Source organism: Coenobita brevimanus, chromosome 24 (genome assembly GCF_032717465.1).
Source record: "Coenobita brevimanus isolate Jiangsu-jjx chromosome 24, ASM3271746v2, whole genome shotgun sequence".
NCBI lineage: Eukaryota > Metazoa > Arthropoda > Malacostraca > Decapoda > Coenobitidae > Coenobita > Coenobita brevimanus.
In genome coordinates this window covers 54,301,087-54,445,265 of record NC_136977.1, presented here as the reverse complement: position 1 = coordinate 54,445,265, position 144,179 = coordinate 54,301,087, and the positions used below count along the sequence as shown (strand labels likewise).

The 144,179-nt window shown below is 43.6% G+C and overlaps 1 protein-coding gene across 1 annotated transcript; it reads left to right on the top strand.

Moving 5' to 3' along the window:
* Positions 1–22,706: 22,706 nt before the first annotated feature.
* LOC145393506 (uncharacterized) lies at positions 22,707–121,951 on the top strand. Its single transcript, XM_080267637.1, has 3 exons — positions 22,707–22,876; positions 27,021–27,227; positions 119,697–121,951. The coding sequence occupies exons 1-3, from the start codon at positions 22,712–22,714 to the stop codon at positions 121,869–121,871; spliced, it is 2,547 nt and encodes an 848-aa protein (XP_080123763.1). The 5' UTR covers positions 22,707–22,711; the 3' UTR covers positions 121,872–121,951.
* The last annotated feature ends 22,228 nt before the right edge of the window (positions 121,952–144,179 follow it).

Below are 144,179 nucleotides of genomic sequence, written 5' to 3'. Positions count from 1 at the left end.
AAAGCAACATCCGGACTTCCCCTGCTATCCCAGACTTTTTCCAATATATATATATATCAGACATTAATCCAGATTGCATGAACAGTTTTTAAACTGTTTTAACTGCCATTGCAGTACTGTGCTGTGTTATAACTTCACTATATTACTTAAATGGTATAATACAGTACTGTATATATAATAATACTGCTATGTACACTGATAAACATGTCTTTTATTTACCTTATTGTGGTGAACATACCTGAAGTGGTCAGGCAGTCCGGACTGCTTCTGGCTTTATCAGACTTTCCGATATATAGGAATTTAGTCCAGTAGCTCCTCGAGTCCGATGAAAGTGAATTCCGGTCTATTGAAGTCCATTATATCGAGGTTTACTGTATTGATTGATAGATAGATGTACATGAGTATTTATCTCTCTCTCTCTCTCTCTTTCTATGTATATACTGTGTGTATATATATATACACACACACAGTACCCTCACGTCCAACACGGTAATATTGTTGTGCATGGGTCCCGTGTTGGATCAAAAATGTGTTGGACAAACAACAGAGCTTATGAGGAAAAATGAATTATGTCGCAACCCCAGGAAAAGTCACCCTAAATACCTACCATATACCTATACATATATTGGTACTACTGTAATTATAATAAATGATACTGTACTATGAATGATAACTAACCTTTTAGGATAATGTTGGTGGGCTTGCTGGGAATGGAAGGTGATATCCGAGACTGTAGGTAGTCATACTGGGTCCCTGGAGGATGGCTGCTGGCGTCACTAGCGGGTAATGGCTGCTGCTCCTCCTCAACTTCCCTCATAAATCCTTTGAAATTCCTCTCCCCTTTCTTCTGCCTCTCGATGAATTCTAGCTTGGTGGCCTGAGGGAGGTGCCGCCTCTTCTTGGGGTTCTCAGAAGGCTTCCTAGGCATCGTGAGCAGGGTAAAATGCAGTAGCAAGGGCAGAAAATGCAGCGAGAAAAAAGCACCATCCAATGCGAATTATGCAACTGAGTGACGCTGTGGCGGGAGAAATTTAAACAAAGCACCACATGAGAGCAGAAGCGTTTTTCATTGGGCAACATTATGATCTCGTCACAATAGCGGGTGGGGGAGGCTGCTTGATCGGAAGTTTTGATTGGCTGTCAGCTTCACGGGAACCTCCAGTATGACCGTGTTGGACCAGGGGTGATCGTGCTAGAGGCGAACTTTGCGGATCTCGCCCACTTCTTGGAGCTCCGTCAGTGTTATGCTTATGCACCCGTTTTACAGTACTAAAATCATATTAAATCGTACTAATTTTTTGCTCTCCGTGCTGGACGCGAGGGTACTGTATATATATACAAATATATATATATATAGATAGATAGATAGATATATAGATATATATATATATACAGTAAAAGTCCCATTATTCGGCAGCTGATTATTCGGTAGATCCGACATTTCGGCAGTTTTTAGAAATAGTCCCATTTATGGAAATCTTTGATTGTTCGGCAGATATCCGGAATCATCTCGGCAGTCCAGGAAGTGTTATCTGTGACTTGTAGGCCTAATGTTTCATTACACTTCTGTATGTTCACTAATTTCTATATTTTTTCAGACTCAGGTATAGTATTATATTGATTACAATATTGAATAGTATCATACAGTACAGTAACCACCCCCTCCAAATTAGCGAGGGTTACATTCCAAGCCCCCTCGCTAATTCTTGAAATTCGTTCATTCTTGACGCATTCCTGAAAGTGTCATTTACTGGTAATTGCGTAGCCCATGAACCACTGATACTGTAATGCATTACTCATAAATAATGTTGCTTGTTAAATTAGTTTCCCCATTGTTTTTAGCTGTACGGCTGTGACAGCTCTAGTATTTTTATTCCTCAGCATAATGGAGGAAGGGACTGTCCTGTTTAACTAAACCTAATCTAACCGAGTTTAACTGTACCTAATAAGTTAACCATACCTAACCTAACCTAAAGTCAGAAAAATACTTAAAAATAAACTGGAGGAATATGAATTGCTAAGGTCTCTCTGATGAAAGTTAAACGTACATTTAGCGCTCATTCTTTTGTTTTTTTTGTGTTTAATGTGAAAGAGAGTACTGATGCAAACAGTAATATATCCCATTAACCCCTTAAGAACCTCCGGCACTGAACAACCCTTTACAGTACCGATGTCAGTGATATCAAGTAAGTGTGAGCTATAAAGAAAATTGAGCAATTACGGGGAGGGAACGAAGGTCACTGGTACGTTTACACGACTCTATGCTAAGATTCCAAGCAGTCAGGCGGTCGGTTAATCTCAGATGTTTTCGCCCATTTGGTAAATGCCCCGTAACTTTATAAGTTTTCCCGTGACTCATAGCGAATCATAGCATGGGTTTGGAAAGCTAAATAACATTGCTAGGTGAGCCAGACGATTATCTTCACGTCTTTAAGAAAAACAAATTGATAGAAGAGTGGAAGAAACTTACTGTACGTACTCAGAGGGATTAAATTTCTTCCATTTTCTTAAAGAAGTGAAGATAATCATCTTGCGCACCTAACAATGTGTTATTTAGTTTCCTAAACCCATGCTATGATTCACAGGAGAAGTTACAAAGTTACGGTGCATTTACCAAATGGGCGAAAACATCTGAGATTAACCGACCCTCTGACTGCTTCGAATCGTATCGTAGAGTCGTGTAAACATGCCAGTGACCTTCGTTCCCTTCCCATAATTGTTCACAGTTTTTTACTGTAATGGGTTGTTCAATGCTGGAGGTTATTTAGGGGTTAATGGAATACATTACTGTTTCCATCTATACTCTCCCTTTCACATGTAAACAAAAAAAACGAAGAAAAGAATGAATGCTAAATGTACGATTAACATTCATCAGAAAGACCTTACCAATTCATATTCCTTCACTTTATTTTATACAATTTTCCGACTATTTTATTTTGTGTTTGGAAAAAATACTGTATACAGCACTCACTCCAAACATATTTGTAATAACATAAGTAGTGATGACTTCACCAATACAAGTGATGTACTGAGCTGGTAGGTAATATTACGTATCATTTCAGCCATCCAGGAAGTGTTATCTGACTTGTATGCCTACTGTGTCATTACACTTGTATATGTTCACTAATTTATATATATATATATATATATATATATATATATATATATATATACAGTAATCACTCTGATATCCGGACGCCCAATAACCGAACATCCCCAGTACCCGGACCTTATCGTCCCGGGATCCAACATTCCCAAAATGGTCTGAAAACCCAAAAAAAATTATTTAAAAAATCGATTTTTTGCCGTCCGTAATTTCAACTTGCCGCACGTGCCGCGGGAGAGCATTGTTTTGGTTCGTCATTCCTCCGACGTCCGATAGAGCGCCGCTGCATCCTCCCCACTTCTCGCCTGTCTCTCACCGTGACTGGACCTATGCTCTTCGCAATGGCTGCCCACGTGCTCGCTTTTGTGGTGGTGCCGTACTTGCTGCAAGGCCTCCTGCTGCTCTCGGCCCTCCTCTTAGTGTGAGTGATGATGGCCCCGCCACCTGAGAAAAGGAAGAGAGTGGTGTTGACTCTGGAAAAGAAGAGGGAGATATTGGAGAAAGTTGATGCGGGTTGGTCTTCATCCCGCATTCTCCGCGAGTATAACCTGGCCCGGTCGACTTTGTTCGATATCAAACGTTCCCGAGACAAACTCATGCAGTACACGGCTGACTTCTTGTCGAGAAGCAAACGCAACGTGGAAAGGAAGATTATGTTTACCCCCAAGTTTGCAAAAATCGACCGATCCACGTTGATTTGGTACCGACAGCAACGTGCAGCTGGTGTGATGGTACGTGGAACGGAGCTGAAGGCTGCTGCTGAGAAGTTTGCAAGGCTTCATGACGCCCTAGACTTCAGGGCATCCGAGGGTTGGCTCTTCACGTTCAAGTTGCGACATGGCCTTACTAACCGTAAAGCACATGGCGAAGCATTGGACGCTAAGGAGGATGGAGTTGACGAGTTTTGGCACAAGGTGAAAGGCTTGATCGACAGGGAGGGCCTCACTCTCGGTCAAGTCTATAACGCAGACGAAACTGGCCTATTCTATCGCTCGCTGCCAACGAACACTCTAGCCGAGAAGACGGAGAAGCGTGTACCTGGCCGCAAGCTTTCCAAGGAACGGATATCTGCTTTGTGTTGTGCCAGTGCTAACGGCATGCACCGGCTTAAGCCCGTTGTTGTTGGCCGTGCAAAGCAGCCTCGGTGCCTTCGTGGGGTGATGGATGTCCTTCCTGTCGTCTGGTACCATTCTTTGAAAGCATGGTTCACAGCTATGATTTTCAAAGACTGGTTTCACCGTCACTTCGTCAAGGAGGTCATCCATTACCAGACGAAGACACTGGGAATCCCTCGCGACCAGGTAAAGGCTCTCCTTCTGCTCGACAATGCACCTGCCCACCCGTGCGACAAGGACTTGGTTGCTGAGAATGGCCGTATTAGGTGCATGTTTCTGCCACCTAATACGACTGCTCTCATTCAACCCATTGACCAAGGAGTGATCGTGGCAACAAAGCGCCTGTACTGTCGGAAGTTCCTGGACGAGGTGATGGTTGTTCTCGAGGACGAGGATGAGCACAGGGAAGGACGTGACACTCGAGGCAAGTGGACTTTGGAAACCCTTTGCCGCTACAACATCAAGTCTGCGCTGTACAACTGGGCTAGTGCATGGAAGGAAGTCCCTGTGAAAACTCTTGAAAATGGTTGGTCTCGTCTGCTTCTCGGAACAGATGTGGAGTACGATTTTCTGGGCTTTGACGTGGATGACTTCCATGCACGGCTACGTACGCACGGCGACGTTGTTGATGTGGACGATGTACGTGAGTGGTTGGACGACGACGAGGGCGATCCTGGGTATCAGACGTTGTCTGATATCGAGATCGCGTCTTCGGTTGCTGGTGTCAGTCCCGAACTTGAAGATTCTGACGACGAAGGCGACGATGATGCGGACTCCTCTCATCAGGACACTACTCCAGCTATCCCCAAGCTGAGCGCACTCCGGGAACATCTAGAGTTCGCCCTAGACTACCTGGAACACCCGGACTGCGACAGGGAGATGGGGCCCTTGGGACTCGTGGAGGAAGTGCGTGCTTTCAGGCAGCGCATCATCATTCGCCAGAATCGTCGGTCCTTGCGTCAGTCAACGATTGACAGTTTTTTCAGGCCCGTGACCCCCGCTGTGCCAAGCCCTGGCTCCACTCCGTTGCCTCCCCAAGACAGGCCCTCATGCTCTGAGCCACAGCCCAGCACATCAGCTACAGTGGAGTCACCGCTCGACGTGAGTTTGCGGCTTTCGTCAGAGTCTTCTGCAGTCGGTACGCCATCACCACGACCCAGCGATGCACCCCTTGGTCGCCTGCCATTGATACTCTCGGACTCTGACAGTGAATAAACAGCAAGAACTTCTCCACTAGACCACACGGGAATTTTGAGTGTTGTGCAGTGAAAAAAACGGTGTGTTGTGTTAAGGTTTTCGAAATGAGAGAAAAGACTCATTGGAAACAAAATTTAACGTAACTAACCTTCTTTGTTTTGGCTTTGGAAAATTAAAAAATCTTGGGAAAAGTTAATGTGCAACACTAAATTAAAATGGAACATTATTTGGACTAAAGTGAACACTGTGAAGAGAACGGACTTCTGTGTGTTATTGACTAAGTTCAGTGCAAGACTTCAGGAAGAGTGTACTGCAAGTGCTTCAGGAAATCGTTCTTACTGTCAGAGTCCGAGAGGAGGCGGTTATTCATCGAGGTGGCCAGGGACTTGCTGTAAGTAGCCAGAATGTTTCATACTATACTTTTTTCCATACTGTACTTACCAGAATGTTTCATACTGTACTTTTTTCCATACTATACTTACCAGAATGTTTCATACTGTACTTTTTTCCATACTATACTTACCTCATGCATGTGCAGTAGGAATGTGTTTTTCAGAGTTAGGCTAGGTTAGGGTCCATAAGTACCAGAATGTTTATTAATGTATGAATATACTTCTAAACCCTCATTTTATGTTTCTTTTGCATTTACGAAGGGTGATCAGAAAGTAATGACAGTTTGTGCTATAACATGAAAACCTTGAATGATGGGAGGTAGGGGAGCAAGGAGAGTGCAGAGTTGCCTGTCCTTACGAGTTTGAACTTGTCGCCGTATGCCTGACTTTTCTTGTTTTATTGTTGTGAGTGAATGCTTCACTCTTGTTTTTGCTCTCTGGCCAGAAACATGGATTACTCGAAAGAAGGCTGCAGGTTCTACATTTTTACGAGGTGGAAACTGGGAAAGAAAGCAACAGAGATTCGAGGGGAATTATTACAAGTTTATCCAGACACTACTCCTTCCCTGGAAACTGTTTCCCGCTGGATTCGTGCTTTCACAGCAGGAAAAACTGAATTGAAAGATGAACAACGCTCTGGACGCCCCCGGACATCCGTGACCGAAGCAACAACTGTTCGTGCACGGTCCATCATTGACGAGGATCCAACTGTAACTCTTAGGTTCTTAGCCTTGGAGCTTGATATCAGTTATGGGAGTGCATATGACATCATGCATGAACAATTACACCTGAGGAAGAAGTGTTGTCGATGGATACCCCATTTGTTGACTGATGAGCAAAACGCTGAACGGGTGAGGATTTGTCGTGTCTGGCTTGCTGAATTTGAACCAAATGGTCCAAAACGGTTCTCAGATGTTGCTACTGGAGATGAGTGTTGGATTTCATTCTTCACAACCCGTGACAAGCAGTCAAACATGGTGTGGTTGGGCGATGAAGACCCTCGACCTCAGATTTTGAAGGAAGGATTTCGCAGCGGAAGCGCCTTTTCACCATCTTTTTCAATCCTCAAGGACCAATATGCGTGGATGTGATGCCTGAAATGTCCACTATCACAGCCCAATACTACACAGACCAGGTCCTTCCACAAGTCTTGGAACACAAGGCCAACACCGCACCAACCCGCCGTCGGTCTCGCCTTTTGCTGCACCACGACAATGCTGCACCCCACAAAGCTCGCCTCACTATGCAGTACCTGGAACAACAAGGTATAACTCTGCTCCCCCACCCACCCTACTCCCCTGACCTGGCTCCCTGTGACTTTTGGTTGTTTCCAAAAATTAAATCTGCCATCGCAGGGAAGCAACTTCATCGCATCCAAGACTTGGCACGGACCGTCAATTCAGAACTCCGAAGTATACCGTCTTCAGAGTACCACGCTTGCTTCTTGAAGTGGAGAAAGAGAATGGAACGCTGCATAGAGGTTGGAGGGGAGTACTTTGAAGGAATGTGAGTCATAGTTTGATAGTTCTTCATGCTAATAAAAGTTTATGGACTCACTGTCATTTCTTTCTAATCACCCCTCGTATTTCAGTCATTTATGTGCCTTATTGGTGTGATTTGGGTGTTAAATAGGTGCTATGCATGTCCAGAGGGAGTTGTATAGGTGTTTCTCTGAGTTAGGGTCCATAAGTACAAGTCCATAAGCTGGGGCCCAATATCCGGACGAAACCAATAACCGAACCTACTGATGGCTCTATTACTCCGGATATTGGAGTGATTACTGTATATATATATATATATTTCAGATTCAGGTACAGTACTGTATTGATTGCAGTATTGTACAGTATACTCTCTCCAAACAGTTGTAATACCATAAGTGGTGATGACAGTGTTCACCAATATATTTAAGGTACTGAGTGGGTAGGTTTTTTATTATTCTCGTAAATCCAATATCTCGGCATCATCCTGGTCCCATAGATGCCGAATAATGGGACTTTTACTGTCTATAGTTTTGTTATTTTGGAGACATGTTGTGTGCTGGAGGTGGGGCTGGAGCTAGCTCTGTGGCTAGGGTGAGAAGTGGTTGGAAGAAGTTCAGGGAGCTCTTGCCTCTCCTGACATTGAGAGGCCTCTCCCTACGTGCTAAGGGGTCTTTGTATGCAGCATGTGTTAGGAGTGTAATGCTGTATGGTAGTGAGACCTGGGCAGTGAAGGAGGAAGATATTCGTTGGCCCAGACGTACAGAAATGACAATGATTAGGTGGATGTGCAGTGCGTCCCTGCGTCCAAGGCCTGGAGGGGCTGGGTTTACGATGGAAGAGTTGAGAGGTAGGATGGGACTGGAGTGTATTGGTGTTGTGATGAGGAGAGGTAGATTGAGATGGTTTGGACATGTGGAGAGGATGGGGGATGATAATTGGGTGAGGAAGGTGAGAAGTGTTAATATTGGGGGTGGGGTTATGAGGGGTAGACAGAGAAAGACATGGGACAAAATCATTAAGTGTGACCTCAGGGTTAAGGGACTGAACAGGGAGGCTGCAATGGATCATGCAGCATGGACAGCCGCCATTAGGTGACCAAGGCCGACACATGCAAGCATGTTGGAGCCTTTAAAAAACGAAAACGAAACAGTAGGTTCGCACAGTGCGCGTCATCACAGTGCGTGATTCGCATTGTGCACGAGTGACCAAATATCATAACCAAAAACCCTTGAATGCGCGAGTTTACCGCACAGAACGTGAGGCAGAGGCAAGGAGTGGCTCAAAAATGCCATTTTCTATTAGTGCACGACCACCCCTCACACAGCGCGTCACGTGTCGTCATGTTGATACGCAGAAATTTCCTGGCATTCTACTGCGCAGCTTGGGGTACAAGGGAGCGGGCATGCTATAACAGTCCTGGCTTGTGCACTATGCGGATCCACTCTCTACAGCTAACCTGTCGTGCACAACGTGTGGTGTTTTTTGTGCTGCTCCATCCTTGCCAGTACTTTGCCGCACCATGGCTCCAACCCCAAGAGTAAGAAACTTCTGACGAACGCCACCAAGTTAAAGATCATTAAGATGAAGGAGGAGGGTCAAGGAAACACTGCCATCGGAAGAGCCCTGGGACTGGCTGAATCTACAGTGAGAACTGTGTGGAAGAACTGTGAAGCCATAAAGGCTGTAGTGAAGACGTACGGTGCCTCTGACCTGGACGGCCATTCACGGATGGGAAATCGTGCTATGTTACTAATGGAGCGCTATCTTGCCACCTTCATAATGAGGAAGGAAAAGGAAGGTGTTCCACTGAATGGAAGATTTATATAGAACCAAGCCCAGCTCTTTTACAAGGCATCATCTCGCAGGTTAAGAGTGGCAAAACCTTTCAGGGCATTGGTTGGATGGCTGGACCGTTTTCTCAAGCACAAGGAACTCCGTTACATGAAAGTGTCTGATGAGCGTGCCTCTGCCGATGAGCTGGCCGCGAGAGACTATCCTGCGATATTTAGAGTGATTATTGAAGAGGGACAGTACACCAAGAACCAGATCTACAACATCGATGAAATGTCGTTATATTACAAGGCCATGCCCAAAACAACTTACATCGCTAAAAGACAGAAACAAGCCTCTGGTTGCAAGCTCCAGAAGTGTAAGATGACAGTAATGTTCGCTGTAAACCTGTCTGGGAGCCACAAGATGAGGCCAGTTGTTGTACACACAGCTTCACACCCAAGGTGCTACAAAAACCTCACGAACATGGATGCAAGTGACGTGTATTGGTAAAATTCCGCAAATGGTTGGATGACCGGGAACATTATGGCAGACTGGTTAACGAGGCGGTGTGTCCCTGATGCCAGGGCCAAGTGTCGAGAACTGGGCATTCCATTTAAGATGCTCCTTGTGCTTGATAATGCACCAAGTCACCCTCCATACCTTGAAGATCTGCATAAGGATTGTCGTGTTGTGTTTCTGCCGCCCCACACAACGTCACTAGTGCAGCCACTGGATCAAGAACTAATCGCCACTGTGAAGCACTTCTGCCATAAGCAAGTGTATGACTACCTACGCAGGAAGACCGACACAAAAGAGGAGCTTCATGCCCTACAAGAAGATCAAGACGAAGACCTTGATGAGGCATCTGCTCCCGTCCCATCTCCACCAGCACCTGTATCCCGACCTGCCACAGATGCCATGACTGTTGAGGCATTTTGGCGTAATTTTACGGTGAAGGACGCAGTTGAATTTCTCCTACAAGCCTGGCCCCAGATTACACCTGCAACGGTGAACCATGCATGGCGAATGCTCGTGCCTCACTTATGCACGACCTAGGAGACGGCCATTCAACCACTGGCCGAGGCTGAGGCAGCAACACTGACAGCAGCACAAGCTGTACCAGGTTTTGAGGACGTTACATTGGCGAACATACAAGAAGTGCACACTGCTATTGAGGAACAGCCTCCCGAGGAAGTGTTGCAACGGACAGACGAGGCTGACGCAGAGCCCGATGCCAGGCAGAGTCAAGTTGAGCAGCATGATGGAAAGCAGGACTGAGCTGTGTATGTCAAACATTAGCAAGATCCTTGCTGCCATGGATAAGGTCAAGGAAGAGGTGAAGGAACAGGAAGTGAGCAACGTAACAACTGAGGAACTTCTGGTTGGTATCGACAAACTCTACACAGACAGGCACAGGGAAGAAATAAACAGGAGAAGACAGATGCTCATAACAAGCTACACACAGCGGGCTCAAGTTGGTGAAATTGCGGAACCAGCAACATCGTTTGCTCCTGTTCCTGTTGAGGATGAAGAGGATGCAATGTCAGAAGTGTCAGCATTGGACTTTGAAGGGTTTATGGCCGAAGTGAGTGACTTTGATGCTCCTGGGGAAGGTGCTCAAGAGGAGTCTGTGGAGGGAACTGTTGGTGCGGTGGGAGGTGCGGAGGGGAGTGCGGTGTTGTAAGTGTTGCCTCGCCTCGGAACCCCTGTTATTTAAGGTCATCAGGCCTGTTGTCTACTGTTGTTAAGGTGACTACCCATATTTTTGTTATTGTAGCTATAGCTTTAGTACAATGTCTGAAAAACATGACCTTTATTATGTCTCTAAGGGCCAAAAAATGTCCAGGTATGAGGGGGTACCTATCTATCTATCTATCTATTGCCTGACGCCTCAATCCCGTTTGGGGTGGCCACAAACAAATCGCCTCCAAGTCGCCCTGTCCCCCGCCATTTCACTGCCCTGCTCCCAACTCACACCCCCCATATGTAATTATTCCCATAAGATGATGTATTCCCAGTGCGCGAGGTCGTGGACCGTCCAATCTCTCGTGCACTGTGCGAGCCTACTGTACCTTCTTCTCACTTTATTCCATGCCCTTTTTCTTGCCTCACGTGCCATTCAACACTTATTCTTAAGCCATTCTTTCTTCCTGTCCACTGCTGTGGAGAATATTGGGACATACTTACTAACTACTGTTTTATGTGCGTCTATCAAAAATTCATATTTCTCTTCAACATTTGTGATCAGTCATTTTTCCCCAATCTATATTTTGGAAAAAGTTCTTCAGGAAAGCAAAGTCTGCCTTTCCATAATTGTATCTGTTTTCTCTGTGTTTTTCATCTCTTTCTCCTTCCCTAACTCCCACCACTTCCATCTTAATAACCAGATGATCACTATTACCAAAGGGGCATTGGTAGGTTATGTTCTTCACATCAGTTGGATCCTTTGTGAATACCAAGTCCAGCCTTGATCGTTCGTCATCTCCTCTAATTCTTGTATTTTCTTTAATTAATTGAGTTAACATGTTTTCCATTAATTTATTTCCCCATGATTCCTCATTGTTCCCATCATCCATACTTCCCCAATCAACTTTTCTACAATTAAAATTCCCAAATAATTATTATCCTGTTTCTTCATTCATTTACCATCTTTATCTTAAGAATGGATTCTCTTATTAACTGCTCATAAGCTTCTTTTGTCCATGCCCTAATTTGGGGGGGACATATAAAATACTATTACATCTATTTTTTCTCCATAACATTTCCATTCACGAAAGCTCAACCGTGGTATTTTCTATCTATCTATCTATTGCCAGAAGCCTTAATCCCTAATACGGGGTGGCCACAAACAAATCGCCTCCACGTCACCCTGTCCTGTGCCATTTCACTGCCCTGCTCCCAGTTCACACCCCCCTCCCTCATATACCTCCCCATTCCATCCCTCCATCTCATCCTTGGCTTTCCCCTCGCTCTCTTCCCCTCCACCTCACTCACATACACTCTTCGTTAGGCTCTCACTCTCCATCCTCACCACACGGCCAAACCTCCTTAGTGTGTTTCTCCTAATGCTTATCATCACATCCACATCCACACCACAATGCTCCTTCACATACCCATTTGTCAGTCTGTCTCTCCATGTGACTCCACAGGCTCCACTCAAATCACTCATTTCCACTGCTCTCACTCTTGACTTGTGTCCCTCCAACAACGTCCAAGCTTCACTTTCATACGTCAGAGTTGGTATCACAATACTGTCATGTAATAACTTTTTCACTTCCATGCTCACTTTCCTGTTTCTTATCACTGCCATCAAGGAACCAGCAACCTTACTTCCTTGTTGTACCCTTTCAAGCACTTCACCCTCTAAACTACCATTCTTACTCATCACACTACCCAAGTACTTAAACTCACTCACATTTTCCATTTCCTCATCATCCAGCCTCACTGTACATTCACTGACTTCACCTCTCTCGAAGACCATAACTTTACCCTTCCCTACATTCACCTTTAAATTCCATTTCTTACACTTTTTCCCAAACTCATCCACCATGCCTTGCAGCTCCCCTTTGTCTTTGCTTAACAACACAGTATCATCTGCAAACAACAGTACAGGGAGTTTCCAAACACTGCCCTCTCTCATTAGGGCCGCTTCAACATCCAGTGCCCTTCCTTGTATCTCTCTTATAACCCCATCCATATTCAGACTGAACAACCATGAAGACATGACACATCCCTGTTTAACCCCACCTTCAATTGGAAAAACTCACTCAGTTCACTATCCACACACACTGCAGCCTTAGCACCCTCATACATACTCTTCACAACATTCAACAACTTCCTATTCACTCCATATATTCTTAATACTTTCCACAATCCTTGTCTATCCACCCTGTCATATGCTTTCTCCAATAGTTGGTATGGGTTAAAATCATTACACCTCCCCCAAATTTGCTTTCTTTATCCTTACTGCAAGTATTATAATTGTTCCATCCAAATAATTTTTTATCAACATCTCAGGGCAATTTAGTGTCCACCAAGGAAACAGTTTCAGGTTTTTGTTCTTTTATATAGTCTCCAATTTCCCCTTTCTTAGATGTTAACACATTTACATTACTATACATGATACTGTACTTGGATTTACTGCCTCAGTTATATCTTTGCTCATTCTTCCCTTTTTCATATTCGTAACCATCCTCCTTATTTCCTTCACTTCTAGTTCCTCACATCCCACTTCCATACTTTCACATCCATCACTCTCCAAAAAAAATTTACATTCTTCCTCTGTCCTCCTGTCATTTTTTTCCTTTACTTGTTCCTTCAGTGATTTTCAAACATCTCTTTCTTCTTCATTCAGATCTTTTCTTACTATAACATTTTCCATCCCTGCCTCATTACTTAGTTTCCAGGTCACTTTATGTTGTTTACTACACTTTCTGATGACGGCTTAACTCTCATAGGTCTTACTTCCCCTTTCTTATATGTCCCTATCCTCTTTCCTTCCTCAATTTCTTTTGTGAAGCTGTATGGTAGTGAGACCTGGGCAGTAAAGGAAGAGGGTATTTGCAGGCTCAAACATACAGAAATGACAATGATTAGGTGGATATGCAGCATCCCTGCGTGCAATGCCTGGTGGGGCTGGGTTTACAGTGGAAGAGTTGAGAGGTAGGATGGGACTGGAGTGTATTGATGTTGTGATGAGGAGAGGCAGATTGAGATGGTTTGGGCATGTGGAGAGGATGGGGGATGATAATTGGGTGCAGAAGGTGAGAAGTGTTAATATTGGGGGCGGGGTTGCGAGGGGCAGACCGAGAAAGACGTGGGACGAAGTCATTAAGTGTGACCTCAGGGTTAACCCCTTAAACGCGGTTGTTTACAGTCGTTCCCCCCCGAGTGGCGGGGTTGTATCGCGGTCTGAGTACCTGTAGGAAAATATTCGCCAAAAATCAGAGATTAACCGTAAAACATTATACTTGGTATGGCAGATAGTACTTACATTCAGCTTTCTCCAGAGACAGGTGTTGAGCCTTCGTGGACTACCCAAGGACTTGTGGAGTCTTGCAAAGTTGGGTAACCAAATCTTCACTTTCACACCTCCAGCAACCCGGTTTCCCCTCTACCACAGCCTCATTCTGTCACAGTAAACTTTATACTACAACGTAAAGGTAGTTAGGAATCCGTATTTGTACAATAAGCACTGAAAATACGGCTAAAATCAACGGAGCGTACGGCCGACATGCACTGTGGCGGTGGTCTTCCCGTCACACAACAAACATTTCCATTTTCACAGCTAAAAACATGTATACTACATTATTTTCAATCATATTACTTCCCAAAAGATCACCACGGCGCGCTTTTTATTCTGCCTTACGCCCGCCACTTTATTCTCGTTCCTGTCGGCCGCTTGCACTGACTGGGAAGAGCTAGAACTCACCATAATGTCACTTTGAAAGCCTGCAGTAAACTGACTAAACAGGGGCAAACCGTGAGAAAAAAAGCTAGTGTTACAACTGGGGAAACAAGTGTTTCCTAGTAGCATAAACTGCTTGTGAGAGGAGAGTGCAGATTTACAGTTCTGAGCACTCAGAGCGCTGCCATGTATCACAGCCAGGCTGGCCGGGCCGTGGTGGGGGGGGGGGACGGGAGGAAAACGCGATACTTGGCAACAACTGAGGTCAGTAGTACAAAGGTAAAGTATGCTAGTTGTAGCTAGAGGGTGGTGGTACTGATAGACAATACCAGCTGGAGCCTGCTTGCCCGCGGTTATTCAAAATTTACTAGAATCGCAAACGCGACGATCCGCCACTATGTCCTTTTCGCCGAGCGTCGCAAACGCGACGATTCGCGTTTAAGGGGTTAAGGGACTGAACAGAGAGGCTGCCATAAATCGAGCAGCATGGAGAGCTGCCTTTAGGTGACCAAGCCCGATGCATGCAAGCATGTTGGAGCCTACAAAAACGAAACACTTGTTTCCTTCAGGATCGATCTTGCCCAATATTTTTCTCACTTGATTTGAGTCACTCTCGAGTCTCACGACTCTAACCTTTTCTTCCTCCTCCCTGTTTCCAAATATTACCACACATCTCTTCCTTTCCATATGTCTCTCACTATTTTCTCTTTCTTCAATGTTTTCACTACATTTTCTTCCTTTTTTTTTTTTTTTAAGCTGACCAATTCTTTCTGTTCTTCTTCCACATGTGCCAACTTTACCTTTTTCTCTTCTAACACACTACTCACATACCTTCTTCATTTTGTTACTGCTTTCTTCTAATTTTCTCCTTAACCCTCTCAGGGTCACTCATGCGATTTGTGTTTCACGTAGATTGTTCTAAAGATGTTCAGTCACTCGAATCGCGTTCCTAAGCAGAAAAAACGCCATCAAAAGAAAAGTTTTCGGCCGATTTGAGTCAAATTTTGATGCATTCCAGTGTGTGCATCTCTCTTCCGAGGTAAGCATTTGGCAACACTGTGACTGCTCTGACGAGACAGTCTATCTATCTATCTATAGCCCGACGCCCTAATCCCGCAAAGAGTGGCCGCAGACAAAACGCCTCCAAGTTGCTATGCCACCCACCATTTGACTACCCTCCCCCCAACTCACTCCCCCCTCCCTCATATACCTCTCAACTTCATCCCTCCACCTCATCCTCAGTCTACCCCTCCCTCTCCCTCCCTCCACCTCACCTACATACACCCTCCTAGTCAATCTTTCATTCTCCATTCTCTCCACATGTCCAAACCACCTCAGTGTATTTCTCCTAATCTTCTCAACCACATCCACATCTACCCCACAACATTCCTTCACTTCTTCATTTGTCAACCTTAGCAGAAATATCTCAGTATCTCACGACCAGCTGGGCAGGAGAGTAGCGCAGCTGTCAGCGGCCTTTTAAACCCGCCATTTTCCCCCTCCCTCCCGAGGCAGAAGCCATTATTGAAATATTGTGGTTGTACAGTGTTTTTGACTATAATGTGAAGTGATTGTGTCTATGGAACATAGATATATTGTCTGTAAATCATTGGGGCCTGTTATCAGCCGTTAAGCCTACGGGCAGGAGTGTGGTTTGTTATAACGGTGTTTCCACTCTGCTTCACCCTGCCCATAAATGATGTGAGTATTTTGCCTTTATATTGTGAAGCCAATACTTATACTTGTGAAACATATAGTGCCTGGATTGGTGAAATAACTGACCTACCATAGCAGGCATTATGCACGCCATAGAGATATGCAACAGTCGCTAAGGAAACAGGCAGTCATGTACGCCTTAGAGTCGGGAATAATAGACGATGTTGGGATGGATTCATGTGATAGTGTTTCATATTGCGTATGGTTTAGTGTGAAATATACATCTAAAATAGTGCAACTAGTGTTCACAGAGAAATATTTTATGCATTGACATACTTAGCTAAAACATAGCGCAAGTGCAAGAGACAAGAAATATGCCACAACCACATATACATATGTATGTTGTGCAGCGAATGTTTGTGGAGAAATCTATTGTGTGCATCGCATATGTTTTAGGCAAATATATCGCAAGGACAGACACACACACACATGCACACACACTCACCCACACCCACACACACCCACACCCACACACACACAGATACAGACACACACACACACACACACACACACACACACACACACACACACACACACACACACACACACACACACACACACACACACACATGCTCACACACTACATAACTCCTTATCTTCATTATCTTCAAGCTACTGCCAGCATCTCAACACCACTGGAGGAAGTGAGTTATCCGCATTTTGTTGATTTGTATATTGACCTATTTCTATAGTTCGATATTTTTTACACAAGTAGTGTTTTTTACATACACACATATGAGATGGAAGAAAGTTCAGCTTTAGTATCAGAACCTAGCAAAAAGACTAGTGGTCATGTCAAGTTTCTGACAGCACTATCAAAAACCGTATGATATTTTACGTGTATACTTTGAGTAAAAGAAAATAATAAAACGTAATGAACGAAAATATGTAGCCATGGGTGAGGCAGGGAAAGAATGTTTTTTATCTCGCGTGCGGGTGAGGAGGAGTATTCTACATTTGTCGTCTAATTACCTGTACTGCAAAACAATTGGACATCGATTTCCCGTAAGAACCACGATAAAGAGCAGTAAATTCTACGTATGTTCATTTGCAGTGCATAAGCCTTTGGGAGCATTTTCTGTTGGAAAAGTTGGAGGAACTAACTGTTTTGGTAAAGTCTAAAGCTCTCGGAGGAGTAATCTCACTTTGTCGGCCAATTACTCGAAAACTATTGGACCTATCGATTTCCTGTAAGAACCATGATAAAGAGTAGTAAATTCTACATATGTACAAGACATAACAATGTAATATATTTGATAAGAATTCGTTGTTACGGAGGCGGGAATATTGTATATGCTGTGCGCACATCACGAAAGTGATGTACAGACGTGAGTTCCCAGTCGTTTTTGACGATTTACTCGAAAACTATGAGGCGTTTCAAACCCATTTTTAGGTCATTAGAAAGTTCGTGAATTTCTGCATAATATTATGCAATAAAAACTTAACATGTGTGAGAAAAGTTCAGTATTAGAGCTCCTTGAATTTTTTCAAAAATGGCTTTCAGTTTTTGGCTATTTTCTCGAAAACCACAAATTGTATCACCGGATTTGTCTATCTAGAAAGCTGATGAAATTCTCTATCAAAACTTCTAATAACATTTTTCTGTATGATGGAAAACATTCGAAAGGTGATGTTGGGAAGTGAATATGACATAGCGAAATGTTTATTCACGGCCGCCTAATGTTGTTTTATTCATGTTTTCCTGTTTTTTTGTGGTGCTTATCAGCTAGAACAAACATCGGTGAATAAGATGACATAGGTTTCATGGCAGTATATTGATGTTTGGGTGGCGAAAATAAGGAGAGAATACGTGTTATTTGCCGTGAGCGGTCAGCCGGGCCGGGCGGCCTCGCAGAAAAAATCGTGCGCCGGAAAACTTACTGAAACTTATTGTGCGCGAGAGGGTTAATTTGATATTTTCTTATTTCAAATTCTCAGTCTCCTGGTTTGCTGTCTCATTGGCCTGTGTCAGACTCTGTATAGTGTTTTTGGTATTTTCAGGCATGTTTCTTGATACTAGATCCTTCACTTTCTTTTTTGGTTCACTAATTCTCATAATCAATTTTAACTAAATCCATCACACTTGTTTCACTGTCAAATCCTGGAAATTTGGTTCCCTCGATGTTTACATTGTTGGCCATATTTGATGGTTGGTTACGACACTAACAGCTGTTAGCAAAATTCCTACGAACATTCATGTGTACTCACTGACACTAGCTCATTGTATTTTTGGCTGACTTTATTAACATACAATACTTTAAACTTTAGACAGGACTATAGGAGACAGGATAAACATAATTCCTGAAAACTACTTAAGGTTTGCAGAGGTGGTTGAGGCATGTCTGTTCACTCTGGCTATGGAGAGGGTGGAGAGTGAGAGGTTGGCAAGGAGAATGTACATGAGTGAGGTGGAGGGGGGGGGGAGAGAAAGGGAGAGGCCAAAGATGAGATGGAGGGATGGAATGGAGAGGTATATGAGAGAGGAAGGTGTGAGCTAGGAGCAGGGCAGTGAAATGGCGAGGGACAGAGCGACATGAAGGCAATTTGTTTGTGGTCACCCCTTACGGGATTAAGGCATCTGATAATAGATAGATAAATAGAATGGTGTTTGAATGGCTTTTTGTGCACAAAATGGAATGCAAGGCAAATGATCACTGCCCAGGTAAACGCTGGGCAGCTCTTGCCTCAATCAGCTGACTGGGAAGCTGTGTATGTAAGGTTGACACAGTTTCCAGTTCACAAGTTTCAGTATTCACAGAAAAAATGGTATCATTTAATACCAAACATTACGCTGTTTGTTAAGCACTTTCATTCTTATTTGGTGATAACACTGGTGTTTCAATGGCTTTTCTGCACAAAATTGAATAAAAAACAGACTATCACAGCAAATGTAAACAGTAGGCTGCCATCTTGGTTCAGAAAGCTGACTGTCAACTTGTGTGCATTATCACATCTGCAGAAGGTTCTCAGAGACAGCCGTCAAAAATATCATTCTAGTGAAATCACAGTAAATTATTTAACATTATTCTGAAAAAGGGTATAACTGTTTAATCATCATTCTAGTGATTAATCACATACAGGTAGCAAATATTTGTACTGCGAGACCAGACTGTATGCATGTTGACAATATTATGGTTTCAATATGTTATATGCATAGTAACCCATCTAAAATGGTTTATAGTAGCAGTACAAATGTTTTGTGGTATTTTTGGTGGTTGTTGACATTACATAGATTAGTTTTGGACTTAGGTAGGGTTAGATGAAGTTATGTAAAAATAACCCTGGCTGACTGCTTGACGTATCCCCATTGAATCCATGTTAAAATCCCCTCACTTAACAGTAAATTCAGTATGTGATTGGGTTTTTCAAAATGCCACCTGACCTGTAACAAGAAGTCCCTCTGCTTAACTGGAGACTCCGCCTACTGAGTCTGGGATGAATTTTGTCCCATCACGGTTTAAAATGTCTAGGTGGTGTCAAAAACTGGAAGAAGCCTTTTTTTTTTTTTTTCAGGATGCATTCAGATTCATGTGGTATGCTTGAAAAAATGGGGATTTATCTGTGCAAAAACTTGTTTTTAACCCTGTCGGGAATGATGACGCAAAGTGCATCATATCAGTGTTAGTGTGAAAAGTGTTCAGTGATTGACGCAATTTGTTCCATCATCAGTGTTGGGCTAAAAAGATACTGATTAGGCAATTTTGGACAAAAACATTCTCCAAAAATAGTTTTAGTATGAAGTGTGTCAAACCTTGTTGCATCATAATGGAGGGTGTCTGTTTCAAGGCCAACACTTTCAGATACTGTAGTCATTGTCCTCTGTGCTTTCAGTGGAGGGAGGGTGTGTGTGTGTGCAATTTTTGGCGATATACAGTCAGACCCTTACTTACGAATGATCGACTTAAGAAAAATCCGCAGAGAAAAAAAATTGTGGGGGGGGGAGGGTCAGGTGAAGACACTGACAAGGAGGTGAGGTGAAAGGTAGGTGATAAGTGGAAGAGTAAAGACAATAATGGGGTTTAATCTGGGTGGGACAGAGAGAGAGAGAGAGAGAGGATAGCTCAGAAATAGGTATGGAGTAGAAAGGTGATGGGGTACATAAGAACATAAGAAGAGAGGATAACTGCAGTAGGCCAGTTGGGCCATGCTAGGCAGCTCCTAGAAGAATAACTGAAATGCTAGAATGAGATAAGGATTGCAAAGAAGAAGGGTAGAGGGAAAAATTTTGTGATCTCAGTAATTATGGGATTAGGGTTGGGTTGGAGAGAGAGAGGGAGAGGTTAGCACAGAAATAGGTATGGTGTAGAAAGACGATGGGTAGTGGGAAAGGTCTTTGTTACCTCAGTAATTATGGGATTATGGTTGGGCTGGAGAGAGAGAGAGAGGATAGCACAGAAGTAGGTTTGGTGTAGAAAGGTGATGGGTTAGAGAGAAAGAACTTTGTGTCCTTAGTAATTATGGGATTGGAGTTGGGTTGGAGAGAGAGAGAGAGGATAGCACAGAAGTAGGTATGGAGAATATAGGAGATGGGGCAGAGGGAAAGAACTTTGTGTCTTTAGTAATTATGGAATTAGGGTTGGAGAGAGAGAGAGTAAAGGAGATGGGGCAGAGGGAAAGAACCTTGTGTCATTAGTAATTATGGGAATAGGGTTGGAGAGAGAGAGAGAGATGGACTTACGAAAAAAAAAATGACATGAAAGACATTTAAGAACCAATTATTTTCACAAGTTGGGGAGTGCCTGTACTTGAAAACTATTGGTAAAAATTATGAAAACACCACAAGAAAGCTTGTGAAATTCTGCATCGAGACATATGCTTTGCTCTTTCATAGTGCAGGTAAAATTTTGGGCTAGCATATTTGGAAATTATTTGAAGTTATTTTTACCCTTGAACTAGCTTATTCCCACTGCATTTTGATACTTTTACTCATTAGTTTTGTTTGTTTTTATTAGCTTATCGGATAGTATAAACATTATCGAAGGTGATGTTATACAATTTTTCCAATATAGCCAACTTCCGGGGGCAAATAAAATCCATGGAATGTTCTTCTTTGTGTCCAAGTAGAGGCTGCATCAGCTCCATTCTCTCTGATCATGTCCCAGAAACTTAAAGAAAACTTACAGTTACTGAGAGGGTTAAGGGATGCACAGCCTCTCAAAAACCAGTATCAGGACCATACTTCTTATGTGATCTTTGCTTCAGTTGATTATTAATCTTTTCAGCATAATAAAGTTCTTTGTTTATTGTTGCTACCACTAGATGATTATATTAGTTCACTACAATCAGAAAACCTAAATGGAAGTGGGAAGGTCACATCCTTCATAAAACAGACAACATACGGACAACCAGAGTAACTGAGTTGCAGCCCAGGGATGAGGTCTGAGGAAGAACCAGACAGAGAACAAGGTGGAGAGATTGGATTTGGAGATCCGTAGGGATAGGATGGAACAGGCTAGCTGCCAGTAAGTCAGAATGGAAGGAATAGGAGAGACCTTTGTCCTGCTTGCCAGTGGTGATGATGATGATTGTGATGATGATGCATGGGAGTATGGTAGATTAATGAAGGCTATATCCAACCCCTTTGGTTTGAAAAATTTCCCCTAGGCTGAGTAAAATAGTCTGATAATTGGAAGAATAAAATTTACAATGGGTCACCATAGTAAAGAGGTTAATAGCTGATTGCATGGACATATAATTAAACTGTGCTCTAATGTGTATATGAAAGAAAGGTGATGAGCTGTGTGGCAGAGGTAGACATTATGAAAACGAACTCAGTGGTGGTTAGTGGCAGTAGAAAGGGAAATATTGTACAGTCTATCCTCGTCTAACACGGTTTTCCCTAATGTGAAAATGGTCCAACATGTACAATTCTCCAGAAGCAATATTGCTTCTAACACGGGCTTTGATAAAGCTAAAACTGTTTTTTTAACTGGGCAGGTGGTGATGAGATGAATCATAGGAGCATTGCCATGCCAACAGACGTCATCTACCTCCCAGCCAGTCACACTTCAGCATTCTCGCTTTTGAACTGCCCAGTCAATTAGGACACTCCCTGCTCCCGCCTGCCTCCCCACTCTGCCTGCTGAGAAGTGTTATAAGTGCTTTTGACTTTGAAGGATTTTAACCAGTGGTCTCCCCTCTATCTCCTCTCCGGCATAGTGTGTCTCCTCTTACCCTCCCATAAGGTAAATAAAATGCGGCTTTTAACTTTAATAATACTCTTTTATAATTTTTTGAACCATATTAATGCTTTCTAGGAGGTCAAAATTAGGGGTTGTAAAAAGATTTTACACCACAAGGGGGGAAAAAGTGGACTTTGGGCAAGGGAACAGAAGGAAATAGGGAGTTTCAAGAGTCCCTGTAACACGAAATTTCTCAAACGTGGTAGGGATGCAAAAGCAATTAACCATTTTAGATTGGGACAGACTGTACTGTGCATTGTTGCAGTAGCTACTTTTAACATTAATGTACTTATAATTGTCTGTTTCCTTTTTCAGACTAATTATCACAATATGACATCAGACATGTATGCCATCCTTCCCACATATGTCAAGCCTCGCAGGATACAGCCTGGAAGCCGGACTATTATGGTGTCTGTTCTCTTGTCCTTAATGCTTCTGATAGCACAGCTGATGAGAGCCTTACAGTTGAACCATCCTCCAAGACTAGAAGATCTACACATTATTCAGGTACAGATTTATGGAAGTGATCAGATGCTGTTTGTGCATTCAGTGTTTTTATACTGTAGTAAACAGTGTCACATCTTAAGCTAAAATGAGTGGCAAGAGACTATTCTAATATATCTATACCATACCCATATTACCAGTTGCTGCATTCTGAGAGGCATGGATTTGTCCCTACTTAGTAGGGTTAGATCATTTGATATAATGAAATCATTGTCTGATAGTTATTAAATGAATGAATTTTTTCTAAAGTTGAATAAATTAATTTCTAGCTAATATTCCTTGATGTCACATCTTACACTGAGCACTAAGACTAGTGTAAAAATTTATAAATGAATACCTTTAATTTTATTTAATTTCCCTTGGTCTCACTTCTTGTAGTAAGCACTACAGTTCAGTAAAATTCCTCTCATTCTGCATCTTCAGGACCAAACAGGTGCTGAAAGAGCAGAAAATGCTGAATGACTGGGAAAACCTGCTAAAAAGTTTCTAGCAATCATGGTTGGTCACCCCAATGCCATAACAGTGCCTAGCATTTATTATTGGTCAACTCTAAGCACTAAATATTTTATAAGCAACTTATATTTAATATATTTAACAATACAATACACATGAACTTACCTTAACCTAGGTGTATTTACAAATGTACAGTCATGGTCTTTAATAATCACCTATCCTCCGGTACCCCGTGCCTCAGGCTGGCTCCTTAATGCGCGGTACGTTACACTGGAGTAAGAGGGACTTAGAGGAAGGGGTCAAAGAGAGAAAGGAAGGTGGGTGGGGTGAGGGAGGGGAGGTAGAGGATGGAGAATGAAATGCGAAGTGGTGGCCACATTATTAGTCTATTTTCTTTCCTTCAGGGCATGATACAAAGGAGTTAATATTTGGTAGATAATGCTGCATTACACATTGTATAGTGTCATCAGATAACAGGCTTTAGAGTGACGATATCAAGGGCTGTCTGAGAGAAATATACTGACTGATAGATCAGACATTAGTGCAGAGCCATTGAGACTGTGTGGGACCAGATTGTCAATGCGTGGGAACTAGAAAAAGAGAGGACACGGACACATCTCCACAAGCACACCAAGGACGAGTGGGAGTTGTTCAGACGAAACCAGCTAACCATTAACATCACTGTTTCTTTGGTCCCATGAAGACAACAAGAGGTGAGGTAGGAGGTCTCTGGACTACTTATAAAGGCCTTCCTGGTTGTTTTGGCTTGACCATTGTCAGTAAACATTGACACATATATATTTTAGGAGTTTGGTTAGGATTTTGTTTAATTTTCCTGCTAACAGATTTTGAGAGATATTGTTGTTATATCCACCCATGTGCACAGAATCAAATTTATTTACCTTTTATGCACAATTATTTTTACTAGCCTTTTCACATAGAGATGTCATAATAACAGTATAGAGGGAGTGTACCGAGAGGATGATCATATTTACTGTGGACACAGCCATGTCAAAGGTGCATATGATATTTAGTTCCAAAAATTTATTACATGTAGGGGTAGAGGACGTTTCTTACTCAAACATTACGGAAGTCAAAGCCATCCAGATTCCTCTCTGCATCCAGAGTCAAAATACATGGATAAACACACATATCTGGCTCCACACTTATGTTTGATCTGTCACATCAGTATATTTCTCTCAAAAGCTAGCCCGTGACATCACCACTCTAAAGCTTGTTATCTGACACCTCTATACAAGGTGTAATGCAGCATTTTCTACAGAATATTAACTCCTTTATATCATGCCCTGAATGAAAGAAAATAGGCAAATAATGTGACCACCACTTCGCATATCATTCTCCCTCCCCTATCTACCCCCCCTCCCTCTCCTCCCTCACCCACCCCCACACTGTCACTCATCCCCCCACCCACTTTTCTTTCTCTCTCTGACTCTTCCCTCTCAGCCCCTCTTTCTGCAGTGTGACTTGCCGTGCATAAAGGAGCCAGCCTGAGGCACAAGGTTCCAGAGGATAGGTGATTATTTATGACCATGACTGTACACCATAAAATATCACGACAAAGTTTCCAAACTTTCGAAAGGTCCCACACCCAATGCCAGACATTCACGAGTCATGATGCCTGATGGCACATGCAGTGTAGGCAAGCAGAATTCTTCAAAAGCACTAAGCTCAACTTTAAAATGCGCTAAGCTATAGGTGAACCATTCAAATTTTTGCACTAAATTGGACTTCAAAATGCGCTAGATGTAGAAGAAAACCTAATATTTATTGGCGCTAAATTATTATGAAACACGCTAAATTATTATGGAAACCGCTAGATCAAGTGTCAACAGTGCCAAATTGGCAACTATGGGTGCACACATACCAGTGACGAGCTGGTGACCCTGTCATGAATGCTGATCGGCCTAGCATATGTGCAGGAAGAGCAGAGAACTTTCGAAATGGGACTATTTACGAAAACCGTCAAAAGATCGGAAGTACTATAAGATCAGATGCCGAATGAGAAGACTTTTACTTTAATTTGGAGGGAGAATAGAGTTTGAGGGTGTGTTTGTATCTAGTTCAGATGTAGAAGTTACAGTAATCCCTCAGCATAATGAACTAATTGGTGCCAGACCCTTGACATTTAAGCTGAACACCATGCTGTTTAGTAATTTTCCAATTGTCATGGCCTTTACTGAACAAAGATTGTTAAATACAGAGCGTCATTCGGCCGTTCACTTGTGCACAGTAACATACATCGATTTGTAAATGGCTCTTTTTCTCGATAAGTACATTAAATTGTATTTACTAACTTATGTGCCTTTTCTTACCTTCCAGAAGTAATTGCATTGCAAATAAAGACTGCAAGTAGGCCTTGGATAAATCTGTGTTTGTTTGTCATGCCACACTTGTCGGTGTTTCTTGCGTGTCCTCTCTTTTATTTAATAAAATTCATTAAATGAACATAACATTCGGCCAGCTCAAGGTGGTTGTTAAAACCGAAATTCTTTAAAAGAGAGTTCGGTAGATTGAGGGTTTACTGTACAGTATAGCTGTCTTCAGCACATGGGCCAATCAGATCACAGCTTGGCTTAAGCAAGACATTTAGTTCAGAGACATTGAAGACTTTTACTCTAGTCACTGGATCATCATGATCCATTATTTCCATCTTACAAAAAAGGAGTGAGTTAGGATCCAGGTACACTGTATAAGAAAGTGTGAAGTGAGCAGTTGTCAGTAGCATTCCTTGTGAAATGGGCCACACATTCATTTAGACATCTTTTTGTTTCATTTTGTTCACAAAGGCTCCAACAAGCTTGCCTGCATCGGCCTTGGTTACCCAGTGGTGGCTCGCTGGTGCTCAGTCTGTAGCAGCCTCTCTGTTGAGTCCTTTAACCCTGAGGTCACATTGTATGACTTTGTCCCAAGTCTTGGTCTGGTATCACAGCTGTTCCCTCAGTGTTCACACCTCTCACCCAGCATACCCATCCTTACCACATGCCCAGACTATCTCATCCTTCATCCTTCATCCTTACCACATGCCCAGACTATCTCAATCTGCTCCCTCCTTATTACATCACTAATATTTCAAGTGGCATTTTCATCTCATTAGCTTGTTGCATTAGATGCCTTACAATAAAAATCTGATCATTACAACCTCGACCCTTTCTAATTTCCGCTTGATCTTCTCTTAAAATTTTATCAATTACTGGCTCTATTCTGTTCAACAAGATTTTGGAAAAGACTTTTGCAGCAGCATAAATGATGAAATTGTGGATCTGGGAGAAGGTAGGGTAGAAGTGGTACTGTAAATATGAAACTAGAAACCTGAGGGAAAGGCAGTAGAGACATCACTGTAGCATATATTCCCCCAAGACAAGGGCATGGAATGAGGCTGAACACCAGATGTTGTCAGTCATGGATAGACACCTACAGAAAGTGATTGAGAAAAGCAACAGTACAATATAATTCTGGTGGGTGATTTTAATTGTAATGAACAGGGGGAGTGGGACTTAGGAGGTAGCAAAGATTCATGGGGCAGTATACTATTAAATATAGCAATGAATGATGTAATGACCCTATGGGTCAAAGAAGAGACAAGATTTAGAGATAATGACTCCTCCTTGGAAATACTGTCATCCAAGTTTATTATATGCTGTATAGTGTTTAACAGTTTTTTTTTTTTTCCCAGTCAGTAACAACCATGAATGAGGAAGCTGAGGTACCAACATGTATCAAGATGCATCTGGGACCTTCAGTTTACCATACCAGTTCCCATTCCCAGATGTGCCAGCACTTACCTGCACCACGAGGTCTCTGCTCCCTTGTACATAAACTCTTCTTCAACACCAAGCCTCCTGATTGTCATCACCAGCAGAAAGTGGTTTTTTGCGCAACGGTAAGTAATTTTGAATTCAGTGGAATCACCATGTATAGATGGCCACACCTCTAGATTTACCCCTTGGTAGTGAGAAAAGGGAAATCTGGCAGCCTGTGTGTGTATGCATTTATGTGTACTCAACAGGTGTTTGAATCTCTTGATTCACAGAAGGAAATATGATCCTTTGTCACTGAGTAGATTAGTTACTATAAGTGATGTGTGTGGTAGGGATTGATAGAAGATTTGATATGTGTGGTAAGGACTGAAGCAAGATTTGTAAATCATTTATGTAATGCAAAATAATGCTGATTTCATGTGTGCAGTGTGTTAGGCAGAGCATGTAGAGATTGAGAGGCAAGAAAGGATTGACCTGCAGGACAGTCTCTTGTACGTTTGAGTGTTTTGCTATTTGAGGACATGTTATGTGCTGGAGAGGGGGCTGGTAAGGTAAGAGTGGTTGCAGGAAGTTCAGGGAACTGTTGCCTCTCCTGATATTGAGAGGGCTCTTCCTCCATGCTAAGGGGTCCTTGTGTACTGTATGTGTTAGAAGTGTAATACTGTATGGTAATGAACTTGGGCAGTGAAAGAAGAGGATATTCAAAGGCTGAAATGTAAAGAAATGATAATGATTAGATGGATGTGTAGTGCATCCTTGAATGAGAAGCCTGGAGGGGTTTAGAACTGCGATTAAAGGGTTGGAAGGAAGGATGGGACTTGAATATATTAGTGTTGTGATGAGGAGGGCTAGTTGAGGTGGTTTGGGCATGTTGAGAGACTGGAGTCTGACAAATAAGTGTAGGTGAGAAGTGTGAATGTTAGGGGTAGGTTTGCCAGAGGCATACCGAAGAAGACCTGTGATGAGGTCATAGAGAGTAATTTCAGAGATAAGGGACTGAATAAGGAGGCTGCCAGGACTGAGCAACATGGAGAGGTGCCATTAGGTGACCAAGACTAGCTCATGCAAACAAAACAAATAAATTCCTGTTGTGTACTACCTATCTATCTGATTGAGCAGACCCGTCAACCTCAGACAATCAGCTGCCTATGCAGGGCCACCCTGCTCGATGTTCCCATGCAGCTGATAGCACCTTGCCATAGTGAAGGACAGGGATTAATGTGGAGGTTTGGTTCCTGGGTGGATGCTGCAGTTGCATCTTCACCTACTAAACATGGGCATCTTAGTAGGCTCCAAGTCACCCCATTACAGTACAGTATTTGGCTGTATGGTTACCGCCTAGCATTGTACACTAAAAGGCCTGTAATCTGAATGGCAGGAGACCGCGGGTCTTTCGAACTATCGTTTTTTCGGACTATTGGGAGGGATCTCTGTAAAGATTAGAAATATGTACATGATCATTAACACTTTCCAATTTGGTGATAATATTTTCATTCGTGGGAAAATTTGAAAACATGACCCAAAAAATGCTTTGAAAAGAAAGGGATAAACATTTTTGTGCGCTCTTTCAACTTATACTTGTCACAAATATTTTACTCTGTGCAATATCAATTTCATTTTTCATTCAACTTATTCTGCAAAGCCTAAGCTTTCTATTGATATAAAAACTAATCCGGTAATCCAAATATTTTGAAATGAAATAATCGGAAAAGAAAAAAACCTTAGCTCGCAGCAGGGTAGGAGGGAGGGAGAGCAGGGGGGCGGGGGAAATTGGGAGGGTTCAGCTGGCTGAAGGGGTCAGACCTTGAGTTTATTACTTATTGTGTCACATACTTTTCTTCATCCATTTTCTTTTCACCACGACTAGTAGGTGTGGGAGCCATTGCTACTTTGTTGTAGTCACTTATTGGTCCAAAAACTGAGTGAAATTATCGGATTTGGTGCGGGTATAAACTAAAAATGGCCATCCTCCCTGCTTGCTGCCAATCCCTGCCGTTAGCGGGATTTCAGCGCCGCCTCAAAACATTCCAAGTATTGGGATACTCGGATTATTGGTGGTCGGATTGAAGGACTTATACTGTAAAGGGTTTCCCGGGTTTCAGGAAACCAATTGGTTTGTCATTTAGTGTACAGCTGCCTGAAGTGGAAAGATTATTAAATAGTGACAGGAAGGATGGAAGAAATAGGAAGAGAGCCAGGCAGACACAGAAAAAATTATAGACATAATGAAGAAGTAAGCAGCACAACACCAAGCGAGTGGATGGTGGGTGCCCCCACCCACCACCTGTATGTAATAAGTAATACAGTATTCCTAAGTTGCTGGTGTATGGGAGTCATTGAATGGATCCTCAGTGTAGCAATTGTAATATGAGTAGCTCTTGTATGATCTGGATTTTTGCTGTTTCTTTGATATGAACGAATAGGAATAAATCACTCACTGAACATCGTTACAAAATTTTAGCTGTAAACAACACTACAACGTAAGTCACTGCTCTTGTTAGTAGTGGAAATTATTCCTCAGCTAGCCATGAACAGTCTCAAAATCAGCATTAGAAACAATGCCAAATCAGCATAAGAGGAAGCAAGGAATGGATTTGATCATGTGCTTTCATACATAAATTGTCTGTTATATATACAGTAATCATTCCATCTTTTGGACCATAGTTGGCCAGAGGTGGTGTGAGTAGTGCAGAGATCTGAATAACATAACATGCTTTCCCCTCCTGCGGAGTTATATGAGTACTGGTCTACCCTTCGTCAACTCTCATACTATGCAAAATACCCTCAAAAGAAATAGATACTGTATCTTAAAGCAACCTTATAGAGTCAACTTGACCAACTTGTAGTGTACAGTTATATGAGCATTTGTTTGTTAACCCTTCATCAATGCCATTTTTGTCTCTGAGATGAGCTTTCTCATAATCCTCTTCTTAGGCAACACCATTCATAGCACCATTCATCCCCAAGTCACAATGAATAAGAGGCAGAAGGCCAAGGCAGTCCATGAAGATGATGCATACTTTTTTTTTTTTTTTTTTTTTTTTTTTAAGTAATTCCATCCAGACTAACATTAGTCTTCAGGTCACAAGGAATAAGACGCTGCTGGCCAAAGCAGTTCATAAAAAAGATATGCACATTGTGACCAGTGGCCAGTCAACACGGGGATATTGCTTGCTTGCTGAGGCTGGAGGTGCACTAAAGCAGTAGGCACTTTGATATTTATGGTACTAGCCATTACCTTCAGTTAGCTAAGTATCGATGACTGTGAGTTCGTTCATTAATTTTTGAAGGCTCCAACATGTTTGCATGTGTTGGTCTTGGTCACCTAATGGTGGCTCTCCTTGTTGCCCAGTCTCTGGCAGCTTCCCTATTCTGTCCCTTATTCCTGAGATCACACTCAGTGACCTAATCCCAGGTCTTTTTCGGTCTGGCTCTCGCAACTCTACCCCTAGCATTAACACTTCTCACTTTCTGCATCCAATTATCATCCCCCACCCTCACCACATGCCCAAACCATCTCAGTCTACCTCTCCTCATCAAAACATCAGCACACTCCAGTCCCATCCTACCCCTCAAACTCTTCCATCATAAACCTAGCCCCCCCCGGCCTAACATTATGGGATGCACTGCACAGCCACCTAATCATTGCCATTTCTGTACATTTAGGCCTGCAAATATCCTCTTCCTTTATTGCACAAGTCTCACCACCATACAGCATTACACTCTTAACACATGCTGCATGCAAATATCCCTTAGCATGGAGGGAGAACCCTCTCAGTGTTAGGAGAGGCAACATCTCCCTGAACTTCTTCCAACCACTCCTCATTCTAGCCACAGAGCTAGCTCCAGCCCCACCTCCAGCACATAACATGTCTCCCAAATTACAAAACTCTTCCACACACTCAACAGACTCACCAGCAGGTTCAATCCTTTCACGTCTGACAATCTCAACCTGCTCTCCTTGACACACATTCATTCATTCATTGCCAGACGCCATGTATCCCAAACGGGGTGGCCAACGGCTTAGAGTTAATTGTTTTACAGGGAGGGGCACTAATCCTCCACAAACCCCACTTGACACGTAGGGATGCCAACAGCATCTGGTGTTCCCAGGCGGTCACCCATCCAAGTACTAACCAGACCCAATGTTGCTTAACTTCGCTGATCGAACGGGAAGCATGAAATCAGCATTATCTCACAGTATACCTCTAATACCACTACATCTTTAATGCACCTTTTATCACAGACACTGCACAAGATGGAACTACTTCCCATGCTTTTGTGACAAATTGCACTTGGCCACTCTCTCTTTTTTGGCAATTCTGCCACCGGCCCTAATACCATCACTTTTGTTTGATCTGCATTTACTTATAAGCCCTTGTGCTCCATACCATCTCTCCACTTCTTAAATCTCTCCTCTGCCTCCCTTTCATTCTCTGCAGTCAACACCAAATCATCAGCTTACAATATCTCCCACAGGAGTCCATTTATGAGGTCATGTGAGAGAGCTTCAAGTACCATGGTAAACAACAAGGATCTCAAAACTGACCCCAGATGCACACCAACATTCATGGAAAACTCATCACTCAAATCTCCATTCACCCTTACCTGGGTGTGAGCACTCACATACATGGCCATAACCACCCTAACCAGCCACTTCGCAATCCCAATCTTTCTTATTGCCCACTTCACCACCTCTCTGACGACTCTGAAAGGCCTTCTCTAAATCAACAAAATCAAAGAACAGTTCCACTTTCTTTCCTGTACATTTTTCCTGAAGCTGCCGAACAATGAATATGGCATCAGTGGCCCCTTTGCCTGTCATAAACCCAAACTGCATCTCCTCAATTTTCATTCTTTCTTTAATCACACCTTCTAGAACTCTCTCCATTACCTTCATTATCTGGTCTAAAAGTTTTATGCATTTATAACATCCTCATTCCAGGGCATCACCCTTCCCCTTGTACACATTTACAGTTACACTCTTCAACCAGTCATCTGGGACAACACACTTAAATATAATCTTGTTTAGCAGGTCAGTGACTAATCCTCACTCCTTTATCTCCTTAGGCTTTTAACATTTCAGCAGTCAACCCAGACACACCTGCCTTCCCCGTATGCATCCTGTCTATTGCCCCACTCACAATAGCAGCGTCAATCAATGGCCAAGGGCCAAACGCTGGATCTGCTTGCTGCAAACCTTCCCTGTGCCATTCAAACTCCCCATTCAACAATTGGCTGTAATGCTCTTTTCATTCATCTTAACCCCTAAAGACCGGAATTGTTTCAGGCAGCGTACCTCCCACAAACGCAATTCGAGGGTGTTTTGGTGACTTTCACCAAGGGCAAATTGATTGTGTTCTGGCTAAAAAGGAAGAATTTACACACCTGACAACACAATCCATACCCTCGTAGACCTAATAGTTACCGCACAATCGCGTGTCAAAGTTTAAAAAAGTTTATGATAGTTACCCCTCAAAAACAATCGAAATCATGAAAATTTTGATAACTACATATTTTTCTTATTGAAACAGGTCATTTCAAACTGTTTTGTCACATGAACCATGAAAACAGGTGTATATAGGTGTGGGGAGATTACTAGACTGTGGGGAGATAAAGTAGGCTGTGGAGAGTAGGACTGTAGGTACGGGGGTTGGAAATAACCAGCGTTTCGCATGAAAAGAAAGCACTTCAGTGTGTTCTGTAACATCTACCATGAGAATAGGTGTGTATGTAGGTGTGGGGAGATAACTGGTGTGAGGAGTATGCCTACAAGGCCTTGGTGGTACTTGGGGAGAAAAATTTTGGCAACAACCAAATTCTCTTGTGGAAACCCTCCATTTCAATGGGATTTGTCATACCAGCCATAAAACAGGTGTGTACGTAGGTGTGGAAAGATAAAACAGGTGTGGGGAGTAGCCTTACAAGGCCTCATAATCATTCCAAAACAAACACAGACACATACAAATGTTTATAACCATCAAGGACATCAGAATAAAATTGAATAATGCTATAGCTGCATGCATAAGAAAGGGAAAAAAAGAAAAAAAAAAGCAATAATTTGTTTCCGATTTCTCTTTTCACTGTCCTAACTTATCATTACACATTTTTCACACTTACCAAAAAAATACGAAGGAATTCATAAAAATAAGTAATCAGTAGTCAGTCATGAAACATACATGCAGGTAAGTGTGTTCATTGTGAAGGAAGTGCAAGAAAAAAAAATGCTAACCAACATTGTCGTGCGTAGTGTTGTGTGTTCGTAACGAAACGTTGAGGAGAAGAGACGTATACAAAATTTGGAACGAAACTAATAACTATAAGCTGCCTCAAACTATTGGGCAGAAAAGAATTAGTGCAAAAATTATGCAGTGCACTGAATCATGAGTTATTTGTTATGTGCAGTGACTCCCTAACTAACTAGCCAATTAACTAACTGACAAACAGGCAGATAAGTTGACCACGAAGGGCTGGTGGTTGTGTTTACCCAGAGTAAGTGTTTGCTCGGAGACGGAGACTAATCAGAGGTACTAATCTGGGCAGGTAGGGAGAATAAAAAAAAATATAAGATGCATCGTATGTAGTACAACATACAGCATTCTCCAACTACATATGTACAGAAATTGGTAGGTACAACGTGAGAAATGAACAGAGTGATGTGTAATAATATATATATATGGGAAGTAGAAATAATATGAAATAGGTACATACATCAGGCCTGATAACTCTCGGGGGTCTGTAGGGGGTTGGAAGGGTAGTGAGGGACAAGGAGGGAGGGACGGGGTGGGGTTTGGGAGCGGGGGGATGAGGCCAGCAGGGAGAGAGGAGGGGCAAGAGAGGGTGGGAAGGGATGCAGGTGGTGGTGGGGGGAGAGATGCAGGTGCGTGGAGGGGTGGGAGAGTGATGGGGGACAAGGAGGGAGTGAGGGAGTGGAGTAGAGGGTGGCATGGAGGTGGTCGAGAGGGGGGGTGCCCCCACTGCCTGGATTGGTCCGATCCCCCCTTACATCACATCAGGGGTGAATTCTTGTTGGCCTGAAGCCATGTACGTCATAATCGGCGTGGAGCAAGTGCTCTGCAGTTTTTTACAGGCCCCGCTCAATTGATGCCATTAGGCATTTTGGCATAAAACTCAAATCGCATCAATTGATGCGATTAGGACTTTAGGGGATAATATCCCCACTGCCCACCATACTCTTCCTTCATCATTCTTCACACACTGCTCACATATGATATACCTATTCTCTTCACCTGATTTGTCACCTTTCTACACAATTTCGTTTATCAAGTAAAAGCTTCTGTGACTCAGACTTCACCCTGTAAACCTCTTTTCTAGCCCTATACTTGGCAGCCAATTATTCTCTTTGTTACCACCTTTCTTCCATACCCAGAAAAGCCTTCTTTTTCCCTTAACAGCAGCTTCTACACCCTTATCCCACCACCAAGTTACTTAATGCCTTGGTGGGCCGCTTGTTCATCCACATACTGAATCAGTAACACAGGTTATTCTGTGTCTTGCTGGGTCTTTTGTCCCACCACATACTGAATCAGTAACTCTCAAGAGGTTGCCCTTGAGGGCACTGTATTGTTCATAAACATTTCTGTCAATGTCTCCCTGTTCTGCCACCACTCTCCTCATCTCGCTGTAGAAGGCATCCCTTACTGCTTGGTTTTTCAACTTCCATATTTTCCCCCTTGTTGCATAGGTTATCTTTTTCATCACCCACTCCTTAAGCACCAAGTCACATATCAATAACTTGTGTTACTGTCCACACTCCTTGCTCCCTATAATATTAACATCCCTCACTAACCTCCTATCAGCCCTCTGACCAGGAAATAGTCTTTCTGGGTCTTTTTTCCCCCAGACTCACATATAATCAACCTTTACTCTCTCGTCCTAAAATGTGTGTTGCACACAGTCATGTTCATTGCCACCCCAAACTTGAGTATCTTTTCCCCTTCCTCATTTCTTGTACCATATGCACATCCCTCATGTATTCCTTTATATCACTGAGCTGTTTCACTTGCATGACCATTTACTGGTAAGTCCCCTCCCAAAACTACAATCTCATCATCCCCCATACCACATACTACATGTATTAAGTCATCCCAAAATCCATCCTTCTCTCCCTCATTCAAGCCTGCCTGTGGAGCATACGCTGATATAAATGCAACCATTCTTGTACCCAACAAAATTTTCACTACTATTATCCAATCACATACTCTCATAACGTTCATGACATTCCACCCATTTCTTCCCAACCAACACACCCACACCACCATATCCATTTGTCCTACCCTGCCAAAACAACTTATAATAATAGTCCCTCCCAGCAGTCTTTCTGGCTGATCCACCTCTATTCCGGCCTTCTTGCACACATCCCACATCCACTCACCTCCTACTCAGTCTTTCAACCACTACCCATGCTCTACCCCTCAAACTTCCCACATTCCATGACGCCACTCTGATTCCCCTGGGTGATTTAGTGTCCTTGGCTTGCCTTGAATTTCATTCTTTAACTTGGTCATAATCAGTAAAAATAATAAAGGGGAGAGACATGTCACAGGCCTCACCCACTGCACACTCCCAGGTCCAGGCAATGGATCTAGGACCCCTAGTCCACCAGCCTTGACCATTGGGTGTGGTAGCAGCTTTGAGGCTCACTGCCAGGACAGCTTCAGGGACACCCTCCAGGTGCACCATAGTGCTGTAACTGCCCGGCCATTATACACCCTGATGGTTTCAGCCTCAGAACTGCAGTGTCCTGTGTCCTCTAGCACAGGTTCGAGCCTCATCTCATCCGGGCCCTGCGATCTATGCTGGCGGAACCTTCATCACACTTTCCCTCAAAAGGTCTGCCACTAGATAACGGAGGCAAAGTTTTCTGGCCGCATGTCCTTGCTGGCATCAACCCCTGTGACGTAGCGGGGTACATTGTGTGATATGTAACATGTAGTGTAGTGTATGAGATAGTTAGAGGAGGTGTTTGGGAGAGTATGGTGGTCTACTCTCCATGCTGATATAATACTGAAACAGTCAGCAAAGGGGGATGGTTAGATAACTAGTTAAACAGGAGCTCCAGCTCTCCCTGTCACCAGCATTCCCATTCTCCTTGGGAGTACCATCCTGATCAACTGGTGCTATAGCCACCTCCTTCCAAAACCCTACCTATTCACCTATCACAACTCAGTTTTCAGTTACAGTGGAATCTCCTAAATCACAGCTTTATGAGACCGAGTCTCACACGCCATGATTTGAGAATTCTGCGAGTTAGAAATAACTAATCTTATGAAGAAAATTACTTGTGGGACTGGCATCACGGAAAAGTTGCCCCCCTTACCTCCAGACCTACATCAGACTGGTCACCAGTGAACACTAACAGCCAGGAAAGAAATTAGTAAAGCAGATTTAATGGGAATGAACAATACTTTAAGATTCTTACCAGACTCTGACTGTTGACATTGCTTGAATGCACAGGGGAGGGGGGAGGGGTTCCAAGGCTTGAGGCGGACTATGGCCTCTCAGCACGAGATGAGTGTGCTGCTGCCTCATGCTGTTGCCTCAGTGTCACTTCCTCCTCATCGGCCTCCCTCATGAACCTCTCAAAGTCCATTGTGGAGGCAACGGAAACGGTGTCATTGCTGCCCTCAGCTGGCTCCATGTCCTCGTAAGAATCATCAATTTGTTGAGCTTAATTCTTTACCAAATGGGCGAAATGTTTCCATATTTTCTATAGAAGCGAGTCTTTCACAGGGTACTTATTATTGCTGGATTACCACAGCTACTGGGCATTTTTGTAAACTTACCTCTAAAAGCTATAAATGAGGATTTAGAATGTGTGATACATTGACTCATCCAATTGGAGCGGTGGTTGATAAACAACACGGCCAGTTGGAGAGATTGTCAGTAAACATTGCCGATGGCGACCTGCCTGCTTCCTTGAATGCCCCAAAATATAGACATTTTTTTTTTTTTTCTTCCACTCACTTCTTGCAGTCACAGTTCAACAGTTAACTATCTGTGTAAGATATGTACCAAAATTACTTAACTTCAGATCATGAGTTTGTTACTATATATGTGGAATCACAGTGCCCATTTGGTAAAGAATTACTCTCTCCTTAATTCTTTACCAATGGGGTGCGGCCTCTCCGTATTTCTATTGAAATGAGTCTTTTTCAGGTTACTTAATATTATTCAGGATTACCACAGCTACTGGGCATTTTTATGAACTTATCTCTGAGAGGTGTGTATGGATGCAAGAGCATACAGAGGTTGAGGGAGTGAACTTTCTGATCACCACTTGGTGATGGTGAAAGTCAAGAATGAAATGCAATGGAGGAATAGAATGATGGAAGGACAGGAGGAAGTTGTCCATACAAGGAGAGTAGAAAGTTTGCAAGAGTATGGAAAAAAGGCAGAATATAAAAGAGAAGTGGAGGAGCAATTGGGTAAATATGATGTGGAGCAGATGGGGGAGGTGGAAGGTGTGTGCAAGATATTCACAGAAGAAATCGGTGCAGCATGTGAGGTGATGTGTGGGGTGAAGAGAAGACAAAAGGGGGTGCAAGGAACAACATGGTGGAATAAAGCGGTGAGACAGGCTGTGACACAAAAGAAGAAAGCATATAGTGAGTGGATGGGAAGCAGGGTCATGGAGGAAGTTGAGAGGTGGAAGATGTAGAGAGGAAGAGATAGGTGAAAAGATTAGTAAGGGAGAGTAAGAAAAGAGTGGATGAGGAATTTGGAAGGAATTTAAGTGTAAAATGGAGGGAATGTAAGAAACTGTTCTGGAAAGAGGTGAAGAGAGTTAGACAGGGTGATAAAGATGTTAGTTGGGGGGTGAGAAATAAAAATGGTAGATTGTGGAGAAGGGAGAAAAAATGAGCAGATGAAGAGAACACTTTAAGGAACTGCTAAACATAGAGAATGAAAGTAATGCGAATATAAGCAGCTGGGAGAAGGAGGGAGAAGAAAAGAGAGGAAGAAATCAGTAGGATGAAAGTAGTGAAGAAAGTGAAAGTGAGGAAAGCCCCGGGAATTGATGAAGTGTGTGGTGAAATGCTGAAGCATGGGGAAGAGGTAGCAGTAGAATGGGAATGGAAGATGTGCAGATTTGCCTAGGAGGAAAGTAAAGTTCCGGAGGATTGGAAGTCAGGTATTATTCCATTATACAAAAGAAAAGGGGAAAAAGAGATGTATGGTAATTGTAGGGGCATTTGACTTCTTAGTGTAGTAGGAAAAGTATATGGGAGGGTACTTTTTGACGGAGTTAGGGAAATAACAGAGGAATTAGTTGGACAAGAACAGGTAGGTTTTAGGAAGGGAAGAGGTTGTGTAGATTAGATATTCATTCTTAGGTCTTTAGTGGAAAAGTTTCTAGAGAAGAGAAAAGAGTTGTATGCAGCCTTCATGGATTTGGAGAAAGCATATGACGGTGGATAGACAGGGAATGTGGAAAATGTAAAGAATATATGGAGTAAACGGGAAATTTTTTTAATGCCATGAAGAGTGTATATGAGGGTGCAGTGCATGTGGATAGTGAACTGACTGAATTTTCATATATGAATGTTGGATGGAAACAGGAGCTTGGTATGTTTTGGAGCAGCCTTTTGGACGCTGGTGTTTTGGCATGGCTGTTTGGGCACCAAGCCTATTTTGGCACAGTCCATTTGATGACAGACGTTTTGGTGTTAAGAAAATTTTTTTATTTGTAAGCTTGTCTGTATGGACAGTTTTAGTGGAACAAAATTACAATATATCTGTTATAAATTGAGCTAGAGAGATGATATACTGTACACTTATTTGGAAACAGGAAAACTAGCTCTCCTCGTTTAGCTGTTTGCCCAGGCTACAGATGGCACTACTGCTCCTGCCAACAAACAATTTCTGAGTTACTGAGTTACCCCTTAGTCTCAGTTGAGTTTGATGTGAGTGCGCTGCCACAAGTATTTCATTCTATTGGCATCTTTTTATATTTTTTCAGCTAAATACAATTGTTTTATCCATACGATGGCTGAGGAAATATTAACGAAACATAAAGAAAAATTTGTGCATGATGGATTCCTCTATGTCTTTGACAAAGCAAGCCAAGCTGATAGTGAGTTGAAATTATGGCATTGTGAGCAAAAAATATCAGTGCAAAGCAAGGCTGCATACTAAAGCCAGAAAGGTGGCGAGAGAGCTGAACTCAGATGAAGCTTCTGCTGCACAACAAGAGGTTGCATCTGTGAAAACAAAAATGAAAAAGAAAGCAGAGGAGACTCATGAGTCACCAACTGTAGTTGTTAATGAATGTTTGACAGACATATCCCAAGCCAGTCTAGCCGCCATTCCTAATGTGTCTGCTTTGAAAAATATAATACGTAGAAAGCGTAATTCAGTGATGAACACTCCCACCAGTCCAACCAGTTTACAACAATTATTTCTGCCAGAATGTGTGTCCGTGAACCAGGAGTGGAAGAAAAAAAATTTCTGTGTGATAGTGGACCAGGTCCCGACCAAATATTGATCTTCGAAAGACAGAGCTAGCTCGAACACTTAGTGACATTTGATATGTGATTTGTTGATGGCACATTCAGTATTGCTCCCAGCCTCTTTTCTTAGATTTATGTAATTTTGGCAGAAAAAAACATGGAGGAGTTCACTCTGTGTTTTATGCTCTTTTTCCCAACAAGCAGTGCACCACACACTAAAGAATGTTCAAGTGATTGAAAGAAATTTTTGGTGGATGGGGGCACCCGTCATCCACTCAATGTAGAGTGATGCCATATGAGCTCTACACTGAGTGACAAGCCAAATGGTTACCCAGGAAACCATTTACTACGCTGGGTGGTAACCATATAACTGGGGTTTCTGGTAGGGTTAAGTGTCCCCCAGATTCCCCTATCCAAAATCACTTAATCATGGCAGTCGTTTCAGAGGGCCCAAATACCTGCCCAGGGCCCCAACCAAATGGGCAGATTCGCATGGCCATGTGGAATGTGAGAGGTGTGAATGAGGAGAGCAAGAGGGTGGAATTGGTGAATGTGTTCAAGAGTGTGAGATATGCTATGATGGCATTGTGTGAAACGAAGATGAAAGGGTGCGAAGTGGAGGAGTGGGGGAGGGTGTGAAATGTGTAAGATCAGGAATGAATGGGCGAGGAAGATGCAAGGAAGGAGTTGCTTTGTTGATGAATGAGGTGTGGCAGAGTAGGATGAGAGACTACAAATGTGTCAGCTCGAGGTGTATGTATGTCAAGTTCTAGTTTGAGAAGGTGAAAGTCATAGTGATTGTAGCATATGCACCGTGTGAGGACAGGAGTGAGAGAGAGAAAGAGATTTTGGGATGAGCTGGATGAAGTAGTGGGAGATATACCCAGGAGCTATAAAGTGTATCATAATGGGGGATATGAATGAAAGAGTAGGCACTGGTCCTGAGGTTGACATAATGGGCTGTTATGGAGTACCAAGAGAAAATGATAATGGGAAGCGACTAAAGGATATATGTCAGGAGAGAAGGTTGTGTATTTGTAACTCATATTTCAAACACAAAGATGCACATAAATATACAGGGTATAGAGCAGGGGTTCCCAACCTTTATTTACCCATTACCCCATTTTCCACACCTCCCTTCACTCATTACTCCTCATTGCTTATGTTTCCACAATTGCATTTTAGCTGCTTAACATTTTGATGCCTAGATTTTAGTTTGAATGTAGGCCTTAATTAAAGGTTAGATTAAAACCAAGAGAGTTATTGCAAGAAGTAATTTATTTTTATTATTAACACTGATACCAAATAAACATGACTAAACATTCATCTCTGATTTTTAGTATAGGTCTGAAAGTCTATCATAACTGGTATGATTTTTAGATTTTTTTTTTTTTTTTGTTACCTCCCCCATTACCCTTCACAAAAGACCAAATTACCCCACTTGGGGTAATTTACCCCAGGTTGGGAACCCCTGGTATAGAGGAAATGGGGATCATGTTGAAAGAAGCCTCATTGATTACGTGCTTGTAGAGAGGTCGATGATGGGAATGATTGCTGATACGAGGGCCGTGACAGGACGATGTAAAGGTCTGTCAGATCATATGATTGTGGTATGCTAGATCAAGCTGAGAGGAGTGAGGTGGATCAGGAGAGAGAAAAGCAGTCAGGGAGAAAGACTGAAAGTTGAGAAGCTGAGGATCAAAAAAATGGCAGATGAGTACAGGACCAAAGTAGAGGAAGAGTTAGAATCAGTGAACTGGAATGAAATGGATCTGGAAACCCTGTGGAATGCATATAGGGATTGCTTAGTTAAGAATGCTAAAGTGATGTGTGGTGTGGCAAGAGTAACAACAAAGAAGAAAGGTACGGCATGGTGGGATGAGGAGGTTAAGAGAGCAGTGGAGGAAAATAAGAAGTGGCTAAAGTGGCTACAGGATAGGGGTTCAGTTGAATAAGAACTGAGTATATTGAGAACAAGAAGCACGTAAAGAGACTAGTGAAGAGGAAAAAGGAGGAGGTAAATGATGATCTACTGTAGGAAGAAACATGAATGCGAACTACAGTACTATGAAAACAGAAAGTTATCCTGGAAAGAGGTGCGGAAATGTAGAAGTGAAAGCGGAAAGAAATGTGATGGTGTGAAGGATGCAGGTGGTTGATTATTAACGCATGGAGATGACGTAAGGACCAGATAGAAAGAATATTTTGAAAGCCTGGTGAATGGGAATAGAGAGAGCAGAGCAGCTGTAAACATGATTGGTTTTGGGCGTGTGCAGAGAAGGAATGCAGTGACAGGAGATGTGACAATCCCTCTGGTGAAGACTGCTGTGAAGTGGCTGAAAAATGGGAAAGCAGCTGGTGTTAGTGAGTTTTTTTTTTTCTTCTTCTTCTTCTTTTTTATGCAAGAAAGAAGGAACCTAAGGTTGAAGCCTGCAAACTGTTCCTTCCAAGAAAAAAATAACAATACAAAAGAGACCCAAAGTCAAGATCCTTTCATTTCAAGATGCCTGGACACACTGTGTTTGAAAGACTGGAGATCATTGGAAGTAGGAAATACAGACAGAGGGAGACAGTTCCAGAGTTGGCCTGTTGCATAAATGAAGGACTGAGAGTAACAGTTAACTCTTGCATTAGAGAGTTGGACAGAAACGGCATGAGAGTTTGTTACTAGACGGCTACTACGCACCCGTCATAGACGTGGAGGGATGCAAGCAGACAGTTCAGAGGAGCAGTGACCATTGAAGTAGCGATAGAAAAGAGATAAAGATCCAACAGTGTGGCGAAGAGACAGAGATTGAAGGGAGACAGTAAGAGGAGGAGAGTTGATGAGACGAAAAGCATTTGACTCCACCCTATTGAGAAGAGCTGTACACACACATGAGAGTAGTACTCTAAATAGGGACGAATAAAACCTGTGTATAAAGTCAACAACCGTGCAGGGGCAAAGAAGGTACGGAGTCAGCTTAGCACACCTAATCTCTTGGAAGCAGATTTCACCAGAGATGCAATATGATCTTTCCAAGATAAGTTCCGAGTGAATGAAACCCCAAGCCTGTTCAAGGATGATGCAGGATTAAGCTGGATATTGTTAAACATTAGTGGGTACTCCTGTGGAAGACTGTGTTGGGATGATAGGTGTAAAAAGTGAGTTTTTGATGCATTGAAAACAACAAGATTATTTTCACCCCAGTCAGAGATACGAGCCAAGTCAGACATTAGGTGTGCCATAGCCTCATCCCTTGTTTGTTGAAGTAACTGATAAGATGGACGTTGTGGGAACCGAATGGAAAGGTGAAGGGTGGAAGCATCAGTGTACGAATGGTTAGGGTTGCATGTACAGCTTAGAAGGTCATTGATGAATAAAAGGATGAGAGTTGGTGCTAGGACAGAGCCCTGAGGAACACCACTGTTGATGGATCTAGGAGAATGATGGCCGTCTGCAACAGTGGCTTTAGAACGACCAGAAAGGAAGCTATAGATGAAGGCACAGATAGAAGGATAGAAACCATAAGAGGGCAGTTCGGAAATTAAAGATTTATGCCAGACTCGATCGAAATTCCTTTGAGATGTCAAGTGCAACGACAAAGCTTTCACCAAAGTCCCAAAAGGAGGATGACCAGGAGTCTGAAATGTAGGTGAGAAGATCACCAGTGGAGGGTCCCTGACAGAACCCATACTGACAATCAGAAAGAAGGTTGTGACAGGAAAGATGCTTTAAAATTTTTCTATTAAGAAATTACTCAAAAACTTTTGAGACACAGGATGTTAAAGCAATTGGATGATAGTTAGAGGGTTGGTAATGGACACCCTTCTTAGGGACTAGCTGAATGAAAGCAAACTTCCAGCAAGAAGGAAAGGTACAAGTTGATAGACAAAGGCAAAAGAGTTTACCTAGACAGGGTGTATGCACTGAAGCACAGTTCTTCAAGACAACAGGAGGGACTCCATCAGACCCATATGCTTTGTTAATGCTGAGGCCTGTGATGGCAGAAAATACAACAGCTGAAGAAATTTTAATGTCAGCCATGAGGAAGTCTGAGGGAGGAAGTGATGAAGGAACAGCACCAGAATCGTCTAAGGTGGAATTAGAGGAGAAAGTCTGAGCAAAGAGATCTGCTTTATCAGTAGAAGAAATTGCTACAGAGCCATCAGAACAGAAAAGAGAGGGAAGAATGATGAGGTAAAGTTGTTAGAAAGGTTTTTGGCAAGGTGCCAGAAGGAGCGGGAAAAATTCAAGTTGGAGAGTTGAGAGCATTTAGTACAGATGAAATTATTTTTAGCAGAGCGAAGAACAGACTTAGCACGATTCTGGGCAGAAACATAAACAAGATGTGATTCAGAGGTGGGTTGGCTCTGGCACCTTTTATAGGCCCTCTCCTTGTTGCGGACAGCATTAGAACAAGTGTGATTAAACCAAGGCTTTCTTGCATTAGTCAAAGGATATGAGAAAGGAATGTATGCTTCCATGCCCAAGAGAATAACCTCCGTAATGCACAAAGCACACTCAAATGGCTCCCGGCCATGAAAGCAATAATCATTCCGGGGGAAATCAAAGAAGTACTGCCTGAGGACCTCCCAATCTGCAGCTCCAAAATTCCACAGACGACATTTCTTTGGAGGGTGAACAGGCCGTACCAGAGCAATAGGACAGGTTAAGGTAATAAGGTTGTGATTGGAGGAGCCCAATGGAGAGGAAAGATTAACAGTGTAAGCAGAAGGATTAGTTGTAAAGAAGAGGTAAAGTATGTTGGAGCTCTCTCCAAGGCGGTCAGGGATACGGGTAGGGTGCTGTGCAAGCTGCTCTAGGTCTTTAAGGATAGAAAAGATGTAGGCTTGTTCACCAGGTGGATCAGTGAACGGACAGAAGAGCCAAAGGCGGTGGTGAACACTGAAATCTCCTAGAATGGAGATTTCAGAGAAAGGAGAAATAGATATAATGTGTTCCATCGTAGAAGTAACATAGTCGAAGAATTTTTCATAGTCAGTAGAATTAGGAGATATGTAAACAGTGCAGATATACTTAGTCAGAGAGTGACAAGAAAGCCAAAGCCAGAGAGTAGAGAATTCAGAAGAATCAAGTTCAGGAACACGAGAGCAAGATAAATCGTTGCGTTCACATACACAACAGCCACCTTTGACTTTGAAATGAGTATAGAGAAAGTAGGAGGAAAGAAAAGGGTTTGCTGTGAGTTTCTGTCAAGAAAAGAAGGTGAGGTTTAGAGAGGAGAGGTGGTGTTTGACAGAGAGAAAGTTATAGGAAAGGCCGCGAATGTTATAGAAATGAAGTGAGTCAGACATTTTTCCAGGCATCTCTCTGGGAGAGGGGCAGATGGTGGGGGAATTTATGGTTCCCTCCCTCTGGGGACTCTGAGGCCTGATTTACTAATGCCATTTTTTTCTTTTTTAATTTTGAGAAAGCAGTGTAGTGTGTATTGTGGACATAGCTTGGTGTTGACAGTTAGAGAAACATGTATTGGAGAGCATGCTGGCCTCCTCTCTGTGTTACTGAAACACTGATGAAGTTCAGAAAGGGGGGGATGGTCAGGAACTAGTCCGAGGGCTGTTGAAACAGGAGCTCCAGCTCTCCCTGTATGCAGAGATGCTTAAGTGTAGTGGAGAGAGTGGAATGAAGTGGTTGTTGGAGAAATGTAAAAAAGGCATGGATGAGTGAAACTGTGCCAGCAGAGTGGAAAAAGGCTGTGATTGTATCCCTGTACAAAAATAAAGGTGAGCGAAGTGAATGCAAGAATTACCGTGGGATAAGTTTACTAAGTGTGGTAGTGAAGGTATGTGGAAGAATTATTATACAGTAGAGAAAGTAAGAGAGATATCAGAAGTCCTAGTGAGTGATGAACGGGGTGGCTTTAGGAGTGGCAGAGGATGTGTGGACCAAATATTTGCAGTGAGTCAGATAGCAAAGAAGGCTTGTGAGAAGGACCATAAGCTGTTTATGGCATTCATGGATGTAGAAAAAGCATACAACAAAATAGACAGAGAGATTGTGGAAAGTTTTGCACATATACGGTGTAGATGGTAAGCTGCTAGGTGCTGTCAGGAGTTTTTACGATGGTAGTGAACCATGGGTAAGGGTTAATGGGCATCTAAGTGAATGGTTCACGATCATTGTGGGCATGCAACAAGGTTGTGTGATGTCCCCATGGTTGTTCAATATATATATACATGGGGTGATGAGAGAAGTAAAAACACGAGTAATGGAGAGAGGGATGGCGTTGGTAATGAATGGTGATGGATGGAATATCTCAAATTTGTTGTATGCTGATGATGCAGTACTGCTTACAAATACCAGACAGGAACTTAGTTGGCTAGTGCAGAGTTTTGCTGATGTCTGTGAGTGTCGTGCCTTGAGAGTAAATGTAGAAAAGAGTAAAGTGATTGTTACTGAGAGAGAAGGTGACTCCCAGTGTGATGTTACAGTGAATGGAGAGAGATTGGAATTGGTGAGAGAGTACAAATACCTGGGTACTGTGATAGCAAAGAGAGGAAAATGTGCAAAAGGAGTTGAAAGTAGAGTGACACAAGGAAGAAAAGTTGCAGCTGCACAAGGCTTACATGAGGGAGTGTTAGTGCCAACTTTAACATATGGATATGAGACTATGGTGTGGCATGAAAATGAAAAGTCAAGGGTGAGAGCAGTGGAGATGGGACTGCTGAGGAATGTATGTGGAGTACAGAGGGTGGATAGGATACGAAATAATGTGATTCGTGAAAGGTGTGGAGTGAAGAAGTCGGAGGACACCAGAATCAAAGTGTGTGTACTGAGATGGTATGGTCATGTGGAGAGAATGGATAACAATAGAGTGGTGAAAAAGGTATACCTGAACGGACTGAAGGAGGGAGGAAGTGAGGTAGGCCAAGGAGAAGGCGGAGAGATATGGTGGATGAGTGTGAGGAAGAGAGGTTCGAAAGTCGGTGAGGCAAGGGAACTGACAAGAGATCGAGCTGGCTGGTTGAATGTTGTGTGGAGAAGTGCATGATCAGGGATTTTGGAACCCCTTTTAACGTGGTAGCATCCAGATCGACTCAATTGGATACGTTTATGTGAAGCTACAGAACATGGTGAATGTTTTTCTGGCGTATCCAATGGAGCCAGAATTCCGGGGGTTTGAATGATGAGTGAATGGAAGCATGGCCCATTGGATTGGACAAATTTGGGCTGTCTGGACATTGCTACTCCTTCCCCTGCCCTTGGGTGGGAAAGGAGGTCCGGATGATGATGATGATGATGAAATGAAACCCAATTTGAAACCAACTTCAGTCGTCTGCAATTTTGAACAAGCTGCGCACCCTGATATTCAAATAAATTTTTTTTTTTTTTTTTTTAGCTCAAAACATGCAAAAACAATTAGCTAGAGTGGGCTTCACCACTTTGTTTAACACTGATCCAGATTTTGCATTAAAAGCTAAGATGATTATTGTCCTTGCCTCTGTACCTTTGAACAAGATTGACAAATATCTGGATGCTCTAGTGACCGAATAGCCACAAGAACTTCAAAGTTTACTCAACTGATTTGAAGATACATATGTTAGTCATCAAAACAGACGAGGAAATGAAAGACAAACTCCTCTATTTCTCCCTGAGATTTGGAATCTTTATCAGAGAACATTAAACGGGGAAGACTGCACAAACAATCATGCAGAGGCAGCCTATCATCGATTAAAATACAAACTTAGCATGCAACATCCCACCTTTTGGAAAATAATAGATGGCCTGTGTAAGTACAGAAAGGTAGAGATGCATATTATGAAGGGTTACTATCTGGGCATGAACCACCACAGAAACTACAAAAGTATATAGATGCAGATAGAAGAATACTGGTACATGAAACTGTTCTTAGATTTGAAAACATGGATACTATCGAGTACCTGAGGAGCCCTGCTCATAGTTACCAAATGATCTACATAAAGCTATATTATTTTTTTTATTTTTTTATTTATTTATTTTTTTTTGTGTGATAAACAGATTTAATGTTTTTCTCTTTGAAAGTTGGGTTGAAACTGGGATGTGTCATGTCTCCATGGTTGTTCAATCTGTACATGGATGGGTTAATAAAAGAGGTACAAGGTAGGGTAGTGGATGTTGGAGTGGCCCTGGTGAGAGAGGATAGTGTTTGGAAACTCCCTGTACTGTTGTTGCAGATGATACTGTGTTGTTGAGTGAAGACAAAGGGGAGCTGCAAGGCTTGGTGGATGAGTTTGGGAGAGTGTGTAAGAAACGGAATCTAAAGGTGAATGTAGGGAAGAGTAAAGTGATGGTCTTTGAGAGAGGTGAAGTCAGTGAATGTACAGCGAGGTTGGATGGTGAGGAATTGGAAAATGTGAGTACGTTTAAGTACTTGGGTAGTGTGATGAGTAAGGATGGAGGTTTGGAGGGTGAAGTGCTTGAAAGGGTACAGCAGGGAAGAAAGGTTGCTGGTTCTTTGAAAGCAGTGATAAGAAACAGGGAAGTGAGCATGGGAGTGAAAAAGTTACTACATGACTGTATTGTGATACCAACTCTAACGTACGTAAGTGAAGCTTGGACATTGTTGGAAGGACATAAGTCAAGAGTGAGAGCAGTGGAAATGAGTTATTTAAGAGGAGCCTGTGGAGTCACATGGAGAGACAGGCTGACGAATGAGGATATAAAGGAGCGTTGTGGTGTGGATGTGGATGTGATAGGAAGTGTTATGAGGAACACACTGAGGTGGTTTGGCCATATGGAGAGGATGGAGGGTGAAAGACTGACGAAGAGAGTGTATGTAAGTGAGGTGGAGGGGGGAAGAGGGAGGAGGAGGCCGAGGATGAGATGGAGGGATGGGGTGGAGAGGTATATGAGAGAGGGGTGTGTGAGTTGGGAGCAGGGCAGTGAAATGGCGGGGGACAGGGCGTCTTGGAGGCGATTTGTTTGTGGCCACCCCAAACGGGATTGAGGCGTCTGGCAATAGATAGATAGATTTTTCAATAAACTTTAAAATTTCAAACTTTTTAAAGTTTTACCTATGAATGATGATGAATCAATCAGCATTTTTGGCCCCACATCCAGAAGTCTGCTGCCAAATCAGTTGGCACCCAAACGGCCATGCCAAAACGCCAGCGCCCAATCATCTCATTCTGTGAAACAGGGATGTGTCATGTCCCCATGGTGTTTCAGTCTGTATATGGATGGGGTTATAAAAGAGATGAAAAAGGTAGGGCAGTGGATGTTGGAGCTGCCCTAACAAGAGAGGGCAGCATTTTGAAACTCCCTGTACTGTTGTTTGCAGATGATACTATATTGTTAAGTGAAGAAGAAGGAGACTGCAAGGCTTGGTGAATGATTTTGGGAAAGTGTGTAAGAAACAGAATCTAAAGGTGAATGTAGGAAAGAGTAAGGTATGGCCTTTGAGAGAAATGTCGTTGCTGGATGTACAGTGAGGTTGGATGATGAGAAAGTGGAAAAGGTGAGTGCATTTAAATACATGAATAGTGTGATGAGGAAGGATGGAAATTTGGAGGGTGAAGTGCTTGAAAGTGTACACCAAGGAAGAAAGGCTGCTGGTTCTTTGAAAGCAGTGATAAGGAACAGGGAAGTGAGCATGGAAGTAAAAAAGTTGCTAGGACCATGTTGGAAGGACACAAGAGTGAGAGCAGTGGAAATATGTTATTTGAGAGGAGCTTGTGGAGTTAAATGGAGAGACAAACTGGCAAATGACTGAGTGAAGGAGCATTGTGGTGTGGATGTGATAGAAAACATCAGGAGACTACATTGAGGTGGTTTGGCCATATGGAGAGGATGGAGACTGAGAGATTAATGAAGAGAGTGTATGCTAGTGAGGTGGAGGGGGGGGGGGAACAGGGAGGGGGAGGCCAAGAATTGGATGGAGGGATGGAGTGGAGAGGTATATGAGAGAGGAGGGTGTGAGCAGGGAGCAGGGCAGTGATATAGCAGGGAGCAAGGCGACATGGAGGCAACATGTTTGTGTCCACCCCTTACGGGATTAAGGTGTCAGGCAATAAAAAGCTTGACAGACCTCTGAAAGCTATAAATGAGGATTTAGAATGCATGATACACTGATGCATCCAGTCAGAGTGGTGGTTGATAAACAACTCAGCCAGTTGGAGAGATCATCCTCATTGAGTCCATAATGGTGGGCTTTCTTCTCTCCGCTGTCAATCCTTATTACATCTAACTTTTGGGAATACGTTAACATTGACTTCTTCTTCTTCTCCTTCTTGGAAGAAGTTGTAGGCTGAGGAGGGTTACGATCAGCCATGGTCACATTGGGCAGGCAGATGACGCATGAGGGGGCGGAATCCTCTTGTAAACCACAACGGAGCCACACACTAACAATGAAGAGGGGACAGTGCGTGGAGCCGGGCACCGGGATGTCAAGCGTGCATGTCCTCCATGCTTGGCATGAGAGAAAAGCACTGTGATTGGCGTATAGTAAATGCTGTGCTTGAGTATGATTGGTTTCTTAATTGCCATGCTTGACTGCGATTGGTTTACGCCCTGGGCTTGAGGTGGCGTGTATTACATGAGACATCTGACAAGCATCACTTTTGAGGCTGCATTCACGAATTTTGTGTAATTCCCACTAGATACTGATATTGCAAACTGTTGCATGATGTTGCCATGTATTATGAATTCACTGTTTAGGATCGCGCAGTTTAGGAGATTCCACCGTACTTTGAGTACCCAAGGAAATATTTCCAATTTGGTGAATGTAAATGAAGAAAATCACAGCACAGTACTCTGACAGTGTGTTGACTATTCTTTCTGAGGATAGCATTTTGTGTCTGGAGCTCCATCTTGTAATGTACCAACATGAAATACTTTTTTTTTAATGTCAGTAGGGCTACAAATCTTCATATATCCAATTTCTGTATGGTGAGCAGAAAAGATTCCTCATCCTTGCAGGTGATGATTTTTTTTTATTGAACTTATTACTGTCACTTGCTTAAAGGCCGCCTTTGGCTGCTTCTGCTCGATGTCAGAAGGCCAGAAATGGGTCATAACTCGTGGACCGGTGGCCTGATTTGACTGAAAATTATTTTGTTCTTTAAGTTAGAGCATTTTAATAGTACCTTGCTTTAGCAAAGATTCTGCTATGTTGTGCCATTTTTTTTTTTGTTACAGAAGCAAACAATTCAACAAACATACAAAAATTGGATCATTATAATATAGATATACATATGACACCCAGCATCTCCTTTCAGCTGAACATGAAGAAGTTTTTTGATATTTTGAAGTGGTTTTTCAGGTTCAGAAGGCTATACAGTCATGCCTCAGGATGCGATGGTTGGGTATGCAATCAGTTGATAGAATGAAAGAAAAAAAGTTATACCCAGTTTCAGATTCACAATCGCAGAATATGCAACTAAACATGGTGACCGTATACGACAATCCCGTCCATACGTGATGCCACTAGTGCAAGCTGACAGTCAGACATTTGAGCCAAGATGGCCACCCAGTGTTCACATGCAAAAAATCTTAATTTGAGGTCACTTTGTATGTGGCTTTCTTCATGCCATCATTGTGGAAATCCCTTCTCACTCCTCCACTAGCTCATATGTCTTGCAGCTGTGATCCCCTCCCGTGTATTTGTAGTGTTATATAACCGTCTTGCACATGCAAAGCTATCATAACATCATCGCTTTTTCCAAATAACAGTGCAGTTGTGAAAAATAGTGCAGAGTGCAAAATCGAGTGGAGTGGTAACTTTTTCTTTGTTGTATCATATCGTATCATTTATAAAGACTCAAACATGCTTGCATGTTTTGGCCTTGGTCACCTAATGGCGACTCTCCACTCTGCTGGATCTCCAGCAGTCTCCCTGTTAAGTCCCTTGTCCCTAAAGTCACACTCAGTGACCTCGTCCCAGGTCATTTTTGGTCTCCCTCTTGCAACCCAACCCCCAATGTTCACACTTCTCACTTTCCGCACCCAACTGTCATCCTCCATCTTCTCGACATGCCCAAACCAACTAAATCTACCTCACCCCATCACAGCACCAGTACACTCCGGTCCCATCCCTCCTCTCAGCTCTTCAGTCATAAACCTAGCCTCCCTGGGCCTTGCATTCAAGGATGCAATACACATCCAACTGATCATTGTCATTATTGTTCGTTTGAGCCTATGAATATCCTCTTCTTTATTGCCTGGGTCTCACTGCTATACAGCATTATACTCCTAACACATGCCGTTTACAAAGATCCCTTAGCATAGAGGAGTCAGGAGAGGCAACAGCTCCCTGAACCTCCTCCAGACCACTCCCTACCCTCGCCACAGAGCTAACTCTAGTCCCACCTCCAGCACATAACATGTCCCCCAAAGAACAAAACTCTTCCACACACTCAGTAGACTCACCAGCTAAATCAATCCATTCAACCTGACAATCTCTATATAGGCTACTTTCGGAGGAGTAGACTGTAGCACCAGTCGAGCAGGGTAGTACTCCCAAGGTGGATGGAAAGCTGACGACAGGGAGAGCTGGAGCTCCTGTTTCATCATCCCTCGGGACTAGTTCTTGACCATCTTCCTTTGCTGAACTTTTTCAGTGTCTCAGTAACACAGAGAGTAGGCCAGCATGCTCTCTAATACAAGTTTCTCTAACTATCAACACCAAACTACATGCACAGTACACACTACACTTCCTTTTCCAAAATTCAGACAAATTATGGCATCTCTAAACATAGTCTTAGAGTCCCCAGGGGTGTGGGGGGGACCATAAATGCCCGCACCATCTCCTCCTCTCCCGGTGATGACTCAGGCTGCCTGGAACCACTGTTTGACTCACTTCTTCAACATTCGCAGCCTTTCCTCTGACTTTCTCTCTGTTGAGCACCACCTCTCCTCCTGTAAACCTCACCTTCTTTTCCTAACTGAGACTCAGCTGTCTGAGGCAACTGACAGCAAACCCTTTTCTGTATCCTACTTTCTCTACACTCATTTCTAAGCTAAAAGTGGCTGTTGTGTATATATACGAACTTGCTCTCGTGTTCCTGAACTTGATTCTTCTGAGTTCTCTACACTCTGGCTTTCCTGTCATTCTCTGACTAAATATATCTGTGCTGTTTACTTATCCCCTAATTCTACTGACAACGAAAAATTCTTTGACTATGCTACCTCTGCGATGGAACACATTGTATCCACTTCTCCATTCTCTGAAATCTCCATTCTAGGAGATTTCAATGCTCACCACCACCTTTGGCTCTCGTCTCCTTTCACTGATCCACCTGGTGAACAAGCCTACATATTTTCTATCCATAATGACCTAGAGCAACTTGTACAACACCCTTCCTGTATCCCTGACCACCTTGGAGAGAGCTCCAACATACCTGACCTCTTCCTTACAACTAATCCTTCTGCTTACACTGTTAATCTTTCCTCTCCATTGGGCTCCTCCGATCATATTCTTATTACCTTAACCTGTCGTATTGCTCCGGTGTGGCCTGTGGACCCTCCAGAGAAACATTGACTGTGTCTCTTTGGAGCTGCAGATTGTGTGGCCGTCAGGCAGTACTTCTTTGATTTTCCCTGGAATGATTATTGCTTTCATGGCCATGAGCCATCTGAGTGTGCTTTGCACATTACAGTACAGAGGTTATTCTCTTGGGCATGGAAGCATACATTTCCTTCTCTTATCCTTTGACTAATGCAAGAGAGCCTTGGTTTAATCGCGTTTGTTTTACTGCTGTCCGCAACAAGGAGAGGGCATATAAAAGGTACCAGACCTAACCCACCTGTGAATCACATCTTTTTTATGTTTCAGCCAGGAATCGTGCTAAGTCTGTTCTTCGTTTTGCTAAAAACAATTTCATCCGTACTAAAGCTCTCAACTCTCCAACTCGAATTCTTCCCACTCCTTCTGGCACCTCGCCAAAAACCTTTCTAACAACTTTACTTCATCATCCTTCCCTCCTCTTTTCTACTCTGACGGCTGTGTAGCTATTGCTTCTATGATAAAGAAGATCTCTTCACTAAGACTTTCTCCTTTAATTCCACATTAGACGATTCCGGTGCTGTTCCTTCATCACTTCCACCCCCTCAGACTTCCTCATGGCTGAGATTAAAATTTCTTCAGCTGATGTATTTTCTGCCATCACAGGCCACAATACTAACAAGGCATATGGGCCTGATGGAGTCCCTCCTGTTGTCCTCAAGAACTGTGCTTCTGTGCTTACACCTTGCCTAGGCAAACTCTTTTGCCTTTGTCTATCAACTTGTACCTTTCCGTCTTGCTGGAAGTTTGGTCTCATTCAGCCAGTCCCAAAAAAGGGTAACCATTCCCAACCCTCTAACTATCGTCCAATTGCTTTAACATCCTGTATCTCAAAAGTTTTTTAGGCATTTCATAATAGAAAAATTTTAAAGCATCTAAATGTCACAACCTTCTTTCTGATTGTCAGTATGGGTTCTGTCAGGGACGCTTCACTGGCAATCATCTCACCTACCTTTCAGACTCCTGGTCGTCCTTCTTTCGGGATTTTGGCAAAAGCTTTGTCGTTGCACTTGACATCTCAAAGGCTTTCGATCGAGTCTGGCATAAATCTTTATTTTCCAAACTGCCCTCTTACAGTTTCTATCCTTCTATCTGTGCCTTCATCTATAGCTTCCTTTCTGGTCGTTCTACAGCCGCTGTTGTAGACGGCCATCGTTCTCCTAGATCTGTCAACAGTGGTGTTCCTCAGGGCTCTGTCCTAGCACCAACTCTCTTCCTTTTATTCATCAATGACCTTCTAAGCTGTACATCCAACCCTATCCACTCGTACACTGATGCTTCCACCCTTCACCTTTCCATTCGGTTCCCGCAACGTCCATCTTCAACAAACAAGGGATGAAGCTATGGCACACCTAATGTTTGACTTGGCTCATATCTCTGACTGGGGTAAAAATAATCTTGCTGTGTTTAATGCATCAAAGACTCAGTTCTTACACCTATCAGCCTGACAAAATCTTCCACGGAAGTACCCACTAATGTTAATGATATTCAGCTTAATCCTGCATCATTCTTGAACTTGCTTTGGATTTCATTCACTCGGGACTTGTCTTGGAAAGATCATATTACATCTCTTGCAAAATCTGCATCCAAGAGATTCGGTGTGCTAAGCTGACTTTGTTCCTTCGTTACCCCTGCACAATTGTTGACTTTATACATGGGTTTTATCCGGCCCGTGTAGAGTACAACTGTTATGTGTGGGGAGGCTCCCCACATACAGCTCTTCTCAATAGGGTGGAGTCAAAGGCTTTTCGTCTCTTTAATTCTCCCCCTCTTACTGCTTCCCTTCAACCTCTGTCTCTTCGCCGCACTGTTGCATCTTATCTCTTTTCTATCACTACTTCAATGGTCACTGCTGCTCTGAACTATCTGCTTGCATCCCTCCACCTCTACAGTGGGCATGTAACACCCATCTAGTAGCAAACTCTCATGCTTTTTTGGTCTAACTCTCTAATGCCAGAGTCGACCGTTACTCCCAGTCCTTCATTTATGCAACAGGCCAACTCTGGAACTGTCTCCCTCTGTCTGTATTTCCTGCTAGCTATGGTCTCCAGTCTTTCAAACGCAGTGTGTCCAGACATCCTTGAAATGATTGGATCTTGAATTTGGCTCCCTCTTGTACTTTGTTTTTCTCTTGGAGGGAACAGTATTTTGGGCTCGTGGCCTTTGGTTCCTTCTTCCTAGCATTAAAAAAAAAAAAAACTCCCCGACACACTGCACACACAGTGTTATCTTGCAGTCAAACTCTGATACCACTGTATCTCTCTTGAACCTACTTATCACAAATACCGCACAAGGTAGAGTTAGTGTCCATGCTCTTGTGGCAAACCACACATGGTCACTCTCCCTCTGCTTTGATAGTACAGTATTGCCACTAGCCCTAGATTTCATCACTTTTGTTTTATCCACATTTTCTCTCAAATCCTTGTGGCCCATTCTGTCTCTCCACTTTCGAAATCTTTCCTCCGCCTCCTTTTCATACTCTGAAAACAACACCAAGTCATCCACATACAACATCTCCCATGAGACTCGATATTTCAAGTCACATGAGAGAGCATCAAGCACCATCACAAACAGTATGGGGCTGAAGACTGACTCTTGATGCACATTAACATTCACGGGGAGCTCTCCACTCAGATCTTCATTCACTCTCATCTGGGTGCAAGCATCTTCATTCATAGCCATAACCACTCTTACCAGTCACTCCTTGATCCCGAGCTTTCTCATTGCCCACTTCACCACCTTCCTAGGGACCCTGTTAAAGGCCTTCTCCAGACCAACAAAAACAAAGTATAGATCCCTTTTCTTTCCTATATATTTTTCTTGAAGCTGGCAAGCAGTGAATATGGCATCATTGGTTCCTCTGCCTGGTATAAACCCAAACTTTATCTCATCAGTTTGCACTCTCTCCCTAATCATACCATTTAAGACTCTCAACTACCCTTATTATCTGATCCAAAAGTTTTATGCCTCTGTAATTTCCTCTTTCCAGGGCATCACTCTTCCCCTTGTACACATTTACAATCACGTTCTTCAGGCAGTCATCCAGGACCACACACACTTACATATAAGTGGAGGCGATTTGTTTGTGGTCACCCCTTACGGGATTAAGGCGTCTGGCAATTGACAGATAGATAAATAATATTTATCAAATTGGTAACTAACTCCATTCCTATATCTCCAGAGCCCTTCAGCATTTCAATAGTCAACCCAGACACACGTGCTGCCTTCCACAATTGCACCCTGTCTCTTACCCTGCACACAGTAACATCCTCATTCAAAGACCAAGGGACAAACACTGGCACTGCTGACAAACCTTCCCAGTTCTGGCCAAACTCCTTATTTAGCATCCAGTTATAATGCTCTCCCCAGGCATCTTTAATATAATCACAGCCCACCAGTACTTCTTACGCTGCTAACCTAGGATATTCCTGTTTTTCCTCATCTGCTTTATCACATTAAATACCATATTCATCCTTTCAGTGCTATTTTGTTTATCCAGTAAAAGTCTCTGGGACTCAGATTTTGCCCTGTGTACCTCCTTTCTAGTCTTGTGCTTGGCATGCTAGTACGAGGTGCTACCCAAAATTCCCAGTAATTTGAATAATGTAGGAAAATAAGTCACCTTACCTCCTAGTTCTCACTGTCGCCTTTGAAGTAGTCCCCTTGGGCATGTATACAGTGGTTCCATCTTTTTCTTCCTTTAGTCCATGCATCCTTGGAAGGCTTCAGGGGTGATTGTCTTGAGCACCTCATGCGATTCTGTCTGGATCTCCTCCATTGAGTCAAATCAACGCCCTTTCAGTCATAATTTCAGCTTGGGAAACAGGAAAAAGTCACAGGGGGAAAGATCAGGTGAATAGGGTGGGTGGGGAATGACTACCACGTTAGTGGAAGCCAGGAACTGCCGGACAACAATGTTATGTGGGTGGGGGCGCTGTCATGATGCAGAGCCCAGTCCTTGTTCTTCCACTGTCCTAGACATTTGTGGCAGATGTTCTCCCTCAGATGCTTCAAAACTTCACAGTAAAACTTTCCACCGACAGATTGACCGGATGGGACAAATTCCTTGTGAACAGTCCCTTGGATATCGAAGAAAATGATGAACATCGACTTGACATTGCTGCGCCATTGGTCCATCATTGCAAAACCACCAAACCACCTACAGTACACACCACGTTACAATAGTAAGTGTAGCTCAACAACACATCTGCTCACAGACACGGCCGGGGCCACACTGACGCACAAGGGGTGCTGCTGACTCCAACTAATGGCAAAAGGCAAAACTGCAAATGGTTGGCTCCCTCTGTTCAAATTACTGGAACTTTTGAGTAGCACCTCATATTCCTCTCTGTTACCACCCCATTTCCACTCCTGCAAAAACCTTCTATTCACCTTCCTGCAGCTTCTACATTGTCATCCCATCACTGTATGTCTTGGAGGGTCCCTAGTCCATCCACACACTGAACCAGTAACTCTTAGAAGATTGTTCTCGAGAGCTTTGTACCGTTCATTTACACTTGTCAACAGCTCCTTGTTCAGCTACAACTCTGCTCATCTTGCTATAGAAGACATCCTTCACAGCTTGGTTTTTCGGTTTCCATATTTTCCTCTTAGGTGCATAGGTCCTTTTCTTCACCACCTGCTCCATAACCACCTTGTCAGGTATCAGTTATTTGTGTTGCTGCACACCCTCTTCACTCCCTATAACATTAAAATCCCTTACCAACCTCCTGTCAGCCCTCCTGACCAGGAAATAGTAAATCCGGCTCTTATTTCCCCCAGACCTACTCTCTCTCAACCTAAAATGCAGCACACAATCTTGTTCATTCTCCCCAGATTCGAGTTTCCTTTCCTGTTCCACATTCCTTGTACCATATGTGCATCCCCCATGTACCCCTTCATATCTTTGAGCCACTTCACCCACATGACCATTTAAGTCCCCTTCCAAAACTACAATCACGTCATCCCCCATATTACTTGCCACGTGTCTAGTCATCCCAGAGTCTTTGTTTTTTTGCATCCTCCAAGCTAGCCTGTGGAGCATATGAAGATAAATGAAATTATGAGTTTGCTGAAAAATATTTTCACTGCTTTGATCCTTTAATTTGCTCTTATTACATCCATAACACATTCCACCCATTTTTCATAAACCAACACACCCACACACCCATACCCATGTACACTTCCCTGCCAAAATTGTTTGTACCTACAGTCTGTCCCAGCAGTCATTCTGGCTGATACCTATTCCCAACTTCCTGTACACAACCAACATCCACCTGCCTCATACCCATAGCCTCCACTACTTTCCACACTGTACCCTTCAAACTACCTACATTCCATGAAGCCATTCAAAACCCCTTGGGTGGTTTTAGTATCCTCAGGCTTGCCCTTGCTTCTTTCTTTCATCTTCGTTATAATCCAGTAAAGTAAACGAGGAGACAGACCACAGTCCCCATGCACTTGCATAGTCTCAAGTCCAGGCATGGGACTTGGGACCCATAGCCCACCATCTGTGACCAGTGGCTGTGACAGTGGCCTTGGGGCACCTTGCATGGACAGCTACAGGGACACTCTCCAAGCCTGCCTTGGCACTGAAACTGCTATGTCACTATGCATCCACTGACAGGGGAGCATCCTGAGGTACTACTCTCAGGTTCAGACCCTTCTTTATTGGATGGAAGCGGCAGCATGGGAACTGCAATGCCCCATGCCCTCTAGCACAGATCTGAGCCCCATCCCATCACGGTCCCCAAAACTATGCTGACAGAGTCCACATCATATCTCCCCTTAGGTCCACCACTAGGTAGTGGGGGCAAAATTTTCTGCCTGCATGCCCTTGCTGGCAGCAACCCCTGAGATGTAATGGGGTACTTTGTTTGGTGTGTAAAATGCTTGTAGAGTAGTGCATGAGATACAGAAAAGTGGTGTACTCTCTGTGTTAGTGTCACACTGAAAAAGTCAGCATAAGGTGATGGTTAGGATATTCTGATGTCTGGTGAGACAGGAGCTGCAGCTGTCCCTACTACCAGCATTCCCATCCTCCTTGAGAGTATCATCTTGATCAGCTGGTGCTACAGCCATCTCCCTTATACTGAAACTCCATGTGTGCAATAATGTATTTTGTGATTGGAAATCATGTCTGGCAAGGATGCTACTGAGGGCCCCAAGGGCAAACCTAAAAGAGTAAGGCATTACCTTTTCCATGACATATAACTAGACATAGTTAAGCACCATTAGTACTGGCAGGGGGCAGACGAGATCATAAATCCTGAAGCTGCCCCAGTCCACAGTTTCCATCTTAATAAAAAAATCTGAGGCAGTCTTACCAGCATCACAGAAATTGCTTATTCGGACTGCTAAACACCTAACAAAAACTAAGGATCTCATTAGGGAAGAGATGGACCTGTCATGGAAACATATTTTCTGGAAGACCTTCATCAGCAAAGAAGAACATTGTGCACCAGGCTTTAACCCCTACACGGGGAGTTTTCTGATGTCTCACGCTCCTCTCTACGGAGGATTTCCGTGATTTAGGAAAAATACCCTTACTTCAAACCCTAGTATCTGCCAAACTTTAACAACTAGAGAAAAAATTAAAGATGCATAAAACTCATCAACTCTTCCTCTTTCAAATGAGAGTATCCCCATATCTCCAGGTGGTCCCATCAATGAGTTGGGATAAGTTAAAAGTTCAAAGGGTGGCGGGAAGATGCATGTGGCTATACACGTCAACTGGCATTGCTCCGCACCCAAAATCGTGATGGCTGTGAACGTCAACTGGCGCGTAGGGGTTAAGGCAGCCAAGGATCACCTCACCTTCATCCATGGTGTGAATGCAGAAGAGGACTTAAGCTGAAACTTGTGCTCGTGTATCATTGGGAGAACTTCCTGGCACTGGCAGGGCACATAATGTAAAACCAGGGGGCTTTTTGGAAGAGTAATTCCAAGGCATCATGGACCTCTGCACTATGGTAATCATACATGGCAAGTTACCTGACCCCCCACCTGTGCGACTGTGCCAGCCAGAGCAGTCTGACCTTCCACTTTTTTCTCCCTGGTGGAAAGCATCCCAAGCCACCCCGATGACATGGTGCGATATACCTGCCCCCATCACAACGTCACTGCTCCAACCCATGGACCAAGGTGTCATTACCACCTATAAGACCCACTACCTGTTCCACACCACTGAGCAAATGGTGAGGGCAAATGACTCCTGGGAGTCTGATGCAGTGCAACACTTTTGAAAGAAATATGAGGTCTGTTCAGAAAGTATCTGAACTTAGGTACTACAAAAATAAATAGCTAATCTGTTGAGCTAGGATGCAAGTAGGCTGCTTCTGACTTGTCATAGTCCAGCATTCTTCCCACTGCCTGAAACATTTTTCAAAGTCAGTTATCGGTATCTCCTGCAGGTGCTTCATTGCATTCGCCATGATCTTTGCTCTCAGATGAATTTTGCTCCAGACAGGTTAGAGTGTGCAAATTGCGATCCAGACTTTCTGAAGACTGTTATCACTGGAGATGAGACCTGGCTGTACAGGTATGACCCAGAAACCAAAGCACAGTCGTCTCAGTGGAAGCATGTAGGGGCGCCTTGGCCAGAAAAAACACGACAGGTCTGCAGGAAGGTGAAATGTGTGTTGACAGTTTTGTTTCAATTACTGTGGTGTTGCGCATCACGAATGTGCACCAGAAGGTCAGACTGTCAACAAGAATTACAACCTCAACGTTATCCATTGTTTTCGTGACACACTTCAGCAGAAGAGATCAGACCTTATGAAAGTGGCAAGTTGGAAGATCCACAATGTGCATCCAAGCCCATTCTTCTTAACTGAGTCAGGAATTTTTGACCAAGCACAATATCCTACAGGTCTGGCAGGCTCCCTACTCACCAGACATGGCTCCATGTGACTTTCGGTCATTCCCTATGCTCATAAACTCCACAGGAGGGTTCCAGGTTTGAAACGGGAGGAGAGATCATGACTAATGTGATGAAGCACCAGCAGGAGATCCTGAAAACTGGCTTTGAAAAATGTTTCAGGCAGTGGAAAGAACACTGGGCTACATGTGTCAAGTTGGAAGGGGCCTACTTTGAGGAAGATTAGTGTCCAAGCTCTGCAGGTTAGCTATTTATTTTTTTTAGAGCCTAAGGTTGGATACTTTCTGAACAGGCTTCATATAACAACTTTACTTCATCTTCCTTTCCTCTCTTTTCCACTTGGAGGATTCTGTAGGTGTTTCTTCTACTAATAAAGCAGAACTCTTTGCTCAGACTTTCTCCTCCATTCCTACCTTTGGTGATTTCGGTGCTGTTCCTCCATGACTTCCCCCCTCTGATTTCCTCATGACTGACATTAACCGTGGATAGGTAATCTTAATTTTTTTTATGCAACAGGTTATCCAGGGTCCATTGGACTCCCAAGGTAAAAAAATACAGTATGTATACATTTGTTTTACTGCAATCAATTATGGGATACAAGTAACTTAAACAATTTTCTTTGGTTTCTATCTATCTATCTATTGCCAGACGCCTCAGTCCCGTTTGGGGTGGCCACAAACAAATCGCCTCCACGTCGTCCTGTCCCCCGCCATTTCACTGCCCTGCTCCCAACTCACACCCCCCTCTCTCATATACCTCTCCACCCCATCCCTCCATCTCATCCTCGGCCTCCCCCTCCCTCTTCCCCCCCCCCCCTCCACCTCACTCACATAAACTCTCTTCGTCAGTCTTTCACCCTCCATCCTCTCCACATGGCCAAACCACCTCAGTGTGTTCCTTACAACACTTTCTATCACATCCACATCCACACCACAACGCTCCTTTATATCCTCATTCGTCAGCCTGTCTCTCCATGTGACACCACAGGCTCCTCTCAAATAACTCATTTCCACTGCTCTCACTCTTGACTTATGACCTTCCAACAACGTCCAAGCTTCACTTCCATACGTTAGGGTTGGTATCACAATACTGTTATGTAGTAACTTTTTCACTCATGCTCACTTCCCTGTTTCTTATCACTGCTTTCAAAGAACCAGCAACCTTTCTTCCCTGCTGTACCCTTTCAAGCACTTCACCCTCCAAACCTCCATCCTTACTCATCACACTACCCAAGTACGTAAATGTACTTACATTTTCCAATTCCTCACCGTCCAACCTCACTGTACTTTCACCGACATCACCTCTCTCAAAGACCATCACTTTACTCTTCCCTACATTCACCTTTAGTTTAAGATAAAATTTAATGGAAAATAAATTAACAGATTTTAAAAAAATGAAAACATCTTTATATTCTAATCCTAACATCTGCTGTCAGAAAACTAAAAGTAAAATCTTCTTTTTAATTGTCCTCCTTTGGTCATGTATGATCACATTTCTTGTAAAGAAAATGAGACACAGCAAATGAAAAGCAACTACAAACGAGGAAGTCAGAAATAATGTTACAGATAATTCATATTTTTCTCATTTTCAAAGGACATGCCATACTGTAATATACATCTTACTTCATGTATAAATTTTGGGTTCCATATAGGTCTATATATATTCACGTAACATATTTAGAAGGTAGACAGAATGGTAATCCATGCCAAAAATAGTCTTACAGGAATCTGTGTACAGCATAATAATGACGTAAATTAATTTGCTTAATATCCAAAGGACACATCATATGGACATCCTGTATACATTTTACGTAAGTCTGGGGCACAAATACAACTAATAAGATATTTAGAAGGTGGACTGAATGATAATCCATGACAATTTATCTCACTAGTGCCCTACACTAAAGGTAACCAGGGGTCCATTGGACCCCAGTGGCTCTAGTGCAAAATCAGTGCCAGATCCAGGAATGACCCCACACCCCCCTAAGCTACTTGACTAGTCAGGAAGCTACAGGGGAGGACTGGTCTCAGGACTTTGGGTGATAAATTAAAAAAAAAAAAAAAAAAATAGCAATTAAAAAAAAAAGTTGATAGAAAATGATAAATAAAATAGGGGGGGGCACTCACCATCCACTCACTTGATGTAGTGCTGCACTCAGGTGTCTGCCCTTTCCTCTCCTTCATCCTTCTTTCCTTCCATTCTCTTCTGTCTTTCTTTCCGTCATTCTTTTCTTGTCCTTTTGCCTATGGGTGACTTTACACTCCCTCTTCTGTCTTTCTTTGCTCCATTCTTTCCTTTTCGTTCAGCCAGTGGGTAGCTCTACACTGAGTGACAACCAAATGGTTTCCTGTACACCAGGAAACCATTTACTATGCTAGGTGGTAACCGTATAACCAAATTATGGTGCCTGGTGGTTTAGTGGGTAATTACAGCTCTCCAATCGGATTGAGCCCTTGAAGGTTTATATTGAAGGGAAGGTTGGGGTTTATTGCTCACGTAATGCCACTCAGGGATGAGTGAGGCTGGTCACTCTCATCTTAAATGTCAGAACCAATTTGCGTAGCCCTGGGCTCCTACGCTCCTCATGGGGCAACTTAGGATTGAATGATGGATGGATGGATGAAAAAAAAAAAAAACAATGATGGGTATATTGTACTTTCTGCCCTCACTGGCCTCGGTACTAACAAGGCATATGGACTTGATGGGGTCCCTCTTGTTGTCCCCAAGAACTAAGCCTGCCTAAGTAAACTCTTTCGCCTTTGTCTGTCGACTTGTACCTTTCCTTCTTGCTGGAAGTTTGCTCTCATTCAGCCTGTCCCAAAGAAGGGTGACCATTCCCAGCCCTCTAACTGTTGCCCAGTTGCTTTAACATCCTGTATTTATAAAGTTTTTGAATTTCTTCTTTAAAAAAAATTTAAAAGCACCTTTCCTATCAGAACATTCTTTCCAGTGGCCAGTATGGGTTCCGCCAGGGACATTCCACTGGCAGTCTTCACACCTTCTGTTGAGACTCCTGGACATCCTCCTTCTGGGACTTTGGTGAAAGCTTTGCCATTGCACTTGACATCTCAAAGGCTTTCAGTTGGGTCTGGCATAAATCTTTAGTTTCCAAATTGTCCTCTTACAGTTTCTATCCTTCTATATGTGCTTTCATCTTTAGCTTCCTTTCAGGTTGTTCTATAGCTGCTGTCGTAGACAACCACTGTTCTCTTAGATCTATCGACATCAGTGTATCTCAGAATTCTGTCCTGCCACCATCTCCTCCTTCTGTTCAGCAGTGACCTAAGCTGTACATCTAACCCTATTCACTCATGTGCTGACAACTCCACCCTTCACCTTTCGATTTACTTGTTGCAGCATCCAGCTCAGCATTCACTTAAAAAAACACAGGATGAGGCTGTGGCACACCTAATGTTGACTTGGTTCATATCTGATTGGAGTAGCAGTAATCTTGTTGTTTTTAATGTACCAAAAACTAGGCTGTTACATCTTTTCATTTTGTTGTGTTTTTGAAGGCTCCAACATGCTTGCATGCGCTAGCCTTGGTCATCTAATGGCGGCTGTCCATGCTGCTCCATCTCTTCCATCAAAATCTTAGGAGTATCCTCTAATTTTTTACAATATTGTACTCAATCCTGCATCATCTTTAAACACACCTGGGGTTTCATTCTCTCAGGATACATCTTGGAAAGATCATATTAACACTTCCGTGACCATGCCTCCAGAATTTGGTGGGACCCACAGGCTGACCATGAGGCGAATTTTTCAGGTTCATTTTTTTTTTCCCCCTTGCCAAATTGAAGAAGAACATTAGATGCACCTGGCAGTGCAATTCTGAGCTTTCTAGGCCCATCCTGAGCCGTGCAATGGAATGCTGAAGTTGCGCAAATTTACTCAGATGATGTCAGTTACACCTAGGTGCAGTATAGTAATCACTCATGTATGCGGACATAATAGAGCCAATTGCATGTCCGGATAGTGGCAGCATCTGGATAATGAGCACTATTCCCTTAGCTATACCCAGACCCTACCTATACCCAACCTACTGTACAACCTATACCTAACCTATTTGTACAGTACCTCCACTTACTTTGGCAGTGTTTTCTGGTCATTCAGGCATATTTAGACATCAAAACACACATAGCAATGTCCAAAGTAATGCTAAACACCAAGAAAACCATGAGAAAAAAAAAAAACTGAAAACCAAAAACCACCCTACCTATACACTGCTAATGTATAGTACGCTTTCTAATTTTGGCACTGTTTTCAAGTCAGTTTGTTATATTTATATATCAGAACTTACCTAGGAAGATCCAGAGTAATAAACACCAAGAAGACCATGAAAAAAAACATTGAAAACCAAAAAACACCCGACCTATACACCACTGTGTGTACAGTGCTCCTCCTAATTTTGGCATTGTTTTCTGGTCATTCTGCCATACTGAGACACCAGAACACATGTAGGATTATCCATATTAATGCTAAACATCAAGCAAACAGTGCATAAACAACAAAAATCCACAAAAAACTTGAGGACGGTTTGAAAATCAGTTATCTGTGATGAATGATTGCTCCTGGGGCTCAGAGAAAATTCCACGGCCAAATATGCCACCGGAAAATGGTCATATTGGTATAAATGATATACCATAATCTTCGTTGGTGTTATACTATAAGATAAGCAAATAAAAACACATAAAACTGATAAGTAAAAGTACAGAAATGCAGTGAGAATAAAGTGTTCAGGGTAAAACTTACCTTCATATAACTTTCCACCATCCAAGTGCAAAATTTTGCCAGCACCTTCGAAGAGTTAAGCATATGTCTAGATGCAGGATTTCATGAGCTTTCTCATGGATTTTGCAAAATTTTGATATGACCAATAGTAGCTCAATAAATTGCAAAAAACTTAAAAACTCACGAGTCAGTTTAATCATGAAGCAGGATACGGACTGAGGGAATGAGGAGGGAGCTGGGAGGGTTTGAGGAGGGACGGGAGGGGGGGAGAAGTGAGGCTGTGGGCAGGATTTTCTCCCTTCTGTCGCAGGGTGGGAAGGTGCTTTTACTGTACATTTACTCATGGCTTGCGGTCTGTTGGATGCCCAGTGGCCATGCGGTAACACAACTCCTGATGACTGGGCAACTTTTGCCACTCGGTAGAGAGGCGGATGGCCGCTTTCACTAAACATGTACTTGTGGCTTGTGGTTTGTGTTACATTCTCAGTGGCAGTTAAGGAAGACTTATCCCGGTCGCCGTGCAACTGTGGACATTCAGTGGGGATGCATACGCACATTTTGACACCTCTTGTGGGTTACAACCGTATTACTCGGATGCTTCGTTGGGAGTGATTGGACGAGCACACGACTTTGACCATTCAAAACAGGCGAATTAACTTTTCAACTCTGGTTGTGGGTTACGGACTACTTCCTGCTCACGGCTCGAGCCCAGCGGCCACAATACCGAATATTTGAACGTGTCGGCTGGCCGACCGAAGTTCTTGGGGACTTTTCTATCTGTCTATCTCTCTATTGCCAGATGCCTCAATCCCTTTTGGGGTGGCCACAAACAAATCGCCTCCATGTCGCCCTGTCCCCTGCCATTTCACTGCCCTGCTCCTAACTTACACCCCCCTCTCTCATATACCTCTCCACCCCATCCCTCCATCTCATCTTCGGCCTCCCCCTCCCTCTTCCCCCCTCCACCTCACTCACATACACTCTCTTCGTCAGTCTTTCACCCTCCATCCTCTCCACATGGCCAAACCACCTCAGTGTGTTCCTCATAACGCTTCCTATCATATCCACATCCACATACAACGCTCCTTTATATCCTCATTTGTCAGCCTGTCTCTCCACGTGACTCCACAGGCTCCTCTTAAATAACTCATTTCCACTGCTCTCACTCTTGACTTGTGTCCTTCCAACAACATCCAAGCTTCACTTCCATACGTTAGAGTTGGTATCACAATACTGTCATGTAGTAACTTTTTCACTTCCATGCTCACTTCCCTGTTTCTTATCACTGCTTTTAAGGAACCAGCAACCTTTCTTCCCTGCTGTACCCTTTCAAGCACTTCACCCTCCAAACCTCCATCCTTACTCATCACACTACCCAAGTACTTAAACGTACTCACATTTTCCAATTCCTCACCATCCAACCTTGCTGTACATTCACTGACTTCACCTCTCTCAAAGACCATCACTTTACTCTTCCCTACATTCACCTTTAGATTCTGTTTCTTACACACTCCCCCAAACTCATCCACCAAGCCTTGCAGCTCCCCTTTGTCTTCACTCAACAACACAGTATCATCTGCAAACAACAGTACAGGGAGTTTCCAAACACTATCCTCTCTCACCAGGGCCACTTCAACATCCACTACCCTACCTTGTACCTCTTTTATTACCCCCATCCATGTACAGATTGAACAGCCATGGAGACATGACACATCCCTGTTTCAACCCAACCTTCAAAGAGAAAAATTCACTTAGTTCACCATCCACATGCACTGCAGCCTTCGCACCATCGTACATACTCTTCACAGCATTCAACAACTTCCCATCTACTCCATATATTCTTAATACTTTCCACAATCCTTGTCTATCCACCCTGTCATATGCTTTCTCCAAATCCATGAAAGCCGCATACAACTTCTTTCCCTTCTCTAGAAACTTTTCCACTAAAGATCTAAGAATGAATATCTGATCTACACAACCTCTTCCCTTCCTAAAGCCTCCCTGTTTTTCTCCAACTAATTTCTCTGTTCTTTCTCTAACTCTGTCAATAAGTATCGTACCATACACTTTTCCTATTATACTAAGAAGACAAATGCCCCTATGATTACCACACACTTCTTTTTCCCATTTTCCTTTGTACAAGGGAATAATTATACCTGACTTCCAATCCTCCGGGACTCTACCTTCCTCCCAGGCCAATCTGCACATCTTCCACATCCATTCGACTACTATCTCTCCCCCATGCTTCAGCATTTCACCACACACTCCATCAATTCCTAGGGCTTTCCACAATTTAACTTTCTTCATTGCTTCCACAGCTTCTATCCTACTGATTTCTTCCTGTCTTCTCACCTCCCTTCTTCTCCCAGCCATTCCCCAGCCACTTATACTCGCATTACTTCCATCCTGTATGTTCAGCAATTCCTTAAAGTGTTCTCTCCATCTGCTCACTTTTTCACCCTTCTCCACTAGTAATCTACCATTTTTATCTTTCACTCCCCTGCTAACCTCACTTCCACCCTGTCTTACTATCTTCACCTCTTTCCAGAACATTTTCTTACGGTCCCTCCACTTTACTCTCAAATTCCTTCCAAATTCTTCATCCACTCTCTTCTTACTCTCTCTTACTAATCTTTTCACCTCTCTCTTTCTTTCTACATACAAGTCTCTCTTCCACCTCTCAACTTCTTCCACGCCCCTATTTATCATCCATTCATTGTATGATTTCTTCTTTTGTGCCACAGCCTGTCTCACCTCTTCAGTCCACCACGCTGTTCCTTGCACCCCCCTCCATCTTCTCTTCCTCCCACACACCGCATCACATGCTGCACATATTTCTTCTGTAAATATCCTGCACGCACCTTCCCCATCCTCCATCTGATCCAATTCATATTTGCCCAATCGTTCCTCCACTTCTCTCTTATACTCTGCCTTTTTCTCATCCTCTTGTAAGCTTTCCACTCTCCTTGCAACTACTCCTTCCTCTCGTCTTTCCCTTCTCCTATTTCTCCATCTTACATGGATCCTAATTCTGACCACCACCAAGTAGTGGTCAGAAAGTCCACTCCCCCAACTGGATAATAGCTCGTAAATTTGGTTAATTGTTTAATAGAGCCAAGGTCCAGCATCCAGATAATGAACACATCCAGATACTGCACATCTGGATAAATGAGGGACTACTGTATTATCGTGATGTAACATCACACAAGGTGTGTGTGTGTGTGTGTGTGTGTGTGTGTGTGTGTGTGTGTGTGTGTGTGTGTATTTACCTATTTGTATTTACCTATTTGTAGTATACAGGAATTGAGCAATGCTCGTGTTGTCCTGTCTCCATATCCACATTTATCAAGTCTACCTTTACACACATGAATGTTTTTCTCATGCACCACCTCTTTGTCTAAGTCGTTCCAAATATTTAAGTATTTACCTAATATAAACAATTGTGGTATACACGGAATGTACTATGCTCGTGGGTTTCCGTCGCTATTTCTCAATAAGTTGAATTTAACTTTAAACTCGTTTAAGTTTTTAGACTGGACGATCTCTTTGTCCAGGCTATTCCATAAGTCTATACTTCTGTAAGGAAAGCTATATTTCTTGATATCCTTCAAGCAGCTTGACTTTTTCAATTTCATTCCATGTCCTCTTGTTGCTCTCTTATCCCATACAAACAGATCCTCTTTGTCAATTTAATCTACTCCCACCATGGTCCTGAACACTGCAATCATGTCTCCCCTCTTTCTCCTTTCCTCTAACGAAGGCAAATCCAGTTTTTCCAGCCTCTCTCTGTATGACAGGTCTGTCAGACTGGGGACCATCTTGGTTGCTGTTCTTTGTATTCTCTCAATCTTGTTTATATCTTTCTTTTTGTGTGGGGACCACACTACCGCTGCATATTCTAACCTGGGGTGGATCATGGCCACTATCAATTTTTTCATCATTTCCTCATCCATATAATGAAATGCTACTCTTATGTTAGTCAAGAGTTTATAAGTCTCTCCAACTATCTTGTTAATGTGCTTTTCTGGTGACAAACTATCTTGGACCAGCACTCCCAAATCTTTCCCCTCTCTCCTTTTTGTGATTAATTCATTACCCAAAAAATAATTCAGTGATGGTCTCCTGGTACTTTTACCCATTTCCAATATTTTACATTTCTTTACATTAAATTTCATTTCCCATGTCCGGCTCCAATTGTGTATCCTATCCAAATCCTCCTGCAGTATTTTACAATCCTCCTCATCCTCTATCTTCCTCAAGATCTTTACATCATCAGCAAACAGACTTGCATAACTGTTCACTCCATCTACCATATCATTTACGTAAATCAGGAACATTACTGGCGCCAACACTGAGCCTTGAGGGACTCCACTTGTTACTTCCCTCCATCCAGACATCTTTTCCTTTATTACTGTCCTCATTTGTCTCTCTCTCAAAAAGTCTCTCATCCATTCCAGAAGTTTCCCCTTTAGTCCTCCAATATATTCTAGTTTCCACATTAGTCTCTTATGAGGTACCTTGTCAAAGGCCTTCTCTAAGTCTAAGTACACACAATCCACCCAACCATCTCTCTCCTGTACCACATCAATCGCGTGTGTGTGTGTGTGTGTGTGTGTGTGTGTGTGTGTGTGTGTGTGTGTGTGTGTGTGTGTGTGTGTGTGTGTGTGTGTGTGTGTGTGTGTGTGTCCCCCAAAAACACACACACACACACACACAATGTCAGTGGTGCTGAAAATGGGGTGAAATGGCTAGATATGTGTATTTCTGAGTATTTCAGTACATAATACATGAGGTTTCAATTTAAAAAGAAAAAATATGATGAATTTGTTTTGCATTTTTCGGTGTTTATTGTGTTTATGGTAGTATCGACTTATTTTACTAGTCTAAGTGGTGGAGTTTGTTGGAAAAGGGAGGTGAGAGATTCAATTTATAGACCTAAATGAGACAAATGTCATCCTTTGAGTGTACAGGCTGGACAGTGAGAGTCGAAATGTGAGACAACCAGCGATTTGCACCTCGCATGAGGTGATTAGTGGGAAGGGAAGGGAGGCCTTTGCACCCACGAGAACATCACATGAACACAGAAAACTTTCTGTAATGCTTGTGCAAGGCAAAGAATGTGTAAAATGATCCAAACCAGTATAACAAACCTAAGCAAATAGGTAAAGATACCCCCAAAAAGGTACTTTTCTCATATTTTCAGGGTTTTTTTTGCAAGGTTTGGTGAATGAATTTGGGACAGTGTGTAGGAGGAGGAAGCTGAAAGTTAATGTAAACAAAAGTAAAGTTATGGTGTTTGAGAGGAATGAAGTCACAGAGTGTGCAGTGAGGTTGGATGGTGAGGATATGGAGAATGTGAGTGCATTCAAGTACTTGGGTAGTGTGATGAGTAAGGATGGAACTTTGGGGGATGAAGTGCTTGAAAGGGTACAGCAGGGAAGAAAGGTTGTGGGTACACTGAAAGCAGTGATGAGAAATAGGGAGGTGAGTATGGAAGTTAAGAAGTCACTGCATGATAGTATTGTGATCCCTACCCTGACGTATGGAAGCGAGGCGTGGACCTTGCAAGAGGGAAACAAGTCAAGAGTGAGAGCAGTGGAAATGAGTTACTTGAGAGGAGCATGTGGAGTGACGTGGAGGGACAGGTTGACGAATGAAGAAGTGAAGGAACGTTGTGGGGTAGATGTGGATGTGGTTGAAAAGATTAGGAGAAATACACAGAGGTGGTTTGGACATGTGGAGAGATTGGAGAATGAAAGACTGACTAAGAGGGTGTATGTAGGTGAGGTGGAGGGAGGGGTAGACCGAGGATGAGGTGGAGGGATGGAGTTGAGAGGTATATGAGGGAGGGGGGGGGTGAGTTGGGGGGAGGGGAGTCTAATGGTGGGTGACAGAGTGACTTGGAGGCATTTTGTCTGCGGCCACCCTTTGCGGGATTAGGGCGTCGGGCTATAGATAGATAGATAGATGTATTTATAATTGTAAACAGGGTGGTTGTGTGTGTGTCACAAGGGAGGAGAAAGATGATATTTTCTGCCTGGGTCAGGAGAATGTTTAGCTTTGTGTGTTTCGGTAAACTTCGCATGGTCAAAAGACGATAATGACAGAGATTAGCACAGTCAGTTGTGGCGAAAGCATTTCAGTTTGCGGTGCCTGTGAATTTCTGTAGTTACAGCATTCACCATTAATTATAACTATTTCACCTGCACGTAAAGGCATTATCCAGTTTAACGATGCAATTGGTGAAGGAAAAACCCATCGCCAGGCAGGGTATCATGTCCCAGGGTAGATTTAACATGTAAAGTACTGTAGAGGAAGAGTAGACTGTAGTACCAATTGAGCAGGGCAGTACTCCTAGGGTGGATGGAAAGCTGATGACAGGAAGAGCTGGAGCTCCCATTTCATCAGCCATCAGGACTAGTTCCTGACCATCCCACTTTGCTGAACTTTTTCATTGTTTCAGTAAAATAGAGAGTAGGCCAGCATGCTCTGCAATACAAGTTTCTCTAACTGTCAACACCAAACTACATGCACAGTGCACACTACACATCCTTTTCAAAATTAAAAAAGAAATGGCATGTAATAACCAAGCCTCGGAATCCCTGGGGGGGGGGGGGCATAAATGCTCCCACCATCCACCCCTTTCCCAGTGACGACTCAACAAGCTGCCTGGAACCACTGTGTGACTCACTTTTTCATTTCTGCAATATTCGTGGCCTTTCCTCAAAGTTTCTCTCAGTTCAGCACCACTTCTCCACTAAACCTCACATTCTCTTATTAACTGCGACTCAGCTGTCTGAGGCAACTGATAGCAAACCCTTTTCTATATCCTCCTCCTTTCTCTATACTCATTTCAAGGCCAAAGGTGGCTGTTGTGTATATGTAAGCAACGACTTATCTTGCTCTTGTGCTCTTGAACTTCATTCTTCTGAATTCTCTCTGGCACTGACTTTCCTGTCATTCTCTGACTAAGTATATCTGTGCTGTTTACTCATCTCTTAATTCTACTGACTATGAAAAATTCTTCAACTATCTTATTTCTACAATGGAACACATTTTATCCAATTCTCCTTTCTCTGAAATCTCCATTCTAGGAGATTTCAATGTTCACCACCACCTTTGGCTTTCCTCTCCTTTCACCGATCCACTACAGGAAATGCCATGAATGTGCAGAAATGAACAAGGAGGGAGTCAGACAGTGGTTCCATGCATCTCACTTGGCCATCACCAGGAGAAAGGTACATGGTGGGGGATTTTATGGTCACCCCACCTGGGGACTCCACGACTAGGTGTGGAGATGCCATTTTTGTTGAATTTAGAGGAGGATGTGTGGTATTAACATGCATGAAGTTTGGTGGTGGTAGTTAGAGGAAATTGTATAGGAGAATATGTTAGCCTACTCTCTGTGTTACTTAAACATGAAAAAGTTAGGCAAAGGGGGATGATCAGAAGCTAGTCTTGAGGGCTGATGAAAGAGGAGCTTCAGCTCTCCTTGTCATCAGCTTTCCATCCACTTTGGGAGAACTGCCCATTTTGACTGGGGCAACAGCCTACTCCTTGTTGTCCTTAACCCAACGAGTGCTGGAGCCATACAGGTACGGCTGTGCCTACATCTGCGGACAGTGCCGGAGCCATACCTGTTTGGTCTGGAATTGCAACCAGCGTCAACATGCAAATTTTCAGATTTGACAGGAGATGACTGGCATAGACACGCTTGCACCCTTCCTGCATCTGTACCCACTTCCTATATCATCTATATACCTGACAAGAATGTCCTTGGTTCGAATAGCATAGTTATTGATGAAGAAAACAAAGATCTCCTATTTGAACTCAGAGGGTGTCAGCAGCGGCTGATAAAGTCTGTGGGTGTTTCTCCTAAGTTTTCAGCCACCTGCTCATGGAAAATCGGCCTAAATGGCTTCTGTGAGTACTTTTATGGTTTTTCTCCATGTTTTCTCATCATTTCTAACCTATCTAGCAAAAAAAAAAAAAAAAAAAAAAAAAAAAAAAAAAAAAATTGGTCCATGAGGGTCCAAAGTCTGCCGGCACACGGTGGGTTAAGGCGCCTCTACACAATCACTACACATGTCATATCTGAGCACACTGCTTATCAGTTTTAAAGCATGGTGACAAATCATGCTATATATAGTGGATCAGGAACAGGGAAGGTGCTTCAATTCATCACATCATTATTTCCAACATTTATTTCATTTTCATCACATCATTATTTCCAACATTTTTTTCATTTTCATCACATCATTATTTCCAACATTTTTTTCATTACCATACTCAGAAATCACAGGTGCCCACTAATTTAGTGGATGGGCCTCAATACCAATTATATGGGTCAGGTGTTGCATTCTCTAATGCTTCTTTTTACGTCTGCCAAGGAGGTTATGTTTTTGCTGATGTTGGTTTGTTTGTCTTTTTGTCTGTTGGCAGTATTACTCAAAAAGTTATGAATGGATTTTGCTGAAAATTTTTGGAGGGCCAGGGTATGGCCCAAGGACCAGTCCATTAGATTTTGGTGGTGATCCGGATCATCATCTGGATCCAGGAATTTTTTGTTCGTTTGTCCTGATGATACCTCTAAAAGTTCTCAGTGACTTTCAGTGAAATTATGTGGAAGTGTTGGCCATGGGCCAAGAAAGAATTTTATTAAATTTGGGGACAGATCTGGATCCAGATCCAGATCCTGCAATGGCATTGGTGGAGGTATGTGCCCACTGAGAGCTTTCTAGTTCCATTCAAAGATCATGCTGCATAGATGATACACGACTTATTAAGTTGCAGTTGAGTACTCAGTCTTCATTATAAAGTTGTCTTGAATCATAGTTGAGTGTTATTTGTGCTTTTAGCCTCTCTTTCTTGGAACAGAAGCCTGTCCCAATTGAAATTCATTTTTGTGTGTGCGGTTTTTAAAATAGATCATATGAAAACAGAGAAGCAGGAAATTAATTACTCTTTGCTAGAGAGTCTCTTGAATGTGTGGAGGAGTTTTGCTATCTGGGGGACATGACATATGCTGGAGATGGGGATTGAGCTAGACTGGTAACAAGGTTAAGGTATGGTTGGAAGTTCATCGAGTTATTGGCCCTCCTGACATTGAGAGGGCTCTCCCTTCATGCTAAGGGGTTCATGTGTGCAGCATGTGTTAGGAGTGTAATGCTGTCTGGTTCTAGACTTGGGCAGAGAAGGTGGAGGGTGTTTGTAGGCTCAAATGTAGGGGAGGGCGGTGATGGTTCGGACAGTGCCTTCCCTGAGAAATGTATGGGATCTAGGGCCATGTGGTCTTGTGTGAAAGTGGGAGAGTTTGTTTACTTCGACCACACGGAACCTTCAAGCTAGAAACTCCTCACTTTTTTATGCAGGTCAGATTTTATGTTTTTTACATCTCCTATGTAATAATTAGAGTGTATATCGTAAGCTCTACCTTTATGACTATGCCAAGCATCGAACTGTGCATTATCAGGGTGAATCTGTGTTGCATGTAGAACATATTGCTATGAAAAACGAATGTTAAACTCTCTTAAGTGAAACTTGAGAGTACCCGTCAATTAATTACCCAGATTCGGAATGATGAGGACGGGGATGGTTCAGACAGTCCGAACTATCCCTCCACTCTTACCAAGTCATGACCATATCAAATGATAATGCCACTTTTGATCATTTATATTTGAACACAGTGAAACACCATTCTTAATAGTTATCAGGGAGTATATATTTATAGTTTTGTTTATTTAACCTGTTTCTCAAAGTGTAAAAAGATAGAAGGCATATTACAACTTCTGTTTCAGTTTTGCAGGCAGCAGTATGCATTAAAAGTCTTAAGTTAGTCAGTCTGAAATAAGGCCTAGAAAGTGAAGTGTGAAGTCAGTATTCCAGAGAGAGAGAGGGAGAGAGAGAGATGGCTAATTATGCATAAATTTGAAGCAGAAAGAGGTTAAGTCTGTTATTAATAAATCTGGTGAAGGTTATTTGAGTCACTTTTTTTTTTTTTTTTTTTTTTTTTTTTTTTACAAATATCAAGTGGTTCATTTAGATTCTGAAGTTAATATTGTACTTTGGGAAAAAGAAATGCCTTTGAATTAAATAATTTTTTTTTTTTTATCTAATCCAACTCTATCTATCTATCTATTGCCAGACGCCTCAATCCCGTTTGGGGTGGCCACAAACAAATCGCCTCCAAGTCGCCCTGTCCCCCGCCATTTCACTCCCCTGCTCCCAGCTCACACACCCCTCTCTCATATACCTCTCCACCCCATCCCTCCATCTCATCCTCGGCCTCCCCCTCCCTCTTTCCCCCTCCACCTCACTCACATACACTCTCTTCGTCAGTCTTTCACCCTCCATCCTCTCCACATGGCCAAACCACCTCAGTGTGTTCCTCATAACGCTTCCTATCACATCCACATCAACACCACAACGCTCCTTTATATCCTCATTCGTCAGCCTGTCTCTCCATGTGACTCCACGGGCTCCTCTTAAATAACTCATTTCCACTGCTCTCACTCTTGACTTGTGTCCTTCCAACAACGTCCAAGCTTCACTTCCGTACGTTAGAGTTGGTATCACAATACTGTCATGTAGTAACTTTTTCACATCCATGCTCACTTCCCTGTTTCTTATCACTGCTTTCAAGGAACCAGCAACCTTTCTTCCCTGCTGTACCCTTTCAAGCACTTCACCCTCCAAACCTCCATCCTTACTCATCACACTACCCAAGTACTTAAACGTACTCACACTTTCCAATTCCTCACCATCCAACCTCGCTGTACATTCACTGACTTCACCTCTCTCAAAGACCATCACTTTACTCTTCCCTACATTCACCTTTAGATTCTGTTTCGTACACACTCTCCCAAACTCATCCACCAAGCCTTGCAGCTCTCCTTCGTCTTCACTCAACAACACAGTATCATCTGCAAACAACAGTACAGGGAGTTTCCAAACACTATCCTCTCACATAATTTTAAGAATATGCCGTGTAATACATATGACCAAACCATCCCACCCTTCTGTCTGAACCATCACCAGTGGTAGGGATGGTTTGGATGATTTAGTCACTTGTGTTTCGTTAACTATAGCTTAAAGCTGAAAAGAGCTAAGAATTTCATATTATCAGCCCAAAGAGCCAAATGATGTGGCAGCATTATAACATAAACCAGATTACCCTTCTGCTGAAACCTGAATTTTTATAAATATTTTTTTAAAAAAGCATCTAAACCATCACCACCCTCCCCTAGAGATCAGAATGATATGTTGGGTGTGTAGTGAGTCCATGCATGACAGGCCAATGGAGGTTAGGATCGTGAATGAAGAACTGAGAGGAAGGATGAGACTTGAATGCATTAGTGTTGTGATGAGAAGGGTTAGATTGAGGTGGAGTGAGCTTGTTGTGAGGACGGTTAATGGCAACTAGGTGCAGAGGGTAGGAGGTATGAATGTTGATGGTAGAGGTGCAAGAGGCAGGCCTAAAAAGACTTTGGATGAGGTTATAGAGCATGACCTCAGGAACAGGGACTTAATAGAGAGGCAGCTAGAGATCTGTCAGCATGGAGACCTGTTATTAGGTGACCAAGGCTGACACATGCAAGCATGTTGGAGTAATTATAATTGAAAGTACTTGAAGTAGCATTTTTGCCTGCACACATCCTAAACTTAAAAGTGAGGATTGACTGTAACCTACATGACTCCCTTCCAGTACCTGCCACTAGTTTCCAAACTGTCTCCATAAATAATTTAAAATTCTACCTGTCCCATGCTAAGAACTAAGTATCAGCAGATATTTTACACACCATGATTTGCAAATGACCTCCTGTAAATGAGGAAATCATTTACAATGCTGGGTGGTACCCTTATAACCAACCAACATGTGATCCCTAAGAGACAGCAAGTGATTTGGCAGAGGGTTAGTGTCCCACCGCAGAAAACAACTAATTAAAAATACGAACAAGAAGCATCGGACCAGGATTGACCCAACAGGTGACGATTAGGGACCAAACAAAGGACATAGTATGGATTGCAACATGGAATGTAAGGGGTGCAAATGTTGAGGTGAAAGAGAGAGGGATTGTCCAGGTGCTTGAGGGTGCAAAAGTGGATGTATGTGGATTAACTGAAACTAAATGGAAAGGTGAGAATGGGAGTATGGAAGGGGTATATATGTGGAAGTGGGTGAGAATGAGAGGGCAAACGAAGGAGTGTGTATTGTTGTGTGCAGGAGATGAAAGGAGATTATAAGAGAGTATGGATCATTTGGCTCACTGGGAGAGGGAGGGGGAGGCCAAGGATAAGATGGAGGGATGGAGTGGAGAGAGATAAGAGAGAGGGTGTGTGAGCTGGGGCAGGGCAATGAAATGGCGGGGGACAGGGCAACATGGAAGCGAGTTGTTTGTGGCCACCCCTTACGGAATTAAGGCGTTTGGCAATAGATAGATAGATAGAACTGTAATGCTAGGTGTTTTAGGGTCAGCCTCCCGTCCCTAGAGCACCTAGTGAGTAGCTGGGTTCTCTTTCTAGACCAGAGTGTAGACAAATAAGAGAGAAGCAAGACACAAAAACTCAAGGCAACACCTTACATGTGTATTACTAAATCTTACACAGGAACAAGCAGATGTCCAAATACAAACAAGTTGGACAATTGTAATCCCTGGGCTGCAGATATGGAATAATAGTATCATGCAGGATACTGTACAGGACCAGATTGGTTAGGGGGGAACAACACTTGAGGTTAGGGAGGAACAGCACTTGAGCTAGACACTTATGTGGGTGGGGGAGTTTAGATTTCCTAGGCCGGTGGTGGTGGTTGTCTCGATTTCCCAGGGTAGTGTTAATATTTTACACTGGGCCTAAGTGTGACCTTATCGAGACATGCTATCATTGTTGCATAGAGTGTTCACTGTACCTTGGCCCGTAGATCACTTTTACATTACTTTACTATGTACCTGGGAGGAGCTGGCGGTACTGGAATTTCAACTCAGGGACCTATGTATGATCTTCACTGTCATATGGCGGCACTGCACTATATGGTAGACCCGTCCTTCACTGTCTTACTATTGCACTGTCTTTTCCACCACTTTCTTTTATGCTCTAACCACCAGCCCACTTTACTCTGTCACTCCTACACTGTCTGTATGCTGCATGTGTTCACTTTCACTCACTGTCAGGTTGGACGTGTCACAGTCAGGCACAGGGACGGCAGTAGAGTCTCAGCCTCCCTACCGAAGGGGCTGGGATCCACCAGGGGCGGCTAGGTCCCGGAGGCAGGGGACAGCGCGTAGGGGTGTCCTTTCTCATCCGGGGCTGCTGGGGGCATAGGGGCCCAAGGCTTCTGGGCTCAGGGTGGGAGTCTGGCCCTCTGGGCTGGGGCTGAACAGTTGCCTGAACTTCTGAGTCAGGCGCTTGACGGAGGATGAGGATACTCCAGCGTCTGGGTACAGGGAGGTCCCGCCCGGGAGCCTGAGGGGTGGTAGGGAGGCTGCGGTCCCCGCAGGTCAGGGACGCTGTCAGGAGTGAGCTGCGGCGTCGGGGTCCATCAGGGGTGTCTCCACTGGCTGTAGGGAGAAGAGCCCGGTGGTGGTCACAGGGCCTCGCCAATACTCCTCCAGGCTGGGGGCTTCCTCCAAGTTGTGGGTAGGTGGACCGGGCTCAGCACATGACGAAGGAGCGGCTTCAGGCCGTCTCTGGCGGTAGGGCCCGGCTACTGGTCGTGGCTGTCTCGGGACACTTTCGGAGCAGCCACCGGCCGCCTCCTGCAGGAAGGTTGAGCAGCTACAGGCCGACTCTCCGGGGACACCTTCAGAGCGGCTTCCAGCCGTCTCCTGATTGACCTCTGGAACGACTTCAGGCCATCTCCTGTAGGAGGGTGAGCGGCTAATAGCTGTCTCTCCAGGGGCACCTTCAGAGTGGCTTCCGGCCGTCTCCTGAGGAAGGCAGGAGCGGCTACTGGCCGTCTCCTGATTGGCCTCCGGAGTGGCTTCAGGCCATCTCCCGTAGGGGGGTGAGCGGCTGCAGGCCGTCTCTCCGAGGGGCACCTTCCGAGCGGCTTCGAGCAGTCTCCTGACGAAGGAGGGAGCAGCTTCAGGCCGTCTCCTCTTTTCCTCCAGAGCAGCTTCAGGCCGTCTCCTGTAGGAGGGCAAGTGGCTGCAGGTCGTCTCTCTGAGGGGCACCTTCCGAGCAGCTTCAGGCTATCTACTGATGAAGGTGGGAGCGGCTTCAGGCCGTCTCCTAGTTTCCTCCAGAGCGGCTTCTGATTGTCTCCTGTAGGAGGGTGAGTGGTCATCAGCCGTCTCAGGGGTGCTGTTAGGAACTGTAGAAACAGTTCCACCTCGGTCTAATCTGTGGGCAGCTCACCCGGCAGGTCATCTTGTATCCCTGCTATGGTGGCGGCAGGCGAGTTCCGTGTCATAGGGGCGCGCGGCCCGGGTGGACTTAAGCCGTTTCCGCCTGGAGCTCATTCGCACCGTGTACACTCCTCCGTGGGCTCCTTCTGGCGGCTCATTGCAGTCTGTTTTTGGTGTCTTACTGCATTTTGCCACCGTCAGCTTGGAAAAAGTCACGGCCTCTTGACTGGAGGCGTTAAGTTCTTGTATCGTAGGTGGCGTAGACTGGCTGGAGGTGTTGGAGGAGGGCATGCCAGGGTGTGGTAGCAGGATTTTCTTCATGCTGTTCATCGCAAGTGATGAACAGGGTGGATTGGTTGGTGGAGGAGCAGAGGAGGCGTAGGAGGTGGCTGTGTTGAATGCTGGAGATGAAGGGCAAGTGTGGAGTTTTATGCCGGGGTAATGCGGCGTGGAGTCTCTGGGGAGTATAGGTGGTTGGAATCTGAACTTGGTGTATCATGTATGTGAGAGGGCTTAAGGTAAGAGTCGGTGTGTGAATTTGCAGCGAGGCGGGTGGGGGTGGGAGAGTGGGCATATCAGGCAGGTGGGCAAGAGAGGCGGCCAGAACGGGTAGTGGTGGTTCTGAGGGTGGGTGTGGGCAGCGATGGAGGCATGCAGCATCAGCCCACTTGAGATGGGCACGGGGCACCAGCAGTTGTTTGGTTTAGGGGTGGTCGGTGGGTGGATAGCGCAAGGTGGGCAGGCAGTGGGGGGTGGGTGTAGGGGTTGGTGGTGGGGCAGGCGGTGTGGGCAGCTCTGGCGTAAGCAGGGATGGGAGCTGGGGTGGGTGAGACCGAGGGGGTGTGGGCAGGTGGCGGTTGGTGGGTTTGGTTGTCAGAGGGGGGCGGAGGTTGAGGCAGGGGTGTGGTGAGTGGTGAGGGTGCGGAGGCGTGGGTGAGACGCTTGGTGTTGGGCGTGGTGGCCCGGGTACTAGGTGGTGATGGGGTGGGGGAGATGCGGGGGCTCAGTGGTGTTGGTGAGCTGTCAGGTGAGGTGCTGGACGTGGCAGGGGGTGAGGTGGGGATGGCGGGGTAGGGAAAGGGAGAAAGAGAAGGGGAGGGGGAGATTTAGCAGCCGTAGGAGGTAGAGGAAGGTGGTGTGGGGGTGGGGGGTGGGGTGGGGCGCGGGGCCGGAGCCGGAGCCGGGGAGGTGGGGGCGTGAAAGGGGTGGACATGCCGGTTTCTGAGGGTGCGGGACGTGCCGTGGTATTCTGCGGTCACCTGGTAGGGGTTAGGGACATGAGTGATGATGTGTGGCCCTGTAACGCTCAGAGCAAGCTTGTATCTCCAGGTGACCACATCAGTGAGAAGGTACACAACATGTATACACTGCTTACCAATAAGAGAATAGCTTTCACATACATAAATGAAGCCATGCTGAGAAATATAACAACATTATTCATCAGACCAACCCTGGAGTATACATCAGTAGTCTGGAATCCTTATCTCAAAAAACACATAGATAAGATTGAAATAGTACAAAGGGTCACTAGCAGATGGTTACCAAGCTTAAGGGATCTAAGCTATGAAGAAAGACTGGAAAAACTGAATCTACCAACACTACAAGAGAGAAAGAAAAGAGGAGACATGATTATGCCATATAAATGCATCTCAGGGAAAGAGAAAATAGACATGAATGAGTAGGTAATGTATGGGGAAGCATCAGCAAGAGGACACTGCAAAAAAAACTACAATAAAAGAAAAGCGATAAAGACATAAGGAAATTCAGTTTCCCAGATAGGGCACTTGATCAGTGGAATGCACTACCGAATTAAATACTGTGTACCAAAACTATTAATAAATTTAAGGACATGTATGATAAAAATGGTTCAATATACATGAAGGACACTGCAAAAAAAACTACAATAAAAGAAAAGCAATAAAGACATAAGAAAATTCAGTTTCCCAAATAGGGCAGTTGATCAGTGGAATGCACTACCGAATTAAATACTGTGTACCAAAACTATTAATAAATTTAAGGACATGTATGATAAAAATGGTTCAATATACATGACAGTTTGAACTTGACTCATTCCCGTAAAGGTACAATTAGGCAATAAGTCGAGCAGGGCAGTACTCCCAAGGTGGATGGAAAGCTGATGATAGAGAGCGCTGGAGCCCACGCTTCATCGGTCCTCGGGACTAGTTCCTGACCATCCCCCGTTACTGAACTTTTTCAGTGTTTCAGTAACAGAGAGGAAGCCAGCATGCTCTCAAATACAAGTTTCTCTAACTGTCAACGCCAGACTACATGCACAGTACACATTACACTTCCATTTCAAAATTAGAAGAGAAACATGGTGACTAATAACCAAGCCTCAGAGTCCCCAGGGGGGGGTGGGACCATAAATGCCCCCACCATCCGCCCCTCTCCTGGTGACAACTCAACGAGCTGCCTGGAACCATTGTCTGACTCACTTCTTCTTCATTTCTGCAACATTCGCGGCCTTTCCTCTAACTTTCACTCTGGTGAGCACCACCTCTCCTCCTCTAAACCTCACCTCTTCCTAAATGAGACTTAGCTGTCTGAGGCAACTGATAGCAAACCCTTTTCTGTATCCTCCTTCTTTCTCTATACTCATTTCAAAGCCAAAGGTGGTTGTTGTGTATGTGCACAACGACTCTTGCTCTCGTGTTCCTGAACTTGTTTCTTCTGAATCCTCTACTCTCTGGCTTTGGCTTTCCTGTCCTTTTCTGACGAAATATATCTGCACTGTTTACTTATCTCCTATTTCTACGAGTACTGACTATGAAAAATTCTTCGACTATCTTACTTCTACTATGGAATACATGCTATCCATTTCTCCTTTCTCTGAAATCTCCATTCTAAGAGATTTCATTGTTCACCACCATCTTTGGCTTTCCTCTCCTTTCACTGATGCACCTGGTGAACAAGCCTACATCTTTTCTATCCTTAATGACCCAGAGCAGCTTGTAAAGTACCCTACCTGTATCTCTGACTGCCTTGGAGAGAGCTCCAGCATACCTGACCTCATCCTAACAACTAATCCTTCTTCTTACACTGTTGATCTTCCCTCTCTGTTGGGCTCCTCCAGTCACAACCTTATTACCCTAACCCCTACACTGCGGGCATTTTTACCAAAGTTTTGCGTGTGCCGCGGGTATTCGGGCTCCGACAAACTCTTAAAAAATATTTGCCAAAAATCAGTTATTAGTCCTAGAATATTAAAATTACATATGCTTATGGCACATACCTTCAGCTTTCTCCTGGAATGTTTGTTGAGCCTTCGTCGGTTACCATAGGACTTGTGGAGACCTCTGAAGTTGGGTAACGAAGTCTCCATTTTACACTTCCCGACAACCCGTAATATGATTACCACAGCCAGATATTAACACTATAAACACTACTCTATGATTTTCAAGTAGTTTGGGATCCATACTCCAAAAAAAAAACCCACTGTGAAAGCAATGAAAATTACGAGCGCGTCTGACCGTCGCACTTGTGCTAGTTCGCTCTTGGTATTCTGTCATTTATTATTCATAAAACCCCTCACACTTTATATTTCTATTACTATATAACACTTATATATATCTACAGTCTTTATCCATAAGTTTCCTTCAGTAGTATTAGTTTATTGTCACTGTAGGGATTCAGTTTCTTTCAGTAAAATACGTAGCATTCACTTTCTCGTCCTGTATACTAGCATTGAGAGTGAATGTCACTTTCATCTTCACTCTCATAACTCATAGTATTCAGACATGCTAGAGTGAAACTTTCACTTTCATTACTCCTAGAGTATATACTCGTATTCTTATAATACTACTCATTTACATTTCTATTTTCGTTCTCTATTTTATTTACGTTATTTATATTTCTATTTTATTTACACTGTGTTATGCACTATCACTTGAAGTAACTTATAAAACTATTTTCCACTGTTCACGTATATTACATTCATTACTTTCACTTGCTGTTTACACATTATTTACAATTCCACTTTCACTGTTTTACTCAATAGAAAGATTATAGTTACTCTTTTATCAATTGTCAGCCTTTACCTCTTTCCACACGAGGTTTAGTAGGGGATAAAGGTCACAGGGCCCTTTGCATGGGGGTGAAAAGTCCCTGAAGTTAGCAAGAGCGAACAGACTTACCCCCACACTGGAAGATGAGAGTGAACTGATAAGGGTGGGCCAGGGTGGTGGCCTACTTAGGGAAATCAGTACTGCCAACGTTTAGCCTCTTGACACAGCTAATTTTAGCAGTGAAATGATTGGCAGGAAATCTAGACAATACATTATAAATTAGGTAGTTCCAGGTGAATGTAAATATCACTTAGGCTTCTCCCTTCCCTCCTTATATGTATATTTATTACGAAAATATATTATACGGCATATTTCAAGGGGAAATAAACAGTGAAAATTAACGAACGAGTGCACGTGAGGTGTTGTCAGGTGATAATTAGCCAATTCCAGGTGTATGGCACTCTCACTTACCTTATTTCTTTCTTGTATATATTATTTGGTATAAGAATAGGGCATAGGGCTTATTTCAATGGATCCAATCAGTGAAAAATTCCAGGGAAGATTTACTTAGCATAGCACAGCCAGGCAGGCGAGAGGATAGGGTAATGGAGAGGGGGTAGGGAGGGGAGTCAAGAACGGGGAGAAATGGCTAAATTGTCAACAATGGATGGGAGTACAGATGAGATTAGGAGTGCTGACTAGTGTTGGACATTGGCAGTACTGATAGATGATACAAGCCCCCACTTGGAAGCCCGGGTGAATTCAAAATAACACAGAATCACAAAAGCGACGCCCCGCGGTATGATCCCTTGCTCCCAAGCGTCACGAAAGTGACGCCCCACGGTTAAGGGGCTAACCTGTCCTATTGCTTCAGTGTAGCATGTAGACCCTCCAAAGAAACATCAATAGACGAGTTATCGGTTCTGGGTAAACATGGCCAGTGCACTCTGCCATGTATTTAAAAACTTACGGTATATGTATCTCTTAATTTAATTTATCATTTGCACTGAACAAGACGTGATAACTTTAATTCTTTGCGGCTGGAGGGAAGGAGCTGCCATGTTGGCGATGACGTCAGCATTCACACTGCAGATGACGCTCCAGTCCATCACACAATACTTTACCAGTAACAGAGATGATAGTTGTACCTACATGGCCACCGTAGATCCAAACTACCCCTTTCAGGTATGTTGTGAAGGAATATTTTTCATGGTATAAATGGGTGGTACCTGTTAGGTAAGTAAATTGTGAAATAGACCAGAAGTAGCTTACAGCTACACCATTCCCGAGCGGTGCTCATACCTCATGAGGTGAGAAGTGTTAAATGTATGCTGTACAGTATCAGTCATATGAGTTTATGATGGTATTATGCTCAAATTTAATATCTGACCTCTTCATTATTAGTTTTCTGAAGAAAAAAAACAGTTTCAGTGACGCAACTACAGAACCTCAGGGGAGTTGACGAAATACTGAATCGGCGGTGATTTACCAAATCAACACCGAATTGGCAATTTTTAATTGGTAAATGTTATACATTTTATCACCATAGAGGTCCATACCCGCCTAATTATTCAAAATCTGGTCAAATTTTTGTATTTAATTTTACCTTTTAACCCCTACACCACGGGCATGTTTACCAGTGTTTTGTGTGTGCCGCGGGGTTATTTGGGCTCCGACAGACTCTCAAAAAATATTTGCCAAAAATCAGTTATTAGTCCTAGAATATTAAAATTATATATATGCTTATGGCACATACCTTCAGCTTTCTCCTGGAATGTTTGTTGAGCCTTCGTTGGTTACTGTAGGACTTGTGGAGACCTCTGAAGTTGGGTAACGAAGTCTCCATTTTACACTTCCCGACAACCCGTAATATGATTACCACAGCCAGATATTAACACTATAAACACTACTCTATGATTTTCAAGTAGTTTGGGATCCATAAAAAAAAAAAAAAAAAAAAAAAAAAACACACACACACACACACTGTGAAAGCAATGAAAATTACGAGCGCGTCTGACCGTCGCACTTGCGCTAGTTCGCTCTTGGTACTCTGTCATTTATTGTTCATAAAACCCCCTCACACTTTATATTTCTATTACTATATAACACTTATATATATCTGCAGTCTTTATCCATAAGTTTCCTTCAGTAGTATTAGTTTATTGTCACTGTAGGGATTCAATTTCTTTCAGTAAAATACGTAGCATTCACTTTCTCGTCATGTATACTAGCATTGAGAGTGAATGTCACTTTCACCTTCATTCTCATAACTCATAGTATTCAGACATGCTAGAGTGAAACTTTCACTTTCATTACTCCTTGGGTATATACTCGTATTCTTATAATACTACTCCTTTACATTTCTATTTACATTCTCTATTTTATTTAAGTTATTTACATTTCTATTTTATTTACACTGTGTTATGCACTGTCACTTGAAGTAACTTATAAAACTATTTTCCATTGTTCACGTATATTTACATTCATTACTTTTACTTGCTGTTTACACATTATTTACAATTCCACTTGCACTGTTTTACTCAATAGAAAGATCATAGTCACTCTTTTATCAATTGTCAGCCCTTTACCTCTTTCCACACGAGGTTTAGTAGGGGGTAAAGGTCACAGGGCCCTTTGCATGGGGGTGAAAAGTCCCTGAAGTAGCAAGAGCGAACAGACGTACCTCCACTTCGGAAGATGAGAGTGAACTGATATGGGTGGGCCGGGGTGGTGGCCTACCTAGGGAAATTCATTACTACCAACGTTAGCCTCTTGACACAGCTAATTTATAGCAGTGAAATGATTGGCAGGAAATCTAGACAATACATTATAAATTAGGTAGTTCCAGGTGAATGTAAATATCACTTAGGCTTCTCCCTTCCCTCCTTATATGTATATTTATTACGAAAATGGATTATACGGCATATTTCAAGGGGAAATAAACAGCGAAAATTAGCGAACGAGTGCACGTGAGGTGTTGTCAGGTGATAATTAGCCAATTCCAGGTGTATGGCACTCTCACTTACCTTATTTCTTTCTTGTATATATTATTTGGTATAAGAATAGGGCATAGGGCTTATTTCAATGGATGAAATCAGTGAAAAATTCCAGGGCAGATTTACTTAGTGTAGCATGGCCGGGCAGGCGAGAGGATAGGGTAATGGAGGGGGGGTAGGGAGGGGAGTCAAGAACGGGGAGAAATGGCTAAATTGTCAACAATGGATGGGAGTACAGATGAGATTAGGAGTGCTGACTAGTGTTGGACATTGGCAGTACTGATAGATGATACAAGCCCCCACTTGGAAGCCCGGGTGAATTCAAAATAACACAGAATCACAAAAGTGACACCCCGCGGTATGATCCCTTGCTCCCAAGCGTCACGAAAGTGACGCCCCACAGTTAAGGGGTTAAAAAATCCGGATTCACAGCGAAAACTAGCTAAAATTAGCGTAAGTGTTTCTCCTTTAGTTGAACAGCTTGCCTTGGCAGACTTCTGCTTTGTATAATTATTAATTTAACATACAAATGCATTTATTTGCACTTTAACCCGTCACGTCCCGAGCCTTTCCGCACCTATGACATCCCCCAGTCCCGAGCCTTTTTGGAAAAATTTTTTTTCTTATAACACTTCCGCTTAGGTCGAGAAACGATGGAAAATCCTGAAAAAAGTGGTCTCTGCGGTCTATAAGTGGTCTCTACAGGTGCGGTTTCCCCCCGCAGGTATCGTATTCTGTAATGGGCTGGATATGCGTTTACGTTTTCTGTGGTAAGGAATAATGGGACAAACAACACACAACACCTCTACATTTATTGAATTTGAACTAATAAACAATAACAGTAACAATATAATGGATTTCAGACACATATATAGGAAAAATAAGCATTGTACCATCGCGCGAGCATAGCGAGTTAGGTCCGAGTCGTATCATGCTATATGCTAAGTTTCTGGTATGAGTCAACCTATCATTTTTTCTACTTGTATACTTCTGTTTCAATGACAATTTACCAATTACAACTGTTTGTAAGTGTTTTCAGATGTTTTCATTCATTATGATGACATGCAGCATAAGTTTAGCGCACATCAGCTTAGTAAGCGCACTCGCTATGACTCGTACTTCAACATACCAAATTGTTTTATCACTTTCCAATTATTTTCCCATTTACATAGAACCTTTCCTCCACCACTGTGAAGGTTTTCAATTATTATCATTCATTACGAGGGCATTTAGCGATATGCTAGCGCCTATTCACGTAGCAACCACGATCTCAGACACTCGTGTTTCATCATCTTCTTTATTTATTCACTCAAATCATATTTTCCCACTTACATTACACACGTTTACACCCCTAGAATGCACTGTACATACTTACTGCCATTATTTATTCAAGTGAGCGTGAGAATATCGCCTGAAAATACCCTCGCAAGGAATGTTTCGTCATACATAATACTCACACACTTATATACTAATTCACTCACACACTTATATACTAATTATTCACTTTATCACTTGCTGACTTTTATTTTGACTAATACGTGCCTTATTCATTCGACTAAGCGTCAGGAAATCTTATCTTTATAGACACGCTATGAATATTTGACTTAGAATATACATCATCATATACAATAATTTGAACTTATACCCGTAATAATGTCACATAATAAGAAATATATAATAAGGGGCCGTATTTATTGCACTGAGCGACAGAATATCGAATCAAACAACCCTCTATGTAAGTTTCAACTTAGGGGAGATTTATATACTTACACCCAATGTTTTCACTTATGTTCTACCCGTAGGCACTTTATACTAATACTGTATTTGGCGATCCACATGACTGATATTTTCACAGAGCGTCTGTCTGTCGCATTTACCTCATATTTTCAGCGTCCTTTCGCATTCACACCATGCTAAAAGTGCAGCAACGTGTGATATTCACTAAAACATAGGTGAATACACAGACCCACGTCACACTGCACGCACTCATAGCGGGTGTCCTTCCTCTGTGTCGTGAGTCTCACCTGGGAATGACTGCACACGTGACACCTGCGCTGGGGCCTAGGTCTGTTGGGCTGGGGAGGGATAGGAGTTGGGAAATGGCGGGCGGATATTCTCTGGGGAGTGTGGGTAATATGGGCAGTGCGGGGGCGCTGTTGGGGCCTTTCAACAGCATACTTAGCAAAGATTTCTCGTGTGAGCTCCCTCACAAACCCTTCAAAGGTTTCCTGAACTCCTGTGGTCATGGCGTGAAAGTGGTGGCAATTCAGAGCAGTGATATCTAGCAAGTGAAAGAACAGTTTTTTATACCACTTCATCGTGGTCCTGGCACACTCTACCGTCGATATCATGGAGTCTGACTGGTCCACGAGGCGCATGTTTATATTATAGTCCATGACACATTCAGGTTTCCAAACATGACGCCTGCTCTCGCTATGGTAATCAACAGAATCAGTACGGTGCATCAAGGGGCGGTGAACCGTGGACAAGAGGCTTACTTCTCTGTTGTGGTTCCACATTGTTGCAAGGATGTTGTTTGCTTTGAAGAAGACAACCTCACTCCTTGCAAGTTTCCGCCCTACCTTGACCATGTGACGCCGGTTCACCTTTACGGTTCGACAGACTCCCGTTTCATGTCTGTGAAGATAACGAGCGAGAAGAGGGCTAGTGTACCAGTTGTCAAGGTAGCGAACGTGACCACGGTGAAGGTAGTCTTGTATCATCGTCTTTACCACTGCTCCCGAAAGTCCTATACTTCGATCTTCTATTATGTCTGTCTGTGCACCGGTGTACAAGACTATGTCTTGCACGTATCCAGTCCTACAGTCACACATAACAAAGATCTTGAACCCAAAACGGTGCCTTTTGCTGGGTATATACTGTCTGAATGAAATATTGCCTCTCCACAACACGAGACTCTTGTCTATGACGAGATCTCTATAGGGATAGAATGAGGATCGAAAGGTTTGCCTGAGGTGATCAAAGACCAGCCTAATTCGCCTCATTTTGTCAGTGTTGTTTGCATTTGCAGGGTCATTAGCATCATAAAAATGGAGGCGACTTAGAATTTGTTGAAACCGATTACGGCTCATCACTTGACCAAATATGGGGGTAAACATAACAGGGTCCGTAGTCCAGTAAGCAGGAATTCTATTTTTTCTTATTATACCCATCAAAAGGACAAGGGCAAAAAATAAGAACATTTCTGGAATGGAGACAGGGTAATCATAAATCATAGAATGCCTACTCCTTGTTCCCAATCTTTCACTTTCTAGCTGCTGGCCGCTTGCAAACAGGTTTGTTTGAAAAACGATCTGATCTACGAAGGCCTCACTGAAAAACAGGTGGAAAAAATCCAACCTGCTTTGAATTACAGTGAATACCTGGTGCAATGCAGCCAGATCGCCCATGCTTAGTGAAGGGGTGAATGAGGGGAGAAAAATCACTCCCATCCTCCCAATCCCACGACACAAATCCCTCATCCCCACCGATGAGAGGTAGAGAGGTGGCCTGCAGTCCTAACGGACCCAGGTTCGAATCCCGGCTGGGGCAGGGAACAGTTTAAGGATTTGAATTTCATTAAATCAGGCTTTACTGATCTACCAGAAGACCCGCCGACATGTCGTAAAAATACCCCCGCTAATACCAGTACACCAGTCCTGTATGAGACAGCCCTAGCATGTATTCAATATGGACGGTGGGTGTTAGCGCCGAAGTGGTGACATGTAGAGGTGTATGGTATGTAGGAGGACTGCTGGGCCTTGATAGCAGGCTGTGAAGCCTATGCCCAGAGTCGGACACATAAAAAAAAAAAAAAAAAAAAAAAAAAAAAAAAAAAAAAATCACCGCCTTCGTCTGGGTGGGGAGGAGATCCTGGTTGGGGAGGTTGGGGAGAAGGAGTACGGAGGGCTTCCCCACTGTCACTCCTCTTCCCTCTGCCTTTACCCTTTCCCTTACCCTTACGGCCTTGAGGAACATTAGGGGGCTGTGGGGATGAAATTGTTGAATATTGGGGAGCAGAAGACGTGCTGGGGAATGGTTCCTCCCCACCTTCCCCCTCCATTACCACACCACGTGCTCTCTCACGCAACCTTGCTCGACCACGTGTTAGGGGATATTGGGGAGCATAAGACGTGCTTTGGAGTGGTTCCTCCCCACCTCCCCCTCCCTCACAACCCCACGTGATAATGAACGCACCCGCACTGGCCCACGTGATCCACTCTGCCGCCTCACACTGCGTAGGGAGAGCAATGACTCACCCACCTCACTCTCACTTTCCCTAATCCCAGGAATGTCCATTTCACTCCCCACTCCCTCCACTTCACTTCCTACCGCCCCAAACAGAATGCTAGGCCCATACCTGCTTAGACGACGTGGTGTGCGCTCTGGGCCACGATGGGTAATCACCTCCTGCCCATACCACGTGGCAGCATGTCCCACGTCTCCGTCCTCGTCCTCGTCCTCGTCCTCGACCTCGAATTCTGCTTTCAAGGCACACTGGGGATAGGGATATGATATACCACGTGCCTTCTTTGCCTCCTGCCCCTCTCTAGCAGCACGGTAAGTCACGTACTGCCGCTTCCTGGGTGACGGAACTTCCTCGTCACTGCTGGTGGTTTCTTCCTCCTCTGGCTGCACATAATCCTTGTCCATCTCCTCGTCATCCAGTGGGGAATCACTGTCGCCAGTGAAGGTGTCCAGGGCGACTTGAATTTCGCTCTCTGAGAGACCTCTCTTAGCCATGTCTGAGCAGGACCGTGGCTACCAGGTGAGTGGACAAGTGGCGGGCTAGCGCGGGTCGCGCGGGGTCGCCGAGTGTTCCCGCCTGGTGGCAGGTAGGGGAAGGTCAGGCGAGGGTACGTACCGCAAATTAAGCGCGAAATTTGAAAATTGTCGAAATTATGCACATTGCAATTGCACGACGTACTGGTACGTCGCCGGGACTGGCAAATGCAAATCGTGGTGACGTACCCATACGTCGCCGGGACTGGCAAATGCAAATCGTGGTGACGTACCCATACGTCGTCGGGACGGGGCGGGTTAAAATCAGTATCTGTGCAAAACAGAAGTCTGTCAAGGCATGTTGGCGATCTAAAGTAGAAATACCCGCTAACCTTAGCACGTTTTCACTCTGACTCCTAATATTCTGTTAAGAATTAAATAAAGCATAGTTTTTTTACTGAATTTCAGATAATTAGGTGTATATGAACCTATATGGTGAAGAATATATTATTTTCACAACAGTAAAGACTGCATTCCAGCACTGGGAACTTCCGACGAGCAGCCAGCCAACACTGTTTTCGTTTATTGTTATTGGCTAGTATACAAAGGAATAATTTCCCTACTGTGCTTTTGTCAGTGCACTTACACATTGGAACGAAACATTAACAATTATTCCTCTTGTCACTGGACATTCTTAGAAGTCAGAAATAAGCACAGTGTATCCTGGCTAAACGTTAACAAAGTAGACTATGCTGCTTCAGTGTGAGTAGTGACGTCACGACCAATCACAGGCCGTTTCAGTGTCGCGTGATTTTTTGGCTACTTTATCTATCATTTTTTCATGTTTCTGCACATTTTTATTGGAAATAATGGTTGACATAGTTATTTTCTGAGTATCTTTTACTCATAGAAGTACCTAACTTCAAAAAATTTTTGACCGGAAACTCATCTATTGTGGCACTTTGGAGCTGCGGATTGGGAGGCCCTCAGGCAGTACTTCTCTGATTTTCCCTGGAATGATTATTGTTTCCATGGCCGTGAGCCATCTGAGTGTGCCTTGCGCATTACGGAGGTTATTCTCTCGGGCATGGAAGCATACATTCTCTTCTCATATCCTTTGACTGATGCAAGAAAGCCTTGGTTTAATCACGCTTGTTCTAATGCTGTCCACAACAAGGAGAGGGCCTATAAAAGGTACCAGAGCCAACCCACCCCTGAATCACATCTTTTTTATGTTTCTGCCTGGAATCATGCTAAGTCTGTTCTTCGCTCTGCAAAAAATAATTTCATCCATAATGGAGAGAGTTTTAGAAGGTATGATTAGAGAAAGAGTGAATATTGATGAGATGCAGTTTGGGTTTATGCCAGGTAGGGGGACCACTGATGCCATATTCATTGTTTGACAGCTTCAGGAAAAATATATTAGTAGAAGAAGGGATCTTTATTTTGTTTTTGTTGATTTGGAAAAGGCCTTTGACAGAGTCCCTAGAGAGGTGGTGAAGTGGGCAATGAGAAAGCTTGGCTTGGAGGAGTGGCTGGTTAGGGTGGTTATGGCCATGTATGTGGGTGCTCACACCCAGGTGAGAGTGAATGGAGATTTGAGTGATGAGTTTTCCGTGAATGTTGGTGTGCATCAGGGGTCAGTCTTGAGTCCCATGTTGTTTATCATGGTACTTGAAGCCCCTTCACGTGACTTTAGAAACGGACTCCCGTGGGAGTTGTTGTATGCTGATGATTTGGTGTTGATTGCAGAGAATGAAAGGGAGGTGGAGGAAAGGTTTAGGAAGTGGAGAGATGGTATTGGGCAAAAGGGTTTAAGGGTAAATGCAGATAAAACAAAAGTGATGATATCTAGGGTTGGTGGCGGTATTGTCAAAGACGAGGGAGAGTGGCCATGTGCAGTTTGCCACAAGGGTGTGGGAAGTAATTCCATCTTGTGCGGTGTGTGTGATAAATGGGTGCATAAGAGATGTAGTGGTATTAGAGGTAGACTGCGAGATAATGCTGATTTTATGTGTACGGCGTGCCGGGGTGAGCAGGTGGAGATCGTCAGACGTGAAAGGATTGAACTTGCTGGTGAATCTCTTGAGTGTGTGGAAGAGTTTTGTTATTTGGGAGACATGTTGTGTGCTGGAGGTGGGGCTGGAGCTAGCTCTGTGGCTAGGGTGAGAAGTGGTTGGAAGAAGTTCAGGGAGCTCTTGCCTCTCCTGACATTGAGAGGGCTCTCTCTACGTGCTAAGGGGTCTTTGTATGCAGCATGTGTTAGGAGTGTAATGCTGTATGGCAGTGAGACCTGGGCAGTGAAGGAGGAAGACATTCGCTGGCTCAGACGTACAGAAATGACAATGATTAGGTGGATGTGCAGTGCGTCCCTGCGTCCAAGGCCTGGAGGGGCTGGGTTTACGATGGAAGAGTTGAGAGGTAGGATGGGACTGGAGTGTATTGGTGTTGTGATGAGGAGAGGTAGATTGAGGTGGTTTGGACATGTGGAGAGGATGGGGGATGATAATTGGGTGAGGAAGGTGAGAAGTGTTAATATTGGGGGTGGGGTTATGAGGGGTAGACCGAGAAAGACATGGGATGAGGTCATTAAGTGTGACCTTAGGGTTAAGGGACTGAACAGGGAGGCTGCAATGGATCGTGCAGCGTGGAGAGCCGCCATTAGGTGACCAAGGCCGACACATGCAAGCATGTTGGAGCCTTTAAAAACGAAACGAATAAATGCTCTCAACTCTCCAGCTCTAATTCTTCCCACTCCCTTTGGCACCTTGCCAAAAACCTTTCTAACAACTTTACATCATCATCTTTCCCTCCTCATTTTTACTCTGATGGCTCTGTAGCTATTTGTTCTACTGATATAGCAGATCTCTTTGCTCAGTCTTTCTCCTATAATTCCACTTAAGACGATTCTGGTGCTGTTCCTCCATCACATCCCCCCTCTGACTTCCTCATGGCTGACATTAAAATTTCTTCAGCTGATATATTTTCTGCCATCACTGGCCTCAGTACTAACATGGCATATGGGCCTGATGTAGTCCCTCCTGTTGTCCTCTAGAACTGTACTTCTGTGCTTTGCACTTGACATGTCAAAGGCTTTCGATCGAGTCTGGCATAAATCTTTAATTTCCATACTGCCCTATTACGGTTTCTATCCTTCTATCTGTGCCTTCATCTATAGCTTCCTTTCTGGTCGTTCTGTAGCTGCTGTTGTAGATGGCCATCATTCTTCTCCTAGATCTATCAACAGTGGTGTTCCTTAGGGCTCTGTCCTGTCACCAACTCTCTTCCTTTTATTCATCAATGAACTTCTAAGCTGTACATCTGACTCTGTCCACTCGTACGTTGATGATTCCCCCCATCACATCTCCATTTGGTTCCTGCAACATCTGTATCATGAGTTACTTCAACATACAAGGGATGAGGGTATGGCATACCTAATGTTTGACTTGGCTCGTAACTCTGACTGCAGTAAAAATAATCTTGTTGGTTTTAATGCATCAGACTTAGTTCTTACACCTACCAACCCGACAAAATCTTCCACGGGAGTACCCACTAATGTTTAATAATATCCAGCGCAATCCTACATCATCATTGAACATGCTTGGGGTTTCATTCACTCGGGACTTATCTTGGAAAGATCATATTACAGTACATCTCTTGTAAAATCTGCTTCCAAGAGATTAGGTGTGCTAAGCCGACTCCATACCTTCTTTACCCCTGCACAGCTGTTGACTTTATACATGGGTTTTATTCACCCCTGTGTAGAGTACAACTCTCATGTGTGGGGAGGCTTCCCACATACAGCTCTTCTCAATAGGGTGAGTCAGAGGCGTTTCATCTTATTAACTCTCCTCCTCTTACTGGCTCCCTTCAACCTGTCTCTTTGCCGCACTGCTGCATCTTTATCTGTTTTCTATCACTACGTCAATGGTCACTGCTCCTCTGAACTGTCTGCTTGCATCTCCCCACCTCTACGATGGGTGCGTATCACCCGTCTAGCAACTCTCATCCCTTTTCTGTCCAGCTTTCTATTGCAAGAGTTAACCATTACTCCCAGTCCTTCATTTATACAACAGGGCAACTCTGGAACTGCCTCCCTCTGCCTTTATTTCGTACTTCCTATGATCTCCGGTCTTTAAAATGCAGTGCGTCCAGGCATCTCAAAATGAATGGATCTTGAATTTGGCTTTCTTTTGTATTTTTTTTTTTTTTTTTCTTGGAAGGAATGGTTTGTGAGCTCCTGGCCTGTGGTTCCTTCTTTCTTAAAAAAAAAAAAAAAAAAAAAAAATAGGTTGCATCACTTTTGCCGATTTTGTTAGCTTTGCTAGGGCATCAGTGAGGCAGAGGGTGAACAGGATCAATCAGTTTGATCAGGAGTGAGGCAGAGGGTGAACAGGATCAATCACTCTAATCACCAGTGAGGGAGAGGATGAATGGGTTCGATTGGTCTTATTGCTTTGTCAGCTGTGAATACAACAAAAATGGCATGTGCTGTTATGATTGCCCATCTGGCACTAATTCCAGATATTGTAATAATTATCTACTTTGTAAATTTTATCCCATTTCCATAACAGCACTGTAAGTGGCTGAGCCCTGATTGGCTTAAACACTTCTAAAGTACTGTACATCAGTCATGGGTGAAAAACACACTGTAGCTATAATTTCAGGCAATACTGTTTAATGTTACAAATGTTTTCCCTGTTTCTTGATACTAGTAATATAAGACTGTTTCCTTTTATAATACTCTTGTCTTGAATGAAACAAAATACCAGTAAGAGAAGCCAGCCTAACAAGGGTGATCGAATTTCCATGTGGGACGGATGTCTATTATAATGACTCAGCAGTCTTGCTAACCAACCTCTCTTCAATATGATTGCCTTGCCACTTAGTGAGTGGATGGCAAGTGATCATGATTGTCTTTCAGGAGGTATGCAGGCAGTTCACCAGTGATATGTTAACATTCAAGAGTAGAGTGAGTGCTAGGTGCTAAATTGCTAAACCGCTAAAATACTGTAATTTCAGGCAGGATTGTTTAATGTTGCAACTGTTTTTACGATCTTTCACCAGCAGTGACATAAGATTGTTTCTTTCTATGATATCCTTTTCTCGAACAAAACAAAATATCAGTAAGAGAAGCCAGCCTAACAAAGGTTATTGAATTTCCATATGGGACAGACGTTTGTTATAATGACCCAGCAGTCAAGCTTGCCAGCATCTCCAATATGTTGCCCTTACTAGTTAGTGAGTGGATGAAAAGCGAAGTGATCATGACTGCATTTCAAAAGGTTAGCTGGGAGTTCACCAGAGATCATGTTAGCCTGCTAGGGTAGGGTGTATGCTAGACACTAAATTGCTGTGCTGCTAAACCCTTTGACCATCACATGACCAGTTGTAAACAAACCCCAAGTGTTCTGCATTCTTGAACTTGGGTGTTTGTAATTGTAAAATCTGCTGAATATTTACACAAATGAATATAATTTTTTTACAGTAAATCAGCGGTCTTTATACTCTAGAAAATACTTGTGACTGCGAAGTAGTGAGTTGGTCATCTGTGTAAGAGTTTCTTCTAAATGGAGTCAAGTGAACCTGTCTAGTCTGGCCTCCAGGATGCTTGGGGATATTTGAAGGTTGAGACAAGAAAGTCCGTCTTATACCCTGCAAAATACGGTAAATTTTGGGGCAGATCCAGATCCTACTGTATGTATTCCACACAACATCTCCATGAATCTGAATCTGCATCCTTTTTAATGGCATTGGCAGAGGTATGTGCTCTCTGAGTGTTTTCTAGTTTCTGTTGAAATGAGTCCTTCACAGGTTACTTGTTATTCTCAGATTACCACAGCTACTGGACATTTTTATAAACTTACCTCTGATAGGTATAAACGAGAATTTAAAGTGCATGATACACTAATACGTCCTGTCGGAATGGTGGTTGGTAAACAACGCAGCCAGTTGGAGAGATTGTTGGTAAACACTGCTGCGGGCGACCTGACCGCTTCCTTAACCCCTTAACCGCGGGGTTGTTGGGAGTGTGCCATGCGTGTCCCGCAGGGATATTCATGCTCCGACTGACTTTTAAAAAATATTTGCCAAAAATCAGTCATTAGTCCTAGAATATTATAATTATATAAGCATACGGCACATACTTTCAGCTTTCTCCTGGGATGTCGTCTACCGTAGGACTTGTGGAGACTTCTGAAGTTGGGTAACGAAGTCTCCACTTTACACTTCCCAATACCCCATAATATGGTTACCACTGTCTGATATTATAACTACAAACACTGTTCTATGAATTTCAAGTAGTTTGGAATCCATATTCCAAAAAATAAACACTGTGAGAGCAATTTAAATTACGAGCGCATACGAGCTTTCCTCCTGTGCTGGTTCCCCAGTGGTATTCTGAGGCGGAGCTGTCATTTATTATTTGTAAACACACTCACACTTTATATTCTTAGTACTTTATTACACTTATTTATATATACAATATTTATCTATAAGCTTCTTTCAGTACTAGTAGTTTATTAGCACTCCAGGCATTTGCTTTCTTGTTTTGTAAATTAGCATAGAGAGCGAAGCTGTCATTTTCACTTTCATTACTCCCAGTATTTATACATGCTAGAGCGAAACTTTCACTTTCATTACTCCTAGTATTTATACTCGTATTCTTATATTAATACTTATAGTAAAACCTCGATATAACGGACTTCAATATAGTGGAATTCGCTTTTATCGGACACGAGGAGCCAAGTGGACTAAATTCTTATGCTTCAGGAAAAGTCCAATAAAGCCAGAAGCAGTCCTTTCTTGGAATAAACGAATAAACAGACAAACGGAGGAGATACTATAACATTGGTTCCTCCACTCTCTCCTCCTCCATACCTTCCCTTCCTCCCTGTCCCTCTCCAGTGAGAGAGAGAGGGAGAGAAGGTAAAATTGAAAATGAAAATAACTGTGAAAATGAGAGTAAAAGTGAGGGTGAAAGAGAGCACACAAGTAAATATTGAATGTCAAAGTCAACAGAGAGAGAGAGGGAGAGAAGGTAAAATTGAAAATGAAAATAACTGTGAAAATGAGAGTAAAAGTGAGGGTGAAAGAGAGCACACAAGTAAATATTGAATGTCAAAGTCAACAGAGAGAGAGAGAGAGAGAGAAAGAGAGAGAGAGAATAAATACAGAAATGACAAGTGGCGTCCCCTTGGCATAAACAAATGAGGGGGATAGGCATAACCTTGGTCCCTCCTCTCTCTCTCTCTCTCTCTCTCTCTCTCTGTTTCCAGGAGAGGTGTGAAAGTGAATGAAAAAGTGAAGGTTAGTGAAGGCATTGTGAAGGTAGTGTGAAAATGAAGGCAAAAGTAGAAGTGAAAGTGAAGGTGAAGTCAAAAGTGAAAGTAAAAGTGAAGGTGAAGGTGAAAGTAAACATGAAAGTGAAGGTGTGAAAATGAAGTAGAAAGTGAAAGTGAAGGTGAAAGGTGAAAGTGAAGATGAAAATGAAGGTGAAGGTGAAAATGAAGTCGAAAGTGCAAGTGAAGGTGAAAGTGAGGGTGAAAGCAAAGGTGAAAATGAAGGTGAAAGTGAAGGTGAAAATTAATGTAAAAGTGAAGATGGTGAAAGTGAAAGTGAAAATGAATGTAAAAGTGAAGAAGGTGAAAGAAAAGTTGAAAGTGAAGGTGAAAATGAAAGTGAAGGTGAAAGTGTGAGTGTAGGTGGAGGTGAATGTGACAGTAAAAGAAGGGAGAGCAAAAGTGAAGGTGAGTGAATAATTGTAAAGGTAAATGTGAAAGTAAGGTTGCAAGTGAAGGTGAAAGGGAAATTCAAAATGAGTGATAGTGAAAGTGAGTGTGAAGGTGAACGTGAAATGAGCATGGAAGAGAATATGATAGTGAATGTGAATGTCAGAGTGAACTGAAAGAGAAGGTAAAAATGAATGGGAAGGTGAAGATGAAGGTGACGACGAAGTCAAAAATATGTGAAGTAAAATAGAAGTGCCCAGTGCAGAGAGAGAGAGAATAAATACATGAATGGCAAGCAAGCCTCCGTGCATAACAAAAGGAGAAGTCAAGGGGGGAGTCCTGATGTTGCTTTTATCGGAATTTCGCTTTTTTCAGACTGGCTTAGGCCCCAATTAGTCCGATATAGTGAGGTTTTACCGTATTTACATTTCAGTTTACATTCTCTATTTTATTTACATTATTTACATTTCTATTTTATTTACACTGTGTTATGCACTGTCACTTGCAGTAACTTATAAAACTATTTTCCACTTCAGTTATATTTACATTCATTGCTTTCACTTGCTGTTTACACATTATTTACATTTCCACTTGCACTGTTTTAGAGTCACCAGAAAGTTCGTAGTCATTGTCCATCATTATCATTGATAAATTAGGCAGTTCACGTTCCACAGCAGTCACTTTGCCCTTTACCCCTTCCCACATGAGGTTTAGTAGGGGTAGAGGTCACAGGGCCCTTTGCATGGGGCTAAAAAGCGACGGAATTGGACAGGCGCGAATCCGACATGGTTTAACCTTGAAAGACGACAGTAAACTGAATACTGTGGCCTAGGGGCAGTGAAGGGTTGACAGTGACAGCTGCTAATTTATACGCTATGAAATGATTGGCAGAAAACCTAGACCTTACATAATAAATTAGGTAGTTCCAGGTGAATGTAAATATCACTTGGGCTTCTCCCTTCCATTCTTATATATATTTTTATTATGAGAACAGGTCATACGGCATATTTCAAGGGGAAATAAACATGGAAAAGTAGTGAACAAGTGCACGTGAGGTGTTGGCAGGTGATAATTAGCCCATTCCAGATGTATGGCGGTATCAATTAAATTTTCTCTTTCTTTTATATATTATTTTGTACAAGAATTGGGCATAGGGCACATTTAAATGGATAAAATGAGTGGAAAAATCCATCCGGGATTTGTGTAGCGCAGCGCAGCTGGTCAGGTGGGAGGAGAGGGTAATGGAGGGGAGGTAAGAAGGGGATGAGTTGTGTAGCTGATCGATGTCAAGTAAGCAATAGAGACATCTGCTCCATTGTGAACGCAGCACTGAAAGATATGAATATTCCTTGTGAAGAAAATAAAGTTGATCCCAGTAAACTCCGCCGTCAGAGAAAATACTCGAGAGATGTCACATTCCAACAGCATAAAAATGACTTGAAGCAGATTGTTTGCATTGGTTTCGATGAAAAAAATCGATCAGACGCTCAAGAAAACCCCAGATGGTAAGAGAATTGTGAAGGAACATCACTACTTAGTAGTTGCTTTTCCTGACGCCATTTACATCGACCACGTTTCTCCCGAGAGTGGACGAGCAGCAGATATTGCCAAGGATGTCATGTCTATCATTCGAGAAACATATTCAACAGATTTGTTGCAAGCTATCGTCTGTAATGGGACAAATGTCAATACTGGAAAGAGAAATGGAGTGATCTGTGAGCTCGAAACGCAGCTTGGCAGACCATTACAGTGGCTTGTTTGTTTGTTGCATTTTGTTGAAATCATTTTCCGAAGGTATTTCGAGGCAGTTGATGGATTGACAACAGGTCCACGAGGCTGCAGAGGAGAAGTGGGTCAATCGCTTGAATTTGACCCAAAAGATCTTCCAGTTGTTGGTTATGAATGTGTTGCTGGAAAAACTTGCATTTTACCAGGAGTTGTAAGTGATCTCGGCAAAGATCAGGGTTACGTGTACCGTGCATGTTTGGCAGTGCAATTGCCAAGTGGAGATACTAATGAGGGTGTGGACCATCTGCACAACCAGGACCGCAAAATCATGCCAGGTAGCTTACGAAAGCTAATCGCGTACTGCAACTTTACGTGTCAAAGGAGCAACCATCACCAACCCTAAAATGTCTCGTTTCATTCATTGTGAACTACTTCTGTATGCTCCTGTGTGTTTCAGGGTGAAAGCCGACAGCTCATGTCAGGATGGAGTCAAAAATTTCTTCTTCACAATGGAGCTCCTTCAAAGGCTGCCGTTGGAGGATCAAGAGATCATTCGCCCTGTGCATGCCAATAACAGCTACATCTGTCACCCAGAGAACATCCTGTTGTCAGCTGTTGCTGATGAAGATTGTGGCATACGCTCGATGGCGATCAAGTTGATGAAATGAGCACAGATGAATGAGAATGATGACCAAACCTTTGGTAGAATATTTGAAAAATCGGCAATGAAGATAAACTTCAATGCCAAGATGTACACTGAGCTGGTAGAGCTTTCTTCTGCCCCAGTTCCTCCATTGCTGAAGAACAGAGTGGACCAAATGGATGAAAGCCAACCCATTGTACTGAATGCGTACCCTTGCCATTCCCAAGGAGTGGAACACTGCATCAAGGACATCACATCCACAAGTAAAGTATTTGGCCATGAATCATGTCATGGTATGCTCGCCCAATGTAAGCGATCTCACAGCTTGTTACGGAAGCGTGAAAGTAAAAAAGACTTTTGATGTGTTCAACTGTTCATGCCATTTCTACTGTTCTTTTTCTTTTTCATGAAATAATGCCTCTCATACAATTTGAATACATTTATTTCAACTTTTACTTTTATTTTTAAAACTGAAACTTAACACATAAATTGCATTTTAGTTCATCCAAAAAAATGGCATGTATTTCTAAGTTTTGTGAGAAATAACTCTAAGATCCATGTTGCTGGAATGGGCACATATATATCAAAACAATATTTCGTAGTATTATTGTCATTGTAAAGGAGTACCATTCTGACTATGTTTCAACCTGGCAACCCTAAGTTGGTTCCTGTTTGACCCTTCCCCCCCCCCCACTGCAGGGGTTCACCTTGACGTGGTGGTGGGGCTTGAAGCATGGTTGGCTGTGCCACCTACTTTGGAAGCATGACTACCTTTGTAGGGTTCGGCATTTGTCGGCCTCGTGGACCAAGCACCCCCTGCATTACTGGTGGAGGAGGTCTACTGGTAATGTTAGTCCCTGCCCATTTGCTACCTAGGGTGGGACTGTTACCTCCCCACGTGTTTGCTGTGCGTGGCGTCCCGTAATGCTGGGAGACGGGAGTCCTGGAGGTTGAGCGATGCTGCACGATGCGCCCTGCAGCTAGCAATACACCTCTTTGGTCCCTTATTCTGGCTAGATGGACGGCCTGGTTGGGCACGACAAGGTCAATCGGCTGGTCATGCGTTGGCTAGGGTCAAGTGGGCACTGGGGGGCCTGGTGGCTCTTATCGTCCTGGAGTCACCCTTGTCCGGGTCCCCCAGTGGTTACCTGTGTATACTCCTCTGCTACCCCTGGGGTCGTCAGTGGCTCTGTCCCTGACATATGGCCTCCCCTTGTTGGACTCCATGGTGGGTGGGCGGGTGGGGGAATGAAGTTTATAGCAAACCATATGACAAATATTGGTAAAAATGTTGTTGACGACACAGCCTCTGTCCCAGGACATTCTTCGGATTGGACCACCCTCATAGCCACTCTAGAGCCTTTTCAGGCCCATGGTGGCTTTCGTCCTATGCCCCAGCGTTCAACTGGGACTGGGAGGAAACCACGTTGGGTTGGTTCGGCTCTTGGGTTCAGCTCAGATGACACAGAGCCTAAGTCATTTGTCAAGTATCTAGTGCTCAGATCCTCCAGAGGTGGATCTGTGCTGGATACTGACATATTTGAATTGCACTGTTCGATTATTTCAGTTTGTGGCAGAGAACCCCGAATATCATCCCAGGGCAGTGAAAGCATCCTCATTGAAGTATCGTCGCCTGAAGAGAGCATGCAGTTGTTGAGTTTGACCTCGGTTTCTGGATTAGATGTTTCCTGCACTCCACACAGTACTTTCAACCAGTGTAAAGGAGTAATCTTTTCTTGTGACCTCCTTCGATACTCAGAGGCCAGGTTGTTGGAGGAACTGCAGTTGTCAGGTGTGGTGAAGGTCGAACGCGTACAGAAGAAAATCGAAGGAATTTTGATCCCAACACTGACATTGTTCCTGACATTTGATAGGTTAATGCTACCTAAATCTGTGAAGCTGGCTTGGCTGTCACTTCCTGTGAAGCCGTATGTGCCCACCCCAAGGCGATGTTTCCACTGTCAGGGATATGGCCATGTCAGCAAATTTTGCCGCCGTGCACAGGCTGGACTTCCTGGTGTTTATGTCTCTTGTGGTGGATCAAGCCATACCAGCGACTGTACAGGACCCGTTAAATGCTATCACTGTGGAGGTCCTCATGCTGTCTTTTCAAAAAGCTGTCCAAGATACTGCCTTGTAAAGGAGATCTTATCCATTCGTACACGTGAGAGGGTTTCATTTCCTGAAGCAAAAAGAAGAGCCTAGACACTCTTCTTTCAGCCAGGGGTTACGTATGCTTCTCTCCTTTCTAGAACACCATTGCATCGCCCTGTATCTCAGAGGCAGCCTCGACCCACTCCAGTACCCACTCCTTCAACTCGTGATATGCAGAATGCTGTTCCCATGGTTAGTACTGTTGGTGAGAAAGATGCCTGCCCAACTGCTACTCCAACTGCTTCCACTCCCACTTCGGTGGCTGACGACTTGCACACTTCTGTGGTGGAGGCAGACATCCACGTTGACCGGACTCCTTCTCCCATTGTAGCCAGTATGCCCAAGGCTACATCTGTACCTGGCAAATGTCACCGTTGCTCATCAGAGTCCTCTGAGCATGAAGACCGGCCACCTAAGGTCTCGATTGTCGACCCTTGTGTCGACCCCTCTCCTGTTCCCTCTTACCCTCAGGCTGAGGAATCTAGCCATGTGACAGCTGAAGCTGATGGTTCACCGCTGGTCCAGTCCCCACCTGGGGAGGTTGTTGGACAACTTGCTGGTGCTTCATATCAACAGCATAGGATGCTCTCCTCAAATGATTCGCGTTCTATGGACTCTACTTCCACTTCTGGGGCTTCTGGTAGGAGCACTGGCCGTCCTACACCTTCAAAACCAGCCTCCAAGCCACCTTCCAAACAAACTGGTGTGCCCACTCCAAGAAGGAGTGTTGTAAAACCTACTTCCTCAGCCTCTCGTTTACCCACGGATGTTCGACAGAGGGTGCGGGTTTCTGGTGCTGGGCAGGCTCCTGTCAAGGGCCTTCATAAGCATCAGTCGAAACCCGCTCGCTTGTCAGGTGTACAGTCCCACACTTAATCATCATCCCTCCATTATGGGTTCCATCATCCAGTGGAACTGTCGGGGTTTATGTGCCAACTATGAGGAATTGTCTCATCTGGTTTCTCAATTTACTCCTCTGTGCATGTGTATCCAGGAGACCATGGTGGGTGATGCTGTTCCTTCCGGTCCCTCTGGCTACCATACCTTTTATTCTGAGACTGTGCCGGGCCAAGGTCATCATGGAGGTGCTGCTGTCTTCCTTCGCAAGGATATTCCACACAATCATGTGCACAGCACATCTCCACTCCCCTGCAGGCTGTCGCTGTCCGGATGTTTTTACGTTGGCAGTATACAGTTTGCAGTCTTTATCTTCCTCTTAGTGCTACTGTTGAAAGGTTGGATCTGGAACGCCTTATTCATGACCTTCCCTCTCCCTTTCTGTTACTAGGAAATATGAATGGTCACCATCCATTATGGGGAAACAATGAGGCCAACCTTCGGGGTGTAATGCTGGCCTCTTTAGTGGAAGATGAGGAGTTAGGCATTTTCAATCCCAATAAAATGACTTATTTCCATAGTCAGACTGGAACTTTAACTGCCATTGATTTGTCTTTATGCTCAGCTGATGCTGTTTTAGAGTTTACCTGGGATGTGTTGCCAGACCTGTATGGCAGCGACCATTTTCCATTACTTTTAACTGCTAGTGCTGGTGGACCTCAGCCACGTCTTCCTCGCTGGCTTCTGGATAAGGCTGACTGACCAAGTTTCAGGGAATTGAGTTCCATTTCCCTTTCTGTCAACGAGTTTGGCTGTCTTACTGAGGCTGTCATATTTCAATACTGTGTTGCACTCAGCAGCCCTGTTATCTATTCCAAAAACGAAGGGTCAGTTTCCTACACGTCCGGTTCCTTGGTGGAACTCTGAGTGCAGTTCCACAGTGAGAGCCAAACGAGTCACCTTGTCTCGACTTCGTCGTCACCGTGGGGATCCTCAGTATTTGCTGGCGTTTCATAGGGCACGAGTTCATATGAGGCGGGTTTTAAAGGAGGCCAGTCGTTCATCCTGGAAGGATTATGTTTCCTCCATCAATTCGAGGACTTCCATCACCCAGGTGTGGAACCGGGTAAGGAAAATTTCAGGAAAATTTACTGTTCCCTCCCCTCTTGTTTTATCTGGAGCAGGTGGAACTGTGGCTGATCCACTTGCTGTTGCAGAGTTGCTTGCTGATCATTTTGCCAGTGTGTCAAAGAAGGATGCAGATACGCCTTCGGCTTGCCACCGTCGGCTCCTAGAGTCTCGTGGTCTCAGTTTTGCCTCTGCTGGAGGAGAGCCTTACTATGTTCCATTTTCAATTTCTGAACTCCAGGCAGCTCTGTTGCAGTGCCATGATTCCTCTCCTGGTTATGATGATAATTCCTTATGCCTTTTTATGCCACCTGTCTGATGAGTCCCTGTTGTTTTTGCTTTCACTGTTTAATAAGGTCTGGTGTTCTGGGGAGTTTCCGGCTTGTGGGGTGTTGCTGTAGTTATCCCCATCCCCAAACCAGGTAAGGATCACCTTCAGGCGACGAATTATCGGCCTGTTTCTTTGACGTCTTGTATATGTAAAGTTTTGGAAAAGATGGTCAATGTTAGGCTTGTGTGGTTTTTAGAGAGAGGTGACTTCTAATGCCCTGCCCAGTATGGTTTTCGAAAAATGCGATCTACCTCTGATGCACTGCTGTCCTTGGAATCTTCTGTCTGTGAGGCTTTCTCCACTAACCAACACCAGGTCACGGTCTTCTTCGATCTGGAGAAGGCATATGACACTGCCTGGCATCATGGTATTTTACTCCCTCTTCATGAGTTTGGTCTTCGTGGACGCTTGCCTATTTTTATTCAACAGTTTTTATCTAACCGAATTTTAAGGGTGCGAGTGGGAGGAGTGCTTTCTAATGCCCAAACACTAGAACATGGAGTACCACAGGGGAGTATCCTTAGTGTTACTCTGTTTGCTGTAGCCATTAACAGTGTCATTAGTGTACTTCCTGATGGTGTACGAGGATCCCTATATGCCGATGACCTCTCGATTTCCCTCACTGCATCTAGAATGTCTCTGATAGAGATGAAGTTGCAGCTGGCTCTTAATCGAATTTCTGACTGGGCAGAAACTCGCGGTTTCCAGTTTTCTTCAACAAAGACAGTGGCTATGCATTTTTGTCATCTTCGAGGGGTTCACCCAGACCCTGACTTGTATCTCTATGGTAGGAGAATATCCTGTTTGGAAGAGACGTGGTTTCTGGGTCTTCTGTTTGATAGACGACTAACCTGGGTTCCTCATATTCGTTCTGTTAAGGCGGCTTGTCTTAACCCCTTAAACGCGGCTGTGTACAGTCGTTCCCCCCCGAGTGGCGGGGTTGTAACGCGGTCTGAGTACCTGTAGGAAAATATTCGCCAAAAATCAGAGATTAATCCTAGGTTATTATACTTGGTATGGCAGATAGTACTTACATTCAGCTTTCACCAGAGACAGGTGTTGAGCCTTCGTGGACTACCCAAGGACTTGTGGAGACTTGCAAAGTTGGGTAACCAAATCTTCACTTTCACACCTCCAGCAACCTGGTTTCCCCTCTACCACAGCCTCATTCTGTCACAGTAAACTTTATACTACAACATAAAGGTAGTTAGGAATCCGTATTTGTACAATAAGCACTGAAAATAAGGCTAAAATCAACGGAGCGGACGGCCGACATGCACTGTGGCGGCGGTCTTCCCGTCACTCAACAAACATTTCCATTTTCACAGCTAAAAACATGTATACTACATTATTTTCAATCATATTATTTCCCAAAAGATCACCACGGCGCGCTTTTTATTCTGCCTTACGTCCGCCACTTTATTCTCGTTCCTGTCGGCCGCTTGCACTGACTGGGAAGAGCTAGAACTCGCCATAATCTCACTTTGAAAGCCTGCAGTAAACTGACGCTAAACAGGGGCAAACCATGAGAAAAAAAGCTAGTGTTACAACCGGGGAAACAAGCGTTTCCTAGTAGCATAAACTGCTTGTGAGAGGAGAGCGCAGATTTACAGTTCTGAGTGCTCAGAGCACTGCCATGTATCACAGCCAGGCTGGCCGGGCCGTGGTGGGGGGGGGGGACGGGGGGAAAACGCGATATTTGGCAACAACTGAGGTCAGCAGTACAAAGGTAAAGTATGCTAGTTGTAGCTAGAGGGTGGTGGTACTGATAGACAATACCAGCTGGAGCCTGCTTGCCCGCGGTTATTCAAAATTTACTCAAATTGCAAACGCAACGATCCGCTGTTATGTCCTTTGGGCCGACCGTCGCAAATGCGACGATCCGCGTTTAAGGGGTTAAAGCTTTGAGTCCTTTGAGGGTTTTAGCTCATACCTCTTGGGGTCCTGACCGTCAAACCCTCCTCCTCTTGCATAGGTCTCTTATTCTTCCTAAACTTGAATATGGGTGTGAGGTCTACTCCTCTGCAACAGGTGCCCATCTCCGGTTGTTAAGTTCTGTGCATCATGCTGGTGTCTGTCTGGCATCTGGGGCATTCAGATCATCCCCGATTCCAAGTTTATTGGTCGATGCTGGTGTACTTCCCTTGGATTTGCGACGCCAGTTGCTCATGATGAGGTGTTGGTATCGTTTCATCGCATTCCAGACTCAATTTCTTGTGCCATCATCTCCCAGGATTCCCAATCTTCTGTTTTTGACACCCGTCCTAATTTCCCAAAGCCATTTGGTTATAGGGTTATGTTAGCCCTCCCTGTTCCGAGACTGACAATTTGTCCACATCGGATCCCAAGGGTGGGTTCTTGGCTACTCCCTCGCGTGACATTCTGTAGGTCCGTTGTTGAAAAAAAGGGCTCACGTCCCTCCCAGGTGTCCCTCTCCCTCTTTTTAGAACATGCCTCCATTCATGAGGGTTCTGTCCCCGTTTATACTGACGGGTCTAAGACTGATACTGGAGTAGGATTTGGTATTGTCTTATCTTCCTTTAGTAGGGGCGGTAGCCTTCCTGGCATTACTTCAGTGTATATGGCAGAACTGACTGCAATTTTATATGCTGTTAAAATTATTTTTACTCTCCCCCAATCCTTTTTTGTAATTTTTAGTGGCTCGTGTAGTGCTTTGTCTGCACTGGAGTCTTTTAATGCATCCTATCCATTGGTTTTTATCAATTTTAGAATGGCTTTTTCTTCTCGGCCGTCGTGGCCGCCGGGTAAACTTCTGTTGGGTACCCGCACATATTGGTGTGGCGGGCAGTGAGAGGGCAGATACTTTAGCTAAAGCTGCATCTTCTCAACAGCCCCCAACCGACTACCCACTTCCTGCTTCTGATGTAACACCTTACTTGCGGAACGCAATTTGTATGTGTTGGCAGAGACAGTGTGATGTTGTTTCTCACAATAAACTAAAAGAAATCTTTCAAAGAGTTGTTGTGCCAAGGGTTCTTCCCTCTATGTCTCGGCGATTGGAGGTGGCTCTTGCTAGGCTTCGAATTGGGCATTCACAGCTTACACATGGGTTCCTGATGAATGGTGGATCTCAACCACACTGTGATGACTGCCTTGTTCCCCTTACTGTCCGTCACTTGCTGGTCGAGTGTCCGAGTCTGGGGGACCTACGTCAGAGATTCCTCCATAGACATAAGGGGGCAGATGGTGCCTGCTGTTTGTCCTCCATGCTTGGTGAAGCCTCTAGCGATTTTATTGATGTTTTTAGTTTTCTTCAGGAGGCGGGCCTCCTTCCACTTTATATGTAATTGGCATTTTATAAACTGCTCTTTTATAATTTTCAGTGTTTTATTCTTACTAACAGATAATAACTTTATTTTGAATATGCACCTTTTATCTTTCTGTGTCTTTTACTTTGTCATCCGGCGGCATATGACCCTGGCAGTTGCGCCGCCAGATTTTAATTATTTTCAATCAATCAATCAATCAATCAACCTGTTTGACCTGCCCTAATGGGCAGAGATGTGCGGGAGCAAGAGCCTGTCAAGGAGGAGAACATAGGCCATCTCAGTTCCCAGAGCAACACACAACATTGCAACTAACCAGACCTCATGTGAGCTTTTGAGTAAGCCACAATGGCAAACCAATTCCCTGAGAAAGGACAGGAGGGTAACACTGAACATAAGAAGGGAAGATAACTGCAGTAGGCCATTTCCCTTGCTAGCCAGCTCCTAAAAGAGTAATTGAACTAATATAATAAGATAAGGATGGCAAAGAAGAAGGCTTTCCCCCTCCCTCCAAACCCTCCATCCGAAGCCAGCAGGAAAAAGTAAGAAGGAACACCACTCAGTATAGAAAAACCTGCTTGGACATTTTATAGGAAAGTGTGAAAGGAGAAGAAGAGACTATCATAGTGTAGCCTGAAAAGTAAAAAAAATGAATTGGTACTGGTTATATGATTTATTTTTTTTCTCACTCCTTATTTGTCATATGCATATCCAGCCTATAATTGAAACTCTCAGTGGAAGGGGCAGCAACTATATTACTAGGCAGCTTATTCCATTTGTCTGCTACTCTGTTGCCAAACCAATTTCTACCTATTTCCCGCAACTATATTACTAGGCAGCTTATTCCAGTCTTCTGCTACTCTGTTGCCAAACCAATTTCTACCTCTTTCCATACAAAAACAGAATTTATCTAGTTTGAAACCAATACTTCTAGTTCTGTCCTGTGTGTTCACTGTAAGTACCATGCAAATATCTCCCTTATTTATTCCCGCCACTTATTTACACACCTCAATTAAGTCTTCCCTTACTCTACGCCGTTCTAGTGAGTGCAGATTTAGTCTTTTAAGTCTGTCTTCATATGTAAGGCTCTGAATATCATGTATCATTTTTGTCATTCTTCTTTGTATATTTTCTAAGGGATTTATTTCCATTCTTTAGTACAGACACCAAAATTTCATAACATAGTCTAAATGTGGCCTTATTAATGCTAGATAAAGTTCCAATATTACTTTAGGTGTCCTATTGCTCACGCTTTGTGAAATAAATCCTAGGACCCTATATTCTTTATTACATTGTTGCCATGGTTTGAAGTCTTTACTAACCATAACTCCTAGATCTCTTACATTCCAGTTTACTAATTTCTTTGTTATCTAAGTTGGCTAAAAGTTGGAAAAGCTAGAAGCCAGGGAACAACAAGCATTAGCTATGGGGGCAGAATTGGCTTGAACCACCATAAGTAATGCATGAAGCCTTTGTGTGCAAAGCAGGCACTGAAAACACACACACACACACACACACACACACACACACACACACACACACACACACACACACACACACACACACACACACACAGACACACACACACACAACTGGAACAAACATATCATGATAAACACAATACCTCAGGACAATAACCCAATGACAAAAGCTGCACTCACTCAACTTAGCCACTCTATCTATCTATTGCCAGACGCCTCAATCCCATTGGAGATGGCCACAAACAAATCGCCTCCACGTCGTTCTGTCCCTTGCCATTTCACTGCCCTGCTCCCAGCTCACACCCCCCTCTCTCATATACCTCTCCACCCCATCCCTCCATCTCATCCTCGGCCTCCCCCTCCCTCTCCCCCCCTCCACCTCACTCACATACACTCTCTTCGTCAGTCTTTCACCCTCCATCCTCTCCACATGGCCAAACCACATCAGTTTATTCCTCCTAATGCTTCCTATCACATCCACATCCACACCACAATGCCCCTTTATATCCTCATTTGTCAGCCTGTCTCTCCATGTGACTCCACAGGCTCCTCTTAAATAACTCATTTCCACTGCTCTCACTCTTGACTTGTGTCCTTCCAACAACGTCCAAGCTTCACTTCCATACGTTAGAGTTGGTATCACAATACTGTCGTGTAGTAACTTTTTCACTTCCATGCTCACTTCCCTGTTTCTTATCACTGCTTTCAAGGAACCAGCAACCTTTCTTCCCTGCTGTACCCTTTCAAGCACTTCACCCTCCAAACTTCCATCCTCACTCATCACAGTACCCAAGTACTTAAACGTACTCACATTTTCCAATTCCTCACCATCCAACCTCCCTGTACATATACTGACTTCACTTGTCTCAGAGACCATCACTTTACTCTTCCCTACATTCACCTTTAGATTCCGTTTCTTACACACTCTCCCAAACTCATCCACCAAGCCCTGCAGCTCCCCTTCATCTTCACTCAACAACACAGTATCATCTGCAAACAACAGTACAGGGAGTTTCCAAACACTACCCTCTCTCACCAGGGCCACTCCAACATCCACTACCCAACCTTGTACCCCTTTTATGACCCCATCCATGTACAGATTGAACAGCCATGGAGACATGACACATCCCTGTTTCAACCCAACCTTCAAAGAGAAAAATTCACTCAGTTCACCATCCACATGCACTCCAGCCTTAGTACCATCATACATACTCTTCACAGGATTCAACAACTTCCCATATACTCCATATATTCTTAATACTTTCCACAATCCTTGTCTATCCACCCTGTCATATGCTTTCTCCAAATCCATGAAAGCCGCATACAACTTCTTTCCCTTCTCTAGAAACCTTTCCACTACAGATCTAAGAATGAATATCTGATCTACACAACCTCTTCCCTTCCTTAAGCCTCCCTGTTCTTCTCCAACTAATTCCTCTGTTCTTTCTCTAACTCTGTCAATAAGTATCTTACCATACATTTTTCCTATTATACTAAGAAGACAAATGCCCCTATGATTACCACATACTTCTTCTTCCCCTTTTCCTTTGTACAAGGGAATAATTATACCTGACTTCCAGTCCTCCGGGACTCTACCTTCCTCCCAGGCCAATCTGCACATCTTCCACATCCATTCTACTACTATCTCTCCCCCATGCTTCAGCATTTCACCACATGCTCCATCACTTCCTGGGGCTTTCCCCAATTTAACTTTCTTCATTGCTTCCACAACTTCTATCCTGCTGACTTCTTCCTGTCTTCTCACCTCCCTCCTTCTCCCAGCCATTTCCCAGCCACTTATACTCGCATTACTTCCATCCTCTATGTTCAACAATTCCTGCTCACTTTTTCTCTCTTCTCCACTAGTAATCTACCATTTTTATCTTTCACTCCCCTGTTAACTTCACTTCCGCCCTGTCTTACTCTCTTCACCTCTTTCCAGAACATTTTCTTACAGTCCCTCCACTTGGCACTCAAATTCCTTCCAAATTCCTCATCCACTCTCTTCTTACTCTCTCTTACTAACCTTTTCACCTATCTCTTTCTACATATAACTCTTTCTTCTGCCTCTCAACTTCTTCCATGCCCCTATTTCTCATCCATTCATTTTATGCTTTCTTCTTTTTTGCCACAGCCACTTATAATGCTTAAAGAGAAGCCAGAAAGAGAAAAAAAGCTTCCCCCAGACCAAATCTAGTGAACTAAGAGGGTCCAAAGAATGAAGGGAACCAAAGAGAGACCTGACAAAACACATGCAACATCACATATCAAAATAAGACTGGCAGATGGCCAAAGGAATTAGGCTGAAAAGAGGCAACTGGCAAAAATGTGCTTGTAGATAGTGAAATGAAAGTGCATCACCAGAAGAGGTTAGAGAATGGGAGTATGAATGGGGTATATGCACAGGAGTATGTGAGAATGAGAGTTGCAAAAGAAGGAGTGTGTATTGTTGTGAGTAACAGATGGAGGGAGAGTATAAGAGAGTATGGATCAGTTGGCTCAAGGATTGTATGGGTAAGAGTGAAAGTTGAACTACAAATGTGGGCGATTGTGTAAGAGTGAGAGAAGAGTTCTCGACAAATGTGGAAGTGTGCATGGAATAGTTTGAAAGGAATGAGAGAGTGTTTTTGATTGGAGATATCAATAGAAAAGTAGGGAATGTGAAGGTGGATGGAGTAGTTGGTGAGTGGGGTGTGCCTGCAGAGATGGATGAAAATGGAATTGCTTTAGTGGATATTTGTGCCGGGAAGGGGTTGGTGATAGACAATACCCTCTTCAGATAAAAAATGATCCACAGGTATACATGGCAAGTGATGAGAAGGGTGGATGGTGAACTGAAAGAATGGAAGGCAATGATTGATTATGTATGTGTGGATGAAAGGATGAGAAAGTGTGTGATGGATGCAAGAGTATATAGAGGATGGGGGAGTGGACTCTGTGACCACCACTTGGTGGTGGTCAGAATCAGTGTCCAAACAAAATGGAGAAATAGTAGAAGGGAAGGACAGGAGGAAGTAGCTCATACAAGGAGGGTGGAAAGGTTACAAGAGGATGGAAAAAGGGCAGAATATAAGAGGGAAGAGGAGGAGCAATTGGGTGAATATAGATTGGAGCAGATGGGAGATGTGGAAGGTGTGTGCAAGATATTCACAGAAGAAATCTGTGCAGCATGTGAGGTGGTGTGTGGTGTGAAGAGAAGACGAAAGGCAGTGCTGAGAACAGCATGGTGGACCGAAGAGGTGAGAGAGGCTGTGGCACAAAAGAAAGCATATAATGAGTAGATAAGAAACAGGAGTGTGGAAGAAGTTGAGAGACAGAAGAGGGCAATATGGAGGCGATCTGTTTGTGGCCACCCCTTACGGGATTAAGGCGTCTGGCAGTAGATAGATAGATAGACCAGAAGCTGAGTATTAGCATGCACTAAGTTTCAGCACCAGGCTACCATCAGAGGGGCTAACCCATCTAGGTGGAGTAGACTGTAGCACCAGTCGAGCAGGGCAGTACTCCCGAGGTGGATGGAAAGCTGATGACAGGGAGTGCTGGAGCTCCCGTTTCATCAGCCCTCAGGACTAGTTCCTGACCATCCCCCTTTGCTGAACTTTTTCAGTGTCTCAGTTACACAGAGAGTAGGCCAGCATGCTCTCCAGTACAAATTTCTCTAACTATCTTCACCAAACTACAATCACAGTACACACTACACTTCCTATTCAAAATTCACCAAAAATGGCGTCAATTCACCCAGCCTCGGAGTCCCCAGGGGGGGGGACCATAAATGCCCCCGCCATCTGCCCCTCTCCCGGTGACGACTCGAGGTGCCTGGAACCACTGTCTGACTCTCTTCTTCTACATTTCTGCAACATTCGCGGCCTTTCCTCTAACTTTCGCTCTGTTGAGCATCACCTCTCCTCCTCTAAGCCTCACCTTCTTTTTCTAACAGAGACTCAGCTGTCTGAGGCAACTGACAGCAAACCCTTTTCTGTATCTTCCTACTTTCTCTATACTCATTTCAAAGCCAAAGGTGGCTGTTGTGTATACATACGCAACGACTTATCTTGCTCTCGTGTTCCTGGCTTCGGCTTTCCTGTCATTCTCTGACTAAATATATCTGTGCTGTTTACTTATCCCCTAATTCTACTGACTATCAAAAATTCTTCGACTATCTTACTTCTACGATGGAACACATTCTGTCCATTTCACCTTTCTCTGAAATCTCCATTCTTGGAGATTTCAATGTTCACCACCACCTTTGGCTCTCCTCTCCTTTCACGGATCCACCTGGTGAACAAGCCTACATCTTTTCTATCCGTAATGACCTAGAGCAGCTTGTACAGCACCCTACCCGTATCCCTGACCGCCTTGGAGAGAGCTCCAACATGCTTGACCTCTTCCTCACAACTAATCCTTCTGCTTACTCTGTTAATCTTTTCTCTCCGTTGGGCTCCTCCGATCACAACCTTATTACCTTAACCTGTCCTATCACTCCGGTACGGCCTGTGGACCCTCCAGGGAAACGTCGTCTGTGGCATTTTGGAGCCGCGGACTGGGAGGCCCTCAGGCAGTACTTCTTTGATTTTCCCTGGAATGATTATTGCTTCCATGGCCGTGAGCCATCTGAGTGTGCCTTGCGCATTACGGAGGTTATTCTCTCGGGCATGGAAGCATACATTCCTTTCTCATATCCTTTGACTAACGCAAGAAAGCCTTGGTTTAATCACGCTTGTTCTAATGCTGTCCGCAACAAGGAGAAGGCCTACAAAAGGTACCGGAGCCAACCCACCCCTGAATCACATAATCTTTATGTTTCTGCCCGGAATCATGCTAAGTCTGTCCTTCGCTCTACTAAAAATAATTTCATCCATACTAAATGCTCTCAACTCTCCAACTCGAATTCTTCCCGCTCCTTCTGGCACCTTGCCAAAAATCTTTCTAACAACTTTACCTCATCATCCTTCCCTCCTCTTTTCTACTCTGATGGTTCTGTAGCTATTTCTTCTACTGATAAAGCAGATCTCTTCGCACAGACTTTCTCCTCCAATTCCACCTTAGACGATTCCGGTGCTGTTCCTCCATCACTTCCCCCCTCTGACTTCCTCATGGCTGACATTAAAATTTCTTCAGTTGATGTATTTTCTGCCATCACTGGCCTCAGTACTAACAAGGCATATGGGCCTGATGGGGTCCCTCCTGTTGTTCTCAAGAACTGTGCTTCTGTGCTTACACCCTGCCTAGGCAAACTATTTCGCCTTTGTCTGTCAACTTGTACCTTTCCTTCTTGCTGGAAGTTTGCTCTCATTCAGCCAGTCCCAAAGAAGGGTGACCACTCCCAACCCTCCAACTATCGTCCAATTGCTTTAACGTCCTGTATTTCAAAAGTTTTCGAGTCAATTCTTAATAGAAAAATTTTAAGGCATCTTTCCTATCACAACCTTCTTTCCGATCGTCAGTATGGGTTCCGTCAGGGACACTCCACTGGCGATCTTCTCACCTACCTTTCAGACTCCTGGTCATCCTCCTTTCGGGACTTTGGCGAAAGCTTTGCCATTGCACTTGACATCTCAAAGGCTTTCGATCGAGTCTGGCATAAATCTTTAATTTCCAAACTGCCCTCCTACGGTTTCTATCCTTCTATCTGTGCCTTCATCGCTAGCTTCCTTTCTGGTCGTTCTATAGCCGCTGTTGTAGACGGCCATCGTTCTTCTCCTAGATCTATCAACAGTGGTGTTCCTCAGGGCTCTGTCCTATCACCAACTCTCTTCCTTTTATTCATCAATGATCTTCTAAGCTGTACATCTAACCCTATCCACTCATACGCTGATGACTCCACCCTTCACCTTTCCATTCGGTTCCCGCAACGCCCATCTCAACAGTTACTTCAAGAAACAAGGGATGAGGCTATGGCACACCTAATGTCTGACTTGGCTCATATCTCTGACTGGGGTAAAAATAATATGGTTGTCTTTAATGCATCTAAGACTCAGTTCTTACACCCATCAACCGACAAAATCTTCCACAGGTATACCCACTAATGTTTAATAATATTCAGCTTAATCCTGCATCATCCTTGAACATGCTTGGGGTTTCATTTACTCGGGACTTATCTTGGAAAGATCATATTGCATCTCTTGTAAAATCTGCTTCCAAGAGATTGGGTGTGCTAAGCCGACTCCGCTCTTTCTTTACCCCTGCACAATTGTTGACTCTATACAGGGGTTTTATCCGCCCCTGTGTGGAGTACAACTCTCATGTGTGGGGAGGCTCCCCACATACAGCTCTTCTCAATAGGGTGGAGTCAAAGGCTTTTCGTCTCATTAACTCTCCTCCTCTTACTGACTCCCTTCAACCTCTGTCTGTTCGCCGCACTGTTGCATCTTTATCTCTTTTCTATCGCTACTTTAATGGTCACTGCTCCTCTGAACTGTCTGCTTGCATTCCTCCACCTCTACGACGGGCGCGTAGCACCTGTCTGGCAGCAAACTCTCATCCCTTTTCTGTCCAACTCTCTAATGCAAGAGTTAACCGTTACTCCCAGTCTTTCATTTATGCAACAGGTCAGCTCTGGAACTGTCTTCCTCTGTCTGTATTTCCTGCTGCCTATGATCTCCAGTCTTTCAAACGTAGTGTGTCCAGGCATCTCAAAATGATCGGATCTTGAATTTGGCTCTCTATTGTATTTTGTTTTTCTCTTGGAGGGAACTGTTACTGCGGGCTCATGGCCTTTGGTTCCTTCTTCCTCACAAAAAAAAAAAAAAAAAAAAAAAAAAGCTGGATTAATTTTCCAATGATGTTTGTTATTTGATTATTACCCTGGAACAACCTTTCAGGACCAGATATGGATCAGTTAGCAATTTAAACACTACATCCTTACTGCAACCAGTAAATTCTGTTTGTTAATTGAATTGTGTAAAGGTAATACAGCCAAGAGATTCTTCTGTCATAACCATCCTCTGTGGGGAATTTGGCCCTACTGGGAAGCAAATACCATCAAGATTGGTAGATAGATAGATGCATGTTAGGTTATACTGTAGTTAGGTAGCCATAAATAAACAGTCAGTCCTTGAGTAATGCATTTTGTTCTTACATGGTCAGCATAATGTGACAGGTCATAATCAACATGAGGAAAATCTAGAGCCTACGCATGAAGTGTCAGTTAGCCTGGCAACACAGTTTGAAAGTTGTGCGTGGTGATGTCACCCGCCAGACTTAACACGAGTGGCTGCTTTACATCAGGTTACCTGTCCTCGGCATACACCTATATACTGTACTTTGTCTTTTGTCTCACTGAGTTCTACCCATGCTATGCAGCAAGATTTGTTTTTGTGCTTGAGTGTTGAGCGAGGACATTGACACTTAGTCTTGCTGCATGATCAGCTCCAGCCACCTAGAAAGCAGCACTTCTTCATGTATGCCCAGAAGTATGAGATAGTAAAGGAGTTAGAGGAGGGACAATGGCAGGTAGAAATGAAAATGCATAGCGTGAATGAGAGCACCATCAAAGGATTTGACTTAGATGTTGAAGAAGGAAATTCTGGAGTAGCAACATCTTAACAATGACAACAACAACATTGGGGGTGGGGGTGGGGGGGTGAGTGCTGCAGAGCAACACATCAACAATGCCATTTATGTTCCTAATGACAATAGATCTATCTATCTCAGTGTTTTACCTGATGGTGGTTATAAGTAGGAGTAATTTATAGGAGTTAGGGTGGTAAGAAGGGGTAAAAGTGAGATTTTGGAAAGTCGCCAGACTACACTCTACCGATCATACATGCAGACATATTGTTTGAGTAATGCATGTTTGAGTACCACGATCCTTGTCCAGTTCATATCATCCATGTTACTCGATGACTGACTATACTTTAGTGCGTTGGAGTTGCACTAGGTAGTGCCCTGATAGATATGGCAGTTGGTCGTTTTGAATCCAGGTTGAGTTTTCTTGCATGCTATACTAAGTCACAGCTACCATAAAATAGCAAGCAACAAGAAGTGCATTTAAGTATAGCATTTGGGTAGTGTGATAAGTAAGGATGGATGTTTAGAGGGTGAAGTGCTTGAAAGGGTACAACAGGAAAGAAAGGTTGCTGGTTCTTTGAAAGCAGTGATAAGGAACAGGGAAGTGAACATGGAAGTAAAAAAGTCACCACATGACAGTATTGTGATACCAGCTCTAACATATGGAAGTGAAGCTTGGACCTCGTCAGAAGGACACAAGTCAAGAATGAGAGCAGTGAAAATGAGCTATTTGAGAGGAGCATGTGGAGTTACATGGAGAGACAGACTGACAAATGAGGAAGTGAAGAAGCATTGTGATGTGGTTGTGGATGTGACAGAAAATGTTGGGAGAAATACATTGATGTGGTTTTGCCATGTGGAGAGGATGGAGAGCAAGAGACTAATGAGGAGAGTGTATGCGAGTGAGGTGGAGGGAGGAATGGAGTAAAGAGGTATATGAGAGAGGGGGGTGTGAGCTGGGAGCAAGGCAGTGAAATGGCATTGGACAGGATGACATGAAGGTGATTTGTTTGTGGCCACCCCTAATGGGATTGAGGCATCTGGCAATAGATAGATAGTGAACAAGCAGGTCACAAAGTACTAATATATTCTTTAACTTTTTCAGGAATCCGGACGCATATTGTGTACATCACCTACTCAGTGTGCTGGATTGCAACATTTTGTAGGTTTCTTTGATGAAACTGAAGCAAAACTTAGGTGGCAAAGAGTTGATAAAGAAAGGCTGACAAATGTTGTTGTATCAGAGCTTGAGAGAGCAAACCATTTTGGCTTTGTCTTCATCAGGTGTTCAGGGAACATTTCTGATGCAGAAGATTTGGGACAACCTCAGTATGATGAGAAGTATGATGATGTAAGTTCAAAGTCTTATAGTCAGTTGTTCATGTACCCAAGAAAGTTTTCTAAAAAAACTGAAGTTAATGGTAAGAATAACATAAATATAAATATGTTGATGATAGATTCACTGTCTCGTAATCACTTTTATAGATCACTTCCTAAAACAGTAAGGTATCTTGAAAGTCTTTTTGAAGGGGCTAATCGCACTGTGCTTGATTTTCAGTACATGCAGGCTGTGAAGCAAAGAACATATGAGAGTCTTGAAGCTTTGTTTTCAGGATATGTAAATATGACAGAAATTCCATTTGGTACTTATGACATACCAAAAAAGCCTCTGCCATTATCACACCTGTTTGGATTCTACAAGAAGAGAGGTTACAAGACACTTTGGCTGGAGGATCTTTGTTGGAATTGGGAGTGGGGTCTTGTTAAAGATCTGAAAGTGATAAATGAATCTTTGAGTGCACCTGCCTTGTGGCAGAAGTTTAAAGAAGCACTCAGTAATGCTAATATTGATTCTGTTGATATTACTCTTGCCAGTTGTCATATTCTTGAAGCTAATGGGAAAAAAGATCCTTTTCATGACATACCTGCAGTGTGCTTTAATGGTCAACATCATCATGAATACTTGCTGCAGTATCTACAGTTGTATCAGAATTCAGTTCAAGGTTACACCCCTTTCACAACTTTTACTGTCACTGATGTTGCTCATGATGAGACAGGTCTAAGAGTTCAAGCTTTGGATAATTCTCTTACTAAATACTTGAAATTTGCCTCACAGTTAAATAATACAATTACCATTCTTTTCTCTGACCATGGAAGTACATACGGAAAGTTTATTCAGTCTAGTCCTGAAGCATATATTGAGACTTTTAATCCCTTTCTGTTCTTTATTATTCCATATGATGTACAAAAGTCCTTAGGATATGTTCAGATGAGAATTTTGAAAGATAATGAGAAACGTTTAATTAGCTTGATCGATGTTCATGGCATGCTGCTGCAACTTCTTCAAGAAAAAGGGAAAAACACAGATAAAAATTTTTTAAAAAAATACGTAAACCCTGGTGGACTAATGAACAATATACCTCTCAGAAGAAACTGTAATAACATTCCACTTCTTCAACCAAACCTCTGTATTTGTCGAAATTTTGAGACATCAGTAGAGCCTGCTGACATTCATATGGCTCTTGCCGACTTTGGACTTGGTGTTCTAAATAACTTAATCTTGGAGCAGCATAAACAGAGTGGAAGCACAGGATTTGGCAACTGTAGACCATTGCAAGCATTAAATGTAAGAAAAGTTCATGAAATCAGAATGTCTGCAGATACAACCAAGTACAAAATTGACGTTGTTGTGAATGCAACTCAGTCAAGATTTAATGACGACAAAGAAATATTTTTTCTCATCTTAGAAGCAGGATCAGCAAACAGTCCTCTGCGCCTTGTTTCGTATGAACGCATGAGCTTGTATGGAGTTTTCAGTGGCTGTCGGGATCCTAGTGTAGAACTGAAACTATGTGTCTGTAGTTCTGATTCAGATAATAAGAAAGATGGACTTCTTAGTTCTCTTCTGCTTGGAAGTTTCTTTCAAGACTTGAACATGGTAAAGAACAGTAAAACTGTTGATAATCACCAGATTAGTGACTTTATCTCAAATTCTGTTCTAGGCACAAAAGCCAAGCTTGATTTTTCATACCCTACCCATAATCCTTGCCTCTTTACAATTATACACAGATTTAAGACTGGTATTGTGCTGATGGCTTCAAATTTTTGTCAAGAAAATCATGTATTGCAAATTATCATGAAGACAGAGAACCTGAATCTGTCGTGTGAAAACCATCATAAATTTTCACTGCACATTGATGATGTGAAGATGTTAATTGGTGGTATTGTCTCAAATCCTAAAATAGCTTGGCAGTGGGAGTACTCTGTAAAGATTCAGTAATATTTAAAAGCAAAGCTGAAAATCCTCATTGTTTTGACCATGTAAAAAACAAATGAGTGTAAATTCAAAAGTGAAAAGAAGGTGGGGGCACCCACCATCCACTCACTTGATGTAGTGCTGCTCTTGGGTGTCTGTCCTTTCCTTTCCTCCTTCCTTCTTTCTTTCCTTCCTCTTCTGTCTTTCTTTACTTCATTCTTTCCTTGTCCTTCACCTAAGTGTGACTTTATACTTCCTCTTTGTCTGTCTTTCCTTTATTCTTTCCTCTTCGTTCTGCCTATAGGTGACTCTACACTGAGTGACAAGCCAAATGATTTCCTGTACACCAGGAAACCATTTACTACGCTGGGTGGTTACCACATAACCAAATTATGGCGCCTGGTGGTTTAGTGGGTAATTACGGCACTCCAGTCGGTTTGAGCTGGTGAAGGTTTGTATCCAGGGGGTGGTTGGGGTTTATTGTTCACGTAATGCCACTCAGGGATGAGTGAGGCTGGTCACTCTCATCTTAAATGTCAGGACCAACTTGCCTAACCCCAGGCTTATAGGCTTCTCATAGTGCAATGTAGGATTGGATAATGGATGGATGGAAAACAGTATGTTATGGAATCCCAGGTTTTATATCAAATATATTTATGTAACAGATAGTGATTCGCTACATTACACAGTCTTAGCACTAATGGCTTCCTGTAACCCTGGAAACCATTTTGCAAATTTGGGTGGTAACCATATAATTAAATAAATGGGGTTATTTGGAGTCTACTGTGGTGCCCCTGTTAACTGGGTGGAGAGATGCAAATGTAGCATCCATCCAGGAAACAAACCTCCACACACTTCCTGTGCCTTGCTGTAGCAAAGTGCTGTCTACAGAAATGTTAGTTCACTGCATGGGACTGCCCTGCAGGGTCGATTGCTTGCCTGTGGTTGATAGGTCTGCTTGGCCAGACAGTCTTAGCTCTTGCTCCCCAATCCATTTATGCTTATCCACATGACTGTGTAGTCTGTACCTTTATGCTGTTAATTGCATCACTATGAGGGAGTATTTTTATTATATTGCCCATGCCATCTCCAGACGATTTTGTTCAGCTTATGGCATATGGCGATCATAATTGTGACTTGTCTCTGTAATGAGGTTAAGATTTTCCACTAATGCAGTTTGAATTTGATGGCCAATCAGAGCAACAAATCAATATGCTGCAGTGGTGATGTGCCATTCATGCCATGCTGTGGCTGGCCTAAAATGCCAAACAGTATTCTCTGTCTCTCTCTCCTGCATTGTTGAACTTTGCACTCTACCCACTCTTATATCCTGTACTATCGCATGCTAAGTGATCTGCTGAACTTAATCAGTATTCCATTACGTAGACAGTCTGCTCACCTATAATACACAATTTCCATCTCAATAACTTTTTTTTTTTTTTTTTTTTTTTTTAAATAGCTGCTTATCTTTATTACTTAGTCCTATTTTGCTTCATCATGAGAATAGGGGCCTGGGGCTAGGTTACTAACTCCTGACATTTAAGGAAGGGTGATCAGCCACACTCATCCCTGACTGGCATCATATGAGCCAAGGGACAGGGCTGTAGCACCAGTCGATCAGGGTGGTACTCCCAAGGGGAATGATAGTGCTGGTGCTTGGGAGAGCTGGAGCTCCCATTTTGCTAGTCATCGGAATATCCTGACTACCGCCCTTTGGTGCCTCGTCAGTATGATGCTAACACGGAGAACAGAGCTGCATACACTCTCAAACACTGCACTCTATCTGTCTCTTGCATTGCTCTATATGGTCTTACACATCATGCAACGTACTCCACAACATCACGGGTTGACGCCAGCAAGGTCATGCGGCCAGAAAGCATTGTCCCCACTACCTAGTTGAGGACCTGTTGAGGGGAGGTGTGACATGGGCTTCGTCAGCATTGTTTTTGGGACCTGGATGAATACAGGGCATTGCAGTTCCGAGGTTGTTGCTTCCAACCAATTGAGACAGGCCTGAACTTGGGAGTAGCACCCCAGGAGGCTGCCCTATCAGTGGGTGTATAATGATGGGGTAGTCACAGTGCTAAGGCACTCTTGAAGGGTGTCCTTCTAGCTGTCCTGGCAGGGTGCCCTGAGGCCACTGCCACAGCCTCTCGTCACTGCTGGTGGGCTACGGGTCCCAGATCCTGTGAATTAAATCACCCAAGGAGATCAGAGTGGCCTCATGGAATCTGGGTAGTTTGAAAGATAAAGCAGGGGAAGTGGTTCAAGCAATGAGTAGGAGCTGGGTGGATGTTGGCTGTGTACAGGAGGTTAGGTATAGAGAAGGATCAGCCAGAATGATTGCCAGAAGGGATTGTCGGTACAAGATACTGTATTTTGACAGGGAAGGGCAGTTGGATATGGTGGTGTGAGTTTGCAGGTTAAGGAAAAATGGGTGGAATATGTCATGAATGTAATGAGAGTGAATGAAAAGATTATTGTACTGAAGACTCAGTTTGGTAGGGAGACAATTTCATTTACTGTATATCTGCATATGCTCCACAGGCTGGCCTGGATGATGAAGAAAAAGATAGATTCTGGGATGACTTAATATGCGTGGTAAGTGGTATGGGAGGTGATGAGAGTGTAGTTTTAGGAGGGGACTTGAATGGTCATGTAGGTGAAGCAGCTCAAGGATATGAAGGGGTACATGGGGGATGCGCATATATATGAGAAATGAACAAGGGAAAGGATACCTGAGTTTGGGGAGGCAATGAACGTGATTGTGTGCAACACGCATTTTAACAAATGAGAGAGTAGCTTGATTACATACGAGTTTGGGGGAAATAGTACCAACATGACCATTTCCTGGTCAGGACGGCTGATAGGAGGTTGGTGTTGATGTTAATGTTATAGGGCGCGAAGAGTGTGTGCAGCAACACAGATTATTGATATGTGACATGGTGCTTACAGAACGGATGCTGAAGAAGAAGACCTATGCACCTAGGAGGAAAATATGGAAAGTGGAAAACTGAGCAATAAGGGATGCCTTCTATAATGAGATGAGTAGAGTAGTGGCTGAACAGGGAGCTGTTGACAGAACTGTTAATGAACAGTTCAAAGCTCTCAAGAACAGTTACTGATTCAGGGTGTGGATCGACAAGGGGTCCCCCCAAGACATAAAATAACATGGTGGTGGGATGTAGGTGTAGAAGCTGCAGTTAAGGAAAAAAGAATTTCCAGGAATGGAAAAAGGGTGGTAACAGGAATACATGGCTGCCAAGTGTCTGGCTAGAAAAAAAGTATACAGGGCAAAATATGAGTCTCGGAGACTTTCACTGGATAACCTAAATAGTGTAAAACGGAACAATATAATATTTAAGGTGGCAAATCAGATGAAGAGAGAAAATGGATATCATAGGTGTGCAGTGTGAAAAATTATGAAGGAAAGGTAGTGGTGAACAAAGAGGTTATTAAAGATGCTTGAAGATAGCACTGTAACTGGTTGCTTAATGATGAGTTTGACTGGAATTAGGAAAGTCTGGAGTCAGCAGATCCAGTATTTGGCACTTGGCCTCTGATTGATGGTGCGACTGTGAGCAGGACCATAGGCAATATGCATGTGGGGAAGGTGGCAGGTGTGTCTGGCTTGACGGCTCAAATGCTCAAGGCCTCAGGAGATACAGGAGTGGGGTTAGTTACAGATATGATAAATATGATTATATATGGGTGTGATGTCCCAGATATCTGGCTGAAGAGTGTGATTGTAAATGTGTACAAGGGGAAGGGTGCTCCCTTTGAAAGAGGAAATTATAGAGGCATAAAACTTTTGGATCAGATAATGAAGGTGATGGAGAGGGGTATGATTAGAGAAAGAGTGAATATTGATGAGATACAGTTTGGGTTTATGCCAGGGAATGGGACCACTGATTCTACATTCATTGTTTCACAGCTTCAGGATAAATATATAGGAAAGAAAAGGGATCTGTACATTAGTTTTGCTAATTTGGAGAAGGGCTTTGACAGAGTCCCTAGAGTGGTGGTGATGTGGGCAGTGAGAAAGCTTGTGATTGAGGAGTGGCTGATTAGAGTGGTTATGGCCATGTATATGGTGCTCGCACCGAAGTGAAAGTGAACAGAGATTTGAGAGATGAGTTTTCCATGAATGTTGGTGTGCATCAGGGGTCAGTCTTGAGCCCCTTGTTGTTTATCTTGGTGCATGAAGCCCTCTCATGTGACTTCACAAATGGACTCCCATGGAAGATGTATTCTGATGGCTGCCAATTGTTGATTGCATAGAATGAAAGGGAGGGGGGAGGAAAGACTTAGGAAATGGAGAGATGGTGTGGGTTGCAAGGGCTTGAGGGTAAATGCAGACAAAACAAAGGTGATGGTACCTAGGGTTAGTGGCGGTACTGTCAAAGAAGAGGGAGAGTGGCTATTTGCAGTTTGCCACAAGGGCATGGGAAGTAATTCCATCTTGTGCAGTGTTTGTGATAAGTGGGTGCATAAGAGTTGCACCAAGAGGTGAATATGTATATGTAGTGGTACTAGAGGTAGACTGCGAAATAATGCTGATTTCATGTGTGTGTTGTTTCAGGGAGAGCATGTGGAGATTGTCAGGTATGAAAGGATTGATCTTGCTGGTGAGTCTCTCGAGTGTGTGGAAGAGTTTTATTGCTTAGGAGACATGTTCTGGAATTGGGGCTGAGCTAGTCTGTGGCTAGAATGAAGAGTGGTTGGAAGAAATTCAGGGAGCTGTTGCCTCTTCTGACATGGAGAGGGCTCTCCCTTCATGCTAAGGGATCTTTGTATGTGGAGTGTGTTTGGAGACTAATGCTGTATGGTAGTGAGACCTGGGCAGTAAAGGAGGAGAATATTCGCAGGCTCAAATGTGCAGAAATGACAGTGATTAGGTGGAGGTACAGTGTGCCCTTGAATGCAAGGCCTTGGTGGGCTAGGTTTACAATAGAAGAGTTAAGCGGAAGGATGGGATAGAACAGTATTGGTATTGTAATGAGGAGAGGTAGATTAGGATGGTCTGGGCATGTGGAGAGGATGGGAGATGACAGTTTGATACAGAAAGCGAGAAATGTTGACACTTGGGGTAGTGTTGTGTGAGGCAGGCTGAAAAAGATCTGGGATGAGGTCATAGAGTGACCTCAGGGATAAAGAGCTGACTAGGCTGCCAGAGATTGAGCTGTTTGGACAGCTACCATTAGGTGGCCAAGTTTGTTGCATGCAAGCATGTTGGAACCTTTATATATGAAACAGAATCCAAACCATCCTTTGGATGTATATCGTCATGGGCCTGGGTTGGTGGGAGCACCTAAACCTACTAGACCACTTGTTGCCATTTGGTTATATGGTTATCACACAATGTAATAAATAGTTCTTGGTTACAGGAAACCATTTGGGTTGTCTTTCAATGTAGTTGCCTGAAAGCAACACTACACTGAATGAAAGGATGGTCAGCACAAAAATATCTGGCCACATCAAACCTCAAGTCCCCCTTTTGACCTTTCACCCCATTCCATCACCCCCTGTTACTAATCTCACCTGAATGGCACAAAAAAAAACACAGGTGAATGCTAGAGTGCCCCTGTTAGGCCCACCAGCAAATAATTAAAATTTTCATCTCCACATGGCACCAGTCTCCCAACCTAGTGGCTTACATGATCACCAGCTGACTTTCAACCCACAGCAACAATGCAGCAGTAGATTTTAATGCATTTATCAGGTTCTGAAGCTTGAAAAAAATAAATGAATGTAGATCTTGCCTAACCTTTCAGAAATAAAAGCATTAATAAGAGTGGGTGAGACTTTTTTTTTTTTTCCAGGCAGATGTTGAAATTGGAGAAGGAAGCATTTTTAATCAAACGCATTGCCTAGCTGCTAGGAGCATCCAGGAGCATTACAGAAAAAGGCGTTATAGCTAACTGGTATTGCAGTGGAAAATTGTAGGGCTAATTATGGTACAGTAAACTCTCAATTATTCGTTGTAATTCAGCCAAGCCCAAAGCCAGTTACAGCAAAAAGCTCCCCATCAGCTCAATATTCGGTTTTGAGCCAAATATTGCGTTATTATCTCAAACCTTTATCCTAACAATTTTCCCATGAGTAAAAGATGAAATTAAGCATAAACTGCCGTAAAACCTCTTGCTAACAGACTGATTGGGGCCCAAGCCATTCAGAAAAATGCAAAATTCTGATAAAAGCAGCATCCAGACTTCCCCTTGCTAACCCAGACTTTTCCCAATATATCAGACATCAGTCTGGATGGCACCAACAGATTTTCACTGCCATTGCATTACTGTACTGTACATGTATTATACATCCACTACAATAATCAAATGGTATCATATACAGTATATAACAGTACTTTACTATATACTGTTAAATATTTTTTTATTTATCTTATTGTGGTGAAGATAGCTGAACTGGTCAGGCAGTCCGGACTGCTTCTGGCTTTATCGGACTTTTTCCTATATATAAGAATTTAGTCCGGTAGCACCTCAATTCTGATTAAAGTGAATTCTGGTCTAGTGAAGTCTGTTATATTGAGGTTTTACTGGACAGTAAAATAATGAAATAGTCCAGTAATACAGTAACAAAGCACCAGATGGCTACCATTTACAAGCTGACTGATACACCTCAATGCCAGATATTGCATAGAACTGCTGGTTCTATTCTGTTTTGGCAACTGATAGTACATAATTTTGATGGTTATTGCTTTAATAGAGCTGAGCCAGCAGTGCAGGATTTTGTACTAGGCTGGATAATTGTGAGTTTACTGTATTAGTTTACCCGTATTATATGAAGAATATGATCACTCAGTACACCACAGTTTATAATATAATTATTTACTTATACAATGAATAACTATGATATTTTCATCTTGGTTGTACGACCAGTACAACACCAAATTTCTTTTATGATCAGTTTTCAAAAATGCATCCCAGTCGTAAAACAAGGACATGCTGTTTTTGTTAGCTATGAGCTCTTGTGTGCAGTGGCAGAACAAAGTTTTGCTGTACTGTACTTGTTTTCTATGGATGGAGAAGGTGGCTGCTATTGCATAAAGCTTGGGGGAGCAGAGAGATTATACTTACAAACCATGTCAGTTGGCTTTTGTGGGTTTGAGAGTTGTAGTAGTAGAATAGACTCTCATTTTAATGGACTAATTAAGGGGAAGCCTGATCTAAGAAAGCCAAGAGTTTGTTTTATCTATCTGATAGTCCCGCCCCCCCCTCCCGAGGTGGGATTTCAAGCAAATGTTTGAAAATAAATGAGTACAGTAGCATACAGTGGGGCACCAATTTTCGCGCCTAATTGGGTCCAAAAATAATGCGCGAAAGTGGAATTAGCGAAAGTTGGGGCATTGTCTTTATGGCAAAAAGGCTAATTGGTTCCCGGTTATCCTAAAGTAACATCAGATTTTCATTTTCACTTGCAATACAGTACATCAAATCACTATTGTACATTGCATTGTGAGATACAAACAATAAAAACTGTACAGTACACATTATATGAGGAGAAACATACCACAGAGACCAGGTTGAGGTGTTTAATGGATGTTGGGGGTAAGTATCCGAGGCGCGTGGCGGGCTTATTTAGCCACGCCAGACGTATTGGCGCCACCTCTTGCTGCCTCGCTACCACTCTCTCTCTGCCTCCTCAGATGCAACTTGATGCAACACTTCCACTCTGTGCTGAATTTCCCTTTGTGCTAGGTTCTCTTGAACAAATCCATCGAAATCTTCATCCAGGTTAAGCTCCTCTATGGCACTGTCAGTAGGGATAGCACCATGGTCGGCTGCCCCCTCGGCTTCCAATGGTACTTCCACCTCCGTTATTTCCTTAGTCTTCTGCAGGTAGCGTGTGATAAGAGCCTGCTTCCCCACACTACCAGGTATAGTAGAGGCCATTGAACCGTGAGAATCCAACACAATGGAGCTAGCACGCTCGTACACAATGGCGGGAATGGGTGGACAGAGTGTTGACATGACGTCATTCAAGATGGCGGTGGGTTGCGGGCGGGCGGTGCAGGAAATTCAAAGTTCAAAATATTGTCCCAAACCCAAAATTTGTGCACGAAAATCGATTTTTTTCAAGTGAAAGTGGAAGTTAGGGAATATTTGGTGCATGCCGCGAAAGTGGATTCCGCGAATCCTGCTGTAGCGAAAGTTGGTGCACTACTGTATTTTAGTATTAAAAATGAAAGCCTGATCCCTTTTACACCAACTTGACCCATAATTTCACCCCTTTTTACGGCTTATTTCACATCATCATAGCACTTCTTACTAGAACAGGTATACCCCAGTTTAACGATGCAGTTGGTTAGGTAAAAACCCATCATTAGGTGGGGTATCGTATATCGGGGTAGATTTAACATGTAAAGTAATGGGATGCATTGTTCAGCCTTGGGTTCCCCCCCCCCCCAACCAAGTCGACAACCCACCCAAATGAGCCCAAAAACAAGTTTAAACCAAACTAAATGGCCTAAGAGCTGTAAAAGAGGCTAATTTAAGCCTAACACCTGTAAATAACTCACTAAAACCAATAAATAAAATCTGAAAATTGTCAAATATACAGTAAGTCTGGGAAAAATCAAGCTTAGTAAACTGTACCCTAGAATGACAATGTTCACCCAACCTATGGCTATTAACATAGTAATCTGAGTCTAAAGTCAGTTTGTAAATCAGCCTAAACACAATTGTAGTCTAAAGTATCAAAATCAGTGAAAAAAATCAAAACCCATCGTTAAACTGGAGTTTGGTTATCGTTAGGTAGGGTGTGTTGGTATTTCTACCCCCATCGTTAAGCCAGGGTATCACATCTGGGAAGTATCGTAATATATCGAGGTATACCTGTACACTGTCACTATAGTCTATTACAGCTCAGCTATCACAAGTGGGAGAGGGCAATTTCAGACCAGATTGGATAAAAACGGAAGGAAATGCATACCTGTACTGCAACCCATTGCGCCCTATATAGCAGACATTTTTCGTTATAGCTGACAAGTTCAGTGGCCTTCATAGTGTCCGTTAAATCTGATATCTGGTCTATCAAGCTTTGTTAAAGCGAGAATCTACTATACATCAGTCCCAGTGTGTTTGGTCAAGCAGACCCATCAACCTCAGGTAAGCAACTGCTCTTCCAAGGCTGGCCCAAACAGTGAACCGATGTTCCCTTGCGTTCCCTGCTGTAGCAAGCTGTGGGGAAGCGTGGATGTTTGGTTCCTGGAGGGACGCTGTATCTGCATCTCTCCATCCAGTTAACTGGGGCACCATAGCAGGCATTCTGGTTATATGGTTACCACCCGGTGTTGTAAATGGTTTCCTGGGTGTCAGGAAACCATTAGGCTTGTCACTCAGTGTAGAGTCACCTATGGAAGAAGTAGACAGCAGTACATAAGTGAGTGGTTGATGGTTGCCACCACCTACCATTCTTGAGTGTCATACTCCTCATAAAGTGGTCAGAACACATGTAATAATTTTGTTTATGTCCTTGTAATCACTGTTTGCAATGTAAAAAAAAAATAATAATAATAAAAATAAAATAAAAATAGATGGCTAGATGACTGGGCTGTGTTTTATCTGCACCAGTAGCTTTTTCCTCATGGGGTAAGTGAGTGTCACTTACATTTGTTCAAATGAAAGATATGTAGTCACTTTTCGTATTCCTTCATTTAACATGTTTTTCACCTTAAAACTATTAATCAACTTAGGAACATTTTGCACATAGTATGCCATTGTTCATTATTGAGTGGCCACAGTACAGCTCACACTTGCATTTATACATATGTTTTTTTGTTTTTTTATTATTATTATGTTTTACATTTAATGCCTACAGATTATTTCTGCCACAGTGTGAGATACATTTCAATACTTAACAGCAGCAGTGAATATGGTTTATGAATACAGGTATGTGAGGAGAAAATTTTCCTGGTGGAACATATTTGTCCTACTTAAAATGACTTTCACCAAACATAATAGTTTCTTGGAACACATCTACAGTGTTAAGTGAGGAATTTACTGTTCTGTGCTATTGAATTGCAATGAGCGTGTTCAGTGACCGATATTATTTGTGGCAGTGATGTTAATGAACCTACTGTTATTTCAGTTAAGAAGAGCTGTGAGAAGGTCAAGCAGGCATTGGACTTGGAGTAACAAGTTAAGCAAGGCATGCTAAACAGTATATACAGTAATTCTGTGTCTATTGAAACAAAATACTGTTGTGAAATATGTTAATGTGCCATTAATAATGATTAATCTATCTATCTAACTATAGCCAGTTGTGATGACCATGTAAGGGTTCACCATTTCCCTTTGTGTTACAGTGGAATCTTCCAAATCATGACTTTATGGTACTGAGCGCATGCCGCGATTTGAGAATTCCTCGAGTTACAAATAACTAATTACTTATGGGTCTGTCTGTCATGGGGTTTATGAGAGTATGCAATATTAAAGAGAGAGAGAGTGAGTTTTACACCAGGTACCCCTTTTTTGGATAAGGGCTATGGCGTTGCCCCTGGGTAGAGGACTTTGGTTTGGAGCGTGTAGCATTTTATGACCGGATGCCCTTCCTGATGTCTACCAATGACCCTTGGGTGGATACGATCCTCCGACCCTTCGGTCAGAACGGAGCGCTCTAACCCACTTGAGAACAGGACAAAGAATTGACTTGAGAAAATCAAGCTGTGATTACTTTATGCCAGCTTACTTCGCCGATTCTCTAAGGATGAGAATTTATAAACTTTCTCAACAGTACACAGCAGAGACTAATTATTCACACGTGCTGTTTATTAGTACTGTTGGCCTCTGGAGAAAGTGACTCCACCCCTGACAATCAATAACTAATGCTATTAATGATAAACAGGTTCTTGCTGGTGCATTAACTCCTAGATGGCACAACGGATTTTAAGCTTAATACAAAAGGACTGGCCTAAGTACCAGTTATGAATAATGCAAAACGTTTATGCAAACTAGGAGCTGCAGCTAGAATAAGCTTAATATGGAGAAATAAAACATGAGTTTACATTACATTAAGCTCAAGAAAAAGAACTGTTAAATTTATTGATTACAATGAAATAAATTTACGTTACATATTTCAAAATGAATTCAAAATAAAGAGAACACACTCACTCGCTCACTTAAAAGCTAAACTCTTAAGCCTAGGAAAATACGAAAAGAAATACTGGTCAGAGAGTGGGCTAAGCGGGAACTGGGCATCGTTGCTGAGGAAGGACACTACCTCGCTAGGCCTCTCGCCGATTCATGCTAGGTGGGAATTCAGGAACTTGCTGGACAATGGCGGCACTGCTCCACACTGGGCCTATCAGTCCTACTTCCACGACGTTCAAATCCTGACTGAGTTCAAATTGTGAGAGACGGAGGCGAGACCAGGCCGTACTTGCTAACGGCCAACGAGTGTGAGCGATACACACCCACAATAAATTACTCAGCGGAGGTGCTAACGTCGCGCACAATGACGATCACTTATGAAACAGTGAAAAATGTCCTGAAAACATTCCCGATCGGGTGAATACGTGGTGGTTGACCGAGTGATACATACTGGGATTCCACTAGAATTCGCGGTTTCCCTCCAAAGTTTAATGTCACGAGTTTATTTATATAGAAAATCGCGCCAACTCGTGACATTACGCTCCATCAAAATATATATATATTTTTTCTCTCAGGGAAAAAAAAATTCAATATACATACATATAAATCCTAACTCAGTCACACAAGATTCACACTGTGGTGTGTGTGTGTGCTATCCTGCTACAGGAGAAAGTCACAGTCGCCAGTGAGCGAAAAAAAACTCGTATTTACGTTAATAGAAGCAAGCTTGAGAAAAAAACTCCGTGACGATGGTGAAAAATCCCGTACTCAGGTCAAACTGAGCGAAAAATTCGCTACATTTACATTAACAACTAACTGTTATGTAGCGTGATGTATGTAATACATGATGTAGGTGTGACAGCTGTGGTGTAACTGTACCTACGTGTAAAATCATGTAATACAAATAGTAAATAATGACGACGAGGCAGAAGAGAAGGGGCGGCAGCATGCGACAGGGACGACCAGCTGAGCTGCACGACAATGCTGCACCCACCAGCTGCACCTGCAAAAGGATTCAAGGTGGAGCATCAAAAGTGTTATTTCTCTCTCTCTGCCTAGCAATCAGTACTTATGTCATTATTAACCAGGAAACGTAGTCTTAGGATTTACAAATCTCTCAGGACCCCTGTAATTTACTGGTTATGCTAACTTATTAACCAGGAAACGTGTCAGTTCTTGAATTGCTCAAATCTCTTACAACGGGTAGTTTACTGGTTAACCTAACATTATTAACCAGGAAACGTGTCAGTTCTTGAATTGCTCAAATCTCTTAGAACGGGCAGTTTACTGGTTAACCTAACTCTACACTTACGATTAATGACAGGAAGCTGAGAATCGCTACGCAATCTCAGGCAGGTCACGTTGTGGGTGTGAACACTCGTGTGGATATTGTGCATTCTCCAGGAATCCTCAGAGAGGCCCACAGCTCGAGATGTTCCACAAGGTAATTCATACACAGCCTCGAACTTCCCCCTTAACTTATGGTATACATGTACTGTATATACAGATCCTGGACATGACGTGTCCTGTGGGACCAGCGGGCGAAATGTCAGCAATCACTGGTACTCTTTTATCAGGGAACCAGGCTGGTCCTTGGATTACTCATATCTCTTAGGACACATGTCTTACGGAACCCAGCGTACAACAGTTGCCTGTGTTATTCAGCAGTTAGCAGGCGAGACATCAGGTCTGCACCTACGTTATCACTTCCCTTGATGTATCTCACAACAAGGTTAAATTGCTGTAAATACAGTGTCCAGTGTGTCAATCTTGCGTTAGCCGTCTTGGTCGTGGCATATGATCAGTTTCCAGAGTGAATGGTGCTCTATATAAATAATAGTAATATTTCTTAACACTATCAACCATGGCCAAGAGTTCCTTCTCAACAGTACTGTAATTCCTCTCGGCGGGTTTTAGCTTACGGCTGTGGTATGCCACTGGGAAGATTCCACCTTCCGATTCCTGCATTAACACGGCACCTACTCCATCTTGTGAAGCATCGGTGCACAGTATGAAAGGTTTGTCGGAATCAGGCAACTGCAAGATAGGCTCCTTGCACAACATGTTCTTAAGGGTGGCAAAAGATCTCTCTTGTGCTTCTCCCCATTCAATGGTGTTTGGAGCATATTTCCGTAGCACCTCGGACAACGGTTGGGCAATGAGAGCAAAGTTGGGGATAAAACTCCTATAATACCCCACTAGATCAAGGAATGCCCTAATCTGTTTCTTGGTCACGAGTCTCGGGGCTTCTCTAACCTTCCTGAACTTGTCACCCAGACACCTGCGGCGATTGTACCAACAATATGTCCGAGGAACTCCACCTCACTGTGAGCAATTTTACACTTGCTAGGCTTCACAGTCATGTTGAAACTCTGGAGTCTACTGAAGACAATTTCCAAGAGTCTGAGGTGCTCCTCCAACGTGGCAGAATGAACAAGGACATCATCAACGAACATCTCTACTCCTACGATACCATGGAGCACTTGTCTCATGGCACGATTGAATACTGCTGGGGAATTGGTAAGTCCAAATGGGAGGACTTTATACTGATACAATCCCCTAGGAGTAGCAAAGGCAGTGAACTGACGGCTCTCGGGGTGAAGAGGAATCAGAAAGAATCCCTTCGCCAAATCGAGCTTTGTGAAATATCGTGACCCTGCCAGCTTGGAGAAGATGGCAATATGGTCACCCATCGGCTCAGCATCCACTTTGGTGATTGCATTTAGCCTCCTATAGTCACCACAAATCCTGACTCCACCATCCTTCTTGCGGACTACTACCATTGGACTGCAGTAAGGAGATGAGGACTTTTCAGTAATACCTGCAATCTCCATGTCAGCAATTTCGTTGTCTACTGCGCCCAGTAGTCGCATGGGAATCGGATATGGCTTAACCTTTACGGGAGTATCGCTGGTCAACTCAATCTTGTGACAATCAACCTTTGCAAGTCTAGTTTGGTCAGAGAAGACATCAGCATACCGACAGAGCAGTGACCTTATGGCATTCTGATCACCCAATCCTAAGTCAGTGTTAAGTAAAACATCTCCGACAGTCTCTTCCTGACGGGACTGAATGGTTAATGGCTCGTCATCATGGTCATCAGCTGGGATCACCGCGGCTGCCCCGGTTTCTTCCAGTGGCTGGTCACTATCATCAGGTACTCGTAGGCCAGTCTTCTCGGGGTTTGACTCATGATAAGCCTTCAACATGTTAACGTGGAACCTTTTACGAAGATTTCCCATCTGAATTGTGTAGTTGAGGTCTGAAATGCACTCTACTACATCAAATGGACCCTGCCACTGTGCCAACAACTTGTTCTGGGCAGTGGGGAGTAACACCAAGCACTTATCGCCTGGACTAAACTTCCAAAGTTTTGTCTTCTTATCATTGAACTTCGCACGCCTTCATCAATTCTTTCTTAGCTAACTCGCACGTTGACTGGAGGCGGTCAGCTAGATCAAGGACGTAGGTGTAGGTGGTCTTGACTTCAGGGTCGGGTTCTTCATCATCCCATAACTCACAAAGGACTTGAAGTGGTCCACGGACCGACCTTCCATACACCAGTTCAAAGGGTGAGAACTTCAAGGAGTGCTGTGGGGCTTCTCGATAAGCAAACAGAAGAGGAGCAATGAACCGCAGCCATTCCTTTGGCTGTTCGGCGGCCATGTGCTTTAACATCTGCTTGAGAGTCCCATTGAACCTCTCACACAGCCTGTTACACATGGGATGATAAGGTGTAGTTCGCAGGCCTCGGATGGACAGCAACCTAAATGCTTCGTTCATCATTGCAGAGGTGAACTGCGAACCCCGGTCGCTTAAGACCTCCTTGGGGATACCTATGTGACAGAACACTTCAATCAATGCCTCAGCAACAGTGACGGCCTCTATATTCTTAAGGGCCACAGCTTCAGGCCACCGTGTGCTGAAATCAACAATAGTGAGGATATACCTTGATCCATCACTTCCCCTAGGAGAGATTAGCCCAACAATGTCAACTGCTACTCTCTCGAACGGTTCAGAGATTACAGGCATTGGTTTCAATGGCGCAGGACGGACACGTTCCTGGTCAGTGGTACGCTGACACACATCACAGGAACGCACAAGCCTTCTTATTTCCTGTCCCATTCCTGGCCAGAAAAAGTCAGCATGGATGTGGTCAGAGGTTTTCTTTTGGCCCATGTGACCTCCCATGACTGAACAATGACCTAATTCTAACACTCCCCGGCGATACTTTGCGGGAACGACGAACTGCAGTCGAACCTCGCCCTGGGGTGTTTGTGACTCACGGTATAGCTGTCCTCGCTTGCGAAGGAACCTGGCTTGACCTCCCCATGAATACTTAATCACTTTACCCTCCAGCTTCTTACGCACTGAGGCAAGTGTCGGGTCAGACTGTTGTTCTTGGACAACATCTTGACTACGAATCAAATCTTGTGGCACTGTGACGGTCAACGGGGTGACATGATTCGGAGCCTTGGCCATGGCTCGTGTTACTGCAACAGCCGAAGTCTGAGTAGCAACATCTACGGCACAACTGTTTTTGACGCCCGGTATGTTGCCGATAATGAGGTCAAACAAGGGTTCTGGCGTGACAACAGCAGCTGTCAGGCCAGTGTAGAAAGGCTATGCCACCTGGATACGTGCCTCAGGGAACAATCTCATTGATCCATCAATAAGTCTAACTTGGATCTGCTTAACCGTGTACTCGTCGGGCCTAACTAAACTTTGCTTGACAGAGCAACCTGAGGAACCGTTATCTCTCAGGACATCTACAGAAACACCTCCCACAAACCCTGGCTGAACAAGAAAGGCAGTGTTACTGGTGGAAGGGTCTGAGGAGGTAGCAGCCAGTCATTGGTGAGACTGTGGAACAAACGATGCAGCAAATGTGGCGCCCTGAGAACTTGATACCTGAGGGGTCGTGCTCACCATCTGAGGAGCTAGAGCATTGACCACCTGTGGAGGAGGGTTCACTGTCACTGGGGAACTAGTGAACTGTGGGGAAGTACCTGTGCTAGTGGGGTTGGCACCACTCTACGCTTGTTGTGGCATAAGGGCTGCATTTTCATCCTGCCTTCGATACACTAAAGTTTGATTGTCCTGACTGAGGGTTACACGGTTTGTCCTTGCCCTGCTGCTGCTTCAAATACCGGTACTGCTGCTGGTTAGGGTTCTGCTTGTCGTACCGCTTCCACTCAGGTTTCTGAGTGTTTTGCCCGTGGTCCTTCTTCTGCGGTTTTGGACCTTGGCCATTATTCTGAAAACGACCTCGTTGCTGGGGTTCAGTCTGAGACGGTTTCCTGGATTTATCAGGTTTCCTGTTCCAGGTGTGCTGCTTACGAGTTTGATACCCGTATGCAGTGAAGAATGCATCAGCCTTCTCCACCATTTGGCTGGCATCTCTTACCTGGCAGATCTTAAGCTGAGCCATAAGCTCAGTGGGCCACAACTTTTCTAGCTGTGTGCGCAGCATAAGGTCAATTATCCCCTCATGCGTGGAAGGAGTTTCATCTTTCTCCATCCGCTCATCTAAGTAAGCAGTAAGCTGGTCAAGAAACTGAATGGCAGTCTCTTTTTCCTGTAAACGCGCCCTCATGAACTGACTCTTGGCGTTGTCAGCTGTGAGACCATACGCTTTGACGAGTGCGGCCTTCATCATCTCATACGTGAGATTGTCTCCACAAATTCTGTAGAGAATATCGAGGGCAGGGCCCTCAAACAGGCTAAGAAACTGAAGCCGCCTAGCTGCATCATCCAGCTGGTACAGTTGAGCCATGTCTTCAAAACTAGCTATGTATGGCTCGATTCGCTCGCCTTACTTGTATGGGGGAAGCTTGATGTGTGGGGTCGCCATAATATGTGCAGGGATGGCGCTCGTGGAGCTTGGGCCAGCTGCACCAGATGTGTCTGAAGCCAAGGAATCTCGCTTGAGCTTCAACATTTCAAATTCATGTTTTTTGTGTGATTCTCTCTCGGCACGTTCATGTTCTCATTGTTCACGCTCGTATTCACGTTCTTTCTCACGATGCTCTAACTCGTGTTGACGTTCTCACTCACGTTATTCTAACTCGTGTTGACGTTCTCTCACATTGTTCTAACTCGTGTTGACGTTCTTTCACGTTGTTCTATCTCGTGTTGACGTTCTCTCACGTTGTTCTATCTCGTGTTGACGTTCTCTCACATTGTTCTAACTCGAGTTCGCGTTGTTTTTGCTCGTGTTCGCGCTGTTCTCATTCGTGTTCGTGCTGTTCTTGCTCGTGTTCACGCTGTTCTCGCTCGTGTTCGCACTGTTCTCGCTCGTGTTCACGCTGTTCTCGCTCGTGTTCGCGCTGTTCTCGCTCGTGTTTGCGCTGTTCTCGCTCGTGTTTGTGCTGTTCTCGCTCGTGTTCGCGTTGGATTCTACTCTCTTCACGAGCACCACTCTCGCATTGCTGCTCGTGACTAAGCCGAGAGAGGACATAATCTTTACTTCTGTGGGGTCTGTAAGCCCCATATCTTTGGCTTCCTGTACATAGACGTTGGTAGTCATGATGCTAACTCAATCTAAATGAACTAGAGACTCAGTACCGACTGCAATTTTGCAGAGAAAGATGCCAGTAATCGAGAATATAGAATATAGGCACAGGTTAGTGGTGACCAGTTTTATCTAATTAAACTGGTAAAAAAAAAAAAAACTGAAAACTATTACATAAATTAATGGAACTGAATCAATAATCACCAGTAAGATAGTGCCTATAGACTTTAATGATAAATACCTAAGTATGAGTGAGTGAGTATTATCTCGTGAATAGCTTTAGAGCTAGGAGTTAAAATCCTGGAATGAGGTCGCCAAATGCCACGGGGTTTTTGAGAGTATGCAATATTAAAGAATAATATTGAATAATACTTGAGAACAGAACAAAGAATTGACTTGAGAAAATCAAGCTATGATTACTTTATTCCGGCTTACTTCGCCGATTCTCTAAGGACGAGAATTTATAAACTTTCTCAACAGTACACAACAGAGACTAATTATTCACACGTGCTGTTTATTAGTACTGTTGGCCTCTGGAGAAAGTGGCTTCACCCCTGATAATCAATAACTAATGCTATTAATGATAAACAGGTTCTTGCTGGTGCATTAACTCCTAGATGGCACAACGGATTTTAAGTTTAATACAAATGGAATGGCCTAAGTACCAGTTATGAATAATGCAAAACGTTAATGCAAACTAGGAGCTGCAACTAGAATAAGTTTAATATGGAGAAATAAAACACAAGTTTACATTACATTAAGCTCAAGAAAAAGAACTGTTAAATTTATTGATTACAATGAAATACATTTACGTTACATGTTTCAAAATGAATTCAAAATAAGGAGAACACACTCACTCGCTCACTCAAAAGCTAAACTCTTAAGCCTAGGAAAATACGAAAAGAAATACTGGTCAGAGATCGGGCTAAGCGGGAACTGGGCATCGTTGCTGAGGAAGGACACTACCTCGCTAGGCCTCTCGCCGATTCATGCTAGGTGGGAATTCAGGAACTTGCTGGACAATGGCGGCACTGCTCCACACTGGGCCCATCAATCCTACTTCCACGACGTTCAAATCCTGACTGAGTTCAAATTGTGAGAGAGGGAGGTGAGACCGAGCCGTACTTGCCAACGGCCAACGAGTGTGAGCGATACACACCCACAATAAATTACTCAGCGGAGGTGCTGACGTCACACACAATGACGATCACTTATGAAACAGTGAAAAATGTCCTGAAAACATTCCCGATCGGGTGAATACGTGGCGGTTGACTGAGTGATACTGAGATTCCACTAGTATTCGCGATTTCCCACCAAAGTTTAATGTCACGAGTTTATTTAAATAGAAAATCGCACCGACTCGTGACACTGTCATCTTGGAAAAGCTGCTCCCCTTACCCCCAAACCTACATCAGACTGGTCACCAGTGAACACTTACAACCTGGAAAAGAAATTAGTAAAGCATATTTAATGGGAATGAACTGTATTATAAGATTCTTACCTGACTGACTGATGACACTGCTTGAATGGACTGGGGAAGGGGAAGGGTTCTGAAGCTTGAGGTGAACTACGGCCTTTCAGTGTGAGGTAAGTGTGCAGCCCCCTTATCCTGTACCTGCCGGGTGTCCGTCGGGACTGGTGCAAAATTGGTTGTATAGATGCCGTTGGGTGTTGGTAGGAACTGCAATTGTTTTAGTGTCATAGTTTGAAGTGGCTGCCACTTGAGCTTGTCACCAAAGGGTAGGAAGAGACACTCGTCACCTCATGCAAGAATACTTCACTCTTCTCTGTGACTTAGCCAGGTGCTGAACGATGTTTTCTGAGACTTCCCGTCTGATTCCATTTCCCCCTCACGCAGACCTCTTGTACCTCATCCACCACTGCCAAGCCTCTTTCCAAGGATCCTACAAATGGGCTCAGTGATAGTGCCATAGGGCATGCCTTGGACACCAATGTGCCTGGTTTATCTAGTAATGGAGAAGTTATCCCATTGATAGCGAAGTCAAAGTCGGGTCCTCATGCACATGCATGAGAACATCGTGCTTTGAGAGGCAAAAGTTAGTCAGTTGTTCACGTCTTTACTCATTGATGAGCACCTGCAGATCTGGGGATGCTTTCATTTGCAAGAAGGAGAGTTGGTGAGTAATATGGTCTTTAATGTGTTTCTCGAAATACTTTCCCATATATGAAGGTTTGAAACACTGTAAAGCTATTTTGGGAAATACAGTAAACCCTCTCTAATTTGAACCTGAATAACTCAGAAATCGGTTAATCCGGATCTTTTTTTACCTCCAGACAAATACTTTTAATTCGGATAGAAATTCGAATTAAGCAAGACTAGTCCAAAAAGGGTTCCAGTGATAAGTGGATGTGAACAGTTTTGTAGCGATAAGTGTAGTAATAAATATAACTTTTAAGAACTGAACAGTACCTTTGGTACAGTTAAGTGTACTGTACTCTGCAACTGTGTTGCAAGACTTCATTAACATGGTTTGACACTATTTTTATCTATTGTGTTGTGCAATCTTTCAGTATAAAGTAATAATATACTGTGCTGTTCAATGTTTTTGTGAAAAAGCCATGTTTTAGTGAGCGTGGGTGTGATTTGGGGATAGGGGCAAGCATGAGCTCCAATAATTTGGATTTTTGGAATATTCAACATAGGGTTCCCCCCAATTAACCCGAATTATAGAGGGTTTACTGTATTACCATACTGAGAGGGTAACTGGACCTAAAATATGCCAGCACGTAGGAGTTATAATGACACCTCAGTGCTGCTTCCTCCTCATCAACCTCCCTCAGGAACCCCTCAAAGTTCAGTCTGGAGACAATTAATTCGGTGTCTCTGTAGACCTCAGCTGCCTCTGTGTTGCTGTTAGAGCTGTCAGTTCAAGATTTACTCTTTACCAAACGTGCATGCTCTTTCCATATTTTCTGTTGAAATGAGTCTTTCACAGGTTACTTGTTATTATTCCTGGGTTACCACAGCTACTGGGCATTTTCTTACCTCTGAAAGCGTTATGCTACGTGTTCAGAGGTCAACTTCTTGTCCTCTGAACACGAGCAACTGATCTGGGGTTCCCTTCGAGACCAGGTCTGGAGCATGCAACTAGAGGAACAGGGCAAAAAAACTCTGGTCAACCAGCCTTACGTGTATATTGCCTTAAAGTTGACACAGTACTTAATACAATATCAATACAACACACTGCACAGGTTAAACACACAATAAGACAGGAGGACTCTGGTTGGGCTGCTGGGGGACTTGGGCTTATCTCAGGTGTCGTCCAGGTGTGGCAGGGGTCCCATCAGGTGTTCCTTCCCGCAGGAGACACAGGACTACTGCCAGGGGCCGGATCATCCAGAGTGGGCTGCTGGGCGGTGTAGAGGGAGGCTCTTCCCTGGTGGGGCCTCAGTGCAAAAGTCAGTCCTCAGGACTGGGGCCAAACAGGGTGAGCAGGCGCACTTGTTTACGCCTGTTCCTGGAGGAGGACTGCCTGCTGATGAGGCTCAGGAGGTCACACCCCTGGGTGACTGAGGGGTGCAGTCTCACTCGGGCTGAGCTGCCGTTGAGGGCTGCCTGCGGCATCCCTTCCTTCGGGAGTCCAACAGCGACATGCGTTGTCGGGGTGCTGGCTACAGGGTGCAGATCCCCAGATTCACCACGGGGCCTCACTAGATCTTGTCCAGCTGCAACTCCGCTGGGAAACTGCCTCTGTGGGGAGAGAGAGAGAGAGAAGGGTGTCCCGCTTGGCTCTGGGTGGGTGAGGCAAGCAAGGGACGTCCTCTGTGGGGGACGCCTCAGCTGTAAACAGACAAGGGACGTATGGTGGCCGATCCTTCCCCGGCACGGACGATGGCCATTGCCAGGGTTCCACTAACCCGTGGGACAGCAGGTGAAGGGCGTACAGTGGCCGACCCTTCTCCGGCGCGGACATTGGGCATTGCCGTGGTCTTGCTCCCTGAGGAGGTGGCAGACAGGGTACAGATGGTGGCTGATCCTTCCCCGGCATGGATGGTGTGACATCACCTCGGTTCTGCCCTTCTCTGGGGTCACAGAAAAGAGATGTACAGTGGCCGATCTCTCCCCAGTGCAGACTGCGGCTATCACCAAGGTGCTGTTCCCAGCGGAGGCTGCAGGTGAAGGGCAAATGGTGGCTGATCCTTCCCTAGTGCGGATGGTGGCCATCACCACAATCCTGCAGGGGATAGTAGCTGAGAAGCGTATGGTGGCTGACTTCTCCCCAACCCGGACGGAGATAATACATATGTAAGGTTGTTGTCCTGAGTTTTTGTCCTGCTCTTCTCGTTGTGTGTTCTAGTTCCAGTCTCGAAAGAGAATCGCGGCTCAACAGCTTGTGTTTCTAGGATGAGAAATCGGCCTAAAAACACCTAGCATAACACAGGTGGTCAGCAGTGGGGCTTGACCTGGACAGAATACAGGGTGGAGCAAAATAGGGACAACAGCAAAAATTTCAACAAAACCTCACGTGCAGTTACCTAAATTCGATCCAGAATAATATGACATACACACATACCTATCCATGATCAAACTGCTCCTAGACATAGGGTTCAAAGATGACAAACGGAAAATAGCAGTCACCCTGCCTCTCCTGGGCAGAGCAATAGCCAGTATCGCACCCAAGATTATCTCGGAGCTGACTTGGGCGAATTTCACCCAAATAGTGATTCAGGCCATGACACCATCGTTGG

Coding starts and splice junctions, on each gene's coding strand:
- LOC145393506 (XM_080267637.1), top strand. CDS start 22,712: ATGTATGCCATCCTTCCCACATATGTCAAGCCTCGCAGGATACAGCCT. Junction 22,877..27,020: donor AAGATCTACACATTATTCAG/GTACAGATTTAT, acceptor TTTTTTTCCCAG/TCAGTAACAACCATGAATGA. Junction 27,228..119,696: donor AAGTGGTTTTTTGCGCAACG/GTAAGTAATTTT, acceptor TAACTTTTTCAG/GAATCCGGACGCATATTGTG.